General features: G+C 39.3%; 7 protein-coding genes and 1 non-coding gene across 20 annotated transcripts; 1 reads left to right on the forward strand and 7 right to left on the reverse strand.

Moving 5' to 3' along the window:
- Positions 1 to 1,186: 1,186 nt before the first annotated feature.
- Positions 1,187 to 7,440, reverse strand: LOC102237613 (transmembrane protein 263). Its single transcript, XM_005802264.3, has 3 exons — positions 7,260 to 7,440; positions 4,293 to 4,359; positions 1,187 to 2,166 (listed from the first exon to the last, which is right to left on the reverse strand). The coding sequence occupies exons 2-3, from the start codon at positions 4,357 to 4,359 to the stop codon at positions 1,880 to 1,882; spliced, it is 354 nt and encodes a 117-aa protein (XP_005802321.1). The 5' UTR covers positions 7,260 to 7,440; the 3' UTR covers positions 1,187 to 1,879.
- Positions 4,412 to 20,217, forward strand: LOC102237357 (NAD-dependent protein deacetylase sirtuin-3-like). Of its 4 annotated transcripts, none has more exons than XM_023344446.1 (8): positions 4,412 to 6,991; positions 15,817 to 16,039; positions 16,202 to 16,420; positions 16,584 to 16,816; positions 17,860 to 17,960; positions 18,041 to 18,202; positions 18,285 to 18,497; positions 19,801 to 20,217. In XM_023344446.1, exons 2-8 carry the CDS (start codon positions 15,825 to 15,827, stop codon positions 19,963 to 19,965), a joined length of 1,308 nt encoding a protein of 435 aa, XP_023200214.1. In that variant the 5' UTR covers positions 4,412 to 6,991; positions 15,817 to 15,824; the 3' UTR covers positions 19,966 to 20,217. The 4 variants fall into 4 exon arrangements, with proteins under 4 accessions (XP_023200214.1, XP_023200205.1, XP_023200211.1 ...); XM_023344437.1 differs by lacking the exon at positions 4,412 to 6,991 and adding an exon at positions 9,209 to 9,455; XM_023344443.1 differs by lacking the exon at positions 4,412 to 6,991 and adding an exon at positions 9,209 to 9,451.
- A 13-nt stretch (positions 20,218 to 20,230) lies between these two features.
- Positions 20,231 to 30,103, reverse strand: ric8b (RIC8 guanine nucleotide exchange factor B). Its single transcript, XM_005802261.3, has 10 exons — positions 29,877 to 30,103; positions 28,920 to 28,967; positions 28,204 to 28,833; positions 27,775 to 27,869; positions 27,462 to 27,612; positions 26,610 to 26,705; positions 25,936 to 26,080; positions 25,657 to 25,801; positions 25,444 to 25,563; positions 20,231 to 22,556 (listed from the first exon to the last, which is right to left on the reverse strand). The coding sequence occupies exons 1-10, from the start codon at positions 29,958 to 29,960 to the stop codon at positions 22,448 to 22,450; spliced, it is 1,623 nt and encodes a 540-aa protein (XP_005802318.1). The 5' UTR covers positions 29,961 to 30,103; the 3' UTR covers positions 20,231 to 22,447.
- A 3,684-nt stretch (positions 30,104 to 33,787) lies between these two features.
- Positions 33,788 to 55,834, reverse strand: rfx4 (regulatory factor X4). Of its 3 annotated transcripts, none has more exons than XM_023346989.1 (18): positions 55,057 to 55,834; positions 53,488 to 53,574; positions 53,274 to 53,334; positions 49,923 to 50,046; positions 46,478 to 46,539; positions 46,100 to 46,313; positions 45,584 to 45,661; positions 45,339 to 45,502; positions 43,598 to 43,698; positions 43,453 to 43,511; positions 43,199 to 43,343; positions 42,843 to 42,937; positions 41,669 to 41,786; positions 39,711 to 39,830; positions 38,774 to 38,932; positions 38,520 to 38,685; positions 38,290 to 38,428; positions 33,788 to 34,924 (listed from the first exon to the last, which is right to left on the reverse strand). In XM_023346989.1, the coding sequence occupies exons 1-18, from the start codon at positions 55,097 to 55,099 to the stop codon at positions 34,652 to 34,654; spliced, it is 2,208 nt and encodes a 735-aa protein (XP_023202757.1). In that variant the 5' UTR covers positions 55,100 to 55,834; the 3' UTR covers positions 33,788 to 34,651. The 3 variants fall into 3 exon arrangements, with proteins under 3 accessions (XP_023202757.1, XP_023202763.1, XP_005802317.1); XM_023346995.1 differs by having other exon boundaries at positions 38,520 to 38,646; positions 38,774 to 38,935; positions 55,057 to 55,833; XM_005802260.2 differs by having other exon boundaries at positions 38,774 to 38,935; positions 55,057 to 55,833.
- Positions 55,835 to 55,894: 60 nt separating this feature from the next.
- On the reverse strand, positions 55,895 to 81,003 carry polr3b (RNA polymerase III subunit B). 2 transcript variants are annotated; one of them, XR_002753929.1, is made up of 30 exons: positions 80,823 to 81,003; positions 80,620 to 80,652; positions 80,106 to 80,162; positions 79,929 to 79,993; positions 79,763 to 79,838; positions 78,842 to 78,942; positions 78,669 to 78,760; positions 78,473 to 78,590; positions 77,539 to 77,647; positions 76,844 to 76,966; positions 74,501 to 74,617; positions 74,291 to 74,425; positions 73,071 to 73,232; positions 72,493 to 72,693; positions 71,924 to 72,086; positions 70,614 to 70,767; positions 70,433 to 70,507; positions 69,507 to 69,605; positions 69,281 to 69,408; positions 66,214 to 66,423; positions 65,919 to 66,077; positions 64,710 to 64,827; positions 64,465 to 64,607; positions 61,154 to 61,257; positions 60,001 to 60,167; positions 59,469 to 59,582; positions 58,670 to 58,843; positions 58,192 to 58,350; positions 56,088 to 56,701; positions 55,895 to 55,985 (listed from the first exon to the last, which is right to left on the reverse strand). XR_002753929.1 is itself a non-coding variant. In XM_005802259.3 (28 exons), exons 1-28 carry the CDS (start codon positions 80,892 to 80,894, stop codon positions 58,221 to 58,223), a joined length of 3,399 nt encoding a protein of 1,132 aa, XP_005802316.1. In that variant the 5' UTR covers positions 80,895 to 81,003; the 3' UTR covers positions 58,017 to 58,220. The 2 variants fall into 2 exon arrangements, 1 of the variants encoding a protein (XP_005802316.1); XM_005802259.3 differs by lacking the exons at positions 55,895 to 55,985; positions 56,088 to 56,701 and having other exon boundaries at positions 58,017 to 58,350.
- Positions 65,048 to 65,119, reverse strand: trnad-auc. The gene has a single exon. It is a non-coding gene; the product is annotated as a tRNA-Asp (tRNA).
- Positions 81,004 to 81,625: 622 nt separating the features above from the next.
- LOC102235905 (poly(U)-specific endoribonuclease-C-like) lies at positions 81,626 to 85,956 on the reverse strand. The gene is made up of 8 exons (XM_005802257.3): positions 85,845 to 85,956; positions 85,691 to 85,744; positions 85,510 to 85,609; positions 85,325 to 85,436; positions 85,109 to 85,230; positions 83,463 to 83,575; positions 83,212 to 83,362; positions 81,626 to 83,146 (listed from the first exon to the last, which is right to left on the reverse strand). The coding sequence occupies exons 1-8, from the start codon at positions 85,853 to 85,855 to the stop codon at positions 82,871 to 82,873; spliced, it is 939 nt and encodes a 312-aa protein (XP_005802314.1). The 5' UTR covers positions 85,856 to 85,956; the 3' UTR covers positions 81,626 to 82,870.
- Positions 85,957 to 87,607: 1,651 nt separating this feature from the next.
- Positions 87,608 to 108,507, reverse strand: ppfibp1 (PPFIA binding protein 1). Of its 7 annotated transcripts, XM_023347154.1 has the most exons (28): positions 108,349 to 108,507; positions 101,440 to 101,521; positions 100,809 to 101,014; positions 100,031 to 100,120; positions 99,060 to 99,173; positions 98,790 to 98,918; positions 97,787 to 97,879; positions 97,270 to 97,362; positions 96,532 to 96,649; positions 96,350 to 96,394; positions 94,985 to 95,046; positions 94,827 to 94,911; positions 94,417 to 94,556; positions 94,067 to 94,164; positions 93,343 to 93,403; positions 93,089 to 93,263; positions 92,715 to 92,747; positions 92,005 to 92,146; positions 91,798 to 91,929; positions 91,058 to 91,208; positions 90,832 to 90,943; positions 90,619 to 90,707; positions 90,032 to 90,154; positions 89,375 to 89,500; positions 89,101 to 89,289; positions 88,838 to 88,999; positions 88,630 to 88,695; positions 87,608 to 88,533 (listed from the first exon to the last, which is right to left on the reverse strand). In XM_023347154.1, exons 2-28 carry the CDS (start codon positions 101,501 to 101,503, stop codon positions 88,450 to 88,452), a joined length of 2,982 nt encoding a protein of 993 aa, XP_023202922.1. In that variant the 5' UTR covers positions 101,504 to 101,521; positions 108,349 to 108,507; the 3' UTR covers positions 87,608 to 88,449. The 7 variants fall into 7 exon arrangements, with proteins under 7 accessions (XP_023202922.1, XP_023202940.1, XP_023202932.1 ...); XM_023347172.1 differs by lacking the exon at positions 97,270 to 97,362; XM_023347164.1 differs by lacking the exon at positions 96,350 to 96,394.
- Between the last annotated feature and the right edge of the window lie 2,976 nt (positions 108,508 to 111,483).

The raw sequence follows: 111,483 nt of genomic DNA on the forward strand, positions 1-111,483 counted from the left end.
ACAACAGGACATGCTAAGACCCAAATGCCTCAGCAAACAGCACTTGTACACCTGGAGTTTCACTTGTTTCACAGCACAGACACTGGGACAGATCAAGGACAGTCAGTGGTGGCTTTCTGCCCAGCTCAGAGGGCACCACAAAGAGAAATAATAAATGTAACTGTTGCATACTGAAGGTTTTTCAGTGACTTAATCATATATCAAGTTAACTGAGAAGACTAATGGGTTGTTTCTGCTTCTTACATATTTCATTTGACCCTCTTTGGTTTACAATCTTACATTTAATCTTTTAGTGCAAACAAACTCTTTAAACACAGTTTGAGATTCAAAAAACATTTATTTCATTTAGGAAAACATATAAAACAGCATTTCCAAAGTAATTTGGCTTGTGAACCATCTTAGGCTAAAACAGAAGTGAAAAGCACAATATACAGACCGGTCAAACAAGAACTTAAGTAATCTACGATGATTTGGACACTTAAAATTTTCATCCACATAACCTATCATATCTGAATTATTTTCAGATCAGTTCTAAATATTTTTGATTAATTACAAATTAACATTTTTTTTGATAGAATTGTATACATTGGCCATGGTGGAGTGCTGGTGGTATGCATTTGATTGTGAGGTGAAGGGAGAAATGGCAGAAGAAAGAAGAAGAGTGGCGCTTATGCTTCGTATGCAGGAGCATTAACTCTGTTTTCTGCTTTTACCCTGCTGTTATCAAACTGTAAGCCTGGTAGGTGAATGGTTTTTAGCAAGCAGAAACCAAACATGTTTTATTGTGCTGCAGGAAATCTTTTTTTATGTATCCAAGTATTGTTTTGGGGGCTTCAAAAAGGGTTTATAAAAACATACTTTCTGTATAAACATTCATTTAAAAATAATTCACAGTTAACCAATTCTTATGCACTAATTACAAGTGAATTGTTATAATGAATCAGTATAATGCTACTAGAGTATGAATTTACTGCACTACGAGTCCTGAATTACTGAAGAAATAAAATCTCATTACAAATATTAAAACATACAATTTTGCAGTGAAACTTAAAGCATTTTAATTATATACAGTACAGACCAAAAGTTTGGACACACCTTCTCATTGAATTCAATGAGAAGGTGTGTCCAAACTTTTGGTCTGTACTGTATATAACCTAAAATCAAGAAAATTACCTCCATAATTTAATTAGAAAAACTTTTCAGCTTTATTTTACAAGAGGAACAAAAGGAAAGCATACAAATAAGAAAAGATTTAATTACAAAAAGTCCTTTGCACAGTAATAAAATGCATTTATTGTAATAAAAATAATAATAAAATGTCTAAAGCAGGGATCTTCTACTAAGGTGAGAAGATTACCACAAGGAAGACATACAGTACATCTGAGAAACATGCACATTGAAATGGAACCAAAATGTTCAGGTTAAACACAATAAACCAACCCATAAAAATCTACATTAAAAACTGGACTTTACCTACCATGTCCTTGATCAGGTTTATCTTATCATTTGTCAGTACGTGTATTTATCTGAAGAAGAGTAATTAGAAATCAGACTCAGAGTGTTTCTAGTATTTACCAGCTGAAAGTGAATTATTTCCAGATGAAAGTAACAACTCCTTATAAGGCACAAATCATCATCGATTGTCTTGAATCAGAAAGAATGAGAACAGGTGTGCTGTATTGCTTTCTTTTTATGTACAATTTTTAAAACATAATTAAACAATTGTGAATTTTATCTCTAGTTACATAAAAATAACACAAAGACAACAACATAACTTGCAAACTGCAGCTCTAAGTCTTTAGTTGCTTTTTCTCCTGCTTACAAATGTAAAAACATCTACAGGAGTGTGAGCTGTGTGTCCAGTCTCCTCTGCTCCATGTCAGTCAGACTTGTCTTTCTTTTTGCTGCCTCCTAGAGGAACTTTGTTGACTACTGCAGATCCAACCGCGGTCACGCCGCCAGCCACGGCACACACTCCCCCCTTCACCAGCCCCACTCCCATTACAGGCACGGCAGCTACAGTGCAGACAGCTGTCTTAGTGAGGTCCAGGCTCTTTCCTCCTATCCAAGTCACGCCACCCACTGTAGCTTTGGTGGCTCCATACAACCCCCCCGCCAACCTGCCGAACATCCCCGGTTGTGTCTGTGGGTGGTCCTTGTTGGCGTCTGATTTAAAACAACAAAACGAACATTTTGTGAATTGATTTAATCAACGACAAAAAGTTATAAATACTATTACTTTTTCTTTAATGATGAATTTGTTTTGGAAAGATGGATTGTTTACTCTGTGACTACGGGGGCATCTCCGTAAATAAAAATATCAATGAATAGTTAATTTATGTCAGTGATTTATTCAAAAGCATAAACTTTTAATGAAATGCTTCATTAATTTTCAGGCTAATTAAAAACAAACAAAAAAAAGGAATATTAGATAAAGACAATAAAATCATCATTGTTTTTAAACAGAAATGTTATATTACAGCCTCCACAAACATATGGAAGGCTGCTCATGTGTCAGTTGTCCAGCAGGCAGCCAATAATATTATGTACTATGTATAAAGAAGGTGAGCCATAAACAGACTTTGGTAATTAGGCTGGCTGTTCACATTAATAGAAGATGAGTGGAATAAAGAAGGGTAGTGGAGAAAGACACAGAAGCAAGAGGGATCATTTCAGCCTTGAGATAAATGTGAATCAAAGCCCATTCAAGAGTTTGGGGAATATTCACCAGACCTGGATTGAGACTGAAGTCAGTGCTTCAAAAGCTACCGCACAGGTCCAGGGTGAAGTTCTCACAGACAACAATCATTTAGGACATCATGCCATCTGCTGGCGTTGGTGAGTTTTTTTTCTAAACGTTTAAACAATCTGGGAAAGCCCAGTTAAAGAGTTTGTGGATTTTCCAAGTTTTGATAACTTACTTTACATTTGAGTAAATTGGAGGCATTTTGTAGTGTACTTTAAAGGAACACCTCAAACTGCTTTCTTGTGTCACATCTTGTAAAAAAAAAAAAAAAAAAAAGCAAAATAAATCAGCAAAGGTATTAGAAAGAGAAGCGTGAACCTCCACAGGGCTGGTTCATCCTTGGATACATTTTCCAGACGCCTGACGGTGCCACATTATTCTGTTTTTACATTTATGTGAAAGTATAAACACCAGGGAAATATCCAGCCATTGTACCATTCAGGAAGGATGAATGTGCTTTGGTGTCAAATGTACATATCCACCCAGAGGACAAATGCAAACAACCTTGTCAGGAGGCTGAAGCTGCTGAGTGTCAGTATCCACAATGAAACGCGTAATTCACCAACACGGCCTGAAAAGCCTGTCAGAAAAGTGGCTATTGATCTAAAAGCAGCAGCAACAACTAAATAAGATTACAGTTTGCAAATGCCTTCAGGGTTGAAGACATGCACTGCATTTCTACTCTTGTCCATGGGTGTCCGGCTCCATTCCTGAAAGTTTAGGAACTTTCAGGAATGGAGCCGGTATCCTGAAAGTTTAGATGAGCCTCTGCTCCAACCACCTCATCACAATGTCAAAGTTCTGGAGAGGCTTGCAAATGAACCATTATTTGATCCAGGTGTGTTGAACCAAAGAAAAATTCAAACACACAGGACTGATTTTGAATACCTCTGCTATTACATTTGAGGGAAAGAGAGGGAAACTTGCAAACCCTGCAGTGAAGTACAATGAATGAACATTCTAGCAAACTACTGTGATGCTTGTAAAAGGACACCCTGAACAATTGACCAAAAACATACACTTAAAATGCAATGCTAAAAAACATTTCACTGCATGCTAAATTCTGACTTGGTGGAATATGTTGATGAAAAACGTTTCTCATTATTTTAGAAAAGATAAATAATTTTGCTCTTTCAAACTGAATCAAAGCAGAAAGGTTTAGTTTTATTTAATGACTGACACGGTAAAGGAACATAACTCTGAAACATGATGGAGCTTTTACTTGGAGAACATGTATGGAAAGTATGTTTCCATAATTGAAACAAGTCCTGTAGCGTTTACATATTTTTACAGTGCTATTCATGCCTCTCTGTATATGACTCCTTAAATATGTCAGAGAAGTTCATTAGGTTTAGGTGATTCTTAAAGCTGGATTCCTGCATTGTAATTTAGACTCTGCATGCCTTCACATTAATTTAACCAAATCCAGCCTGATTATTTTTTCCTTCATTAAATATTAAAAAGTCAGTTTAAGGCAAAACTTCAACTGTGTTCTTGCCCTTGAGTGTCTTATGAGGTGCCAAAGGAGATTTAGAGCTCAGCTTACCTGTAGCTTCTGGCTCATCTGTATGGCATGCAGGCATGTCCTCAGGCACCTGCTCAGCCTGACTCATCTGAGAACAAACATAACAAAATTACTAAGGTGACTCAAGTAGTTACACGTATGCAGTGACGATTGCAGCTGGAAGGATTTTTTTATCTTCTTCAATAAACAGGTTTTACTTTTAAAATGTGACTTTGTCAGAGTGCTGATTAAAGTCATGGCATAAAATAATTCAAGTGTTTTACATATCTACCTGTAAAACAAGCAAATACAACTTATTCCTTAAAAACCTTAGAGGTAAAACATATGGAAGGGGCTATAAGGTCATTAGAAAACAAATTATGCCTATCCATTTAAAGAAAATTATTTTATTTTACAATTAGGAGCTTTCAGACTTTTCCAGGAGTTAACATCCCATTATAATCCCCCCAAAGGTTAGACAATGTTCACAGAAATTTCATAAAAACAGACATGTTAGTATTTGGACTTTGTTCAATAAAAAAAATCAAAGTTAGTAATTTAAGTATTGTCTATTCTGAGTTTGTGCTAATTCTGTTAGGTTATTACAATAACATAAAACATTCAGAGTTTGAGGAGGTTGTACTTTCAAGATTGTATGCAGTCAAAAGCCTTCACCAGAATAGACTAAATGTCCAAAGTGAGACTAGTATATAAAATAAAGTGGAGCTGAATGTCAGCACTACACAACAGGCTACTGTGAGCACACAATGTGTCAGAAAATAAAGGAGTGTGTTTTGGGTGTGCTACTAATACCAAAAACAAGGCCGACCTGTTTATAGTCTGGAACCAAGCTGAACAACATGTTCAAATGGGATGATTAAATTCAAACTGATGAAAAACTCCTTTTGGGGTCATTTTGCTGGGATAAAATAAATTTACTAATTAATTCTGGATTTTGAAAGATGGCGAAGTTTCACTTTAGCATGTCTTCTTTTTTTTTCACTGAAAAGTTAGGCACTGAGAAATTAAGTTTTCATTTGTGAATCTCAACAGGATTATAAACTTCTAACAATGTGCAAGTGATTTTTTATACTACTATTCAATTACTACAGTTTACATAGAAGAAATTGACCCAATGTCAGTCTTTCACAGCATATTAATAGCAACAAAATTAACGGAGATAATGATAATAAAATATTTAATATATTTAGACAATATCCATTCATCATGTTACATGCGTATCTCTATTAAGATTGTGCGGGGTGCTGGTGACTATCTCCTGCGGTCAACGGGCGAGAGGCGGGGTTCACCCTGGACAGGTCACCAGTCCATCGCAGTATTTAGACAATATCTAAATATGTATTTTGTCTTGACATAAACAAAAGTGCACTTTTGATATCTGGCTCTACTAGAATACATTTAATAAATGTTTGATGGTAAACATTCAGAAGTTATTAAGGAAGCCCAGGTTGCTTTAACATCAGCCTTTCTGGATAGTTGGGTCAAGTGTTGCTCATTTTCATCCTCACAACAAAACATCATAAATTCTTTATGGGTTCAGGTGAGTTTGTTGGTCAATCAAGCACATCAAGAATGTCATGCTCTAAAATTCCTGATGGGCAGCTGACTTAGGACTTAATATAACAATAAACTAACATTAGAGGATGAAGTGTTTCCACAATTCATCATAATCTGTGGAAGAACGCTGTATCACAAAGCAAGTTGGGCTTTGTGCTTTTTCACTCTTCCTCCAAACTCTTGGTCTTTGATTTTCAAAAGAAAAGTAAACATAGTATTTATATGCAGAGAGAATTTCAGATGACTGAACAACGTTGCAGTCTTCATTTTCCTGAGGCTAGGAAAGATTCTTCTGAAATGTGGCCTCAACACCACAGGTTGGTCATCTCCGTGCTGCATTGAAGCAGTATTCCCAGATCGAGAACTGATTGCATCTAGTGTGCACTGCATGGACATGCTTCTCAGTAGACTGGCATTTCTGTAAATTATTGGTCTTTTGTAATAATATGTTTATCGTACAAACTGAATTTCAGGTTTCCACTAACCTTCAGCCATAAATGAGCATATATTCTTCTTCGTGTAATGAATCCATATTACATGTTGGTGTCACTTTTTGAACTAAATAGACAGAAAAAGTCTGACAACCCTTACGACATTAATAACAGATAATGGAAGGGACTGCAATAATCATGCAATCTCTGTCGCATAAAGAGACATGACATATTTTTGCAAACCTGGACATCTAACTTCAGGTATATGGAATCTGAAGGCAAAATTTGCATTTTAAAAGGCTGCTCTACATAACTGTCGCTGTATTTAATCCCAGATCAAAATAACACGTCCATCTAAAAGCTCACAACATGAGCATATATCTAAATAGAGATGCTCGTCGTAAAAGACGACCACAAAGGGAAACTTACTCAGGAAGTTGCGTCGCGAATTAACTGATGGGCGTTAAATCATTCCTTGAGTGGATTTTAAATATATAATTGTACGAGTTTACCCCTCCAAAAAAAAAGTAACAAACCAAGTCAAAACAATTTATGCTAGCTGCCTGCAACATTATACGAACGTCAACTTCTACACACGTTCTCGTAGAGCCGGATATGCGTTGTTTGACGGCTTTTAACGCAGTTAACCCCCAAATTATAGGACTTTAAAGACACGTTATCGCTCTGAGTGTGGTCGACGCCATCAACCACTGTAACTGCTCGCGCTTTAAGGTAAACGTGTAGAATCTTCTAGCTCGCTCGCACGTCACGTCACGTCGCTCGCGGATTTTCAACGGTTTTACACAATAACGTTCGACATCCAAACCTCCGCTTACTCTGCTGAAACTGAAATAAGCGCCCGAGTTCGCCATGAGCCTGTGGTTATAACGTCATGGCTCTTAGTTTTCCGAAAAAGAAAAACAAACACTGGTTGTAGTCAAGTTTTCATGGCTGACTCGTTAAACAAAACTGATCCCTAACGGTCCAAAATAACACTTACCTTGCTGTAATGGTGGCTAGTCGAAAAAAAAAGAAATCCAACGAGTTGTAGGATGATTGTGAGACTGAGTAAGTAAAATGATGAATATAAAAAAAATATGTTGCAGTCTCAAATTTAGAAATAACGAAGGTGCTGCAGGGAGTGAAGCTGGCTGGTGTTGACTGTGTTTTTAGGAGGAGGTTCTCAATCTCCACCCACAAAGCACACACACACACACACACACACAGAGGTACAGTCTGAAAACTGGATCTCTGACTCTGCTGACCTTCACAAGCATGAATTTATTACATGGATTATCATAAATGCCTTTTTAAAGTGTATTAATAAAAGTGCATTCCGTTTTATTTAACTAATAATTCTGAACACATACTGGGGGATCCTTGGGGGGTTGCAAATGAAGAGATTAAATGTCTATAATTTGTAAAGACCACCTACTGACCCTCACCCAAACTGTCACTCAGTGTTGGCTGGAGGGTACAAAATCAACCATTCAAATTAACTGAATCATTCATGTGTTACCAAACTGATCAAAATACAACAGCCCCGCCTCTTCCTCAGAGAGGAAGTGACGATTAGATGTTTTTGCGGCCTTCAAGTTAAGCTCGTCTCTTACAACGAGATGAGTCTCTACCATTCCTCGGGAATAATGTTTCTATGATAGATCATTGGAACCATAGACATGAATGCTATGGTTGGCACAATGTGATCGGATTCATTAATAATCCCCAACTGAGATATAAAATAATTTAACGTTGCCCATTAGATCTTTATTTAATATAATAAAATTATAGTAATATAGTAAAATTAAGTATGTCTTCTAAATAGGTTATTGAAGGACTCTGTATCCCTTAGACGAACCAAGGTTTTAGATTAATCTACTTTCTTGCTATGTTGTTTTCTGTACTTTAGTAGATCTGAATCTGAAGTTTATGTATCACATTCGTTATTCTTTGTCTTATAAATATGTCAGAGTCCCATAAGATGCAGAAATCACCAGCAGCATGGTTTCCCATGGTCTCCAGCAACACTTTATGACCTTTACAAAGTTCTAAATGTCAAATTCATCTTTAAAAATGTAACAACTGGGTAACCTTCAAGGAACATTTCATGAGAGTTTTCTTCTGTTTTCATAAAGTAAACTTTAAAGACTACTGGAGTACATTCCCACCAGGCTTTCTGAAAGTCAGGAGCAACTTTCAAAGTGTAAGCTTAAAATAGACATGAAGACTAATTCCTTGACATTAAACGGCATTGTCTTGAAATTTTGAAATTTATCTACAACTTTCACTCAATTTAGAGAAGCCCTGGAGAACCTCTCCTAAAGTTTTCCTAAAGGTCCTAAACTTTTGAAATGTAAGATGTAACATGAATGCAAAATCCTTTAAACGTTCACTGTGTAAACATTACATTTGAGAAGAACTCAAAAAATATAAACTGGCTTTTTATCTGTTAAATAGCAACCAATAGCATACCTATAGGTTGTAAATAAATAAAATAAGTCAGGGTTAACAAAATTAATAATTTAACTTGCTGCTGGTACAACTGAATTTCCTTCATTGTATGGGACAATGAAGAATATTTCTATTCTATTCCAAACCAAAGTGTACACATAATTATTAGGAAGTTTTACATTTACAACATCTACCCCGAAATGCATCTCCCTATAGAAATTTAGCTTACAGCATGCTGGAATTAAAAGGCAATCACTGTTTATTCATTTATTTATTTAGGATCAACACATTAACAAAAGATTGAACAAAAGATGAACAGCAGTTCATCATCAAATTAGAATAACATGCATGAACAAGTATATCCACTCTTAGATTTGAGAAACGCTGAGAAATTGGTGTTAAAGGCGGAAACACTGCGTCATGTGACTCCATTCTCGTTTCCCGCCTGTATTAGTTCCTGATGACTTATTTATTCCACGGAATAAACAGCGGAGTGAGACCTCTGCTCCCTAAAACTTCTGTTGAGACTCCATGCAGATTTCCTGCGTGTGGCTGAGAGGAAGACGGACTAATTTAAAAAGAAGCAAACCCAATTCTGCCGACCTGAGCGCCACGAGTGACGGAGCTCCACTGTGGATTTTAGCGTCACAGCCGCTTAGCGAGCTTCCGTTTGGTTGTTAAAGCATTCAGGCTGAAGCAGCGCAGACTGCCTGCATCTCTCGTCGAGCGGTCTGGAGACAGGCAGGTAACTCATTGTAACACCGCAGTGGGAAAAAACCCAAGCTATGATTGGTCTAGGTTTCAATTTTCACGGCCCCTGTTTAGCTTTTTTGAAGTATTTCAGCACCAACTTACCGAAGAATGGTGAAATATTGTATTCAATAGAATTTTTCTCCAATTCCTTATTGTCAGTTTTTAGCATTAACTGAAATATACTTATTGTTTATCTGTATTTCAGTTTATAGGGGCGACCAAAAACATTTTTGCTGTTACAGCTATGCCCCTACAGCTAAAAGTGTTTGCTGAATTGTCAATAAATCTGTGATATGCTCTGTGGTCAGGAGATGCTTTTGTATAATTTAAAGTGACTCAAAGCACAGAAGGCATGAACACAAGCTTCCAAAAGTATTTGATTTGAAAAAAAGGTCATCCTCAAACAAACTGTATGTATCTGCACATACAGACAAGCATAAATTAATTTGTGGAGCAGATTTATCAGAGTAGTTTGGAAAAGAATTTAAATCCCCCCCCCCCCCCCCCCCCAAAAAAAATGGAGAAAACAAAAATATGGAGAAATATTTGTGTTTTCTGCATTTATTCCACAATGTATTGCATGTTTTCTTTTATCCTCCATTTCTTGTATTCTTTCTTTTTCTCTTCCTCATTTCCTTGCCTTTTGTTGGCTTACTTACCTTGTCTTTTGCCCTCTTGTTTTTCCATCTTTGTTGGATACATGTTTTCTTTCTCCCTCCTACATTTTTTTTACTTGTGCTTGTATTCATTCACTTTTTGTCTTTGTCTATCCTTCCCTTTTACTTCCTTTTGTTTACTTCCCTCTCCCCCTTCTGTTCTTTCTTGTCTTTTCCACCCTTTCTTTCTTATATCCTTCCTTCCTGCCCACAGCCGTCCCCACTTACAATGACCCACCGAAGAAATTTAACTAATTCAAGGCACTAAAACGATATCGTTCCCTTTGGGATTAATAAAGTATTTTTAAATTTAATTGTGAATATAGACCAGAATTTATCATTGGGGATGGTAAGAAAATTCAACTCACAGCTAGCAGTAAACTCACTTATTGCTAACAATCCATTGTGTAGTCAGTAAATTACTTTTGTAGTTGTTAGTTTTATTTATTTATTTATTTGAATTAATGTTTGAATAAATGTTTCCATGAACAGTTCCTATGTAATGACCTTAAACTACCAGCAGGTGTCAGTGTGGGCTTACACTGCAGACACTCGGCATGCTTTTGTTTTTGTTCAGGATCTAGAAAAGTTTAACACATTTATAATATTGAGACATGGTTGAATATTTTAATTGGTAATAACTCATGTACTGCTTGTTTACATTTTATTTAAAAAAAAAACAAACTCATGTTAGTTGCAGAACTGCAGCATTTTAATTCTCCAAGTGAGGATTTTCCCCTTCACATATGTTTGTAGGTAAACAGGAAAAGTGTGTGTAGCTTTTTAAAGAATATCATCATAAACATCACTCCTACTTTTTATCTTCTGCAACAAGAGCGACTGGATAATTACTGTTCAAGAGTACTTAAAGTTGGAATTTGCTAAAAAAAAAAAAGTTTATTCTCTTGTCTTATACCTTTAGAGAATTGACATTGATTTCTGATATGTTATTAATTAAGTGCTAGTGTGTCTTTTGAGGGGCAACTAGACAAGTCATTACTTAGCCATCGACCCACTGGGCCAGTTTAACCCCGCCGCCACCACCCACCTTCCTCTGTGTGTGAGCAAACAACATCCTAACACAAATTAGGACTCGGCGCTTTGTGTCAATAGAGAGGCCAACAAAGATGCTACACAGAGTGATATGTCATTAGCGAGCAGGTGGGGAGGGAGAACACAGAGCCATTGCCTCTTCAGCAAAGTAATGAAGAGCTTTCCATGGCGACCAGGCTGCTGGTCGTTGTCCCCTGGGCTGGGGGTACGGGGGAGATCAAAGTTGGCCGTCCTCGACTCCTCTGTGAGTGGAGGGTTAAATGGTGGGGTTGCAGCAGAAAAGCACCTCATTAAACTTAGCCAAACCTGCTTTGAGATGCAGCTGAGCTGAGCCCACAGACTCCAGCTCCACATTTTAGCTGTTTGTCTCTTTAAAATTAAATTAAACTGTAGCAATAATTTGCAGAAAGTGGAATCTGAGTAAAGATACACTAAAATCTTCCTTGTAATGACTTTACAAGGATCATTTTTCTATCAAAATAACGAGGCTCCATCTGAAAATATTGTACGAGTTTATGGGGTTGGAGTTCATAAGTTTCTTTCTTATTCCTATCCCTTTTCGAGCAAGATAAGGTTATTGTACAAAAACATGTCTTTTGCATTCCTTGTTCATGTGTGTAATTTTATACTTCTATCATGTTCAAATAAATAAATATAAATAATCCTTAAAAAATGACATGAATGCTCAGCGCTTTACAAAGTGAAGAGCATCAGTGAAATTCTGCCAAACGTACATCAGAACGTAAAAAAAAAAAGTTTTCAAACCAGTCTGACCATCCATCCATCATTTGCTTGCATTTACCAGAACTGAAAACTATTTTTTGTAGGTATCAACAAACGATGTACCCTTTAAATTTTGTTTTGAGTTGAATAAAAATTGGATAGTGTTGAGGGAAAGCGGAAATGATCTGGTGATTCCTTAATTTCTGTTAAAAACTGTGACTTTTGTCAAAGGGAGAATAAAACAAAGAAAGGTTTAATGGCCACCAGAAGTCTGATTTGTGCATCTCCTAAATTTCATCTACATAAAAGATGGTGTGATAAGATTAATTGTGATGAATTGATTTATTGAAAGGATTAATCAATTTAGTAGTTGATTAATCCTTAAATGGAGTATACATACTCCAAAATATAGCATTTCCTGAAAGAACAACACAATCAGAGCAGTGATTTAAGTCAAAACTGTACAAAATGTATACATTTTGCATTTAAGATAAAGAAAAGTCTGTAAATCTGTTCTACCCATAACTTCTCACTCACCTAGTTTTAGCTTCATCTGTTTCAAATTCTGCGTATTCTGCAATAAAATGTTTATCTTCTCAATGGGAATCAAATTATTAGTTTATTTGAATCTTTTAATATATTTCTACATCAAATACATGTAGAAATACATTAAATTAAGACCACTTAAAAAACGTCTTACGTGGATAAATGAAAAATCTGCAGAATGTGTGAATTTTCTCCTTTTTTCTTACCACTTAATTATCAGAATAGTAGCGTATAGTAATCCATTTCTAAAATAATTTCCTCTGCAAGCAGTGTTGATAATTATACTATTGAGTGTCTTTTAGGTAAACACATCAGTATTTGCTTAAAGCGTTCTCCGGTTTCACCCTGTTAGCTGTGTCTTTGTTGCTTTAGCACCAACTTGTTGCCCTCTTTCTCTTGCCTGCTTTTGGCCTTTGGTCTGAGCCTCCAGGATTTTGAAAGGATTATCAGACAGCATGACTTTTTAGTCGAGGAGATGGGGTGGGGTAGTTTTGAAGGTGATCACTGAGGTGTTCCCAGTGTTTTGAGGCACTCTTAATTAGATAACTGTATCCCCTCGTATGAGCAGCCGCTATCCTGGTGGTCCTGTTATGGGACACGCAGATTTTCGATCTGAGAGATCTGCAAGAGCAAGTAGTGTGAAAGGGCAAGTAAGTAGGGGGGCTTCTAAATCCGTATAATGCCCTTTGTCATTTATACGAGGATTTATTTGTCATTAAAGAATAATAACAGCATCTGCAGACATTTAGAGCCTTATCTAATAAAATGGAAGGATTTCAGATGTTTTGAACAATTGTATTTACGAAAAAATTACTTTTGTGCTCGTGCGAAGTAAAAGAAATTCAACTTATCCAACTGCGACCATACTTGGTGAGGGTATTTGTCCTGTTAAGGTGCTGTGTGATGGTAGCTCACACCATCTGTGAGAAACCTTAATAACTGGGCCTGTGATTTATTGCCTGTACTCAGCTGTGTCTTTTTGAGAGCAGACCAGACAAAAGCAGAGACCCTCACCCTCCTACTGTTTTTAATAGTTCTGTAGGATGTGAAGGGGCTGGAGGGGGCTGTAGTAATGCAGGGGCTTCAGTCTTAAAGGAGTAAAAAGATTGAGGACCTTAACTGAAAGTGGGAAATTGGGATGGTTGTCTCTTCTATTTCTTAAACGCAAGATTTATCTGTTTAAGCTCAATAAATAACTTTCTAAAAACTGAGTTTGATATAATTAAATTGCGGTTTTCTAGTATTAAGGCTTTTATCTAATTGACTTTTCACATCCTTTAACTTGGTCTAGATTTTCTATTCTAAAATAACTTTATTGCCCTTGGGTTAAAATGTTGTTAAAGCGTCTTTGGGAGCAATTCCAACCTCGAGTCTTCTTGGGTTTCTCTCTACAAGCTTTGCAAACCTGTAGATCTTCTTAAGCTGTCAGGCTAAATGGGAACGGTCAGTAGACGGCCATTTTAGCTTTTTCCAGAGAATTGTCTTCAAGTCCAGGCTCTGACTGGCCCACACAACTCAGATATGCCCAGTCTGCTTTGTTACCCTTGCTCTGTGCTTGAGGTCATTATCATAACAGAAGATTAATCATCGCCTTATTTTTCTTGACAAATCTCTGTCTTTATCCGCTAATCACCAAAACTAATCACCAAACTCTTGGGCTGGCCGATATGGCTGATAAACTTATCATGATATATGGTACTAGACAGTGACTATTTTTCTTCATACACAACACCTTTTTTAGTTCATCACATCAGACAAATTTGTCTTTTTAAGGTCTTGCCATTTCTATGGTGGGTTTTGGTAAAATTAAGGTGAGTGGCCATGTGCCCTTTAATCAGTTTCTTCTGTCTGGCCGCTCTGCTGCAAACTCCTGATTGGTGGAATGAATTAACAATGGTTGACCTCTGAAAGAAACACTGGAGCTCCACGTCAGGTTGCTCTGCTGTGAGGTTTGTATGACAGACATGCAGGTCATGCCTGCATGTTTGCAGTTAACAATAGTCACCCTACTGTTGCCAACTCAGTGACTTTCTTACTATATTTAGTCACATTTCAGACAAAAGATTGGTATCGGAATTGGTAGCTAAAATCAGAATCGGCAGGGCAGGCTTTTTAAAGATTAGTAATCTGGAATCACCAAAAAAACCACAATCGGTACAACCCTACTCTTAATTTTTTTTGGATTTTTTATGGCTTGTCTCATTTAAAGTGGACGTAGAAGGAAGTTTGTTTCGTGAAAGCTTCATTTGTTGAAACCCTTTTGTCCACTTCTTTGTCGTCTCTGCCGGATTGCTCAGCCATTCCAACTTTCTTTAAAAGCATGGAATAGTTTTAGGTGAACCTTCTCCCTCCTCCTTGGGCTCCGTCCTTATTGAAGCTCGCCTACATATCATTTATCTCCTCTGCCCCCGCCACCCTCTGCTGGTTTTCTCAATGCGATTGTGGGGCTGTATGGGCGCCTTTTCCCCGCTCACCCAGCTGGGTTTGTTGACTCTTATCAACTTTTCTCTTTTTCCTCATCCCACCCCTCTTTTTAACTCTCACTCCCTCCCCTTCACCTCTCGGCGCTACGCTCCGCTTTCCCTGAACAGTAAAGCTGCCACAGCTGTGGACTGTATTAGCATAGCAGCTATGGAGAGAATGAGGAGGGGGCTAAATATATTGCAGCCATTAGCTTTTGTTCGGCTGTTGACAGTTTTAAAACATTTCAGCTTCCCCTCTGTGTAAAGAGACTCGGGAGAAAAGGATGTCGGGATGATTTCAGTGTAACAGCTTTTTAAATACAACACGAGGAAGAGGAAGAATGGCAACTGAAAAATAAATGACTGAAAACATTTTGTATCTAATAAGCCTGTTACATTATTAAAGTTGGTCAAAAAACCTTTTTAATTCCAGTTTGTTTGGAAAATAAAATGTCACGTGTAATCTTTGAGTTTTGCTTTGCCTTCTGGATCAGAACTTGTGTGTTTAACCACATTTCTTTCCAGGACCAAAACACTGAAATAAATTGTCCTGCCATTTCCTTTCATCAGAACTATGTCAAGCCAACTCTTTTGTGTGAAGTAGTTTTTCTCTTCTGGACAAACCAACCAAGAGAACTTCTGATGCTGTCATTAAGTTGTACTCATTTTCTCTTCTTTCCTAAAGAAAACATTACTAGCGCAGTGCTAATTTGTTTAGCTGTGTCTCGTTCCTGAATAAACTGTAGACTGAGATCGTATCGCAACTGGATTGAGTTCAGATTAATTGAATATTAATTGGGAATTGGATTTCTTAAAAGTGAAAGTAGCTAGAGGTAACATTTGTTGTGAATCTGTAATGTATAAAAGAACTGAATGGAACCTAGAACTCCCTGTTGTTTTTACGTTTTACCAGGTGTTGGAATGAACAGGTCCAGGTCCAGTAGGAATAGAAAAGTTCCCCAGCCTCCAGACACCAGATTAACCCGCAGCTCCAGCTCCCAGACCAGGCATCCGGAACCTGCAGAACTCCAGGACTCATGGCAGGGTCCTTGTGGAAAGCAACGAAGGAAGCAGCCTGACTCGGCTCTCGCTCAGGACCTCAGCCTGATCAGTGTGAGCAGACTGGACTCTACAAGGTGAAAACAAGCTGCTGCAGCCACACGCTTTTAAAGTAGAACTAATAGAATAGGAGTAATACTGGATTTATTCCCCTTCATTTTTGTTGTGGTACTAAAATAAGAATAAGGCCTGTCAGTGTTTTCGTAAACTAGACTAGGACCTTTTTATTTTTCCTGCAGTAAAGGAACGATGTCCACAGCTGGCAGTATTCCCATGCAGGCCTGTCCGTCCTCTGAGTCCACATCTGATCAGATAGTTCCATCTTCATTCCCGGTGAAGTCCTCTTCCCGGAGCGGCCTGTTGTCGGTGGCTCGGCTTGTGAAACTGGGCCGCTGTAAGAACATACTGGTGGTGGTAGGAGCAGGTATCAGCACACCCAGCGGCATCCCAGACTTCCGGTCCGTATCTCTCCTTTATTTCCTGTTTTTGATTTATGACTTCACACCTAGTCAGTGTGGTCTCAGCTGTGGAGTTATTTTTAAATCTTGTTTTTTATTCTTACTTTGTTTCTTTGGATTACTTTCATGACATGTCTTAACGAGAGCTCTATGTTGTTTCCAGGACTCCAGGAACAGGTCTCTACGCCAACCTGGAGAAGTACAACCTCCCTTACCCTGAGGCCATTTTCAACATCGACTACTTCTCCAATGACCCCCAGCCTTTCTTCTCCTTGGCCAAGGCTTTGTATCCTGGCTGCCACCGTCCCAACTACATCCACTACTTCATCCGCATGCTCCACCACAAAGGTCTGCTGCTCCGGCTATACACGCAGAACATCGATGGGCTGGAGAACGGTGAGTTAGGACACAGACAAACATCCAAATATCTACCACAGCGTTCTGACGCTGTCTCAGACTTTATTTATGCTTTTATTGTCCATCCCACCTTCCATCCTTTCCATCTTTCCTCTTTTTTTCTTTTCAATTTATTGTCACAATTTTCCTTTTGTGCTTTTATTCTTCCTTCCTTTCTTTCTCATAGAGTCTGTGGTTTTCCCTAATTCTATATTTCAAGCCAAAACATTTCATAACCTCAAGTACCTAAACTTTATCTAGGACCTTAATCACTTCAGTAAATATATTTAATAAGGTACATAAAAATGAAAAATAACTTTAAGAAATACAGTTCTTTATAACTACCAGTTATAATTTACATACTTAATGAATAAATTCCTATTAGGTATTCAATGTTTTTATGTGTGACATCATTTAAATATATTGAATTAATAAATGTACACCATTATTTAAACAGGTTTATAATTTATTAAAAACATTATTAAAGATGTTTTTTGTTTTAAAGCTAAAATGTATACTATTAGTTTCACATTTTCTTAATCATTTCAAGTTTACGTTGTAATTTGTCATGAATTAATAGAAACTGTCATTAGAGACTCAGAGATATGGAGGTTCAGTCATAACACTGCTTTGACTTTATAAACATGGAAATTTATGAAAGAAGTAGTTTTTTTTTTTTTTTTTAACCCCTCCAGGGGGTCTTTTGTGGGCTCTAGTGTCCCTTATATAATAGTAGGCTGGCAGGAAACGGGGAAGGAGAGGGGGGAAGACATGCGGCAAATGTCGTCGGGTCCGGGAGTCGAACCCGCGACGGCCGCGTCGAGGACTCAAGGCCTCCAAATACGGGTCGCGCTACGCCCTACGCCACCACGGCACGCCCCCAAGAAGTAGTTTTTTGAAACTACTGAGATTTGATTATAAAACAATAACTCAGTAAAGCTGATTTTAAAAAAGAAAGTATTCATTAGAACTGCTTTCTCCTGCCTCTTGACTTGATTTTCTGCCTTTGTCTCAGTAATTTAACGTGGCGTTCTTCTCCTCAGTGTGCGGCATCCCCGAAGACAAACTCGTGGAGGCCCACGGTAGTTTTGCCACAGCGTCCTGCCACCTGTGCTACACGCCGTATCCTGCCGAAGAGGCTAAAGTATGTCGAGTCCACAACCCGCCAAATGCTGTCCACTGATTTATTTAGCTTTGTGATGTTTTCCCTTGTGTGTTTTGCAGGTTGCTATAATGACTGACAACATCCCCACCTGCTCCTTCTGCGCCGCTACTGTCAAACCTGATGTTGTGTTTTTTGGAGAAGACCTCCCACAGAAATATTTTCTCCACACAAAAGACTTCCCCAAAGCGGACCTTCTCATCATTATGGGGACTTCTTTAAAGGTGAGCTTCAACTTTATTTATTTTTTTGTCTGTTGTAAAATCAGAATCACATCTGATCTTTAATAAAGATTTCTGTTTTCAGATCGAGCCTTTTGCTAGCCTGGTGAATACGGTGCGCTCCACTGTGCCGCGTCTGCTCCTGAACCGGCATGCTGTGGGCCCCTTTGAGAGGGTCCCGCTCCGGAGAGGAGACCACATGGAGCTGGGGGATCTGGCAGACTCGGTCAGGAGGTTCGCAGAGATCCTTGGCTGGAGCGGAGAAATCGAAGAAATGATGAGGACTCAGGAAAAGTTGGTGAGTCCTACATCAGGACACACGGGATCAGCAAAAAGTTGATTTATTTCATTAACTGAATTCAAAAGTCTTTTAAATAGATTGATTACACAGTCAGATAGACATCAGGTTTTATTCCCACTAACTTAACGTTAATGGAAATGGCCAATGAACAACCTGGAATTCAGTTTCTAAGAAATAAGCATTGCTGAATTAAATGTCTGTTCATAGAGCTCATACTCTATATGTGTTTCAACACAGCTATTTAAATACAACGCCAATTTAAACCCTACTTCCAGCCCCTCTTAGCTTTGTAAACAGTGTTCTGCACCCATTTCCAAGTCTTTGGCTGGGAGTTTGGATATTGACTGAAGGTTTTCACTCTTCTTCTACAGTTTTTGTATTTGTGTTTTGCAGGATTTTGTTTTATTCTGTTGTTTCTGCCTATTTCTTACATTTGTTTAAATTCTCCGCAGTTGACTTCAAATGCTTCTGCAATTTTCACTTAAAATATTCAGCTTACATTCACACTGCATTTTTTGCAAGGTCTAAAACAGGGGTGGGCACTCCTGGTCCTCGAGGGCCGGTGTCCTGCAACTCTTAGATGTCTCCCTGGTCCAACACACCTGAATCCAACAGCTGAATCTCCTCCTAAGTGCAGTCAAGTTCTCCAGAGTCCTGTTAACGACCTCATTATTTGACTCAGGTGTGTTGAAGTAGAGATGCATCTAAAAGTTGCAGGACACCGGCCCTCAAGGACCAGGAGTGCCCACCCCTGGTCTAAAATGTGCTGGACAGTGGGTCCTGGGGACCAGGTTTGAAAACCGCTGTCATCAAAAATCTTAAGTTGTGAAGTTGAACAGCTGAAAGCCTTCCCTCTGCCTACATACCCCAGAATGCTGTGCGGCTCAGTGAATATTCCTTGTGTTACCTTCCTAAAATAATGGCCTAAAACATCTTTTGGCAATAAAATTATGTAATCTTTTTTTTCTGGGTCAAAGTCACGTTTGACTAAAATTGACTCATTATTTTAGGAAGGTGATGATTTTGAATATTGAAAATTCTACGAGACGTATTATTAATATCTATTAATATTGTTATTGATTTATCGTTCAGCTCCAATACCCAACAATAAAGACCAGCTAAAGACTTATTTTAAAGCAACCTGGCTTTCCTCAAAGCAGCACCAGAGCCACCCTAATGCAAAAATTAATGTAAAATGTACTGTAACAAATAAATGTTATCCATGTATAATTAATCTAAATTAATAAGTTTCACTTTTTAATAAAGTTTACTCAGATAAACTTGATTATTTGAGATGAAGTCCTTCCTGCAGGGCATCCCTCCTGTGGTAACCCATGGATCATCATCATCATCAGAGACTGAAGACATGAAGACATCCAGACCACGAGCTGAAGGAAGCTGCAGCGAGGACACCGACTCAGAAACGGACAGCAAAAGCTCTGCGTCTTCAAGAGCAAGCAAATAACTCCTCAGCCTACAATACAACAAAGGTTCAGGAGAAATTAATTTCAGCTGCTCTGTAAATATGCAGGTTGTTTTGCTTCACATCTTTCATAGTCAATGTGAAGTGTGTATTTTGTTTATATGTAGATATAAGGTGGTTAATCTAGTTTCCATCAAGAACACTAGTAAATATTCCTTAAAGTGATTTTATATGTCTGAGGTTAATAAAGTTGTTTTATCTCAATCATGCATGTATTTAATAAATGTTTCTCTTTGCAAAGACGACAGTGTTGTTCTTCACTTTTATTAACTTTTCAGTGGAAAAGCCTCACAAAATAAGTAGTGCTGCCTATAGTACACAAAAAATGTGCAAACAAGATATTCTTCCCACGTTCATGCAAATTTAAAAAGGATCCCAGGATTTATGTGTTGAAAAATAACAGCATAACTTACAAGCACAAAGGAAAGTCTGAACAATTTAAATACAAAAACATAACGGTAAGAAAATACAACAAAAATCTGACGAGGCTTAAAAGCATTTCAGTTACAGTAAAATCTTTAGGAACTGGACTTCTTACTGTACCAACAGTTTACTATAAATTCATAAGAGTAGTCAGGCTTACACACAAAGATTTATATAAAATTCAACATTTTCTATCAGGGGCAAAAATAACATTTGATTTATCATTGTGCAGATTTGGCAAAAGTAAATAGATTAAAAACAATCACTGTAGTTTACATATTTCATGGTCATAAAGTACACGAGGTGAGTTTCAGCAACTACATGTCAAGTTGCTTTTTCTTTTCCTCTAAGCGTCTTAAAAAAATTAATCTGTTAGCTAATGAGCCTGAATTTAAAAAGTTTCAGTGGTCAAAACGTGCCTGTGGCCGGGCAGCGAGATCTAAAACCAAAGGAGGGGTTTAATTATCCAGTGTTTAATTAAAAATGTACCAGAACATAAATGTGAGGAACCAAACCAACACAAACAGAAGGAATAATTTTTTTTTTAAGACTTGAAACCTTGGCATCTGTGTTCCCAATATAAAAAAAAACAAAAAAAAAAACAAACAATCCAGCAAGTAGTTAACTTTCATAACTTAAGGATGCAACAGGTAAACCATAAAGGCCTCACATGAGTAACTAAAGGCTTGGTGCTGCTGAGTAACAGCAGGAGCCTTCAGGACCAACTCTTCATACTTCCATAAACTTCCATCCATCCATCGCCTATATCTGCTTATGGTGAAGGCAACAGTGCATGTCATGTTGTAGTTAAATACTTTAATTATAACGCTTAATATAATTTATTGTATCTTTTCTGAAAAACCTTGATTAAATTCCAATAGTTAAAAACCAAATTTCATTTCAGAGGACAAGTAGAATCTGGAAAATTAGCCAAGTTTGTAGTGATGGTACAGAAGGTATGAAATGGAGAAGGAGGCTTGAATCTGATTTTTCTTATTCACATCTCTGCAAACGTTCGGTCCTTGTCAAGTCATTCATTTAAAAGGTATTATCACTTTAGACATATTCCATTGAGTTTGTATCAAAGTAGACACCCATACAACACTAAATGCAATGTCTCACAAATGTATCTATACCCTGAAAGTCTTATTTTTTTGTCACATCACAACCACAAATTTATGGTTAACACAAAATAGTGCATAACTGCGAGGTTTAGGGAAAAGGATGCTTTCTTTTATGAATACAAATCTGATTAAAGTGGCATTCTGCCTCCTTTATTTGGAAACCCTAAGAGTTTAATATTCCCCAATCCCCAAAGTAGTGGCGGTTTCATGCTGTGCAGATGCTATTCTTCTGCAGGAACAGAGTTCAGTCAGAGCTGACGGTAAATCCTGTTTGAAGGCGACCAGAACTTCCCCTTCAAGTAGGACATCGACCCTAAACATACAGATGATCGAAGCTGGTAAATACACCACAAGACATGCAACTGTAATTGAAGCAAAAAAAGTTTTATAAAGTATTAACCAGTGGATGTTTGACACACAAACATTTCAGATTTTAAGTTGTATTTTTAAATCCCATCTTTGCTTCAACTTTGCAGTTATGCTCTACTTTATGTTGGTCTGTCACAGAAAATAGATTTAAGTTCTGACAAAAACAAACTTTAAGGGGTGTGAGTACTTTTGCAAGGAATCAATAACCGTGTAAGAAGCAGAAACATGACACCTAACAGACTTAAAGGCGTACTCCATGTTTTCCATCATTAACATGCCTAACTATGTGCCAGAGGTTCAGCATCTTGCACTCAAACTCATCACAGTCACTGTCCCAGCTTAATCCACAATGAACTACTTCTTCCTCTCTTATCACACACTTTGGTGACAAGCTGGACTTTATGGGTCATCACTGGGTCCAGGATGGTTTTACATCATATCATGTACATGTAATGTAAAATGTGTAAGTGCAGCATGTCACAGTTCAGTTTCACTAGCTCTAGAATCGGGACACAGATCCAGAAACCGCGGCCTAGACGTGCAGCGTACTAGTCAGAGTCTGTATCAGAGTTTTCTTCTGGTCGACAGATGAGCGTCTCTTCCAGAGGCGCCAACGTCCCGTCTGGCCTGACACCCATCGGCCGGATCACATTCTGCCTGTGGAGAGGAAGAAACAAGAAGAATCAGAAGACTGAAAAATCTGAACCGAGCAAAACTCTGCTCAGGCTTCTTTGTGTCTCTAGACAGACTTAATGAGGGCCTTGAATTTGTTCTTATTCATACACAAACTGGAGGACCCTCATCCAAACTCCTCTCTTCACCCGTTCAATGACAATCGGCCCTGTCTGACCATCCTCTCCCTCCTCCTCTTCCTTCCTCTGGCAGTTTAATTACAGGATCAGTGCTCAAACTAATCTCCTCAAAGCCAACACTGGCCCTTTATCCTAATCCAATTATACCTGCACTGTGTGTGTGTGGGTGTGCATGCGTGTGTGTCACTGCTCCGTCCAAGATGATCCATCTGAGAATTGTCCATCAACAGTTTAAAAAAGAATCCTTAAACATTAATTTGACAGATTTAAACACAAAAGACAGATTCCTGAAAGTAAAATTGATTTACTGTGAGAAACCCGTGAGAATAGGGTTGTAAAATAAAATAAAATAAAAAATAAATCACCTTCAGCCTTAATAAAAACAAACATTTAACATCATTGCTCCTAATTATACCCAAAAATATCTCCTCTCTCCTTCTCAGAAGTGATGGAGGGTCTGGCAGGTGTAAAGGGGTTGGGGTGTGTGTCCTAATTAGACGAACAGTCGCGCTGTCAGTAGAGCACATTCTTGCCGGCCGCTGAGCAATCTCCTTAGCACCTGTGCTGATGGAAAAGCACCTCTCTCTTTCCTTGGAAAAAGAAGAAAGACCATGCGCCCTCAGAGGAGGAATCTTCTCATTCTGGCTGCACGTGTCTCATTATGGCCCCGCGGCCAACAATGACGAGGTCGCCTCCCTTATGTCGCCGTTTTTATTCAGCCGTGTCTCTTCTTCTTCATCCACGTTCCACTCAAATTGGTTCGTCTACTTTACGCCTGTGTGTCGGTTTGTTCCTCATCTGGAGCGACTGGCGCCTCCAACACGAGTCATGGCGCGTGGTAAAAAAAACAACAAAAAAAACAACTTCAATGAGAAACATAAAGGAAGCTGAGCCAACAAGCCGACTGCGTTTGCCAATTAGGTGATAATTAATGTGGAGGTAATGATGCTGCAGCGACGCGCGGGCCAGCTCCTATTTTCTACCGCTGAATGTGACGGCTGCCAGTCAGAGGCTAATTGAAGACTCGCGTGGCGGAGGGGAGATTCTTCCCGTGATGAACTGGTTGGCAGGGAGAAAGCTCTGCCAACCAAAATGTTACCTTTTAGCAGGTAACATTAGCCTCCGCTCGCTAATGAAAAGGTCAACACAAACGCAGAAGAAGCCTGAAGCTTTTCAAACACTCCTCCAAAACAGAATCAGTCAATCAGCCGAGAGGAGGAACATCAGTCGTCCCTCCTCATGTGTCTCTCTCTCCTTTGTGTCAAAATGTTCTTTTGAATATCAGTTGTTTACATGGAGGCTTAATTTCCCAATTAAAAACTTGTTTTTCATATTTACCCAAACTATAGGTCATCGAGCAAACTGGTTAAAACTTACAGCTATTTTCACCAGAAATTAAGCTGGTTGAGGCATAAAAATGTCGAATTTTAGCAACAATATTTAATACAGGAGAACTTAGAAATCGACTGGTGAACTGCACTGCTGTAGATTCTCAGCCATCCAGCACATTACAGTCCTACTTGACTTCTATTGTTTCACCTCTCCTTCAAAACGCTTCATAGAGGTGAAACATTTTCTAGAAACAAGAGAAGAAGTCCAGCTGCCTTCACTTGAGCACCAAGAATCAACCGGTGAACTGAAATGGTTGATTTTATTTCAAAATCATGTAAACTACCTGAGTATTAACAGGTCCTGCTGACAAAACCGTAATAAATGACGTTACAGAGCTCAGGTGTAGCCATTTAGAGCATTAATAATTCACGTCAGAGGAAGCATAGGCAGGAGGGAAGCTATCTGAAAGGAAGCTGTGTTTTGTGTGACATGGTGAGAATGTTAAAGGTCGTGGAAGAGAAATGGAAAGCAAGAGATTTAGCAGATAACAGGAAGGCCGAACATGGCACAGCGAAGTTGGTGTGTTTTAACCTCTATCAGCTTTTGCTTTTTGTCTGCTGTTTTATTAATGAGCTAATTGCTAATTTGAGATCTTAAAAACGGTTTAAAATATCTGTAAAACAGATTTAGAGCCACTGCTCTCTCACAGCAGCATTGCTCACCTCTGCTACGGATTCTAATAACTACTGTAGTTATTACTGCTAGAAAAATATGTTTCGATTGGAGGCTTTCTGTCTTCTCATATTTTAATTCTGCAAGTGAATGTGAACGGGCTTAAATCAAAATCAGCAGGTCAAATATTTCCAAAAATTATTACTATTAATTAACAACCAAGACTTAATGGTAAGGCATTTATGGGAAACTTCTTTTCATGGGAGAGGAGAATTTTACCAAAATACATCAGCTTGCTTACTAAGCTTAAACACTGCCAGAGAAAAATATCTCAAATATTGCATCTAATTCTGCCGACTTATTTTCTCCACAGATAATGCAGGAGTTAAAGAGTTAAACTGTGTCAAACTGGTGGGAAGAGAAACAAAAACAATATTTTCTGATGTCCTGAACAATTAATGGCTCTCCAGGTAAAATGTGTAAAAAGCTTTAAAGTAACATAGGTTCACAATAAAATTATTTTTTAAATAATTCTTAACATCCTGGTGCTACTTTTCATCAGTACTCTGGCCTCTAGAGCTCACTAGGTCTCCATAGCAACTCCACATTTTAGGGGCTTTGTACATATCTCCATCAGTCATCTGTCATATCTTTAAAACTCAACCTTTCCTGCTTTTTAAACGAAGCTTTTAGAAGTGCTAAATCCCAGTTTTCCTTCAGAGTCTCACCTTGACAGCTTGTCAAACATATTGGCCAGTTTTTCAGCTTCATACTCCTTCTGCTCCTCCGTCATCTCCTCAACGGGGTTCGGCATCGGCTCCTCCACATGACCAGTAATGGGGTTAATGCTGGAAATATAAACATTAAAAGGCCTAAACTACAACTGCAAACTACGTTCTCTGTATGAAGCAAGCCCAAACATCTGCGCCTGAGAAACTCACAAAGGTTTGGCGGATTTATACTCATCCGTGTCTGAGTCTTCATCTTCAGAGTACTCCGTCTCTCCTCTCCCACCAGCCAGAAGCCCCCGAGCCACCAGCAGCCCTGCTGCGTTTCCATATCCCGTGTACTTCAAAAGATTGTCCACTGAAAGGCGACGTCACACGTGTGAACTGATTAATATTTCAAAAACTGAAACCAGGCATAAATGTCACAGCCGCAGTCTCACACATCCTGCGCCGAGTCGCTGCGCCCAACGCGTCTCACTCGTCTTCACTCACCGCTTTCTTTGCAGAGGACAAACAGGAACTCTGCGGCCGTCTGCTTCACGCCCATGTCCACGTGAGTCATGAGGCGGACCAGCTTGTTTCTGATGGTGGTGCCCACCTCAGGCCTGTTCTTCACGTCCTTCAGGGGAGGAAGTACCTACGACGCACAACAGTTTGTATGTAATATTGCCAAGTAATCCTCAGCGGATATAAAGGTTAATACTGGCTGTTTCTGATTGGTTTGCAGTAAGAGTGAAGCAATGAATTAGATTGATCATGATTAATTGATTAGTGATTAGCATCTTTTTCTAATCAATTTTTAATTGGTCACTCAAAAGCATAATCATCAGATTAGCCTTAAGTTCAGCAGAAACAGCTGAGCTTTTTACATGTTGATAATAGTATTTTATAGCTGCAGATGTACACATGATCAAGTGTTCACCAAAGAAATACTATATTATTGTATTGTAGGCAATAAAATGTTTATTTTTTTATTTAAAAAATAAATTGAAGTTTTATTTGCACTTTATATGTCTTTTTAATATTGTATAAAATTAGTTTAAGTAATGAAAAATCTGCAGAATAGGCCAATTTTTAAAAATCAAATTAATCGATTGTAAGAATAATCAACAGAATATTCAACTACTAAAATAATGGTTAGCTACAGCCCTTGTTTGCAGCATTACCTGAGTTTTGATATATCTGCGGATCTCTCTGTGGCATCTGGATCCTTCAGTTAACAGGCTGAGCACTGGAGTCAGACCCTCTTTGTAGTTGGAGCCCTTTGTGAAGCGACACGAGACGGCAAATGAGTCACATCATAAACTGAAAAAAACTGTGCGTCTTACTATCATCAGATACACAGTGGTACACAAAATAATTGAAATTTATTTTTGCCAACTGTTACAGAAACTACAGCAGGGATCATTGCAACTTTGTTAACCAAGACATTAAATAAATGTTTCTCTACAGTTCAAACTTGATTTTTCCATATAGTGGCTATTCTCCCTCACAATCTGACATTGAATCACACTTTTCTGTTTTATGCAAGAATCTGCTGAAAGCCAGAATGATAAAACACTTTTTTTGAACAATGTTCTATTAACTTAAAAGTGTGGACCCTAATCCTATTCCTACTTTGTAACTTTAGATAAAGCTAAAGTTACAAAACCAGACAGCTGTGCAGCCATTAGCGCTCAAAGGGCAACATAATGGACGTAACCACAACAAATTTGTGAAGCAACTTAATGCAGTTAGCTGGAAATGTCTAATGTCTTCAACAAACTGCATCTGGTCAACAAGCAACCAGATCAGAGGAATATAACTGTGCGCAGGAATAACTTCATATCAGTGTGCTTCTTTGCAGGAAGCAATTATGAAATATGTAACAGAACTTACTCCAACTTACTATCTTAGATTTCTAAAATACTTCGTCCTCATTGTAAAAGGTTAACATTAGTGAGTTTTTCAGACATATAAACTGTAAAAATGACCCTCACCAAAGCCCTCCCCTAGTTGCTCCTAAAGACCATCTTTACCTTGTCGATTCTCCTCTCCATGAAGTCCAGCAACACCTGAACTGCTTCCAGGTTTTTTCCTCCGTACTCCTCCACACCTCCCTGGACCGGCACATCGATCAACACGTCCAGGCAGGATGCAGGCAGGTTGTTCAGCAGGTTGACGGTGTGGCTGAAGTAGGAACACAGCAGCATTTTTACAGCAAGATTATAAAAGTAAAATCAGATGCTTAAGACAATTATTAAGTAAATAATAATTTTTTAATAAGATGATAGTTTGGGTCGGGCTTGTCCTGTTCTTAGCAGCCGTTTGGCCCATTTCACAGATTCCTACCTGTGTACTTCTTCTGTTTTCTCCTCTGTCTCCGTTTTCAGCATCAACAGATGACGCAGGATAGCAGCTAGGAGTCGGAACTGGTGATTATCCTCCTGTAAAAAAGCAACAAATAAATTATTGAACAATAAAAACTAAAGAAACAGATAATAACAAGAAGAATGTAAAAGATTCTTATTGGAAAGTGAAACAAGATGCAATAAGTGGTGTCAAGAAATTTTACTGCGTGTAATCTACCTTTCATCAAAGGCTAATTCTTCCCCAGTTATTTCTAAAGCTAAAATTGGCTTCATTAAAAAGGTTCTTGTCAAACACCGCAAAAATGAGAAATTGAAAAACAATCTATAGTTTTGCATGTAGCGAGTTGAACAGAAACCCAGATGTTGACCCCTGTACCGTAACTGCAAATCAAAGTCATAACATCCTCACCTCGTTCCGACTTTCTGAGAGAGTGAGGTTGAACATGGCTTTAAGGGCTTCCATGGCTCGCTCGTTGTTCTCTGTGGGCAGGGGCAGAGCCTGCGGTTCTGGTCGAGCCGCCTCATAGGTGCCGACCCAGTGAACGTCCAGAGTGTGCTCCAGAACCTCCGTCAGCAGTCTCACAGCGTGACAGTCTTTCCTGAGTATTCCCCTCACATCAGGGCGCAGGGCGGACAGCAGGAAGAACAGGCGCAGGATGAACAGGCCCACCTCGTGTTGCCACGTGCGGGCGAAGCGCAGGCTGGCGCAAAGGCCGTGAACCAGCTGGATGTCCACACACACCTGCTGAGCTGCAGCGCTGTTGTACACAACGTTGCAAAGGCACTTCAAGGCCTCCACCACCACCCTCTTCTCCTCCTCAGACTGTAAAGCATCCTGAGCGGTTTCCTGTTTATCCTCGCCTTCCTGTCCAGTACGCAGCATCGCCAACCCAGTCAGAACCAGCATGCCCTCCCTGGTGGCTACAGGCCCCAGCACACACTTGTCTCTGGACAGGATGCGGAGTGTTTCCAGACACGTCTTCTGACAGCTGGGCCGCACCTGTCTCCCAAGAACCGTCAGCACACTCTGGCAGAGTTTCTGAATTACAAGATAGACAGGGAGGAAGAATGTCATCGCTGTACAAGATTATCGAGTAACAACATGCTCCGCTGGGATCTACTCACACTCCGCAGTGCTTCTTCTTTTTGGTTAAACGTGAAGGTCTGAGTGTTCTGCAATTAAAGAGATTTTATTTCTCTTCACTTATATTTGAGAATTCAATGACTCTGCAATATATCATCACTGCTTCTTAATTTCCCCTTTACTGTCTGTCCAAAATGCTGCTGCTGGAGTCCAGACCAAAACCAGGAAAATGGATCACATCACCGCTCTGGCTGCCTGATTATACACAAATAGCATTAATTGAAGTCTTCTTGGTCTTGGGTCTAAACATATTTCTGAGTTGTTGTTCAGAGATGTGTTCTCAACGTTAGCACCAAAATAAACAAGGAGTCAGACTTTGATTTCTATCTTTTTTCAGCTCTGGATCAAACTCCCTAAAAACCTGAGCTAAGCAGAAACTGTTGGCTCCTTTAAATAAAGACTGAACACCGTATTGATGACAGTAGCTTTCTCACCAAGGTTACAAAGTACTACAAGTTCATTTCTAACATGTCTTAACTTTTTGTTAGCTTTTTAGCATTTTCTTTGAATATGTCGTTTCAATTTTTACTGTTGTTGTTTTGATCTGTTTCGTGTTTTTAGGCTGATTCGTTTATCTCTGTTGCCTTGTTATTTATATGCTGTATTGGCCGTAAACAGTACTCCTGTGGAGAGATTTGCATTAGAAACATAAAGTCGCGCATCTTGTCGGCAGGCAGCATATCGACTGCAACTGGGTGGTTGTTGTTTTTTGTTTCTTTTTTAGCATTTTTCTGTTCATTTTGTTCGTTCCCAGACACGATGCGGCTTTTGAGTAAAGATTCAAAGTAATTTTGACGGACCTACACGTCACATCTCTGCTCGGCTATCAACTCAAGATGTAAAACTAACTCAAAGCTAGCTAGCTAGCTAGCTAGCTAGCTAGCTTTAGATGCTTGTTTGCTTTGGTTGAATAACATCTGACCAGGCCGCTGGCTCACCTCTTCACTGTACCGATGTAAAAGTGTCTCTGCGTCCTCTTCGTTGGCACTTTCAAGCTGGGACAGGATGCCGTTAAGATCCATGATGTGGAGACTGTGTGAAACACGGACAGCTAGCTTGGTTGGGACGTTGCCAGTGCTAGCTGTCAGGCTAAGGCGGTGTCATTGAGCCGCTGAGAGCAGGGAGTCTCCTCTGACTGCCTCCACCTCCAGCCCCAGTCACACTGCTACCAGAAACTACACGCTAAGTCTGCTAACTGTGTTCAAATTTATTTATTACAAATAATAAAAAAACATATACATACAGTACAGACCAAAAGTTTGGACACACCTTTCTAATTCAGTGGGTTTTCTTTATTTTCATGACTATTTATAAGGCAAGAAATCCCACTTATTAACCTGACAGGGCAACACCTATGAAGTGAAAACCATTGCAGGTGATGACCTCTTGAAGCTCATCAAGAAAATGCAGAGTGTGTGCAAAGCAGTAATCACAGCAAAAGGTTGCTACTTTGAAGAAACTAGAATATAAGGGCTATTTTCAGTTGTTTTACACTTTTTGGTTTAGTGCATATTTCCACATGTGTTATTCATAGTTGTGATGCCTTCAGTGTGAATCTACAATGTCAATAGTCATGAAAATAAAGGAAACTCGTTGGATTAAAAGGTGTGTCCAAACTTTTGGTCTGTACTGTATATTATTATATTTATAGATATTTTAGATTTTATTGATTGGAGTTTAGGTAAATGTGGATTCTTAGGATTCAATTTTGTTTCTCCCAGAGTGAAATTAAATGTTGCAGCTCATACAGCTCAAGTAACTTCAAAGACTTGTTGTGGATGTTGATGCATTGGACAGGAAGTATCTCCTGTACCAGTCAGTGTTGCAACGAATCTTAAGATGCCTCTAACTGAAGGTTGTTACTTTATGACTGTGTAATAACTGTTGTGACTTTCTTGCAGCTCAGTTCTAGGGAGCAAAGATGATATTTTTCTATAATGTCCTGGATGACGCCGTCAGTTCTTTCCATGCAATACTAATCCTCCTCATTGCTTTTGCCGCTCCTTTTTGAATCTCTGCTGTGTGGTTAGAAAGCCAAGTTTAGGTTGATTGATGGATGGTTTCTCCTCTGTGTTTTGATCCTGCTCTGCATCCCTGAAGCCTCTTTTCAACTTTTTGCTAGTTTTTTTATGTAATTTTTTTTAGCTTTTGAGATACTTACCAGGTTCTCATAGTTGTAGAAATAATACCTTGAGCCGTTGTTATAACAACTGTCAGAAAGTGAAGAGCAAAAATATTTTGCTACCATAAGCAACGCAATCCTAGAATGGTACTTGAATATCAAGAGCAAAGTGTGAGGTGAAACACACAAGTTAATAAGCCAATGGTAATATATAAATTGAAAAACTAGAGTTGTGACAATAATACAAGTCAGGACTTTTGCAGATATGAAAAAATAGTACATTTAAAAAATACAAGTATATTGAGATGTGTGTAACTGTTGCTGAAAAATAGGTAATTTACAATAAACAATCTAAAATAAGCAGGAATGTTAAAACTTTACGTGCTATGATGGGAGCTGAGATGATGTTCCTTTAACAGTAGCAGCTCTGAAGTCACATAAATAAATAGGTGAAGATCATCTTTCATTCTAGAAACTTTTAAGAAGTGATTGTTTATGAAAGCTACATTTTAATGTGCTTCAGTTGTTTTTACTGCATTATAATTTATTACATTTTAAAGAAATGTTCATGTTTATTCTTTATTCCCTCCTCTGGGTGGATGATGTCATCAGCTACATCCTGCACTGGAAGTTTCTGGATGCACCTTGAGAATCAAGTTTCCAGATTTCCTTATTTTAATGTCACACCCAAGATGTCGCCTTTGGTGACAGCGTGGTTCTCACAGCTGCCAGATGAGACGGCGTAAAGATCTCAGAAGAACATGGCGGATATTGCTGTTGACATTAAGGTCAGGCGATTATATTACAATGAAGGGCCGACGTCTTTATTTTCGTTTTTGCAGCAAACAAGTCGCCTGTGTTCAATGTCTCAGCAGTGAATCCTGCAGGATTTCAGAGATATAACACAGAGGACTCACTCTGATATATAAAGAAACGCAGTCAGGGGTAAGAGGTCAAAGGTTGTGGGACTAAGATGCAATGACCTCAGCCCAGCAGGACACTCGCTCAATTGAAATGGACTTTATTCATCAGTGCGGCTCTTCTTGTTCAGACCCAACCCCCATTTAAAAGGTTCCCACTGAGTTTATGAAGATGGAAAAAATAGATGAACTAAAATGACTCCAGAAAAAAAAAATCTACTCATTGATCCGTCTCAGGTTAAGATGATTCCACTTTTTAAAAAAAATGTTGGTAATGTTGCTTTTACAGTTTTCTTACGTGCTTAAAAGCTGTTTTAACAAGTATCAGACCATTTTAAACAAACAAAAACAAGCATTAATAAAACTGGAATAAAATGAAGTTAAATCCATTTTGTATTACTTGGATTCATAAAAGAAGTTACAGCAAAAATGTAAACAAAACAGCACACTGTGAGATTGGTCTTATAGTTTATAATCTGTAATTTTCAGAGTTCATAGGTGGTCAAACAGTTTTTTCACCGACAGAAAACAGTTTTTAGTATTTAATGACAAAGTATCAAGGACACATTGGAACCTGGCTTCTTCGTTTCTTTAATAACAGAATTTGCAAAGTATCTAGTAACTACAAAGTCTTTTGTTTGCAGAGTAAATCAATAGTTTATTTTTCTTGCAGCAGCTTAAAAATGAATGAATAATGGTTGGTAAAATTGTTCAGTTCAAGACGTGATAAGCATTTGTGATAACTGGTGATCAGTATTTTCTATTGATGTAGTGGAATCTGGCCTACTCTTCTTTGCAGGATTGTTTCACATTTGATCACACCAGGTTTTCTTTAATGGCCGGCCAGTTTCTGGTGATGCCACAGCATCTAAATCTGATTTAAAGATAAAGTTTTTTGGTGCTTTGGAGGATTGTCCTGCTACATAACTCTAATGAGCTTAAGGTCACAAACATATTCAAGATTTACTAGCTAAAGGCGTAAATCATGGTTCCATCATGATGCTGTCCGGGATCCTGAAGCAACAAATCAGTCCCAGAAAATTATACCAGCACAACTGTGTTTAACTGATGGTGTGATGACATTTTTCTGAAATCATCTTAGTTTTACATTAGGTGTAATAAGATGCACACTTTACAAAGCAATCCATTGTTTTCTCATCAGTTAATGTAGTATTTTGCCAAAAGTGCTGAGGTTAATCAAGATGTTTTTTGGAAGGCATTCGCCAGGATTTTGTATGATCACTGTAACACGGATGCAGTTTCTGCCCAGTTTCTCTTTCTTACTGTTTAATCATAGACGCAGCTCTTAACTGGGAAGAGTGAAGCCAGTTTTGCTTCACATATTGTTTGGGTTCTTTTGTGACCTTCTTGGTTTAGTTGCCAAAGGATTCTGAGTGATTTTGGTTAGTTGGTGACTGTCCCACATTCTCTTTTATTTGTGACTTCATGTTGTCAAACAGGTTTCGTTTAAGTAACTTCTTATCTCTACAACTCTGGCAACAATCAGGCTTTAGGTGTGGCGACTGAAAAAAAGAAACAATTTTCCAAAAAATGCAGTCAGACAGTTTTTCCTGGATTTAACAAGGGCACCATTTTGGCCTTTTCCTTTAACAAATGTAACTATTTACTTTGGGTACACTGGTCTGATCCTAAACTTGTTGGTATTGTTTTAGGTGTGACCAAAGCCAGAACAGAACTATGTGAAGGCCAAATACGCTATTATGTATATTTGAACAAAAAGTGGCTATGTGTTGGGTTTTCTCAACATAAAACTCATGAAAACAGCAGAAAAAAAAATGACTCGCTGTTTTGAATTGTTGAATTATTTATGAGGGCGGAATATTTCCAACATAATTTAACTGTCACCACAGATGCTCTCCAGTGCTTTTTATTTACAGAAAAGTGACTTCATGTTACTGTACACTTTGATATTTCCCTTTTTAATAAATACCCATAGGGTAATAGGTCCTCCGTAGCTTTGAGTGCATTATAAAACACACAACCCTAAGTTAATGCATCCTTTACTAACCATACAAAACAGAGACGACATAGAAAATATAGCATTACACCATGTTACAAAGTTACAGAAAATACTTATATATATATATACCTATCTTTATAGATATATAGTCACAGAAAAACAGCAGAAAAGCTTGCGACAGGATACATGTGTTGTGTTTAAGTTAACTATCTGAGATGGAAACACGTGATGGTTGTCAGCTCAGAGTCACAGACCTGGAGTCCCAGGAGATGGTTAAGGCGGTGCAGCTCATCGCGACGAGATGCTGCAACAGTGCTGAGCAACGCCTGCAGGAAAACCTGCAGCTGCACCGGTATCCAAACACAGCACTGAGAGCAGCAAGGGCAACTCTGGCTGAGGTGTACATTCCTTAAAACAAAGGCACAGCTTGGCAGCAGCATTGCACTCTTTATATGATTTTGCTGCAGGTTCAGACAATCAATATGATTTGTTTTCCTCCATCAAGTGTTTGATGGAGGAAATGATTAATCGGAGATCTGGTCGGGTGACACCACAATCATCAGGGCGACCGATGTAACACGCCTCTTCAAACTTGTCAGTCCGGCCTCGATTTCTTTCCCTTTCCTCTTTGTCTTTGTGAGAGTTCAGAGACTGCAGCTGCCGGTTTATCAGGTAAGGAGTTATCAAACCCTATTTGGCCCAGCCTGTAGTGGCCTCTCCGTTGATGTAGGCAAAGCCTGGAAAATGCTGAGAGTGTTCGTACTCCGAGTTTCTGCGAGGGCCGAGAGGAGAGTACATGTCCCCAGAGGTGGCATAGCGAGAGGAATGCATAGGCGGGCTGGAGTAACAGCTGTTAGCAGGAGACACATCTGGCCAGCGGGGGGCGATGGGCGCAGGGTGCAACCGAGGAGTGCTGCCCATCAGGCACGGCTCCATGCGGGGCATCTGGCTGTTGAGCTGGTACTGAGGAGGAGAAAGACAATAATAATTAATCAATAATTATTTTATAAGCAATTAAATAAGGTTTAGAACTGATCTTTGACATAAAAATAAATAAACAGGGAAATAAATTTAAAGACTGAATTTCGTGTTCACTTGTGTTGTCTTTGACTAATTTTTAAATTGGTTTGATGTCCTGAAACAGCCAAGTGTGGAAAACATGCAAATAACCTGGAAATCGGGAAGGGGCAAACACTTTTTCACACCACAGCATTATTAGCAACAACAAAACTAAATAATCATCACAATAAAATAAAACAAACCAAATATAGATCCAAATGTATATCTGAATCAATAAAAATGGTAAAAATATTCTGAATTTATAAAAAAAAAAATAACTAAATCGTTATGCTGAATTCTTCTACCTGTAGTCCTTAAGTTTAGATTGATGATAAGCTTTTTTCTTACACATCAACAAAACACCAATTTAAAACCTTGAAGGAAGCATGAAAAGCTTGCATCAGTAAACTCCCTCCTTTCTGAGACTTCGGTGTCGTCTCATATGTGAACCTGTTTATGTGAGCCGACCCCGTCGATGGTAATTTCCTGTCGGGGGAAATTGTCTCACAAGTTGTGCCAAAAATGGTCAAAACAGAAAAATTAAGCCTCTTAAAAAAAAAAAAAAGTATTTTCCTTAAAAAATGGCTTTTCTATTTGTTATTTGCGTTGCCTGTGGTGACGGCGCACAAAGAACAATGAGTTAATCTGCCTGGCGATAAAAATACTATGGACAGATGTGGATCCGGATGAGGTTGTAGCTCCATGCCCGACCTCTTGCTCTGACAAAGTGGAGTCATTGTGCTTCATTTAAGCTCAGACGGGTCTAAAACAGAAAAGTGGAAGTAGGAGTCTTTCCCCTTTTTCTGGCTAAATATAAACACGACAGTCGATTCCATTATGAAGGATCACGGCACGGAAAAAGATGGTCAGAGCAGAGCAGACTCCTCAGCTGCCTCTTGTTCACAGGCAAAGAAGGGGTCGTTGCATAACAATATTTTAATAAACGCCCCTTCTGCCCCACTCTGAGGCTGCTGGCTCAAACACATGAAGAGACCATTGAGAGCTGGAAGGAGGAGTAACAGAGCGGGGCCCCTCTTGGCCCCTGGTAGAGCCACCTTTCACTGTCTGCTTCCGCCGAGCGGAGAGGGTTTGATTCAGAAACGTTTAGAAACACTGCGAGCTCTGAAGTCCGGCCGATTGCCCCCCCCCCACATCATAAAAGCAGCGGAGGCTGGCGCTCCATCGACAGGAAATTACCACCAAAAGAGCGAATTTACACCACAAGCTGCAGGAACGGCAACATCAAGGACCGAAGATTTATATTTAAATCTTTTGTTTAAAACAATAAAGATACCAAACCGATTTCTTTTGCAGTTAATCAAGCTGAGTTTCTTGTAGATTTCAGATAAATTAACAACCTGGAATACATTAAAACCGAGCAGATGGGAGATGTGTGTGTATTCTCCTGGTGGACAATCCACCACCTAAATATCACCTGAACCTTTGCACATTTTATCACAATACAACCACAAACTCCAAAGCATCTTAATGGGATTTTATGAGATAAACAAACACAAAGTAGTCCAGAATTGTGAAATAAAGAACAAATAATTTTTTCCAGGCTCAGTCAGATAGGATGGAGAGTGTGTTGATGACAATCCAGCCAAATTTACAGTACCGTAATTCTGCCACACTTTGCGCTATCTGACGGTTTCTAAAGGGGGGGAGACGTTCCGCTTTCCAGCCAATGTCGGGTTATTACGGTAATTTCACCCCAGCGGTAGCCGGGAGTGAAATTAATCTGAGAGGCAGTCTTTTAATAGACGGTAACTTGCAAAAATAACTTTATAGATATTGAAAGTTTCAGTTTTTATGGATAAATTGGCAGGTATATTTACTCACAAGGCATTTACAGAACTGCGTACAATTAAAATAAGGTGGAGATTTCAAACGTGAAACTAAGAGAGTTAAACACCAGTTGTCAAGTCTTGTCACAAATTCTCTGTTGGATTTAGAGCTGGACTTTAAGTGATTCAGCCTGACCACCAGGTTTCTATCCATTATTACCCTGGATGTAGCTCCATACTTCTTCCCAGCTTTCTTGCCTCTGGTGAGGAGAAGGATCCCCACAGCATGACGCTGCCACCAGCATGTTTCACAGTAAGGATTGTGCGTTCTAAACATTGTGCAAGGTTAAGTTTTTTGCTGAACTTATCCCTTTAACTTCAGGCAAAAAAATTCAGATATATGTCTCATGTGACCAGGGTAGCTTGCAAACAAGACTTCTTTTGACGTTCTTGTCAAAAGAAGATGATGAACGCCATCTTTGTGAAGTGGGTTAGGATGACGGCTTGTCGTTGTCCTAAACGCTTTCCATTCTCAGAGAATTATGTGAAATGTTCACAGCTTGAGATTATGTTTTATAATCTAACCCTGCTTTAAATTTCTCTATAACTTCCTTTCTTCTTGAAGCTGTTTGTTCTCTAATGGTGTCACATAACAGGATTTAAGAAGATTACGTTAAACACAAGTGACTTCCTCAGGAAAGTGGTCCTACTGGATTTTATTTAGGGGCAACAGACAAAAACAGGGCTGAATAATATATGCCACACTTTTCAGATTTCTCTTTAGATGAAAAGCTGTAAACCAGGAATCATTTTCACAGTAATGCGCCACTTTATGTTGGTCTGTTGCAGCAACATAAAATGTGAAAAAGTGTAAATTATGTGAATAGATTTGGAAGGTAAAGTAAATGTTAACGCGACTTGAAATTGCTACAAATAATTTGAAAAGTTACATTTTATAGTACAGAAGAAATACTTTCTTTAAAAGCACTGAAGATTTGCAACTTAGCTAAGCTGCAGACTGAAAACTTTATTACACAAAATAAATTATTTTAATTAGTTAAAAGCTTTTCATTGTCTCATTTAAAATACATTTCTATGAATTCTTCTTTTTAAAGTAGGACTTTAACAGTGAGGATGTTCTCATGTTTACAAACAGGTTTATCTTGGGGCACGCATCTGAAAGCTTCATCTCTTCACACATTTTGCTTTATTTGTCATTTTATAAATTAAATACTAACTCCAGGTTCGGTGAGTCTAACATACATTAACGTTACTCAGCTTTGGTGCCTAGATGTCTGACTTTTATCTTTTTCCATCAACTTAACTGTTTAAATAAAAGAGAAACCCATAAAATACGGATACGCATCTGGAACATTGTGACTCTTTGGTATTTTAAACAAACGTTTAGGTGTGCTTCAAAGTAAATTTTTAAAAAATTATTCAAACAGTGAGCTAACCCGATCCTGCCTGTGCAGCACTGACCTGTGCAGAGGAGCGGTGGTAGGCGGAGTAGTGAAGTGGGGCGGGGATGGCCGGCTCGTGGGCCAGGCTCGGGTACTGGCTCTGGATGGAGTGGGGGTGCTGGTTGGTGTAGCTGCCATAGTTGTAGCTACCGCTGTATCTGAGACAAGAACAGCAGCAAGACGTGTCTGATTAGCAGTGAAACCAGTTAAATTTCCTGTGGGTGCATTTAACACCAGGGTGGTATTTACCCGTGCTCCTCCCTGTGGGCGTACACCGGCATCCTGTGGGCGGAGGACGGCGGTGGGACGGGAGCGCTGCTCCTCATGCAGGACAGCTGCTGCCCAGCCTCCGGAGCGGAGCCGCCCGCTGTGGTCACTGTGTATGTAAGGGACCAGGTATATGACTGAACAGCGCCTGGCAGACACAGAAACAAACGTTTCGGCGCGGAGTAGCTAAATAACGTGGAGCATTTTGAGCCACTTCGTTTTCTGTCCTGTCTCACCTGTGGAAGCGGTGACCCCTGTGTACTCTGGGGACAGGGCGGCAGTGGGGGAGCTGGCCGACGAGATGTCCACCGATTGGACGGAGCGGGCGGGAGAGTAGGACCCCGGAGATGGGGAGGTGGGGCTGGTTTCTGTCAGCGTGAATTCTTCCTCTTGCTCTGCTGAAAGAGTCAGGAGAGGACACATTTGTGGAATCAAGATTTGCTGGACGTCTCCACAGAAACTCTGATTTTCACTAATTTTTCTTTAAAAATTTGCTCAATTGCTCTCAGATTGGACAGAGGGCCTTTCTGAACATCAGCTTGCAAGTCTTGCCAATGATTCTCAAAAGCTGGTTGATACAGCATCCCAAAAGCACCTGATAAATAAAAAAAAACAAAAAAACAAACTCAAAAAGGTTTTTTTGGCTTCATGAGTCCACAGGATACATCTTCAAGAATAAAAATGCTTGTCCCCGAGTGCATTTTCAAACTTTAATCTTACTTTTCATATTGTTTTGACTTTGTAATTGCTTCTTTTTCTCGGAGTGGCCTTTCAGTCCATGTTTGTGCAGGGCTTGTTTCGCTGTGGCTAACAGTGAGGATCTTTTACATCAAAACACATTCAGACATATGGAAATTATATCAAAGGATGAACCGAATCTCTTTCCGGTATCTAGTCTAATTTCTTCAGATTTTCCATGATGTCACCCGTGTTTGAAATATTGCCAAAATACAATCCCAGGTGTTCCTCTAATTTACTCAAATGATGTTAACCTAACCTATCTGAAGTCTATCAAGACATTACATCATCATCTGGGTGTTACCAAATAATTTAACAGCAAAATAATTTTGGTGTTTGAAGAAAGTAATACAGAAACAGTAAATAACATTCCTGACTTAAGATGACTTTGTGTAGCTTTACTCTTCACAGGTAGCTCAGTGTTTGAGGCCTCACCTGTGCTCCCCTCCCCTTTCATGGCCCTCATCAGGTCGTTGGCCCTCTCCTGGAAGTGCAGCGACTCCAGCAGGTAGAGAACGTAATCATCAAACATGAGGTGGATCAGGTGGAAGGACCCTGCAGACACAAAAACACAACATGCTATCTCTTCCTGCTAAAACCACGAAACTTTTTTACAGATAGGAAAACTAATGAAATAAACGACGACTGTCTGAGCGGTGATGACTTCACATCCTGACAGGAGGCTCGCCGTCATTAAAAAACGAACCAACTCAGCCTCAGAAATATGTCGGCTGACCCCAGATGTCACAGGGAGCAGATGAGGCAGCAGCATCACAAACGTGTCATTGTGCCGCCGCCGTGCGCATAATAAAAACACTTTTGGTCATTCAGGGGAGCGGGGCGCAATCCTGGACACTCATAAAATGGGGTAAAAAACAGTCAAATGCCTCGGGAAAGGGGAGGGGTGGTCTTTGTTAATTAGCTGTTTGTGCACAGAGACCTGCTTTATCAAAACACCGCTACCAGCTGTGTCTTTCATATTCAAAGAAAGGGCGAGTATAAGACAGAGAAGTCTGTTTTTGTGCCTCTTTCACTTTTACTGCTGCGTTCTAACGTTGGCTTGTGCACAACAGGTTGTAAAAAACAAGGCAGCCACTGGAACAGCCCAGCCAGAATCCCAAGTTAAATTTGATGGAGAATCTGGGAGGAAGCTAAAGATTCGGGTGATGGCAAGAAGGCTTTCCAACACTGAAGACTTGGAGCTCATCGGTAAAGATAAAAGGACAAAATACCAGTGAAAGTATGTAAAAACCATGACTACCATGAGAAGAAAGAGTTGATTAATGTAAAGCCAGTAGAGATTGTTTCCTTGATTATAGAGAACATAATTAACTTTAATTTTCAGTAAAATGTCAATAAAAACAGATTAAATGTTTTTTTTCAAAGCTTTTATTCCCTTTACATGCCTGCCTCATTTCGTCCTAGGAACAAACTTCTTAATACATTTTCAAGGGAGGTAAACAGTTCAGGACCTACATGCTTGGGTCCTATTTTCACTTAAAAAGATACAATTTGCAAGTCTGAACTTTGAAAGAGAAACAAAAAGTCATCACTTGAAAGAACAGAATGTTGGACCTTTTTAACCAACCCAACCTACAGTAGAAAAAAATACTGCTGACTTACTTCTCAACAAATCTTTCACACACACACACACACACACACACACACACACACACACACACACACACACACACACACACACACACACACACACACACACACACACACACACACACACACACACACACACACATACACCACATTAATAATTATACTGCTATGGCTTTGCAAAGAACAAAATGCATAGAACTACATTATTATTAACTTATATAGCTAATAGCAGATAGCCTGGTCATTGAAGCTATCCATTAGCAAATTAAAGAAACTGAAAAATGGTGAAATTTGGTTTGATGTCGTTCCAAAGTCCAAGATTGGACAGCAGAGGTAAATAAAAGACGTCATAAGTAAACCCAGAATCAGTGTGACCCTTTTTACTTGAAATGATTAATACCAAAATATTTCCTGAATCTCTCTAAAGTTGTACTTGTAGCACAGTTGGAAAACCATCAGGAATCATTTCTGCTTTTCTATTTCAAATGAAAGCAATTACGCCAAGTAATGTGCTTTACTTTTAATTTTTTTCTACACATACTGAGAAACAGTGGCACTTTCAATTCTTCATACAGTGGGAGTCTCATTCTGTGCCTAAAACTGACATGATGTCATTTCAACGGGGTTCCAATGGCTTTGTAATGTTTCGTAAAGAGAATGGATTTTAACAGGTGGTTTATCTGCAGAACTTCAACATAAAATCTCTAAAATTGCTCAGAATATTTGGTTTCCAAAGCAGACTGGGAACTTGTTCGTGTCAGCATGAATCGTTCTGGGCTCACCAAAGCTGGGCGCGCTGTGCAGGGTCATATCCCGGATGACTCTGGTACCAAAACACGACCACATCAGCAGGAACTGTTGGGCCACCTTCTTCAGCGAGCCGGGCCTCTTCCCCGCCACCTAGAGAGAGAACATTTCCATGAGAAAAAGATGGAGGTGGGGGGGAGGGAGCGCTAGAATTAACCCCTGGGTCCATATTGGGGCTTAACCCTCAGGAACGAAAAACATGTCAACAAGTCAACTATTTAATTTGCCCCCGGGGACACGCCTTTCCTATTGAACTATTGTCTGGGCGGTGGAGGACGTTGCCAGGGCGACCAAATTTTACAAGCCCATATCTGGCACATAATGGGTGCAAATGGGGAGCTTGAAGACATCATTAACTGGGAGGATTGGGAGCTAAGTGCCTCTGAGTGAGAAAGGCATGCAGGGGTGAACGGATTTTAGCACTTTGCTGCATAAACAGGTTTATTAAACAAAACTAATCATAATTGTTACAGGTGCAGCTAGAAAAATTATCTCAGTGTGGTTTGTGTGTTTAAAATTTTATAAATTGTTATTATTTCTTTTCTTTATAGCAGCCAACCCTAAAGTAACAGTGATGTTTTTCTAATAGATTTTTTTCTAATTGGTATATTTAAATAAAAAATATTATTGCTTTCATTTATAATCAGTTTTTGCAAAATTATTTTTAGACTCTAAAAGCAGCCTGTGTCTATAAGCTATATGATTTTCTTGATAAAAATCTGGCATATTGATGATATTTTACAAAGGTTTTTTTGTAAATTGTTTTTAAAATTAATTTAAAATTTCTGCTGTTTAGTCTGACCATTTAAAAATATATATAGTTTTGATATACAGTTAATATTTTTTATTTTTATTTTGCTGCAGTGGTATGTGATCTTGATCAAGCAGTAGTCCACTAGGGAGTGAAAATCTCACCAACATCTATAAATAAAATGACGATTTTATTGGTTAACTTCTTGAAACTGGAGGACATATTCTAAAAGACTTCTAGAATTAGATTTTATTTATTTTAGATGTTTTTTCCAGACCTTCTGTTAGGAGGAAAAAGCTTCAAAAATGTAAAACAGATCTTGTTTTGCAGCTATTCACATGTCTGTGGGATGCGGAATCATTCATAAATCTTCGTTTATCTTTATTGCCGTCTCTCACCTTGACGACACAGCGGTCCACCATGGAGTCCAGCCACTCGATGTAGGCCTCAATTGGAGACTGCTCTTCCAACAGGCGGTCAAATTCCTGATACACTGAGTCAAGAGAGGAAAAAAAAACTTGACATAACTTGAACAACAGCCTCGTAGCGCAGCATCGTCCACATATCAGTGACCTCTGCTCCTCTCAGGAGCTGAATTGTGGCGGCTCGGCGGGGCGTTGGAGAGGAGGATGAACTTGTTTAACCTTCTGCTCTCCGTCCTCGGTGCTTTGACTCCGCCGGTCGTGGGAATGATCGTCACTGAGTGTGTTGTTTACGCGGCAGTGAGAGATTGAGCTTTAAATGTGACACTTACAGTGCATAATAAGCTGCCTGTGCTCCTCCTGCGAGTCCTCCATGGTGTAAAGTGTCTGCTTGGTGATGCTGTTCAGGTCCACGTTCCTCCAGTCCTCCAGCATTTGGAAGGTGATGTCGGCACTGTTTATCACGGTCCGAGATGCCTGGGGGCCGCATGAAATGACAACATAACGCCTGTGTGCCGCTTATCTGATTCGTGTCTTTGTTTTTCATATGGATTTTAATAAAAACATTCAGAAACACGACATTCACCTGACAGAGATGGTTTAATGACGTTTGCCGCTTCAAAATCTGGGAGAATCTCCTCGACACTGGAAATAAAATCATAGAAAAATGGTCAATATTGGGGATGCGGCTTATTACACGAGCAAATATAAATCATTTGTGGTTGACTTACGTTCAAATTTGATGTTCCTCAGGTTTTCAGGAAGGTCATGAAGTGCTATTTTAAGCCACTCATCAAGCTGTTTGGCAAATTTCCGAATAACCTGAGTCAAGCTGTGCAGAAGAGAGACAACAGAGTGGATTTACAAGACCTGCAGCTAATGAGATTTTATCCTGAGGTTTCATCCGAAGGGCATCACATAAAAAACAATCCAAAGCTTAAGTCAGAGCAACATTCGTAAAAGGAAATGCTTTCAAAACATTCATCAAAACGACTCATTAAATCTTTTTCTCTGCCGTTTGCAAGGTAAGCTAAAGCCACAGATACACTCTATATTTAGCAGTAAATGAAGACTACTGTGGGGTAAAATCTGCACTATTATTATAATAAGATATTCTTAATAAGAAAAATGTCTATAAATAGTGACGGCAAAGGTTTAACTCGTCACAATGCAGTTGCTTGGCAGCGTTTGCATAAACAGTTTGAAGTAGAGACACAAAGAAATCAGTTCTTAACAGGAATTGGAGGACTTTCAGCTCTTTGAGTCCCATTTATTATGTATGAATTAAAAACAAATATTGTTGAAAACATGCTGTATTTGCATTTTGCAACTAAAACAAAAGTTGAGAGGCAAAACACCATCAGAAAATGCACATTTTACGTCAGCTTAAAGAGACAGTGGTAGCAAGAAGGTCAAATCAATTACACCAAAGTTGATCTTTTTTTATTCTTATATTTCCACCTTTGTGGTTTACAGAATATGCTGGATTTGGAGTTGTTTGTAACATTTTGAGGGTATTCAAGTTCAGTTAACATGCTCAATCGAACCATTTTAGTCTGTGATATGAGTTGCTAAAAATAACAACTCTGAACATGAAACAGCAACAACGACACCCAGCAGGAAGATTAAGAAAAATATCCTGAATCCAGTCTATCTTCTAGACAGAACTATCCTTTTGGTGGCCTAAAGCTTTGTAAACTACAGATCAAAAATTGGCTCCAAAAATGATCAACACATCTCTAAACTGAACCCACGCTCTCAAATCTGAGGAGGTCGAAACACTTCTACAGCTGAACATAAAGTTTTCCATACCACAAAAATTTAAAAAATCATTTTTTTTTACTGTCTGACGTTAAATCAGACGAATCTTTTTCTGTTTTAGGTGACTTAAGATTACCAAAATGTTTCCTAGATGCCAGAATGCTGAAAGGTCATTCAGAAAATTACCCCAAAATCAACGTACAGAAGGTAGATTACAGTTTTCTAATATACACAGCAACAACTTCACTAAATACTGTAGGTGATATCACGAGGAAGAAATATTGAAGCAATATCTTCAAAATGAACAATGACTCTAATCAAATTAGTTGACATAAAGACAATGAAGTCATTGTTAGGAGTGGCCATTATAATGTCTGATCTCAGTCTTTAAGAAAATGTGTGTGTAGTGCTTATGAGGTGTGTGAGCAAGACGGCTAACAACCCTGACTCAGTTCTGTCAGGAGGAATGGGCCAAACCTCCAGCAAACTGCTGGGAGAAGCTTGTGGGAGGCAGTTCAACCACATACAGAGAAAACGTACGCCAACTTCTGACTTTAAAGACAAACAGAAATAATTTTCCTAACGCAGCTAAACAGGAGCCGCCTAGTCTGATTTAATCTCAGACAGCGAGAAATAAAGGGTTTGTGTCTGCATGTGAGCATCTAGCTGTAATCCCATCAGACTGACGGCGATTTGGAAACAGATGCTCACCTGTCAGGTAGTGCTTGCAGGACGGTGGGCATCAGCACCCCGGAGATGGCTTTGTAGAGGATGGAGTCACAAACGCCGACGATGTTGACCACAGTGGGAGAGCCGAGGACAGGGAGCATGTGGGGTGGCATGCCCTGCCAGAAGTGCAGCAGGAAACTTTGGACCTGCAGGCGCCAAGCAGGCGATGTTTACAAGAAGAGGTTTATGCTTATGTTTCATAAAGAGGGTAGAGTTCAAAACCTTGCCTCGTCAAAATTGGCTCTGATAACCGTGTCCAGTATCCTCTGACAGTGAGTTCTGTACATCATGATGAACGTTGACACCTGAAAGCAACAACAGAGTATTAATCTGTTCGCAGCAGAAAGTTTTACAGCCTTTTTTCCCCCCTCTTTTGAGGTGAAACTAAAAAAAAAAGTGTTGCAAAAACAAGAAAATAAATCTGCCTGTGAACCAATAAATACATGTTACAGGTCCAGGCTGGAGCAGAGCGATATAAAACGAGCTTTAGAGATCAGCAAAACACAAACCATTTAAAATCATGGCCCCCCTTTTAAAAGCCGGACAGCTAGTGCAAGTCTTTTGTCCACTGCTAGATCTTATTATCTGCCCCCCGAAGATTAAGAGTTAGTGAGGAGCCAGCACATAAATCCTTAAGGTCCTTCTCTCAACGCAAAGCCAGATAAAAGAGTCAAAGAGGGGGAGCAGAGATGGTGAAACGGGGGGAGCCGTAAGTAAGTAAGGACTTAAAAACTGTCCTTTACCCTCTCCTCTGGCAGGCTGGCAGGCAAATTTAGGTCTTTGACATTTGGAAACTCTGGCAGGAGCGTCCCCAGCTTGGAGCGCGGTGAATACGCCACTGTCTGCTTCGTGACCTCTTTCTTCCCCGTCTCGTTCACCCACGCCGCCCCCTTTTTGGAGTACATCACATCGTAGTACGGGGACGTCTCCTTCACAGCAATCCCGTAGTAGTGGTACCTGAGGAGGACAGGATGTCTTTTGAAAACATGATAATCTACCACTGTGAGCAGCTTCTAAGTGAATTTGTTACATCTTAATGAAAAACTTTCCGTTTAAGTTCAGTGTGTCTGTTTCTGCTTGTTGTTTGTGATGCGAACAGAAGAACAAAAGTCCAAACTCACTTGGACTGTCCTCTTGTCCCCAGTCTTCTGGTTGTCAGTGCTGGGAACTGCTGCCTTATAATCTATTTATGAAAAGGAGATTAGAGCTGTCAGTACAAACATGTTCAGTCATCAACGTTTATGTGTCGGGAGAGCTAAAGAGACCCCACTTCATATTTTATTCACTACTTCAACTAGGCGGAACCCTAAGAATGTGAGTTCAGGTGAAACTTCTAAATAAATCAATTTCCTTTCCTCTATTTATATAAATAATCTTGGGATATGTCAGCATGGGATAGTTCCAGACCCAGCTATGGCTCACCTCTATGCAAAACATGCAAATATTCAAATACTTGCAAAGTAGCAAAAGATCCTTATTCATTTGAATACATTTTTTAAAGTTTAAAGTATTTAATGCCAAAAAAAACCACCTAAATTTTTTTTTGTTTTTTTTACATGTTGCAACCCAATACTTCTTAACCTCAGAAGTTAGGAGGCACCAAGTACCTTCATTGGCAGAAAGAATCTCAGTTTGTTCCAGATCATGAAACAGTTTTCAATATTAGACAAAGTTAGCACAACTAAACACAAAAAGCAGTTTTTAGTTTTTCAAACCAACCTGACTATTTTCATAAGTACATGCCCCTCTTGTTAAATCACTCTGAGTATATTCATTGGACAGATGAGCACAATTTTTCCACTTCCAGGCCTAGAATCTAGAAAAGACCCAATAGAACCTGTCTGACAGCATGAAGTAGGATAAAAGTTTTCAAAAACTAACATATGACATTTAAAAAGGATGGAAGTCATTTCTAAGGCATTGAGACTCTATTGATTAACAAATATATAGAACAGTGGGGAATCTTCCTATGACTGCTTCAATGACCCAAACAGGAGATGGCAACAAAAAAACCACAGCAGCATCTAAAGCACTGAATTCACCACTTTCCTCAGTTACACTCAGTGTTAAAGTCTCAACAATAAGAAATAATCTGAACTAAACTGGTGTCAAAGTGAGAGTTCAAATAAGAAAAGAACAAAAAGGACTTTATCACTTTTCTGGAAATATGTCTTCATGATAAATCTGATTTCTCTGGGTAGAATAGACAAAAGTGTGACTTTCTGGACGGTGTGTGTCCCGTTTCATCTTTTATAAAACTAAACGCATTTCAGAAAAACGACATCACAGCAAAGGTAAAAGAATGGTGGCAGTACTGCGATGGCCTGATGCTTCAGAAGCTGAACGACTTGATGGACCCGTAGATTCTGCAGGAGAACGTCATCAGCTGTTACCTGGAGCTTACTTAGACTATGCAGCAAGACAACGACTTAGAGGAAACCTGCAAGAACCTAAATATGATTGAGATGCTCCAATGTGAGCAGAGTGTCTTGTTTTATGTATAAAAAGTATTGATCTCTGCAACACACTCGATGCGGATTCACTTTTCTCTTTTAGTAATTCTTAGTCATTTTAAAAGCAGCTTTCCTTCCAATTCTTGTAATTAGATTTTTAGATAAGAGTATGGAATATTTATAATTTTTTTATTTATTTAACCCTTTCATACATAGCAGTTACTGCACTGGACAGCTATCTAAAAGCCACTTTGTTGTGTTTTTGTGGATTTCTTTGTTTTAAATGAACATAAGTACATCATACGATGGCCCAGGACTTAATGTAATGTTTGATTGTTGATTCTATAATGTAAATCACTTTGTAATGCCCTGTTGCTGAAATGTGCTATACAAATAAAAATTGATTGATTGATTGATTGATCATACAATACACTATTAACTACTGGACATACACTGCCAAATCTTTTGTTAAATCCAATTTGGCAGACAGGCGAAAGAGCAACTCAAGAATATCCAGATCCTCCTTCTACTGTAGAGGACTCAAGTAATGTGACATCAAATAACCCTTAAACACCAAATCTACTGGTGTATTTTCCAAATAACAACTTTGTATTTGGAGAAAATTACAACTGATCACCTAGAAAAAAAAAAATCATAGAATGCCTTAAGAAAATAAAAAACACTTACAAATAAATCCTGACCTAAAGGATCAGAATTCATGCATGAAAGGATTAAGCTGCTGTGATGAAGCAACTGTGTTTCAGCAAGACATTAAATACAAGTAAAATAAATCCTGTCACTTCTGTGATGTCCAGTCATTTGACTCGTTCCTTTCTTCATCAGCCTCTCCCATCCTCACTCCTTGTCCTTTTCATCTCCCCTCCTTCCTTCTTTCCTCTCTCTTTCTTTTCTTTTCTTTTTTTTTTTGTCTGCAGAGATTGGCTCCTCTGTCCGGCTCCCGGTGCAGAAACTTTAGCAAACAGTGTAGCTCTCCATTGTGTGGGATGAAAAAAGGGGCCAAGCTGTGAAGTTTCTGTCAGGCCCCGCTTGATAAATGAGCAGACAGGGAGGCAGCCCGGACCCTCTCTCGTTTTTTTGTCCCGAATCAATGAAGCCTTCCTAAAGGACACCCCACACTGCTCCAGCCACTGATCTAACATTCCGCAACATCTCACCCTTCCAAATTTCCTTTAATTACACATTAATCCAGGCCCCTTCTCTTTTTCAATATCTTCCGACAGGAGCTGGCGGAGGGGCGGGGGCGCACTCGGGGTGGGGGGCTGGGGCCGGAGCCCGGGGTACAGGGGACGGCTGGGGGCAGGAAGGCTGAGGAACTTGTTGGGGTTGTGGGAACAGACGAAAGCACATCTCCTTTGGCTCTAGATTAAATGTTCACACTGAGCTGCAGTTGACGCCGCTTCAGGAGCTGCAGCCCAAAACCGAACCATGCAGGAAAATCTGCACTCAAGTAAGAGTAGCGCTACTACTACATATTTTTACTCAAGTAAAAAGTATCTAAAAAAGCAACTCAAGTGCAGAGTAACTAATCAAAACATCATTTAATGTTTATAAATTACATCCTCAGATGGACAGAAATGTTAAGTTATGTGGAAATGATGGTGTTTTTTTAATGATCAAATGAAAACAATTCATTTAAATAACATAACTACAAAATAACAAAATCAGGCAAAAGAAAAAAATGTCTTTCAATATGAAACTTGTGAAACTTTAACAAATGAAACTTTATGTCTGGTGATTTTTTTTTTGTTTAAAACAAGCTGGTTCTTCATCATTGAGTGAAGTTACTCACAGAGGGTAGAGTACACAGAAATCTTACCTAAGTAAAAGTAGCAATACTTCATGATAGAATTACTTAAGTAAAAAGTAAAAAGTACAGTGTAGTAAAAATACTCCAACCAAAATTTAAGTAAATGTCACTGAATAAATGTAACTCGTTACAACCGAACTCCGGACCATGACTCAGATTACAACCTTTATTTTACCTCATACACAATCTGTGAAGTCACTTTAGGAGATTCGATGAAAATATCTCAGGAAAATGAATTTAGCGCAGCATGAGTTACACTGATGGAAACTAAAATTCGGAGCTCACCTTTCCAAAGCTCGCTGCGTTCACAGGTTGCGTGTCGTGCTTCTCGCTGAAGTCAAGGTAGTGCATGTAGAGCGCACTCCTGGGGATGCACACACCTTCTGCTATTTCGTAGTTTTCCTCTAACCTGTGGCACAACACATATGAGGGGGTTGCAACCTCTGGATGAGCTTTAAGCAACAATGTCAGGCAAAATATGTGCTGGAGTTCATTTATAGAAATGTGTGAGATTCGACACTGGAAAATTATGTGGAGAGAAAATGTTATGAGTGTAACCTAATAGAGGATTTGGTTCAAAAGTATTTTTATTGGCTTGCAGCTGCTTCATCAGAACAGCAGTTTTACTCATTCAAACCAAACAGTGAATGTTTTCAATCATATACAGCAAACAGTGACAGTTGCTCAGTCAGCAACCTTTCATCAATTAACATTTCATTATGTAAACAACAACTGGTCCACTAGGAGCCTCGACGTTATAAAGCAAAATAATGGATTTGAAGTGGCTGCATGGTTTTTGTTAACTTTTGTCAACATTCAGATGCATCTTCGCTATTATCTTTAGCTAGTTTTCAGAGTTATGTCGCCACGACTGCATTAAGCCGTTCAGTAAATCGTTTGGATTTACATTATTTTATAGCTCATTAAAAACTTTCTGCAAAGCAATCTAAAACAGCCTTTCAAATTGAAATACTTCTTATGCTTATTTATAGGATGGCTAGCTAAAATTACACCTGCTTGATTTAAGGAAAATTGTGGACGTAAATGTTATTCGTGGTTTATTTTTATTCCTATGCCATTAAGCCTAATTTTCCTTCTCTCCTCATTATTCTTAGTCTGATTTAATCCAAATTAATCTAAATCAGGTGTGCAGTAAGAATCCATCCAAATATATTTGATATGCAGAGCAGGAGATGGTGTTAACAAAAATAGACAAATATTAGTTCCCAGCACTGGGTTGCAATTTTGATATTTCAAATGTTGATACTGTAATGAAGTTTGTAACTTGTTAAATTGTGCAGAGATGTTGTGCAAAGCTTTGTTTATCTGCATGAATGCAAAGACAGTTTTTCCCCTCCTCCTAAATTGTGCATTTAGCGCTCTTGATTACGAAAAGAAGAAAAGAAAAACGTATCTAATACTGAACCCTGAGGAACACCATGAGCATAAGAATTTAACAGAAAAATAAAATAAACAAAGAAAGACTGGTCTTTACATGAACACTTTCTATAAATTTGTAGGTGGAGGATGTATTTGTTAAAATTAATATTTTATGAATAAACACTTCATATTTCTATTAACATTGCACAATGTTTGCAATTTTGAATATTTGCTTCCCAACATTTCTGTGATCATCTTAACGCATCATGTTCAGTCACTCTGAAAAGAAAGTAGAAGCATTTTCATCATCAAGTTTTATTTAAATGTTTAAAACTAAATTCATATGATCTATAGTGTGTTGTTTTAATCAGGAAGTGAGATTTTAGTCATTTCAGGGGGCTGCAACCTCTGGATGAGGTAATAAGTTTTACTTTTAGCTAGATTGCTAAAAGTAAAACTTATCACTGCAACGACTGTGCTCATATAGAAAGCAGAGGATCCCTACAGCATTTTTATGTGAACATTTTATAAACTTGAATGTTAAAGACTTTTATTCATCGTTTAATTTCGACTTAGTGTTAACACTAATTCTCGACAGACACATTGTGATTAATCTTTTTTATGCACACAACAAAAACGAACTAAACTGAAAACTAAATAAAAGTCAACAGGAAATGATTTTGTCTAAAACTCGAAAGTGACAGCTGCAGCATGACAGATGGTAACCAGATTATTCCCTTAAAATTCATCTGCAGGCCTGAGTTTTTGTTTACAGTTAGGTTCATTGCTTTTATTTGTTTTGTATTTTGCTTTTATTAACTAGAAAAATAAATGAGTTTCACAAAAGAATATTTTTCCTTTGTGTTTGATGTCTTTAGTCAAAACACCAACCCAAAAAATAATTGTTTCTTTTATTCTGATCATTGTAGAAGTTCATACAAACAAACCCACAAAATTATCCATATCCCAGCAGAGTTAGCTTTACGTTTGTTTTTATTCAGCCAAGCAGGAGTAAAGATAGGCACTTTTTAAAAGATAATAAAATATATTATTTTTATTATTATCGTTAATCTAACATTTTTTTACATATCGCTTTTGACACTTAAAGAACTTTTTGTGTTAACCTTTATATTTGTTGCTGCTGTTACACCTGAATTTCACCTAAGTGGGACAATAAAGGCTGTTTCTATTTATGTTTTTATTTCTAAGTCAATATAAAAAGAATATCAATTTTGCTTTATATTAAGATTTTATGAAGAAAATTGCATGTTAAGAATCATTCCTAGCTTTATAATAAATGCAAGAATCCTTACTGGAATTCCAGACATCAAACCTCTTTTATCTTTTTTGAAATTGCTGATCAGTTTTTTAAAAATGTTTTCACTGGTTTCTTGATAATTTATCTTTGGAGCTGGAAGTGTTGGAGGGCCTCCTTGACATCACCCTAATTTTAACTCCCTTCACAGATTTAACGTAAGATTCATATCAAGACTGACATTATTTCCAGTCAAAGGAAACATTTTGGTAAAACAAAATATTATTTCAAACCAGCCTGGGGTTTGAATAAATTATACTGCAGATGACAAAACTAATTCAATGTTTTCATATTTACAGCACATTGGAAAAAGCCTGCATAAATTAAACTAGTTCACAGCTACGTACATTATACTAATTGGTCAAAAAGACAAGCAATGACAACAGTAGTGGCACAACTTTTGGGGCATTTGTTTAGCAAAGGAAAACCAACAAACATGCAGAAGGAACTGTCATGTAAAGATAAAACTGAAGCGCTACAAGAACAAAACGCGTTTAGGAATACTTTCACACTCAGCAAAATTGAAAGATAAATCAGGTCTTGTTTTTGTTCAAACGTAAAAGTTTAAGATCTGATGGAAATTGAGACTTAAATGAAGCAAATCCTGAAAATGATCTGATAATCTGAGTGAGCTTTTAATGCACAGCAACTAAAATTCACAGAAATCTGATTTAAGACTGATATGAAGGGAATCTGACAGGTTGAAAAAATGCATGAGGGTTAAAATTTTTTATTCTTTAAGAATAAATAATAATAAAAAAAAGAATAAATAAAAGAATAAAAAAGGTGAAAACTTCATATTTAACAGACATCCTGTGCTTGCATATTAATTGTTCCTCCCTATTATTTTTATTATATTATATGAGTTTTAAATGCTCTTCTTCCTTTGTTATTATTATTATTTTTTTTTAAAAGAGTAATATTTGATTTTAGTGACTCACCATTCCAGAGTAGCTGGTGTTGAATGTGGTTTAGTCGCTCTGTTATTCTCCTTTTCCTCATCTGCAGCAGTCAACAAGCATCAGAGTAAATCAAATTATTACAGGGGCAGAAAACACCCTGATTCTGTGTTGGTAATGCGACCAAACAGCAGCAGGTGAATGCAGTGAAGGAGTCTGAAACAAACAAACAAACGTCTGGAGGTTCGCTGCTTACGTTCGTCGTTGGACATGTTCCCCAGAGACGTGTGACTGGAGTATCGCTTGCTCTCACTCTCATTGAGGCACCTTTCGATCCAGCTCTCTATGAAGATTTCAAAAACAATATTTGTTCTTTAAAAGTTCTCCTATTTCTTTAGGACAAGATCTAGGTGAGCTAAATGGCTAGTTTGGTTTATTTCTCTAGACCTTTTCGGCACTGAAGGAGCATCGCCCGGCAGCAGAACTGAGCAAAAGCTGTATTTACATAAACATCGTGCAGGACACTTAAAACATCACTAATGTGACAGGCCGAGGCCACAACAAGCGATTGTGTGGGGCGGCAGCGCAGCCGTGGGTCCCGTTTGAGATGTTTTCAGCAAGACGGCAGGAATCCAGCATTGTTCTCCAGAGACGACGAGATGAACACACAGAAGCTTAAAAAAAAAAAAAGAGCCTGGGCGCATTTACTGAAGCAGTCTGCTGGAATAGAGGCCATTGTGCTCATTTGATTTCTGCTTAGAAAAAGCCCGACTGGTGTGCTTTCTGAGAGCGAGCAACAGCAAAACAACAATGCTTTCATGTGGGAGCTGCATGATAAAGTGAAAATCCTTTTTAAAAAAGAGAAGAAAGTGAGTCGGCGGTCAGGAAAGAAGGAAAACGAGATTGGTTAATAATCATCTTCTCTTTAGTTTTTATCTGAGTATTTTTAAAAATGTATTTCAAAGGAATGTGTTATTAACTTTCTGCTTTAATTTTGAAACTTTTTTTTTTGTGTAGCTGCTGTTAGAGAAGGTCCAGGTCACAGCAGATAACAAAAGCTTTTGGAAGTTAGAGTTAAAATTTACAGAAGGTGCCTTTCAAAAGGACACAACAAAAAGTTTTTTCACACTACATACGAATTATACCGAGTATAGCTGTTTGAAATAGTTTGAGGTACGTCAAGTTTGAATTATTGTTATTATTCCCATCTATTTTGCTTCGGATGCATTTATTGAATCGAAGCCTCGCAGTTTGCCCAAACTGCCAGTTTGTCCTTCTTTTCACATTGAAAGGACAGAAAAGAAGCAGCTTGGAGATGCATAAGTGAATCCACTGAAGTGAAGCTAATTCTCCACAGAGACTCGGAGCTCAGGCTTCATTTGCCACAAGAACAGATAAGTTGGGGGGATCCAAATAATTGGATTAAATCCGATCAACAACCGAGATGGATGTTGGCCCGTTTATCAGCAGGAACAAGCAACACTTTCCTGCGAAAGCTGCCAAACCTCTACAAATGAAAAAACAAAGGAGAATATCTACGCTTTATCCTTTGTATTTTGAACTACTAACTGTTTTAAAAATAATTGCCTTTTTTCACTGTTTTTTGTTTTATACTCAAAACTTTGGGAGCAGGTGCGCCTCTCTGACCGCCTTTTCTGAAACAGATCCTGATGAAAAACAAAATAAAAAAATACAAAAATCAGATTCCTATTTACCAGAAATGAGACCAAAATGCTCCACAGCCGGTCCAGAGAAAGTTTGAGACACTACCCAAAAAGGGCGCAGCTAAGAAGCAGAAGTTTGCGGCCAGTTTACCAGGACTGACCTGTGGAATCCATGTCCGGCTCCTCCAGCAGCCCGCAGTGCATCCTCTTCCCATCAACGACGCCGGCTCCTCCGAGTAAAATGGCTCAGTGCACGCTCTCTGTCCCCCTCCTCCGATGATCTCCTCTCGGCTCGTCCTAAGGCTCCCTGACCACTGCCCGTCACGGGAGATGTTGAGGCTCTGGGGTTCGCCCGGAGAAGGGCGGTGTTGGTGGAGGAGGGAGAGAGAGAGGGAGGGAGAAAGAGAGAGGGGATGGAGGGGGGCGGTGGGTGCAAAGAAGGGAGCAGGAGACTCCAGAAATCCAGCGGGGGGAAAGCCAGACCCGTCAAAATGTTTGCTGATGTTTCATGGGAAAGGGGCTGATTTTATAGGAGCCCTGATGGGGACATGTCATTGATAGGCTTGGAAGGCTGATGAATGGCCCCAAGTCAGATGGGGATGTGGCAGAGCTCACTGGAAGTCTTTTGTGGGGCTGTTTTGAATAAGAAAAGCTCCCTCCAAACCAGAAAAAAAGAGGCTTAGATCTACATCCTAACACTGTGGCCTCCCCGCTCTCAGTTATGGCATTTCATACATTTTATACACCCAGAAGGTCCAAATGAACTCACTACTCAACTTTACAGTTTCTTTTTATCTCTTCTCTCCTCTATGAACACATCCCACAGCCACCTGTTGCCTCACTTGAGTCGCTCCTTCAGTAAAAGCTGCTTCTCGATGTTCCTCTCCTTCCAAACATTTTGAAACTTTACAGAGGCATGTTCAAAGTTAAAGCCTTCGTCATTCTTTTTTTTTTTTTTGCTCACTCTTTCGCCTTATTTTCTCTTTTGGTGTGCCTCTGAGAAGAGGGAACGGCCACAAAAGAAGACGGGGGGGTGGAAGTAAAAGTGCAAAGCCCGAGGCTGGGAGGGCTCTGATGGAGTGCCTGAGAGCTGGAGAAGGGAAAGCTGTGATTAGAATATGAATGGAACGGCAGGAGAGGGGGGAGAGGAGACGGGCCGAGGAGAAAGGCGGATTATGGCTGAATTACTCACCACACCACGGTAGGCGAAGGAGGACTTTCTCTTTCTCGGCTCGCAGGCTGATACTCCATGCTGCTGCAGACACCTGATGCACGGCAGGGCGAGGAGGCGCGGCTGCACCCCCAGACTCTCGCTCTGCGTCGCTCTCAGACAGGAACAGGTGCAAAGCAAACAAGATCTGATTCATTTCAATCATTAAAATGTGTATATTTTTATTTCCTCGTTACAACCTCGTGGAGAAGAACATGTGCAGCCTCTTATTATTATCACACTCTCACTTACAAACGCATACATCCTTGCTTTTGTGGCGTTAAAAAAAGGCCCCAGTTGAGCCGTGCATGCGTGTGTATGGGGGTGTGTGTGTGTGTGTGTGTATGGGGGTGGTCGTGCGTGTGTGCATGCAAGTGGGGGGTGTGGTTACGCTGCAAGCGACGTTGTTGGTGGCTACAGTTTAAAGAGGAAACCATACGACTCAAAGCAGCTTTCTCTCCCCGCTGACATCGACACGACTTGGGCGCTGGCGCTCAATGTCCGAGTGATGTCAGCGAGCGCCGCGGCGACCCGAGTCCAGCTGTCTGCTCGTCACGTGGCCTCCAAAATGAGAGATGTCAGCTCTGGCTGAGGCGCTGTGATCGTCTCCGATTGTAAACAGATAAACCCCCCCCAAAAAAAAACAAAACAAAATGAGAGGATTTCATGAGAAGTCAGTCATTTCTTTTAGAAAATATAGAAGCATTTAAATTAGATTAGAAATGTTATAATTTAAGAAACAAGTTAAAAGTGGAAAAAGAAAATTCATTAAAAATCATTTTTAATATTTTAAGTTTTCCCATGTATGAATACTTCATGCCTTACTTATATAGTTATTTCTAGCATTATCAAGTAGCAAGTATTGGAACTTGATGATTTATCTGGACTGTGTTCAATACCAATATTGAATAATTTAGCACACAGGTTTGAATTTACTGTGTTACATGTATAGACTGAACTAATCTCCTACTAAAACATCAAATTGAAGAAAAAAAAAAACTATATAATTGTTTTGCAGCCTTTGTTTTGCAAAGCCTGGAATAAATCTGCCTGGATATTGAATTGCTCCTCCTGGAGGAGTTGGTGAATCTCACTGATGTTTGGTTGCCAGAATTGTGTTGAAGTTTCAACTGGTTTGTTGATTTGAGGTGACGTAAAAAAATAAATAAAAAAATGTGGAGGTCGTCCTTTTTTATTCACAACCCCTTTGCTGCACAATAGAAATAAAGTGTAAAAAATAATTCGCCACATTGTTTCAACATTATATATATTCACTTGAGTTAATTTTGGTAAACGTCTCTAGATGGTGGTGAGGTTTTAGATATTTTTAATGGTGATATCCCCGAGTTTCACCTGGACAGGTTTTAGACTTGTTATCTAATTAAACATGGAAAATTATTCACTCTCCTTGACACTTACTTTTACATTTTGTCACATTACAGTCACAGACTTCAAGGTAATCACAAATTGTTCCTGACACACACATTCCTCCTAACTACACTGGTTTGAACAATTTTTGACAATTGTTAAGGGTTGGAAAGATTTAATCAGAAATCCAATTTCTAGATGAATGTTGGGTCTTCCTGGTCTGTAACAATTTGAATCATCTGAAGAGCAAAGAAACACTTGGTCACCTTCCTAAAACAACAGCCTAAGAAATCACTTTTGGCAAAAAAAAAAATTACATAGGTCATTATTTTAAGAGGAGGACGACATTTAACAATTTAAGTACTTCAAATACATGATTCAAAAATCTGTGAAGTCTGAATATTAGAAGGAAATATTATTGATCAGAAATGGCATATAACTATTAATAGAGAGACAGGAGAAACGTAAGGGATCCAGTTTATGGTGGCGTCTTAATATTTGTAAAGAAATGCAGATTAATTCAATTAAGCAACACACGCAAGATGACTGAGAAACATTTGTTTTTGCATTTATTATGTACACAAACCACACAAATATTGATGAGGCATTAACATAAATGAAAACCTCCAAACTGTACATTTGAAGCTCATAAACTTTAACAGAAACAGTCCGTCTCTTTTCCCTCATCAAATCTACTCCAGCTGCAGCTTTCACTCACTCTGCCTGCGCTTCTGTCCCTGCCTCCGCTCACTCGTTGTAGCGTGACAGCTTGAGGCGAGGGATGATGTTCATGGACTGCAGCTCCTGGAACAGCAGCTTGCAGGCGTACGGAATCCTCAGCGACGAAACATGGCAGGAAGACTTACAGTAGTGACACCTGGACACCAGAAACAGACGCAGACATCCCAATGACGGCCGTTACTAAAACTGCAGCTCTAAAGTTATGCTCTAAAAACATTCAGCAACAGGCCAAATAAAAGTCCTGCTGTTGGAACTGGTGTCAAGAAATTGTCAAGAATGCTTGTGGTTTTACTATGAAAAATAAAATCTGTAGTTTGTCAAAGTTCAAAGCAGGAAAATGAACTTTATCTCCTCTTCTCATAAAATTACAACAATAGTCTAGATGTTGGGAAACCTTCATGAAACGACTCGTGCTTTAAGTTGTTGAAGCGCCGAGATCTGTGGTTACGACTCACCAGCCAGAGTATCCCAGCAGGCCACACTGTCCGCACACGTCCACCTCGAAGGCGTCGCTGGAGATCATCAGACGCTCCAGCAGCAACATGCTCGCTCCGTAGCCAATCAAGCAATCACGCTCCATCTCTCCCAATCGCAGACCTCCGTCCCTGGAGCGACCCTCGGTTGGCTGCCTGTTAGTGGGAGAGAAGAGATTAAAACAAACGCATTCAGCGAAAGATCCCTTATGCAATCCTGACCACTAACATACAAGGTGCATTCACACCAACCCTGTGTAGTCCGCTTTAAGTAAACTCTAGTTCGTTTGCTTAGAAAGTCTAAGCAAGGTGTGAACACGCAATCAAACTCTGATGCAGACTAAAAAAAAAGCAAACTCTGGTCCACCTAAAAGTCAATGTCTCGGTTCTGTTGAAGTGAACTCAAGAGGGGTTTGAGTCCATATCTAGACTGGAGATCACTCTGAGGACAGGAAGCGAAGTACAGCGCAGGGCATTCTGGGTAAGTACAGCCAAAAGCAAATGTGAAAGTCAAACGCTAGCAGGAGGAAGACAAGAGAGAAATCCTACAACCGTAAAAAGGTGACACTACTCCATTTTGTTAAGAAGGAAGTTGCGCTCATGTCTTCTTCTAAGGTTTCCGTGTTGTTTCCTTCAGGGGGGAAAAATTTGTTTGGTTTGTTTGACACAGATTATTGTGAAAACAAACCTCACCAGCTGAAAATGTAACAAATGTTGCAATTTCTTCCTTACACCTTGGTATGTTATCTCTCTGAGATTTTAGTTTTTTTCCTGTTTTCACCTGGTGAGAACAGCTCTGGGCCCTCGAGCTCTGGCATGCATCTTGTCCAGAACCATGTGCTTCAGCTTCTGGTAGTAGACCGGTCCGAAGTAGATGTACGCCTCCAGAGGTTCTCTGAGGACAAAAGGCAGAAACACATGATTGGATCGAAGACAGAAAAGTTTAAGAACATAAGAATACTTCCTTAGAGTGAACCAAAAAATGAACTAATTGAGATTTGTGACTCTGTTCATGCAGCTGCATTCTTTAATAAGTAAATACATTTTTTTTTTTCAATTTTGCTGGGGGAAATTTCACCAAATATTAATGGAGGTGTATGTATATATTTGACCCTGTGGTTAAGAGAAAGACTTCAACACATTCACACTTGTGCACTTAAATTTTGTCTTTTACTCATTGAAGTTACGTTTGATAGTCGTTCCATCAGAAGAGTTCAAGTGACCCAAAGTAACGATCATGAAGGGGGAATGTAAACGTCTAAGTGGAGCTGAGTGTTTTGTCCTGAGCAGCTTTAAACCTCTCTTTAAGTTACCCGGTGATTCCTGAGGTGACGTAGTCCTTGCCCTGGTAGTTGTATCCATATCGGATCAGATCCTCACACACATCCTTCACTTTGCTGCCTCCAAAGGCCGTCCCGTAGTGAAACCGTCCGTCCAGGACCCCCGCCTTCCCAGCAAGCAGCTCTATCAACTTTCCAACCTGATCAAACATGGAAAGGAAACAAAACTCTGATCAGAAGTTGGATATTTTTGAGGATTTATCCGCCTCTGACACAAAGTGTTGATTATTGTGGGTGAAATTAGATTACACATGTCACCACCCCCCTCTCTGCTCAGGGAGAGGACATCCGTCCAAGGATGACCGACTTCAACAATTCCTGTGAGGCTGTACCCCGGAGACCCCTGACCCCGCCACATAAAGGCAAACACCTACCCTCGTATCACTCTCAGGCCACAGAAACATCCTCCGGAGCCAAACATTTCTGAGCCTTCTCCGAGGCAACGACGCTCAGCAAACACACGCACACACACGCCTACACACAACTTCAGCAGTAAAGATCCATCGGGCTTTTACAGCAGCCAGAGAAAAGGACAAGACAAGTCTTCACGCTGTCCACAGTCTGTCCTGCTCTTCAGTTCTGATGTGCTGGGCGTGTTTGATTAAAAAAAAGAAAAAAAAAAACCCCAACTTCCACACGCTGCCAGAGGCGGCGGCTTCGCTGGCACCGTTTCCGCAGCAACAAATATCTGTTTGTAAAGAGCGAGATTGCTGCTTAACGCCGTGAATGGACGTGTGCTCTGGAAGCCAACGATAAACCGGAGAGAAGAGGAGCGCAGATAATGAGGGCTTTGTCTCAGGAGAGGCAACACAGAGGTTTAAACTTCCAGGTCCAAACTACACAAAATAACAACCGCGGGTCAGGAGTCAGCTGTCGAACTAACACCTTTAGTTTAACATGAGAACTAAAAGCAGCAAAAAAAAAAAGATTATTTGAGTCATTGCTTTAGAAAAACAATCTATTTAAAAATGTACATTAAGCATGAATCCATGCTTAATGGGATGAACCCATTTTACTCACTGTAAAGAAAGAAATAATCAAAATTAATGAAGCCCATTGTTAAAAATCTAAATAAAATAAAAATGTGGAACAAAGCACACAGATCTAACAGCAGCAGGCGTCGTACCGTCATTCTGGACGGATATCCGTGGGGATTCATGATGATATCTGGACAGATCCCAGTGTCACAGAACGGCATGTCCTCCTGAGGGACGATGAGGCCACACACACCTGAAACACACACAGAGGCTGCTCAACCAGCGCCAAGACAGACAGAAAGACTCTGACTCAAACGCACTTTGAAAGGCTCTGAATTGGTACTTATATTCAGCTCCTTGCTTTTATGAAGGTTTTATTTTTGCAGGATTTCCTACAATAACTTTCCAACATTTGGTTTTCTGAAACTTTTTAAAATAACATTTTGCTTTTTTTTTTGACCAAACTGGTTGGACATTTATCAGTAAACCTCAATATTTTACAGAGAAAACAGTTCAGTTTGGTAAAGTTCTGGTGGAATTCGGCGCTGCGAGGAATCCCAGCAAAGAATGACATTTCCATAGTCATGTGGACAGACAAGGTCTTCTTTTGACTCGCCTGATGTGGGGACGAGCTCCCTGGTCTCCAGGGGTTTAAGTGCAAGGGCAAATGTTTGCTGAGGGGGCCGAAGCACTCTTCCCTGGCCAGGGCAAACAGATTGTTGCCCCATTTGCAAATGAAAAACAACAAAAAAAAAAGAGCTGGAGAAAAAGAAGCTGAGGCAGGAAGTGGAGAAAGGTGCTTAGCTGGACGGAGAGAGCAGGATTACACACCCATGACTTTCAGTTTAACTCGGAGGAAGTGGAGGGGATCAACTGGAGAGGAGAAACTGAGGCGATGCACGTGGGAAAAATGTGTTATTAACCAGAGCTGGTCGGCTGACTGCTGATGCTGTGCAGGATGTGGCAACAGGATGTGGAGCGGGAACAAGTGCGGCAAGCTGGTGGAAAGTCGTCCAACAGCAGGAAGACGGTGAAAAGAAGGAAAATCAAAAGAAAGAAAGAAAAAAAAAGGGAGCAGGAGCAAAATAAAAAGGACGAAAATCAGGATCAGTGAGGAAAGATGTGAAAAAGGTTGGAGGAACAACACAGAAAAACAAAGTCTCTCACACACGGACTGGTTATAACGGCAGACATCTTTGGTGTTGTTTGTTTTGTGTGAAAGTGAATGATAAAGGAGGCATGAAATCAGTAGAGAAAAGGAAGACAACAGCAAGGGTCCGGGACCCTCCATCACGGCTCATACAGCTCCGCACTGACGCCTCGCACAATGGGCCCCCAATACCAACAACCCTGCACCTCCTCCACCGCTGTGTGTGCGTGGGTGTGTGCGTGTGAGAGAGAGACTGGTAAATAATTAACCTATTCTGCTGACCGGGATGTAGGAGTAGCAAACAATGCAAACTAAATTCACTTCCAATTAAATTACTTTCTGAGTTTATTTAAAATCTCCTAAAAGGTTCTATTAAAATAATCGATGCACTGATCAGGGGCCGATACCAATTTTCTATTTTATTTGAGGTCTGACCTGTTCAGTTTATCTCCAATGTGACGACTGGAGCAGGGAGAGAAAAATAAGTTTGCTTTAATAATTTTGAGTCAAACAGTAAATGAAGAAATTATGCCAATTTATCCATCAAGGCATACGTTTCTTTAATCAGTCAGCTGATTTTTATTAAACTCTACTGTTCGTTGATGCATTCAGGGATCGGAATTGGAGAAAGTTCTTAATGTTCATTCATTTTATAATCAGGGATTTTTAAAAAGAGTATTTCACCATTTGAGCTGCAATTTAAAATATCGGAGGAGATACAAGAAAAAACTGTCCAATTTGATCTCTGCCAGATGAACTTGTGCATCTCTGGTTGAACAGTCTGTCAGATGTCACCTTAATGGACCAAGACATTTAGATTTAAAAACCTTTTTGCTCTGTAACACAAATAAAAACAAGTTAAACCCCAGACATAAAGATGTTCTGAGGCTAAAAAAAGCAGAAAATTTCTTTTTCTTAAATTTTGTCCATTTATGTTTAACTTATTGAGCGATAAGAATGTTAAACCTCTGGCAAATCAAAGACAAAAGTATGTAATGCAAGTAAATATCCCTGCTTTTTCATTAAAACTTGTAAAAAAAAGAATAAAAAATTCAATTTGATAACTTGAGGCATTTTCTTTCAGACAGCCTTTTCCACTCTGGCTTCCTTGGAGGTCTGATCTGTAGAAGTGGAAGCTCTTACACGATTATCCCCTTTTATGCATCAAAACAAATACTTTTAGCCTTTATTTATGTATTTAAACTCAAAAAGTGCATCAAAGTACAATATTTATTGGGTTTAATTGTTATTTATGGTGCATCTATGACACAGGGAACCATTTTTCCAATCATTAGCGGATCGGTCTGTGCATCTCTGAACCATCAGTGCTAATATTTAGTCCAGCTGTGGTTCACGTCAGACTCCAAAGCAGATGATGCATCTGAGTGGAGCCGCAAGTGAAACCCAGCTGTTCGCGGTTACACATCTGGACGTTTCACCCCATTCCTCCTGCAGCTAACCCCACGGCGACCCTTGTCTTCGTCATTATGTGGGACGGAAGACATTGTCCCGCCCCGAGCTGACCGCCCAGCGCCCACCGCACTAATGAAGAGAGTAAATTATGCATGGCGCCAGTTAGCTTTCTGATTAAAACATCATACAGGCCCTCTATAGGGGAGGTGCTGCAAAACAATGACGGTTGTAAACACTCCCCCCCACACCAGAATACTGCTGGGTGTAATAAATTTGCATAGTCTGGCACAGGACAAAGAGCCAATTAATTGAAAGGAGCTCTTGAAAGATGAGGACGGGGGAAGTGACAGAAACGGCCACTGGGAGTTGACTCAACAAGCTCTCCTCGGCAGCCATGACCTGCAACTTTTCTTCACTCATAAAAACATTTTTCTTAAAAATGTTTTATATTTATGCTCATGTCAACTTATTTAGCAAAATTAAGTTTGTCAGTCTCCTAAATTCGAATGTTCTAGATCAACGGTTCCCATGTCCAGTCCATGCAAGTTTTGCATGTCTCGATTCTCTAACACACCTGAATCAAACGGCTCGTCAGGATCTTCCATTCACTGGGTTCAGGTGCACAGAAGCAGGGATGCATCTAAAAGTTGCAGGACATTAGATTTTGGGGACTCGACTTGGGCAGATTCAATGAGACTTCAGAGAATTTTTGTGTTTTTACAGCTGAACAGAAACGTCTTCCACATTTTAGTTAGAAAACAAAAAACAAAATAACATTCTGATTTCACAGCTCAGTTGATAAATTTATGTTTCCAGATGGATGGACCAAAATAATTGCTCCCGAGAAGACAACCAACATTTGTTCTCATCTAGGATTGAAATGTGCCATGCATTAACCTTTCTGCCCGTGTCGACTGCTGAATTTATCTCCTATCTCTGGTCTCCTCGTCTGCCTCAGGAGGATCTTGATGAGGAAGGCTTCTTCAGCGTTGGACGAGATCATGACCTTCTCGATGTACGAGTCTGTTGAGCCCTTATAGCTGCAGACAGATGCCGTCAGCAGAGGAATCATGGAGCCACCATGATTCCTCTGCTTCACGCAGAAGCTGAACCGAAGTGCAGAAGAGCCTGCCGGGCCTCACCTGATGGGAACGTCTCTGTACTGTGGCTGACCTGGCTGGGCGCTGCCCTCCAGTGGCGTCTGAGTGACGGTTGGCATTGATTTGTTCACCAGCACCTGCTTGTTCTCCACCCTCTCACCTGAGCATCACAGAATAAATCAGGTCAGCATCCTAACGCCTCAACAATTATTAATTACTTGTGCTAAAATATTGGCAACAAGTTTGTTATCTTGAATGGTTAGTTTGATTTTCAAGCAATAATAAGCAGTTTTTTTTTTTTAATCAATTCCTTTATTTAATCAGGTAAACCCCGTTGAGATCTAGATCTCATTTTCAAGAGGGACCTGAAACAAACTTCACTCCCCGTCGGGGAATCGAACCCTGGTCTCCTGCATGATAGGCGGGGATACTCACCACTGTACTAACGAGGAGTTAAATGGGTTCCTCGTTAAAACTGCAAATTTTCTTTTTGCAGCTGTTTAAATGTTTGCCTGATAATTGCACGATCACATGGCTGATGTTATGAGTCGTTACACAAAGTGAGTAAAGCAATGAAGACAAACTCCTAAACCTGTAGTGTTCCCAACACAATAAAGATCCTAAACACACATCAATGTGACTATTGGTTACTTTCAAATCACTGATCTCTTCTATACTTAGAAAAGATTAACTAAAACTTCAGGAAACTAGTCTATTTCTATCAACTAGTAAACAGATGAATTAATCCAGAAAGTTAATGATGGCTGCAAAAGAAACAGTTAAACTAACTAAAAGATATTCATCTAAATATTAGTAGGGCTGTATATTAATATTTAAAAATGCTAAACTGACAATTTTATTATTCAAAACTGAGCAGAATTGAACAAAATTTGATGCCCATAATAACTGTATGTAAACTTTTGACTGGACCCGGCATTTGAGGCACTTATTTAAATAACTCAACAGCAATTGAGTTCAGTATACTTTCCAGCATACAATGTTTTTATTGAATACATTTCTCTATTTAACTCAAATACATTCAAGTGGTGCTACATACAGTGTAATTAATCTAAATTGAATTACACAAAGCCTAATGAATTTTAATTTCTTCCTCCAAGGTCTGCTAAACTCTTTAAAAGTTAATTAAAACTATCATCAACTCTGCAGTTCAAAGATTTGCATGTCTCTATCAAGTTGCACCATTGACTATACTTGCATAACTAATATTGAGAAGAAGCAGCGGGTCCTCACCGGGGGAACAGATGCCGTCAGCGTCCAGGATGTTGTGCCTCCATATTGGTTTACGGGTAGCAGCGTCCAGCATGGGCCCCATCACCTTGTCAAAGGTCTGGTTGGTGTAACGCCTCAGAATGCACTTTGTGTTTTTGTAGACAAGGCAGCGACCAAATCCTGAGAGGAAAAAAACATTCAGGATCACAGATTCTGACATCTGCCAGCACATAGTCTAAAATGTTGAAGAGTTAACCTCGGATTGAGGAAAAGCTTTCGGACTTTAGTGGATTGCAAGGAAGATTGAGAATCTCACCTCTGTCCAGCGAGGCTTTGTTGAGGACCAGAGCGTCCTCGATATCATAGCCGCTGTAACTCATCACGGCCACGGTGGCGTTCTGACCCGCCGGCAGCTTCTCAAAGTCAATCAGCTCGATGGTTTTGGTTTTGACCATTGGCCTCTGAGGATAGGCCAGCAGGTACATCAGAGTATCGATGCGGTTCCTCTGGTTGTAGCCAATAGTTCCTGACAGGAGACAACAGCAGAAAACCAGATTGGAAAGCTGAATATTTACTCCAGGATCATTTACTGCATCATGTTTTTATGGCTGCAGAGGAGTAAGATCATTTTTTGTAGCACTTAATGTAATCTTCATCAGCTGTTCAGGGTTCCCATACAATCCTACTTGTGTAATCCTGAGAGACACAGGGATGTCCATCTTTCTATAGATTATCCACATAATTAATTGATTAATCAGATAAACACATTGGAACATTTTTCATTTAAACTACATAAACCTTTTCTTTACAATATTAGGAAGACATTAAAAATCCAAATAAATAAATTCCTTTTCTTAATAAAGAACCTAAACATTTCATTCCATAAAAAGCAATAGCATAGCATTCTTTTAGTGAATTTGAACCAGGTGATGCTAAAACTATACCACTTAATGAGTTTTGGGTAAAACATATTCACTGACAAATGTTTTTGTCTTAGCCCTATTTTTGTACAATTTTGGCTTCATGATTGCTCTGAATATGTTGTTTTTTCAACAAATTACCTTCTTAGAGTCTGTATACTCCAGTTAACCATTAATCATTTACTAAGTTAGTTAACGATTATGTCAATAATTGATTAATCACGATTAATCCGATTAATTGTTTCTGGACTAGTCGCGTGGACAGATGGATGCACGGATGGATGAAGACATGGGTGCATAAATTAACAGCTGAATGGACGGAGAAACAGACAGAGGAATGGATGGATGGACCGATACAATGGCAGATGAATGCAGAGATGAACGAAGGAATACATGAATGGATGCACGGACTTCTAGGTGGATGTAGACATGGTTTGATTCCTGCCTTGAAAGATTGATACATCGACAGGAGGATGGCTAAACGAAAGGGTGGATAAATGGGTGGAAGTGAGGACTGATGGATGGATGGAGTTACACGAATGGATAGATGGATGTTTCCAACTTTTAGGCAATGGAACAGGGAATGATGTTTCAAATATGAATATTTTTCCATCCCTATTCAGAGCTGGAAAATACCTAATTTAAAATACATATTTTTCCAAAAACAAATCTTCAAATAGCCTGAGAAATATAAATTTGGCTCCTTGGACACTTAGTATAAAGTGGTGTTGGTTTAATGTGTTTCCACAGAGTGGTAAACCTTCATCCTCCTGCCTCACTCTGCTCTACAGAGCTCACAGGGAGAGTTATGGCGTAAAGCCTGGCCTCCCTGGAAGCCTTGACATTTGTCAGATGCTATTACTGCACAATCAGCCTACAAGCACAGAGTCTGTGATAATAGGCTCAGGCCACACAACCAGATTTGCACATGTAAAGGGCTGTCCATACAAAACAGACAACACAGAGGATATTGGGCCAAATATAGTTCCAGTCAGTGTTTTTGTAAGGATGGGGGAAGGGCAGGGATGGATGAGCGGAGGTGAAGCAGTGAGGAAGAGGAGGGAAGGGCGGGGTGTGACTCCGGCTCTTACGAACGTTAGCCGACCCGTTCGGGGAAGTTTTGGTTACCAAGGAGCTTTGGGTGCGCACTCTGTGGGCTTTTGCAGCTGAGCACACTGACCCCCCGAGCTCAGCCTGAGCAGACACAATGAATTGCTAATGACACTCTGGGTGACTGGCAGGGAAAGGGCCTCCACACACACAGCACAATGGAGAACCTACGCAAGCGCCCCATGTTTGATGTCCGCGTGCATACACACACTGGCCGACACACACACACACACACCCACACACACACCCACACACACACCCACACACGCACACACACACACACACACACACACACACACACACACACACACACACACACACACACACACATTCGACAAACACTCAATCACACATACAAATGTATTCTGACAAGAAGTGCTGCAGGAGACGAGTTTTGGGGGAGAAGAACCAGCAGGCTGCTTGTATCCACACTGCTTGTTATTCTAATGTCCTTTTTGTGCATTTTATTTTCAACTCAGGCAAACAAAACCAAAAAATGTCCAGACTTGGGGGAATAATCATGGAAAATTAAAACATTGCTAGTGAGAGTCTCTGCAGCCAAATGAGAGTGGCAGGGATCTTAAACATTTCTAGGTAGAAGATCCAGACGTCCCCGTCCGCAACTTTCAAGAGTTCTCAGTCCTTTGAGTTAATTTGTAAATATAAAATACAAAAGGAAGGAAAAGAAGGCAGGAAAAGAAACAAGGAAGGGAGGAAAGTAGAATAGAAGGAAAGAAGAAAGGAAAGAGAAGGGCTGATGGAAACATGACAAAATGAAGAAGGGAAGGAAGCAAGAGAGGAAAGAAGGAAGAAACAACTAATGGGAGGAAGTAGATAACACAACGAAGGTGTAGAAAACAGGACAAGAAAGAAAGCACAAGGAACTAAAGAAGGAAAGAAAGATGGACATGAAGGCAAAAAAAGAATAAGGAAGGAAGGAAAGAAAAGGTTGATGGAAGCATGACAGAATGAATGAAGCAAGGAAGGTAGAACAAAAGGATGGAGGGATTAGTGATTAAGAACACAAGGAAGGAAGGAATAAAATAAGAAACATAAGAGGACATAAGAAAAAAAGGAACTAAATTAAGGCAGCAAAGACTGAGGGAATAAGAAAGATTAAAGGAGTGAAGGACATGAGGGAGGGATGAATGAAAAATGAAGATGGAAGGAAAGAAGGAAAGAAGGAAGAGCACAGAGAGAGCAAAAAGAGTGAGGAATGACACAAGGAAACAAATCTATGCGAGTAAGAAACCATTTTTATACTCGTTTTTTTCTCCATACTTTTCCACACCTGGAAAACGCTTAAATGAAACGAGGAACTTTTCTAGGCAGCCAGGTCAGCAGACTTCTTACCCATGGCCTGCTTGCCCATAGCGCACTGGTATGTGTTCCTGGGTGACTGGTTGTGGTGGGGGTAGGGAATGAGACCCGCACACACTCCGAGCAACGTGAAGGGCTCGATCTCCAAGTGTGTCGTCTCTCTACAGAGAAGAAATAAACACATGCAGCAGTGACTGATGCGACTCAGGATGGGATTTTTAAAGTTTTTAAAACATTTTATCTGTCGTCTTTCACGTACTTGCTGATCAGGTGCTCATAAAGGGAGATCTGACAGTCGTTCTCCTCGTTCACATCCAGGTACTCCACAAGGCCTTCATGCAGAAAGTCCTCAAACGTTCTGGGTAGAAAAGTTTCAGGAATCATCAGATCGGATGTTCACAAACCACTAATGTGTGAGGTTACAGCTTCATACAGAACTAAAAACATTTGGGGAAAAAAAAACATTTAAATGACCCATTTTTACTCCCAGAAAGAAGAGAAGGGGAACCTTGATTGAAAAGTTTCTAAACTGCATAGAAAAAAGTCTGGTGGTTAGAAGCAAAATACAACAAAATTCCTGAATACTTCTTGATGAAGGCTTGAGACAAAAAGTACCATAAAATTTCAGACAACAGTGTTCTGAGCCGTCCTCACAGAGATCCTGACCAAAGTTGAAACTGTAAATGTTATTTTTTAATATATAAAATAAGAACAAGTATACAAGGAAGAAAAACTTCCCCTGAAACCAAAGAATAAACTACTAAATTTATTCAAAATGAGCTCTGCATACAATGTTAAAGTTGTTGGCAGGTACAGCTCTGGAAAAGAATACGAGTCCACTTAAAATGATCAGTTTCTTTTGATTTACTTGTTACAAGTATATGTTTGGGTAAAATGAACATTGTTTTTTTATTGTATGAACTACTGACAACATGTTTCTGAAATTCCAAACAAAAATGTAGTATTTATTAGCAGAAAATGAGAAATGCACTCTCAGACTTCAAATAATGCAAAGAAAACAAAATCATATTCATTTAGAAACAACAACACTAATGTTTTAACTCAGGCAGAGTTCAGAAATCAATATTTGGTGGAATAATCATTAGGTTTTCAATAGGGCTCAGTGCAGCGGTCTCTTAATTTTTTCAGAGTTGTGTTGTCGACTTCAAAATGGTCATAACTCACCTGTAGCCCTGAGACAGATCCTCAATGTGTTTGTTATTTACCATCGGCTGTCCCTTCTTCACAATGATGTACGGTCTGCGGCGAGAATAAACACAACATTCACTCCTGATGTACTGTTTTATGAAAAAAATTAAATAAAATTCACAGATATATGCTTCTGATGTTTCGACAGCGCCCTCACCTGCAGAGTCGTCCTCCGTCAGACGAGATGTAGACACAGCGGTCGGTCATGTTGGTGGAGATGGACACGAATTCGTTGATGAAACCCGCCCTGCGCATCAGTCTGAAGGTGTTGACTAGTTTCCGATGGTCTCTGATGACGCCCAGAATGTTACCTGTGGCGCAAACACGGAAGGATGAACGGACGGCAGCAACAGCCTCAGATCTGATACATTGTGGATAAACTGATGTATTTAGCTAAGTATCCCGCTGAATCTTCCCAATCTTCATGAGTCTTAAATCCCAGTTCCTTCTCTTTGGTTTTACAAGAATCATCCAAAATGAAATAAATGTGCAGTTCATCAGGAAGACAGAGAAAATTGTGTCTTCCGGTTTTACAACTGATTTGAGGCAATTATCTGAGCAGCAATAGTCTCAGTCAAGGGAATGTTCTGGAAGCTGGTGAAAGTTTAGTTTTACAGCTGTGTAATCTGACAAAATAAGGTCTTTTCAGAAGTAGGGCTGCTTAATTATGGAAAGAAAAAAATTCTGGTTAAGATTAGCAGCTAACAATTATTTAGTATGTAAACAAATTATTGCATGAACCTGTAGAGTCAAAAGTGGCTAAATAACCTAGAAATTACACTGTTTTCGTAATTATTTGGATCAAATATTGCAAAACAAAATCTAAATGAATTTACTGTCCTGCAACAAAACAAAGCACTTTAATGTCTCGTCTCGACACAGTTTTTGCTAAAAAAAAAACAAAGAAAGGAGTCAGCTTTCCTTAGAAGCAAATCAGAAAGAAAAGAGAGAGGACTTTCACTCAAAAACCTTAGCTGTAGAGGAAAAGTAGGAGCTTTATGGCAACATATACTCTGAGGAAGCAGAGCTCTGGTCGCCTGCTGCGGTTGCTTCATATCAGTTCTGACAGACAAACGAGTGGCGAACAGAGGAGGGACTGTGCTCTGCCTCTGTGAGGAAACACAATCCGAAGGGCTTTGACACCTGCTGCTACTAACTAATTAAACAGTACGGCAGCTAATATAAGTCGACAGTTATCAGAGCGAAGACAAACAAATACAGTAATTAAAGGGCCAAGTTTTGACACAAGAATAACACCTACTGCTGCCATGAAATTAAAGACTTATCAGCATCCCACAAAATTACATCCTCTGACTAAACAGGAAAGAATTCACTTAATGTAAGCAATGCATTTAAAACCGGCTGGATTAGACCTTCTTTCAAAGGATCTAAAGCAGCAGCTGGAGTTTATTCAGAAGTTTATTCAGTTATTCAATGGTTCTGCAAGTTTCTCAGCAGACGTTTTACCGTTGAGGAAAACGAGGAAGACGCTCGGGTAGGAGAGCTCCTCCCCGCACAGCAGGTTGACGTCCTCCACGCCGAGGTTGAAGGCCAGTTTGATGATGGGCCCGTCCTCCATGTCTGTGGTGATGTGTGTCATCAGAGCCAGGTTCTTGACCAGACCGCAGGCCTGCCGAGCCACAGGTCAAAGCAAAAAGGAAAGAAATGAACATTTGCAAAATAATCATCCAGAGTACAACCTCAAACATGTGCCTGAGCTCATCTTTACAAGTTTACCTGATAATATCACTGTTTACATGTTTGTTTACGATAGCAGTGACAGAAGGAAGTCGTTTAGAGTACGCCTCTACCACCTTTGGACATCTGAAGACTGAAATTCATTGTAGATACCCACTTATTCTTGCAGGATTGCAGGAAAATTGGTGCCTGCAGCAGCATGTTGAACACCCAGAGACATCCTGTGCTACAAACCATTCGTGCTAATAATCAGTGATTAGCATTATATGCACTCCAACGAGAAAGGGGTCAGAGGTTAAGGTATGCCTGAGTTGTTTTCAGATGGATTTTTTTCTCACCTCTCCCTCAGGAGTGTCGGACGGACACAGCATTCCCCACTGGGACGGCTGCAGAGAACGAGGCCCGCTGACCTTCCTGGTCTTCTCGAACTGGGAGGAGATCCTGGTCATCATCCCCAGAGCCGAAATGTAGGAGAGACGGGACAGAACCTGGGTGACACCCTGACGGTCCATCTTGAACCTCTTCAGAGACCAGTTCCCCTGAGGATGAGAAACGACCACAACTCAGAGAAATCAGCTGATGAGTAGAATAAGTCCATTTTTAGCTCGACTGGCTCTGAAAAAAAAAAAGAAGCAAAACAGACTATTTTCCAATAAGAGGGAACACAGTACTAGGCGCTACCAGATTGCACTCTTCAGTGTGGATGCTGTTACTGAGTGAATAATATGTGAAGTTAACTGTCTTCAGGACTTTCGAAAGATAGTCACTTTTCTCACACAGAGCAACTATAAAACAAAAACAAAAAGGATTTTCAGCATCTCTAACTCATAAGAAGTGTTGATATTTGAAAATGTGAAGAAAGATCTGAGAGACTGAACCGTTCTTGCCCATTCGCCCTGTTTTTGTCCAAACTCACTGTGGAGATGGCGTTGACCATGCCGTTGGTGATCTGATCCTGCCTCATGTGTTTGACCACGTCAAACTGAGCGGCTCGCTGCTTGGGGATGATCTGGTCGGCGATCTTCTTCAGTTCGGCATTAAACTTTTTAAACAGATCCTCAAACAACAGAGACAGCAGCTGTAGGAAGAAGAAGGGGAGTCGTCTTATATGGCGTGACGGTCTTGGAACCGTTTGCAAAATGGCTATCAGCAGTAAAAACAATCACTTCGGACAGTAGAGTCGTTCTATCACATCAGCATCAAGGTTGCCGTCAGATTTAATAACCAGGTGTGCCGGCTCAGAAATGACCCCGACCTGGCCTCCGTCCCAGGTCCTCGTCTTCCTCCGCCAGGCCTGCAGGAGGCAGCGTCTCACTGCGACCTCCAAACCCCCACCACATCCTTTGCATTAGCATATATCAAAACAAACAGGCTGCTTGAAATTAATAAAGAAATTAAGCTTCCATTGCGCAGCCGGGCCAATTAGTTGAATGTCAGGGAACCATAATTGGAGAGCGAGGAGATTGCAGGCGTCGTTGATGTGTAAGCCTCCTTTTGAAAGAGGGCCCTGCCTCCTCCCATCTCTGCTCCTTACACAGAGCAGGTTGGGAGAGGAGGGTGAAATTAAAGGCCTAAAGACAGCAGTAATTACATTATCAGAGCCCAGGCCGCGGATTAGCTCAATCGCTCCAGTCAAGGCAGCGGTTCTATTGTCGCAGTGCTGAAAAATCCCCATGCTTCCACAGCGTTGGGATTTCGGTGCCACTGCATATCTCCCTCCTGACAAAGCCAGGCAGAAACAAAAGGGGAGGGAGGTGCGAAAACAAAACAGGCAGAAAAACAGAGCTGAGGAAATGTAATGAAAGGCTTATTAAAGGAAGGTGGCAGGAACAAAGACGCAGGTGAAAGATCAGAGCCGGTGCGGCCCTGTGATCCATTCACACCGAAGCACAGACGCAAACCAATTACTAATAAGAACGTTTTGTTTTCCCAGAAATCAAAAGGAATAAACACCTTTCATTTAAGAAACGCGTAAACAACAAGGTCAACAGGGAGTCGCTATTGTCCAAACGAAGCTGGAGAACCTTCTGGAGCTGAAGGTTTTGTCTCTGAGCATAACACCTGGAGACCCAATGGAGGTTTTAATGAAGCGTAAATGAAACCACCTGCAGAACAGGTTTCACAGTGAGGTCTCACCTGTCCAGCCAACTCCAGACGCTTGTTCCCATAATAATCTCTGTCGTCCACTTTGTTGTCGCCTTGAGCCAGGATCACCCTCCGGACCATCACAGCCAGGTAAATGCATTTAGCCCGAAAGTTAAACTCTTTCACCTGAAAACAAGATGCACAAAGGTTAACTTGGTTAAAACAATACGAATAATCTGAGATTTTGGTCCGTTTACATACAGGGACATGAGTGAGGATGAGAGAGGCGAGCAGCTCTCTGGCCTCCTCCATCTTGGTCTTCTTGGGGCCTCCCCACATCCGTTGCCGCCGGACTTTATTCCCAAGAAACCTCAGAGCCTGAAACACAAAGAGGAGAAAGAGGAGCTGCCAGCTGTCATGTGAGGACTCTTTTTTTTAAATAAAGAATCAAAAACTTATTCCTCATTTCTGAAGCCACAACTGCCACCTTGTTCTTCAGGACCGCTCGCTGGTCCCAGCAGACGGCTGTTCATATTGATCCAGGTTGGGTTGAAGGTTATTCCTGATAAAAGGTAATAGTTTCTCCCCGTCGTCACCACATGTCTGCTCTACATGAGGGATGACTGCATAATTAATGACTCAATGCAACCGGCTGCACTTCCTCTCCTAAATAACTAAAATCTGATTGTAATGAATTATTTTGACTGAAGTGGAAAGTATTTGGATTAGGACGGTATTCTATTAGGAGAAAAGCTCAATTTTAAGTTTGGAGATAAAACACTGTCTTTTTTCTGTCCTTGACACATTTGACAAAATGAGCCTCTGAGCTCATTGCTAATGATTAAAGTCTTACTTGTCCTTTTATGCACATTTTTAAAAATTTTTTGGCAGTAACCAGGCCTGGACATGGCGAGTCAAATGTGGTAAAGTCACAGTTAATCAGGAGTCAACTGGGCCAGATTTTTCTTTAAAAAATAATTTAAAAACTCACTAAAATGTATTGTTGCATAAGAATAAAACTTGATAAATGAACTGAAACACTTAAATGTGATATAAAAAATGGATCCCCCCCCCGACTACTTTTGATTACTGTCACATCTGTAAAAAAAAAAAATAAATAAATAAATAAATGAAATTGAAATAGAGGTCAGATCAGTTTTATTCCTTAGTTGTTATATTTGTTTTCTCATATGAAGAAAAGTTTATTTTACACTTGAATGAGTGTAAAATAAACCTGTGAGTTCTTTGTGTAAAACCAACAGAAAGGCTTTTTTTGTTTTTTAGTATTTCAGTTATGCATTTTTTCCAAAGGTGAGCAGCCCTGGTTTCATTAAAAAAGGTTGTTTTGAATTGGTTTCATTATTACTTTTTTCTTTACGATACATTAAAAAGTGGAAAAGATGAAGGGAGACATGCAACAAATACTTGAAGTCAGAGTCAAGTCTGCACAGTTCGGTCTTAAATCTTGAACTCTGGAACGTGCCGGATCTGCTCACTTTAACTCTACAGGCCTCATTAGCAGATAAGTTATCGGTATGCAAATCTGACTACATGTTTTAGAAAAGATCATTGAGAATTATAAAATACATTTATATACTCCTAGTAAAGCAGTATAAATCAAAGAATTCAGATTTACTCACCTGAATTTCTCTCAGCAGGTTAAGGAATGCCAGAGGTTAGACAGTAAACCCAACGCTTCTCAACTCAGTATATAATAAGTAACTGATTAAAACAGAATTCACCACCTAATTAGAGAAATTAAAAAACAATGTGATAAAATCTCCTGCCCATTTTCCAGAATCTGATCTTTTTTTTTCTTTTTTTTTAAAAGAGAACAAAGATTACAGTCACATTTAGTTTAGGCAGATTACCTATAATCTGATAACACTGTTCTTCAGCCTTATCTGCCTTTAATTATATAGATTTAGGTCTCATTGTGCACAATACAAAGAGCCAATGAATACCCTGAAAAGACGTGACAGAGGCTGGCAGGCACAGAAGCATGAGGGCTGAGGCGAAGGGGTTGCTAGGATCCAAACATGCCCTCATCAATGCATCTGAGGAACCGCTAACAACATAATCTTTATAAAAAACAAATTGGCCGATTGCATTCATCTCTAGATGTTAAAGAAAAACACGTGGGGCTTCTGAAAGGATCTGAAAAGTGTTACTTAACTGGGTGAGGGGCAAAAAGCTTTCATCAAATGAAAAACTGAATATCTTCTTTTAGCAGACAGCAGGTGTTTGTGTTTCAGAGCAAAAATATTTGCCTCTTCAGATAAGGCTAATGAGAGCAAATCAGGAGTCAAAATGGATGTTTTATCGATTTAACAACAATGTTCCTCAAGTTGTGAAAAACATTTCACCACTTTCATCAAAATGTCCCGTTTGCTCAGTTGTTGACTGTATGATGTTTTCTTTAAGACTTTGTAATTTTGTATTTTTATTATGGGAAGTACCTTGTAAAGCACCTTGCCACTTAAATGTGCTCCACAAATAAACTTGACTGAGTTACGACTATGCAACACTATATTGCAAAAAGTAAAAAGGCTGTTGCATGAATCTGGGCGTGAATACATTTGCAGGGCACTGTAGAGGAATTACCTGAGTCTGTGTGAAGATCTGAGCTTTCTGACACTCCTCCAGGCTCGGAGCGAAGCTGGCCATGACGTGCTCCTCTGTGCCGATCATCTGAACTATCTCCTGGTCACTCTCTACACCCATGCCCTGCAGGGAACGCATGCAAACCAGACAGGAAAAGAAGAGGGGGGAACAGTATGCACTGATGAATGATTTAAAAATATATAGTTTTACATTTTGTCAGAAGAGAAAGACCTTGTTCATTTGAATAATATCTGAAACAAGGAGCCAAAGGGAAAGCTTTGAAAGGTGAACTTTGAGTCAGGAGTTTGTGTGACATTTGCTTATGGAAATGTGAGGCTGTGGGAACCGGTCCGCTTGAACCCACGGCAGACATGAGACGGAGAGGTGGAGGAAGGAGTCGCACAGTATAAACAAGCGATTCGGCAAGCATGTGGATCCCGACACTTCACCCTCACAAGGCAACATGTTTGAGGTTTTTCCCGAAGGCGGCTGGAGATCCCGACACCAGCTGTCCTTTGACATTTTCACCGTCAACACAAAGCCTTGAGGCTGTTTAACTACAGACTAATGACGGCAAAGGCTCATATGAAGCATGAAAACAACACGCTTGAAAGACAACTTAAAGTTAAAATTTATTAGGCTTTATTGTAGCACCCTCTACTGGTCAAGCGGTGTCATTAAAACCCTGATTTTACCTTGAATATTATGGCGATAGGAGCGTCTTCAGACAGCGTGTTGTGTCTCAGGTAGAAGCGGCCTTGCTTCACAATCATGTTGGTTCTGCTTTTCTTCTCATGAGTGGAGCTGGAATAGAAAACATCAGGTTTCACAGCAACAGTGGCACATTTGTGAATAATGCTCAACATGAAATTATTCAGACATTCAAAAATACAGAAATTTTAAATATGCCTGCGCTGTCCAAATCTCAAGCTCTTAAGCAACCTAAAATGTAAAATTCCTATCACATATACACTGAATGATAACAATGTTATCATTTTATTACCCAATTCTTTAAAGTGTGATTACAAATGAGGAATTTAGCCTTAAACAAATGAAGAAAAAAACGATAATCAGAACCTCAGGACTGGAATGATACAACTTCTACATTTAGCTTCTTCCCTTCACATCTCCAGACCTGCAGAGCTGTGAAAAGTATTTACCTCGTTGCCGACGTCTTTTGTCAAAGAAGAGTAAAAACAAAAGGCACCATTAAGGAGATTATTTAATTTATTGGAAGAAATAAAGCTTCCCAAACCAACTTTACCCCATGTGAAAAATAATCACATGGGGTAAATGGTGTATCATCTTTGTGGACCATGAGTCTGTTGAATAAAGTAAATCAATCCCCTCTAAATCTAATAAAATTCTTTTATTACTGATTGTGAGAAATTGTGGCCGACTCCGTTTGGCAGCTTTACTTTATTTCAACCTCACTGATGGTTTTATTGGATTTGTGTTATATTTATATTTTCTGAAAATAAATACTTTTAAAGCATAATCAACTAAATTGTGTGTGTGTAATGAGATTCACTTTTCAATGATATTCAACTTCATATTCAGATGTAGTTGTAGTTTAATTTGAACCTAAGGACTGATCTGAGGTTTTCGTTTAATAAGTCATATATTAACCTGGTGACTGAGGCTCCTACTGCTCCCTTCCTGTCTTGCTCCACAATGATCCGATTCTTGGACAGCTGCTCCTGAATCAAGATGACTTTCTCCTGGCCTTTTACGATGAAATAACCTCCTGCGAGGCAAAGGGAGAAAATCTGCAGTCAGTTCTGTTCAGCTTGGTTTCCACCACACGGCCACGCTGACACTGTACCTGGATCCAAAGGACACTCGTTGAGCTTAGAGAACTCCATAGGCGTCTTTCCCGTGAGGACGCAGTTGGAGCTTCGCAGCATGATTGGCATCCTGACGAGAGCAGAATTCAACACGTCCGTGAAAACATTGTAACATGCTGAATCCGTGACAGAAAAGAGAGAGAGCCCAAACCTTCCAATCGGAAGAGCGTTTCGGATGATCCTCTGGCTGCCGCGAGTGTATTCAATGTCCACCGTGATCGGTGCCGAGTAGGTCATGTCTCTGAGGCGACACTGACCAAACACATGGGATACATTTTACCAACCAGAGTTCCTTCAAATTGTTCATCACTTTTTATAACATTTGAGCACAAAATCTTTATCTGGTTCGGTTTTATTATCTTTATGTTGCACAAATTATGAAACCACAACATGTTGAACAGAACTGAACAAAATATAATCAATATAATATCCTTTTTACTAGGCTATTATATTTCATATGAGTGAAAATATATTTTTCCTGTTGGATGAACTTTAACCACACTGAATGTATATTTTTAGTGAATAAGATCCTAACACTTATAGAGTGGTGGGATAATTGTGAAAGGAAATAAATAAACTGAGTAATGGGGGAGACAGCACACAGCTACCACAACCCCACAAGAGCTGCTGTTTTGAAGAAATGTTTATTACAATCTGACTCTTCTCAAACTCACCAAGCTTCTTATGGCTTTCTCCTGCTTCTATCATATCCACTTTTGCAACAAAATGCTCATCAGCTGCTTAATTTATCCCAAACACTAACAGGTACAATGATGAGGAAACAGTCAGGGTTACTGATCTGACCTGTCAGTGGTCGTATTGTTCTGCCTGATCAGTATCTCTTAATCAATTAAACATATTTTGCGATTACCATAAATCAACTCTTCAAGCGTCATTGGCAGCTTCTAACATCCTTTAGTATTTCACACAAATTAAAGCACACCAAGATTATGACATATCAACATTTTAAAGATAAAACTCCCCCAAAAAAAACAGAACATTTTTTTTTAAGTTCATCTTTATCCCATTAAAGAATTTGTCAACAAACTAATCATTTAAATATTGTGCTAACCTCATGAGGAGAAACCGGTCTGGTTACGTTGAAGCTCTCCTCGACATCAGGCATCCCAACGTAGATGTTCAGGTACCTGAGCAGAAATTATTTAGCTTAAAATTCAGATCCGAAGCTAAAAGTCGCATCGGTTGAATCAGGAATCGTGTGGATGAACCCGGCTTACTTCAGGTACCACATTGGATCAGCATCGCTGGTTATTTTCTCATTCGCTTTCATGATTTTCTTAATCTGGAAAAACAATACAGTCAAATTAAGCTTAGAGTGGGATAAACAGATGTATTAAGAATAAACACAGCTATCAATAAATAAATACATATGCATTTTATGTGTTTAATTTTACCTCAACATTGATGAAGTAGTTGAACGAGTCGATGTGTTGCTTCACCAAACCTTTCACCTGCAGAACAAATGAGATGATGGAGATGAACAGAAAAATAAATCTGGTCCGTTATCAATAATAAAGTATAACATAGTCAAAAAATGTAAATGTAAGAGGAGAAGAAAAACACAACATGACTGATTTGACTAATTTGAGACTTTTATAATGTACTGACATTTAAACTGACCAGATCTACGGTCATTATGCAATGGGATAGAGAACAGGGTACGTGTATTTCAAGAAAAAAGCTCAAGAAAAAACGCGTAGAACACAAACTGCACAGACTTAATTTACATTCACGTAATGGACAAATATCAAACATTAGATGAAATGTAATTAAACAAAACGATTCAAACTTTTATGTAGATAATAGCCTGTGTGAAAGATTAAGTATTTAAGAAAAATTAAGTATTTAGGTTTAGGGATGAAGTCAAGGGATGAAAAGCGTATTAATACAGTTGTTGTGGTGATTTACCTTCAGGAAGGCTGGTAGCAATTTCCACTTTTCCTGTCAAATAAACCAGAAAAAATCAGAAAAGTCTTTTCTTCAACTGTATCATGTAAACTTGATTGACACCGTGTTCAGATGTGAACTAATTTGACTTCTTTCTGCCAGTACATCACACAATCCTGATGCTCGTGGTGGAAACCCATCTCTCCCACTGTCCTCAAACTCACCGCCACGGTGTTGACAGGAGCCGCCAGCTCCTGAGGAGTCATGTCTCCAAACTCTCCTCCCAGCAGCTCCATGAGTACCGCTGCTCTTCACCAGTAAGCACATAAAACTGGAAATAAATCCGAGCTGGAGCAAAGACTCGGAAGTCTCTGCAACATGCGCCCCGACTGTGTTACTTCTTAAAATTTCCCTTCCGAGTTGGGCGGAACTAAAGACTGCGTTCCGCTTCGAATGAATTCTTCTTCTACGTTTTAATTCTGCTGGTTTTATCATATTGCAATATGCAGCGCCCCCCATTGTTGTAAAAACGCTAATTCTGGCACGAGTCGTTTGAAACAAGTTTCGGCAATTAGTTTGAACAATCACCGTAAAAAAAGTATTTTGAGTTTACATGATAATGTATTATATCATTAAAAACACATAGACAATCCTCAACTAGACAAATATATAAAATATACCAATGCTTTTTCCGACTTTTTTTTCTTGGTAGAATGAAAGGAAAACATCTAGAGTCACATCTAGCAAATGCAATTGTTTCTGTGCTTGCTTACCCAGTCGGAGACATTTTATTTAGGGGTAATCTTAATAACAGCCCTCAAATCAAATTTGTTGAAAATTTGGAGCAAAGAGGGATGTGTATGCAAGAGTAAAAACTGAAAACAACATGCTTCTGAAGATAAAAGCCACTTTTTAAAAACAGAAAGGTAAGAAGAGGCATTTTATTTAGAAACAAACCAACTATGCAGTTTCCTAAAGCAACTGATGATAAAAGTAGTTGGATCACAAATCTGCAGTCAGCAAGAGGAAGAGTTTAGACTTTCTGTTTATTGTAGACCCAATAAAACATAAAGATTGAAGAAACAACAAGAACATTTTTACTTTCACTACTGAAAGTTTCTTTTCAGGAAAGAAAAAGGAAGAGCGGAATGAATATGACATCACAGGCACTTCTTTTATTTTTAGCCTAATGCCACTTGAATGATAGGACTGTGAAGCAGATTGTTAAGTATTAATACATTTAATCTAGAAATAAGTTCATAGCACCTTCCACATGTACACTCACCTGTGACTTCTACTTATTTTTGACACAAATGGAACCCCATATTTACTTACTGTGAAACAAATCCACATTTTAGAAATAAATGTTTTCTAATGTGGAAAAAAACAAAATCAAAAGATCACAATTATTTCACATAAAACAATTACTACAAGATAAATGAAAGGAAGCAAATATGTTTAGGTTTTAGTTCTAAAGTTTATTCCTGCTTCTCTGGGCTAAGAAAGATTTCCTCTAATCCTCTTCAAAATGGGAAAGACAAGACAACATGTCCTCCAAGTAAGGCAGATGTGACTTGAATTTTAAAAGTTAGAAATGAAAAGTTGAACATGTGATCAGTTTAAAATATAAGTTTTTTTTTTTTTATCACATTCAGTGAAGAGAATGATGAGGTGTAAAATAAATCACCTTGTTTAATGAGCATCTGAGAACTTCAGCAGTGTAAGGGTGACCTTTGATTGTTGTACAGAAAGGGATACATTTATTTATTTATTTATTTTTTAAATCATGCTACAGGATGCTACAGTACGGTAGATGACCTATGACTCTGTGGGCCGGCTTCTCTTCCAAACGTCATGGGAACCTTGTTAGGAAGGCAGAACAGAACATTTCAAATAATAAAATCTGATTGCTTCAACCAGAAAACTTCAACAGGGTAATCAAATGTCCTTAAATACAAAGACATTAATGATTTAACACTCTTTAGAAGATAATTTTGTACAGTTAATACGCTTCTTTTTATATGAAATAATATTTTTGGATCACTACAACACTGATGATTACTTTTATTCATGGCGATGATTAATATAAGGTTCTTATAGCTTAACATGTTACACTTTTTCAAATAAATCCCGTTCCGCCAGTAACACCATCAGAACTGTTTCATTAAAAGCCTTAGATACATTTTAGAATCAGAACAGACTATGATTCTCCTGCTGGACGTAGATTTCACCACCTGTCTTTAGGCAAAGACCACTTGAGCTGCAGCTGGAGTCAGTGCGAGTGCTGGCTGACGTGTCTGCTGTTGCTGCTGAGCAGTTTGGGGTACGCCGTCCCCAGACAGCGGCCCTGCCTGATGACCACCAGCTCCATCTGACACTGGTCGATGTTGACCAGCACCGTGGTGCTTCGCTCTGTGTTCATGAGGAAGATGATGGTGAAAATGGCCATCTCAAACTCGGGGCTGGTGCCGATGAAGGCGCTGCCGACGGGCTTCACCACACCGTGCCAGCTGAACTGGAGGTTCAGGACGTGGTCGTCCTGATCAGGCTGTGGAGGGAGTAACAGGTCACAGCGCCTCAGACAAACATGTCTCCCACATGCAGTGAACTTACCAAGTCCTGGTCTCTGGCCTTGTAGCCTTTGTAGTCCAAATGACTGTTTTTCTCCTGCAGGAAGAACTGGACCCAGTTGTGAAAGCCGATTACTTCTGTTCCAGATTTGGTTTCTCCAACAAAGATGTGTTCAAATCCACAAGAGTCAGGGCTGGCATGAAAGACAAGAGCATTTCCAGACCGGTCTCACAGACTTAAAGACAAACCGGGATAAAAATAGACTCATCTGTTGATGTTCTTTGGACCCTCACCCTGTGTTTCTCTGCCGGTGGTAGAGATGGAACCAGATCAAGTTAAGCTGATTCTTAAACTGCCTCGAGTCGGAGCTGGACTTTCCTTTGCTCACCAGGTACTGATGAGCCCGCTGTGGAGAAATCACATTCATTAATGCAAAGGAGGCTGTGCAGGATCCTAAAACTTCATCTGTTTGTGAGACTATAAGCAGCTGATAGGTAAATCTGACAGACCTTCATCAACATCATATTTTCTTATATTGTATTTGTTTTGTGAAGATCAGAACTGAGACATTTACTGACTTATTGGGGAAAACATTAAAGGGATTCTTAATTAAATCAACTCCCAAAAGTATTCACACCCCTTGAACTTTCTCAGACTCTTCTTTACAGCATAGCTGGTACTTCAAAACTAATAAATCCCTTGAATCTACCATCCCTGTGTCACATGGTGGTGGCAGAATCATGCTGTGGGGATGCATTTCTCTCTGCACAGACAGGGAAGAAGGTCAGAGGTGATGGGAAGATGGTTGGTGGCTGCAAAAGATTTGAGACCGGAGTGAAACTTCAATGATCCTAAACAAACAGCTTAGATAAAATCTGTGTCATATGATGGCCCAGTCAAAGTCCAGATCTAAATATAGCTGAGAATGTGTTGAAAAAGCCTTATGGTTATAGATGCTTTTCAAGCCTGAACGAGCTTGAGCAATTTTGTAAACAATGATATATATATATTTTTTAGAAATTTTAAAGCTGGTAGAGAAAGTAGAGTTAGGTTTATAATTTTCCTTCCACTTCACATTTGCACACAACTTTGTGTTGACCTATCATGTGAAATCCAATCAGAAGGTATTCAAGCTTGTGGTTGTGATCTGACAAACTGTGAAATCATTCACGGGTGATGAAAACTTCTGTGAGAAAGTGCATTTGCTGCTAAAGTTATAAACAGCAGCCGTTTTATAATATTCTTATAATATAACGATCCAGACCAGAATATTCTGTGGATAGAGAGTCCCATACCAAGAAGCGTTATGACCATATTGCTACACCACGTTTTATCTCAAGCTGTTGAAAGGCTGAAATGATTTTACTGATTTTTTATCCTTTATCTACATTTTGTATTTTTCTGTTTAATAGTTTTTCTTATAAATCCGTCAATGACCCCAGAAAGACACTGCTTGGCTTTGTTGTGTACCATTAGCTGTAAACTGACAGTGATTTGGTTCTATATTTTCTCACCCCAGATGTTTAATTTTATCAAAACATGAGCATAATTGCATTATTTAGCTACACACCACATTCTTCTCACTCTTATAGAGAAAGGGGAATCTAAACTCTCATCAGAGCCAGACGTTTTGCAGTTTAAGTACTGAATGTCCAAATATTTCCAGAAATCCTCTTTGGGGAGAGCATGGAGGCCAAGTTTGCATTCCGCAGCCGCACACAGATGTTTCAGCTGTTTGTTATTTTTTACTCTAACACCATGAAGTTCAGCGTTTAGCTCCTGCAGGGACAGGAAGAGACAGCTGCAGTCTCAAACCACAAAACAGAAAGAGGTTTTCTTCAATCTGTGGGAAACTTTAGGCATCTGGAAAACACAACAAACATGTACCTGTTGTAACAAATAACTTGGACGGCTGCTAAATCCAGCTGGTTGAACACACCTTCATGACTTGTGTCTCTAAAACAGCATCCAAGAACAGATTTATCTCTGTCAGCTCCTCTGGAGTGACTCGCTCTGTGATGCCTGTCGACCGCTCATAGTTGTCCAGGAGTTTCATGAAGACTGCAAGAGCACAGAAATGTAATTTATTAAAGCAAAATATGCTGAATCTTCACATCGGCTCAGACATGCAAAGGGCTCTACGCCGGACACTCACGAGAGAAAGTGGTTATGTTCCTCAGTTTGCTCTCATTAACGTTGGAGAATAGAGGCAGTGAGGCGCGATCCAGGACAACATGGCTGCCCTGGTTCACAAACCCTGCTCTACCCTGCAGAGGTGAGACACAGAGACGTTCAAAAACAACCAGGAAAGTTGTGTGTTCGCAGGCAGAAGCTCCTCACCTGAACAGAGATAGTGTAGTCTATCCCAGGCTTCATGCGGTTCACATCCAGCCTCCAGAGCTCATTGAAAAGGTTGGATAACTCCTGGTTTACAGCTGGCCTGTCACAGAAATACATACAAATCTGAGTCAAACTAAAACAAATGCATGAGAAATGTATGCATGCTTTCATTGATTTTTACCTTGATGCATGAACTCCACTGAGAAGAACTGCAAGCAGGAGGAATTCACAAAGCCTGCATTTCACACAGATTCAGTCAACGCTCTTGGTTTAAAATGTAACATTTTTTGCAGCAATGAAGTTTAAAAGGAGTGAAAATACATATTTATACAGACCTTACAGCCATGGTGCCAGAAACTCTTCACTACTACAATTTACACTGCAGCAGACTGTTCACTAATGTTTGACTGAGTCCAGCCTCCTCCCAGTATCTAACACTCCACAGGGGTCTAGGGAGGAATCAGGACGTGAACAATTTTTTATTAGGGGTAACGTGTAACCACCAGGGGGCACTCTGCTTCAGGATATGGGCTTTTCTCTCTCTCTCTTTAAGAATTTATATCCACTTTCACATGAGATTGTTGGCCTACATCAGATGTTATACTTTTACCAAAACAGTGCCTCTGGGTCTTGATGGGACACACTTAGATCAAATGATAACAGAAATAAACTACAACTGCAACCAATCCCAGTGGTACCAGTAAGAGGGAGAGGACTGGGGTAAACCCTCCTCCATCTAAGAGACAAAAGGACAAGCTTTAATGATTTGAGCCTTTATTTACACCAGAATGGCTATTTTTCTGGCCTTTTAAATGTTTGTTAATCTTCTGACCCTGTTCAGAGAGCTACAGCATTCTTCTTTTTTTTATTTTAATCAGACCCAAATTTATAGTAGTACTATACATACATCTCCTGCAATTCTGCTATGGCTTCTGATTGTTGTGTCCTTTCAGTGTGAGGTAGTACATGTGTTTAGTTTCACAGTTTACAATGTCTGTTATCATGCATGCATCACGTTGAATTCCATCAATCAATTTATGATGCATTTTACCAAATTGGAACTAAGAATTTACACTTACAAGACAATTACATAACCTGCATCATAGATGGCTATAAGTCATTAAGGTACATTTAAAATTATTCCTAGTTTTGTTTTGTAAAGTTATAGCTTATTTACATCTTCAAATTATCCAGCAGGATTACTTTTTGTGCCGTCTACAGTTTGGTCCCACACTGCAAAAGGGAGGAATTCACCAACATCTGCAGTTTGACCCCCACAGCTGGGCTGAGAGAACAACTTTTAGAGCCGAGGCCAACGATTCCTCCCAGAGTTTAGCATCATTTAAAATCAATTAGTGTAATTACTGACAGGCTCTTTCTTATTTCTGTTAGTGAATAGCTTAAGTAATTTTTAGTTTTCATGTCAATTTTGTGATGAAAGTCTCATTTACTTCCCATTTAATATGTGCTATAGGATAATTTCATGATTAGAAGAATTTACTCAGATTGTTTTTAATTATAAACCAATCTGTGGTTTCCAGAGATACTTAAATATATTAGTATCTTACAATTCCCTACACATTTTCTCTATATCCATTTACTTATTTACATTAGTCTGAGGGACGAGCCCAGATAAACACACCTTTCTGTTGCATACTGCTTTACAATGACAGCAAATTGATGTCGACGCTTCATGAGACAAAATTTGTAAAAACACACAAAATGTTAGTTATGCATAAGTTGGAACTGACATTTCTAGTGACATTTTAAGGTATAATCTGAGAAAATAGGTTACATACTGAATGACATTCATTTAAAACAGATAAAATATCCCCAATAACTATGAAATCAAGTCAGTGTGCACCCTGCTGAATCTTAATACAACCATCTAAAAATGTATCATTTCTGGACGTGATGCTAAAAATAATCAAGATAAATTAAGAGGAGAAATTATGAATAGTCTGTGTGTAATTGACCCATACAAACATTGATATAAATCACACTCTACAATTTGAAAGCCTTTAAAAAGATTTTAGTAAAAAAATAAAATAAAAATGTAATTAGATATTTTGGTTGTCATTGGAAAAATAAACAACACTTTCAGTTTTTGGTAGTTTATTTTGTCCCCTGGAACAAAACTCAGGTTGACTTAAATTAGTTTATTGAGCTCAATAATTGAGTTTAGAAATGTATATCTTATGATATAATAAAGAGTCAAATTACAATATTTAAAAAAAAAAAAAAGATATTTTCTCAGAGTACATGGTCACAGGAACAACCCAACAGGTTTCCAAAATCCTTCTAGGACAAAGAGTAAAATACAAACGTGTTGAATTCAGACATCATGCTATGATATGATCTTCAGACTGGGTAATTCGAATGTATTGTATGTGCAAATGCCTGAGCATACAAATCTTCATAAAATAGATAAAATACAAGACCATTATTGTTTAATCAGCAAGGTTTAGTTATGTAAAAAACAAACAAACATAGCAGCTGCAGTTATTGTTTTAGACCTACTTTCAGAATTACTTCTTCGGTTCAGCAAAGCCCACGTCTTATTAAATTTTTTAATTCAGAAGGCAACTAAAAGTCATATATTAAAATATATAAAATCATATTTTCCTTTCTTGCTGGTTGACGCTCTCAGAATCAAAACAGAGTTTCTATATCACAGAGTACAAAATATTTCCAGAAACCAGCTGGCAGGAAAACAGTGGTGTCATCCTATGTGTTCCCTCGGACATCAGTAACTGTGACGAATGGACTGAAGACTCTCACCATGACGCTCCGTATAACTGAGGAAGCTGCAACACTTTTGGCTCTTTAACACTAAAAGGAAATGGGGATCATTAGCTGGGTTTACTGGTGCAGCGTGCAGGAGAGAAGGGTTGGCCCAGAGTTTCATTCACAGCAGGACCAGGTCTGACCCAGACGCTCTCATGCGTTGGATTCCTCATCCGTTACGCTGGGGTTTGGAGAGTTTGACATCTCTTTAAAGAATTCATCATCTTTCAGCATGCTCTGGAAAGACACACGGCAGATGAAAACATCACACTAGAAGCTCCTTAATGAAGGATCACTGGGCGTTTTGATTCCTGTGGATGCTCCTGGATTTACCGTCAGGTTCTGGATTCCCTCAGAAAAGGCCCCGATTTGTCTCACCGTCCCCTCAGAGTCCTCCATCTGCACATAGAGACGCTTACTGAATACAGCATCATGCTTATCCTGAGTCTGACAACAGCTGATGTTCATTTGTCTTAAATCAACTTTGAATTTAAAGTTCAATTAAAAAAATGTTTGAAAAATCTTAGTGTAAGGAGCTCACCTGCTCCAGCCTGTCCAGGTCGTCCTCATAGATCTGGAGCTCGAAGCCTTTCTGGAAGCTTTGACCTTTTGGCATCTCCACATCCATTGGGCACACATACTCCTCATTTTCCTCCTGCTTCTTCTTCCTCATCCCAAAGTTACCAAATGACAACTTCCTTGGCTGGGATGAAACAAAAATAATAAAACGTATCAAAGTTTGAACTTATTCCAGCTCTACAAACAGAACCCTGTGAACAAACAAAAGAAGAAATATTAGATTACCTTGACTTTAGTGGTGGCAGTGAGCAAAGTGTAGTCTGGGTTCTCCAGACATTCCTGTTTGAGCTGCTGGGCCTCTGAGCCAATCAGCAGACTGAAATGTGTGGCCAGGTGGCGACGCAGCAGAGTCTTATTAGGGGGGATGTTCAGCAGCAGAGCCATGGCCTCCACATTGAACCGGGGCTCCAGAACCTGAACAGACGAACACGTGTTGGGAGTGGACAGGTCAGAGGTCATGTCCTGCCTCGCACATTGAAGGGAAATCAGAGTTCCTCACCATCAGGCCTCCGTGGACGCCACTGCCTCTGAGGTTGGGAGCGTACTCGGCGAGGTCGACAGATCGAAGCCACTCCATCACCCTGTGGTTGGTCCACTGGGAAATCTCTGCAGGTGAAATGTTTTTCTACAACCCAAATGCAGAGACAACATAAATAAACTAGAAACTAACATAGATGTTCATTTTCAGATGTGCATTAGGAAAAAAACCTCATAAGAGAGAAGACATGAAAACTGACCCAGACAGTGCACAAAAACAAATGTTGGTTGCATAAATATTGCTGCTTCAAATGCCCTTGTGCAATGTTGTACAGTTTTGCACCATTTAAATATTTATTTTCATACATTTTATATCAAATATTCCAAATAAAATTTCAACTGGTATCTATTGCTTTTAAATAGCAGGCAATCTCACTGCTTCAACTCTGAACACAATCATAACAATATAATACAGAAGTGATAATGTTGTATTTTTCAAATTTCAAGTATAAACAGCATTAATATCAAATCAGTTTATTCAAAACAAAAAAAGCCTATTGTTGATTAGCTGTTTCACTGCATTCTCTTTATGCTCATAAATATTCTTTTCTGACTAAAAGAATTAAGTTTATTCAACCCGTCTCCTCATTTATAGGTAATGTTAACCTGCGGCGTGTACCTCATCTGATGGTCTGCGGCGCAAACAGTTTGGCTCGTAGTTGTTGAGTCGAAGAACCTGAATTGCTCTCTTGATGCTGAGGTGATGCAGGACACTTCCCACCTTCAGGGAGAGCAGGTCGTCCTAACGGACAAAGAAACCAATGGTACGGTTTATAAACTTAGAAGTTTATAAGTTTTAGCTTTCAGATAAAACAGATGAAAATGCCACACCAGCTACAGAAAAATTCAAGAGGATACTGCAGCAGCTTCTATAAAATGTCAGGCTCTTGTAGCTGTCGCAAAATCAAATTCAAACACCCTTTACTAAAGTCAAATCTACTCCTTATATAATAAAAATCTTTATGTCACTCATGCACTGAGTAGACAAAGCACAGAACTATCAAGGCATACCACTAATATATGAGGCAGCAGGAGCGCCATCTATGGTGCATTCTTTAAATTACAGCTTTGTCTGCTGTAATTTAATCAGGTCGAATAAATTGTTTTGCTACATTTTTGATCCAGTGGAATAAATCCTCAACTGACAGAGTTGGAGTCCTCAAAGTCCCTCATTTCATCAAAGTAAAATCTGTCACATAAACTCACCACGGTCATATAGTGAAGCATTCGACCATCAACTCTGGCTTCATCAAACTGGGTTTTATACTGAGGAAGACCGATGTCGTCCAACCACCCTGACAGGAAACAGATAATAAATACATTATTTGTGCAACGATAGAATAAAATAAAGTAAAACTGAATGCAAAGAACACATTTTTAGAATGAAAAACTACAATAAAAACACATAACTTGACTTACTAGTCACCCAGTTGTAGTCCAGCTTTCCCTTATTATCCTCCTCCTCTGAGCCGAGGGCCTGCAAAGCGAGCTGCAGCTTCTTTCTGTGCAGCTGCTGCTTGATTCCCAGCTCCTAAACATCCATGGGAACACAAATGAGGAGCTGGCATCCTTAGATATTACAAATCAAGCTCTGTCAGACAATATTTGATATGACAACTCATTAAACTATTCTGCCACGTCTCACCCTCTCAAGGTCTTGCTGCGACGCCTGCAGCAGAGTCTGTCCCGAGTGGATCCACACACGGGCCATGTTGACGTAAAGGCCCAGGCCCTGCTCCTGCAGCCAGTCACAGACCTGATCCTTTGACCAGCGCGCAAACGGAGCGTCCACTTCACTACAAAGGAGGTACAACAGATCAAATTGTATGGGGTCTCTCAGTTCAGCAGCACTCAGAAGCTACAAGAATTTATTTTAATTTGCATACAAAATGCTTTGCTTCTCTATTAAGTCAGTTACTGTACTTAATAGCTAGGTTTTTATATTCTTTTCAAATTACTTTTTTTTTGTAATAGTTATTTACTATAAAATGGTACCAATAATATTCTGCTCCACCTGTGAGAGAGAGCTTGTGCAAGATAACAACATGAGCCTTAGTCACAATAATTATGGTATTCATAAAAGCCGAATAATAGAACAAGTCAAGGGGGGGGGGAATCATTATTTGTAGAAACCAGTTTATTATTCTGGGTTCACTTGGATGAAATCCAATGACTCTTCCTGAGTGAACCATAAAACCTATGGAACATTTGTGCACTAGGAAAAGATAATGAATGAGCATCATTTCCACTGTGAAACATGCTGCCCTTATTTTCATGTCTTTGTTATTCTTCAATTCATTATTTCTGCAAGTCATCATACAATAGAGTGAAAACAAGGAAACCACAATCTGGCTTTCATTCTTTACGCTGAATGCACTGACTCACTTGTTGACTCGCTGGAAATCACGAGACCAACCCAGTCTGGGTCCCGCTGTGGCTCGAACTCCGCCTCGCTTGAACTCTCCCTCTGGGAGGTTGTCATCCAGGTTAAATGTGGTCGACTGACTCCGCTTAAGCCTACAGATTACAAATTTGTGTCTAGATACTGAAACAAAATATCAACAATGCAAGATTTTGTTCTTTTTCACTCACTTCCCAAAGAGTTTTTTTATGCCTTTGGATTTCTTCCTGCTTTCTGGCGTTGTAGGAAGCGTGTGTGTGCTGTCGCTGTTGGATGACCTCTGTGGCACTCCGGCGAGGTCCAGATGGTCGGTGCCCTGTCGCTCTGTCTCAGCTGCACAAACAAATGCCCACACAACACCATCGTAAGCATGTGAGAGGTACACATTGATAAAGGGGGAAATGCAGCTGTTGCACAGAGGCAGAACAGTGCCATGGAAACGGCATGATGACTCCAAGACATGGATAAACTGAGGGGCCATGACAGGGGGCATTAACGATAGAGGCTCTCTAGCAGGCATGCATCAGACACGATGATGTCCGACTGTTACTGGAATAAAAGCTCAAGTCATTAGTTGTTTTAGATTATAAATGGGAGCACTTTAATCCAAATGAGTGTTTTTCTTTAACAAGTTTCTGGTGTTTTTGATAAAAATGAGCACTCTACTTCATGCAGACACAGAGGAGCTCAACATACACAGAGTGCATGGACCGGATGTTGAGCAGATGTTTGTGCAACGAAGGAGAAGGCTTTGGATGTTAAACGATCAGGTGCTGCAGCATTAAAAGGTGCAAAATGAAGAGAAGCAAGCAAACAAAGAATGAAGGGGATGTTTCATAGTTTCCTTAGTTTTTCTGCAGGAGAACTACCACCTTACAGGGACATGTAGTCTTTACTGTACCTAGCATAGGCGCACTTGCACTCCTGCTGCGGTCTTCATGTGTTACAAAGAGCACACAACACAGGACAGCATCCAACAAAAAGACAAGAGGGCAGAAATTATGATTGGAATAATAACAGGACGGGGAGGTGGGACAAAGACACAAAACAAAAAAGGACACAGACAGGACAAATGGCAATTGGTGCCAAGGAAACTGACTTCCATATTTAAATGAGGACCACAGTTGGTGTAGGCTGCAAATTATGGTCTTGGTTCATGTATTGCACTCCCAGGGTGTGGCTTTGGAAAAAAAAAAATCTCACCCGGCAATGAATAGTTTCAGGTCACACATGACAACAGGACTTATATTTAGACAAAGTGGAGATTTCTCCCACCGAGGTTAGGGCTGCTGGATGTTTTCTTCCCTCCGCGGATCTTGAAGAAACCTTTCCCAAAAGATGAGCGAGCCTTTCTGGAACCAAAGCTGTCGTCTATGATGGAGGCAGGCAAGGTGGCAGAGGGATTCATAGGTGGTTTTTCACTCATTTTACTGTTTTCTTCACTTGTAGACTGGGGAATAATTATATACATAAAGTCATAATCAGAATTCTCCTCCTTTTATAATCATTACTAATCTCCCTTTCCTTACCATTTCATTGTTGCTGTCTTCTAACTGGACCTGGCCATCATTTTTGCTCAGTTCGTAATTACTGAAATCAACACAAAAGGGAAAATTTTACTTGTTTTACTGGAAGTTGTTGTTCTATATATTTTTTTCATATATCTAATGATGATTACAAAGAAAAAAGCTGCAACTAGAACTTCATTTTAACATTTCAACTTTATACAAGTAATGAATAGTATTTTGTACACATATATTAATCCTATTAATGAATATTTAATAACATTAGATTACTAAATATGCATTTAGTTTGCTATGATATCAAAATAAGATTTTTGTTTTGTTTTGCTTTTCCCTTCTTGTAATGAAAAAGTTTCTCCAAAATCAAAGTGGTCTTTAGTGATGAGACTCTCTGGCACAAGTTGTCAGATTTCCTCTCACTTGAGCAACTAACGCAACGCCTTGCACTGATGAAAGCACCATTGTATCCACAGAGAACTGGAGTATGACAGGAAACATTGTCAGTAGACAATGACTTTCTTAAATCAAACGTGGGATAACGTCACAATTTAGTACACTGAATGTGCCAGCCAGTGTCATCAACAAGACTGTAAACATATAGAGCTTTCAGTGTTGCATTAAGTAGGTAGATGTGTGGCAATCCTACATAAACTACTAAGTATCGCCACTAAAACAACAGGACTAACTTCTGGTAGCAACACATATGAGAAGCAATCTTTAAATATTTGACCTTTGGCCCTCTGTCTGTGCGTGCTCTGATAGTCGAACTGGATCAGCTGGGCTGGGAGAGGGCGACGAGTCTTCACTCAGTCCACTGAGTCTTTCCGGCTGATTGTGAATTAAACAGAGAAAAAAGGCAAACATAAAAGAGACATGGTTATAGTATTAGATTATTATGGGTGTGAGAGCTTACTGAGATTTGTTTTGAATTTATTTAAATTCACTTGGAAAAATAAAAAGTTGAAAGCAAGCTAAACAATTTGATCTTCCCTACTAATAATACCAAGTTTCTCAAAATACACCCAGTCTTTATTCTAACAAACCAAAACATAAAAGTACATTATATTTTCCTCAACAAACCTCATCTGGCTTCTTTGTTTGCAGCTCTTCAACATCTGTAATGTCTTGCTTTTCAGATTCCACAGAGCCAGAGCTGCCAGACAAGAGCAGACTGGATCCATCGCCAGGACTCTCAAGCCGCTCGACATCTTTTGTTTTCTCTGAAGTGAACAACACGTAGCTTTGCTTAGTGCGACATATCAAGAGAAACGTGATTAATGTTGTCAGTTACCAATCATAACTCTCTGCTAGAACAATCCCATATTAATAATTATTGAATACATGAAACAAAAATGCTGCATCTGAAAACAGAATTACATAACCCGAGAAATTCAGGAGAAAAAGAACTTGGCAGCCATCAAAACTGTACAATTTTGGTGAAATGATACTTCAATTTACTAGAGCATTTGTTTGTAGAAGCAAAGTCTAACCTTTCTTCCCTTGTACCGACATCACCATGTCTTGAACTTTCTTGTACCGCAAAAGCGACTGTTTGAGCTCCTCTATCTTACGATCCTGCACAGGAAAATACGAGCATTAAAAACGGTTCTTTATCATCAAAATATTAGGAAATTGTTGCCAAACATACCTTTTCTTCATTTGCTGCCATTAGTGATTCAACTGCCTTTTTCATTCTTTGCACTTCCACATCTGGTGAGGACAAATATGATTTAAAGTTCTGCAGAAGAAAGCTCTGTCAAAGACAGATTTTTGGGATGCATAAAAAGCCTGACAGTAGAGAGAAGCTGGGATAACAAACACAATGAGCCCACTCAGGCTGCAAAATTACAGTCACTCTAGTGACAAATCATGATTTCTATGATTTAACTTTGTGAGAACATTTCCATTCATCAGAACACACACTCCTACACACGGTTCTATAAGATATTTGTGATCAGCATCACCAATAATCACCACTTATCATTTTAAGCTTATTTTCAGCAAATGGGCAAAAGTTAATTAAGAAAATTAATCTAAAGGCAAGAAAACATCTAATAAACCTTTTGTAGTTACTACCAATACTGAAAACCTAGTTTTGGTCTTAAAGGATTAAGTGGAAGGTAATATTGGTTGATGATAAAAAACATGTTTTAAAAAGCTGATCAAAGGCTGGCAAATCTTTAAGCTGGGTGACCATAGAAGAGTCAGAGTTGGTCTATACGTGCTTTGCTTGTACTTCATCTGATCCTTGAGGATCTATTATTAGATCCACTGTGTTCTCCAAATGTAGAACTGCTAAACAAATCTAGAAAAAAATCCTTGACCTTTTATCAACAAGGCTGATTGTTTAGGGTTTGTGTATTCCTCTTCTGCATGATTTTATTATATACACTGTAGATGCAGTATGTTTAGTGTCGGGGACTAATATCTCCCAGTTCCAGTAAATTTTACATTGATTTGTAGAGCATTCCATAGGGAGTGTGTCTGCTGACTAAAATGAAATTGTTCTATGCAATTTATCTTTTTTTAAAGTAAATATGACTGAGTGGAACAGGCACAGATGTGACAAAGATACAGGCAGACAACATGAGATATGATATCAGAGGTTAGCAGGAGAAACATCAGCTGCTGGTGTGAGCAAGGAAAGCTTAAAAGGATTTTGAGGAGAGGCATTATGGGTAAATGAGGTGATTTTTGTTGGAGAACATGAGAGGCATTGATGTACAGCTTGAATGGTTATAACAGCACTGAATTCCTCATTCCTGGTGAAAACACAAAGCCAACCGTTCTTGCTGCTATTTTTAGGCTGAACATTAAAAACACAGTGAGAGAGACGATGAAAAGGTCCATACTTCAGTTTATTTAGGACATGGTGCAGCGTGGAGAGCTACTCGCACTTCAATGAATTATAATGGACAAGCAGAGTTCAGATGGCTCATGCTCGTTCATGCAACAGGGACTGGGGTGGGTGCAGTACTGAAGTGTGGCAATAAAAAGGATAAGACACCCTTACGCTTTTCTTTCAGCCTCTTTCTAAGCGTTTCATCTGGATGAGACACTACACAGGATGGGGAAAAAAAATTACAAGAACTGTGTAGAATTTAGCCCTAAATATCACTGATATCGGATATGAGAGATCTGAACTGAAAGCATGCTCAAATTTCAGCGAGGCTTGTGATTGGTTACATTCCTCACCTCTTTCTAGGCCATCATGGCTACTTGTGGCAACAAGTTTGAAGGCCGTGTCATCCTGTAGTCTCCTCATTTCACCATCTTTGCCCTCCAGCTGCCTCCTCAAAGACGACAGCTCCTCCTGTCCAAAAGAGGACAAGAGTGAGAGTAGATCCCCTTCCCCAGCCCAACAAGACAAACAAACTGCAACACAAAGGTTCACAGATGCCGACGTGGCACAGAGGCACGCAAGCCACACCTGCTCAGAGGGCAATGTGTGTGAGGTGGGCGACATGCACAGATGTCTTGAAGAACCAAAGCACAAGATAAAACAAAAATAATAATGAAGGAAAATCAAGCACAGAATAAATAAACCTAATTGTAAGTAACAGCTTAGAAGTAAGAGAAACAGTCGGACAAGTGTAGAAGGAGAAAAAGAAAAACACTACAAAAACTCAACATTAAAGCATACCTGTGGTTTGAACAAATGTTTGCTGACACGACTGCTCTGTAGGCTAGAGGAAGCTGTATTTATAGATGCACTTAACTTTCTAGGTTATTTTTTATTGCACTGTTAAAGAGAATGTGTGGCACAAAAGATCAACATCACATTACCAAAAAAACACAGAAACCTACAGAACTTAGGATGTTTATTTTTGCTGCTGTTAAAAAAAAAAAAAAAAAAAAAAAAAAGAGCCAAAGGGAGAGGTCAAAAACCATAATCATACGGCAAGCACCACATTCAGCCTGAAAAAAGCCAACCTTCAGAGATTGGAGTTTGTGCTCCTTCCTCTGTTTCTCATACTGCATCTGGCCCATTTTGATTTTCATGCTAGAAAGCTTAGCCATAATGGACTAGTAGTAGAAAGACAAGTGAAACAAAGAAAAAAAAAAAAGAAAAGAAGAAACAATCAAGACAGCAGAGAAGACAAGAAAAAATAAGCACAGATATTCTACGTATGACAGTTTCATCATTAGGATCGCAGCTAATGTGGCAAGGCAAGTTAAAGCCCACAAAATAAGTCCAAGACAACAGACTGGCACTACCATGTTCTCGCTGAAAGGCTTTGAGATGTGTCAAACACTAAAGATCTGTGGCTGTAAAACGTATCATAGGATTGTGGGTTTGCAACATTTTTCGACGACTAAACACTTCTATAGATTTGACTTAAGAGGTTATTTAAATCTGATTGAACAAAGTTGTCTTTTTCAAACTCATCTCTGTTTTATTTCAAAATAATTTCGCCGATTAAAACACTAGAATCTGACATCAACTCACCTTTGTGGACTTAAGTTTCTTTTCATACTGCAGTTTTTCACTGTCCAGCTCTGTCAATCTGTACCGAAGTTCATTAATTTCAAGAATAAAATCCTGCAGAGGTTAAACAATATTACACATTAATATCTTCATAGTTTTATGCATTTCTTTACATACATGTTGTGCACTTGTTCAACCACAGCTGAAAATGGAGTATGCTACAAAACCCCCCACAATCATTAGACTAAAACTTCATTAATACAAAGTGTGGACAATATCTAAAGAGTGAGTTTGGTCTGTTTGCTTGTTGACTTCATTTTTCATAACAAAACAAAACACAGGAGAAAACTTGTGAAATAACAGCCGTAAGGTGGTACAATCTTATTCTTCCTTATAAAAACTTTGAGTGAAATGATAAATTAAAAACAATAGACCATTGTGTTAATGAGTTCTCACAACACACAACAGGAATAACAACAATAGGAAAATCATAGAAAAAGAACCAAATGTAATATTTGTATAATAAAGTCTAAACAAATTCTGTAAACGATTGCAGATGTGTTTGGAAGAAATTCCTCAGATAGTGAAGAGTCCAAAACAGCAGCAGAGATAAACTGACAGGAAGCTGTGATTTATGAGCGGTGAGGCGGAAAACTGACAGCAGCTTTTTGTTCCCCAGTGGAGTGGAAGAGAAAACCGCGATGAAACAACAACATGGTGAGTTTGAAAGCTATCCAAGCCTTCTGCAAATTTAATCTGTTAGCAGGGATCTCCCAATCTCCAATAAACATATTTTAAATGTTTACAGAGCCTTTAGGCAATAAATCCAAAAACTTAAATTTGACAGTCTCCACCATTATGTTTTGTGCAAGACTCAGTGTCATTGTAAGTATTTCTAGAATAGGTTAGTAATAAAAATGTATAATGACCTAGTAAGGGTCATTATACAAAGCAAGGCAAAAAAAATAATGGATTAGATTCAGAGCTAAAATCCATATTTCAACTTTAAATGCAGCTCACTAACCTCACTGTCCCTAAATCGGTCAAAGTCCAGTCTCTCCTTGTCCAAAGAGTTGAGCTTCAACTTGAGGTTGGACACTTCAGACATCAGATCGAGTTTCTGCGTCTCCAGAGCCGTTCTGCACAGAAGCTCCTGCAATGATAAATAAAGGAAAAATTCTATTTCAAAACAACACGCCTGTGCTGCACATATAATTCAGTTCTATTTGGTTCTTCTGTGGTTAGTTTGAGTCTGGGCTTCATTAAATAGTCAAAAATTAACACAGCCACACACCTGCTGCAGCATCTCCTCTGTGGCGTTGAGTTTCTCCCTGTGCTCATCCAAACATATGTCCAGATCGCGAATCTTCTCTCCCTGCGCCTCCACCTGGTCAGTCAGCACACTCACCTGCATGAAGCCAACAGAGGACTGCTTTGATGGAATATTTGATGTTCTATAAAATTTCAAGTGCAACGCAGTTCGACTTTGACCCCTAATAATACATTTACCCAGTTTGAAGAGTTAAAAGAAAGAATCCTTCAGTTAAAGACCAACACTGTGGTTTTAACTTAATGTGAGCTTTTCTATGATCAATATTTAAAAACCAAGTTTGATGTTTTCGTATTACTGGGTAAAAGTTATTGAACCTGCTCAGCACAGCACAAAACCTGTTTGGAAAAAGACTCATAAAACATGCTAAACACTCCAACACACTTTGCTATAACAATTAAACTCAGCTGATGCTTTTGCAAACAAATCTGTTGATTTCAAAGCACAAACTTGCAGCCAGCAATTTAACGGTTCTGATTGTTTAGAAATGAATTGATAAATATGACACATTAAATGTTTCTGCACAACCAGAACCAGAACCAAATATGAAGAAGCAGCATTCAGCTTCCACACAGCACAAATCTGGAACAAACTTCCAGAAAACTGCAAAACAGCTGAAACACTGAGTTCTTTCAAGTCTAGACTAAACCACCATCTGTTTAGTGTTGCTTTTGAACCACAACAAATGGGACACTGATCAGCATATTTGATGTGTATTGATGATTTTGATGATGGGACTCGACAAACTGTAATGTTTGTTACTGGCTTCTTGATTCTCGACAGGAGTTTTTTTATAACTTTTTATGTTTGTGTTTTAAAGATATAGAACACTTTGCACTGCCTTGTTGCTGAAATGTGCTATACAGATACATTTGGTTGATTGATTCATTAATATCTGCATTTTGCTGATATATGACGTGTTGTTGAATGGGTACCTGAAGCACCAGAGACTCCTTGTCGCCTTCTAATCTTGACAGCCTTTCTTGGTAGTGGTCACCTCCACCCAGAGAGATGTGTCCGTTGGACTGGAAGGGATAAGAAAAAACACAGATTAGACACAAAACTCATAAACAATACCAAACCTGTGAAAAATAATGATCACCTGTGGTTTAAATTGTCTAAAACTTTCTGCAGACTTTTTCCCCCTAATCAAACCAGGGCTGCCTTCACCGTCTCACCCTGCACAAACAAAACCTTACAAGGCTAAAGTAAAGGAACACACTCAGCTGTATAGTTAGTGTTACAGCATAACAGAAAAACTCCACATGGCATTTAGCCCATCACTCTTACAAACACTGCTCTGATTCCCAAAAAGTCAGCATGTTTCTTCCTGGACTCTGGCTGCGACATTAAAACTACCAGCAGAAAACCATTTTCCCCCCAAGGAAGTCAGCAGAGCTAGACAACCATGTTTGCTCTGAGCAAACAAATCACTTGTACACAAATAAAGGCAGAAGATTTCACTTACAGCTGTTGGGCATTCATTGGACTTCTTTAGAACAGAAAGGTCAACATTTACTTTTATTTTGTATTAAAAAGAAAAGCAGAAAAGATGAGGCTTTTAAATTATGCTGTAGAAAGATAAATTAAGTACAATTAAATTAAATCAAACTTCTAGTATCTGTTGTATCATCTTTAGAAGTTAATAATATGAGTTCAGAGGTCTGAGTCTAATTCGACATATACAGTCTGTCCATGATGAAAGGCTCTCACCAGGTTACCATGAAGCCACTCGACCAGACTGTCAGCGGTGGAGTCGGGGATCTGGCAGCGGAGACTTTCCCTTTCCTCTGTGTCCATTAACTCAATCACACTCCGCAGGTCCTCCAATAGGTGGAGCGCCCGTAGGCTTCCCATGAACGGAGAGGTTGGCGACTGACAGTCAAACAGACCGTTGGAATAGTCCAAGGCCTTCGAGCCTGAGGCAAATAAGCACAGACAGCACAAAACCTAATTATGCAGGCAGAGCAGACAAAAAAAAACCTTTCTGTGGCCCATTTTTATGTAAATATTGAACAGTAGTTTACTATAAAATCTTTTTCATTTGCTTAAAGTTACTCTGCTGTCACAAACTACTGTTTTATTGATATTAATGAGAAAATGCATACACAGTAAAGATAATAATTATAAAGTGTGCGGCTTAAAAACACACACCAAAAGCAAGCAGAGCGTAACAGCTTAAAACCACCTCACAAACAAGGAGCTTCAGACATCATATGATATCTGTGTAAAGGTCAGCTGTGCAAAAACCATGAAAACACAGCAGAAAGTCTTTTGAAGTTGGAACAGACAATTTGCTGCTGTTTTGCTCAAACCTGCTAAAAGAGGCGCTGGTCATTTTTACCTGCTATTATCCCATCCATCTGCTCTAAGGCAGCCGCCAACATGTCGCTGGCGTCAGACATCATCTTCAGTCACTGGTGAACCTTAAAAGTACAATGATAACCATAAGAGTGGAAAACATTAAACATCACATATTAAAAAAAATGACAGACAACATTTAGAATGTTTTGGAAGAACATTTCTAAACATCATGGTAATAATCTTAAGACTGTGGAAAAAGAGACAAGCATTCACATTTTGCAGAAATGCTGCTGGATTATAATCCAGAACAAGGAGAAAGAGATGGGTTGCTGTCAGCATCAGGAAGGGCTTTAATGTCCCTGTGGCTTTCTAGATCACAGATTCCTCTGGTTCAGCGGAGACAAAAACTAAATTCTGCTCTACTTTTTAATTCCAAATGCTTCAAGATCTTTTACTGCATCCATTGTTGGTATTGAAGGCACCCTAAGCAGCCTTGTTTGTGCATCCAAGTAATACTGTCCCATTCAGAGAAACTGTTGGGAGTGCAATAATCATTGGCTAATATATTATGCATTTTACAGACTGATGTAATATTTATCCAGTAGAACAGTCTCATGTCAGCCGATGCTCATACGGGAAACAAACATTACGCAAATTGCTGAAAATCCATGAGAGTTGAAAATAGATAAGAGGAAATAAGGAAACAGGCACATACCATAATATTTAGCCATATTATTATCACTGGGAGATTTTCTAATATTGTAAAGCAATATCCATCAGGACAATAATCTCTAACTTACAGCCAGGACCACAATTTAATGTTTAATGTTTAAGTAGAATAAAAGAACCTTCATGTGTAGGAATGGCCCAGTCAAATCATCAATCAGCCCATTTACCTAAAATGTTGGTATACAGAATGTTCAGCCAGTAAGACAGTGGACACTTTGTTTGGAGCAGTGTGAAGACACATTTTACTGTCTCAGTCTTGGACATCTGCCCCGGGAACACAGCAGGGCCTTTATCTCTGGATGTGAAATCACAGCACTCTCCTGCATTTTCATGCACACATCAGAAGTCCTCTTCCTTTAATTGCCCGCCTCCAAACCTGGGAGTGCCCCACCATTTTAAAACTTTATGGAAACCACCCACCTACCAAGTGCTGTTATTTTAGCATTTCAGAGGGCAGACTTTCCATTATGTGGAACAGGAGAGTAACAGGAAAGTAAAGAGATGCAAGGTTCGTCACAAAACGCTGCAGGGTGGGAGGAGACGAGAGGAGCCAGCACACCACCGGAAAACACTGAGCACTTTCCACCAAAAATGCTTCATTCAGGCCGCCTGCAGTAGAGGCTTACCCCAAATTCTTGCAAACATACACAGACATGACATTTTTTTAAAAAAAACAAATGGCCTTCAACCAAAATGTTGAAGCCTTAAAGCACGTTACTGTGCTAGTTGTGTGCAACGTTTTCAGAAATTATGGGAGAGACAAAAAATCTGAATATGCTAAAAATAATAAAACTACAATTTCAAAACTGTTGCACTTTATTTCCTCTGGTCCTAAGGTTTAGAGTTCTTTCAATGAGATGCCAGAGAAGATGAGAGCAATAGAGCTGCTGCCCACTGCCAATCAGCAGGCTGAAGGATTAAAGAAGACTACTACCCTTCTTCTAAAAATATGTCCAGCCACAAAAACAGACAATTATCTAGCATCTCGTGGCGTAGCGGGTAGAGCGGCACCTCATCGTGGTTGTCTCGGGTTCGACTCCCGACCTCGGTACCTTTGCCACATGTCTTCCCTCTTCTCTCTAATCATTTTCCTGTCTACTTACTGTCGCAAAAATGGAAACAAAATGTCACTAGCACCATTCAAAACTGAATAAAACAAAGCAAACAAAAAAACCATACAGTCAATTATGCCGTGGGTGTTTATACCCACGGCATAATTGGTTTAAAGTTTAAAACTGGAGTTGGCTGGCTATAAGGAGCATGTGTTTTATAGTTGTCCACTGGAGCAGATAGCCCAACTGATACATCAGCTAATATCTGCCTGTTGCACTTGTTTTGCGCTCTAAAAAGAACAGAAAAAGGTAACAGACATTCAAATTTGTGATTATTAATTTGTTCAGGTCGAACAAAATCTTGTCATATTATATTAAATATCACAATACTTCTTGTTGAGGTGATGAAGTTGGAATAGAAGATGCCCCAACTAGTCTAAATCATGTTTGGCAGAATTTTGGGTTTCCAGTAGGAACGTTTGATGGCCACAGAGCGAAAGACAAGACATAAACATAAGAAGTGCAAGTTATTCAGACGCTGAATGAGGCAGAAGGCATCACTATGACAACTGATGGCTGGATATCTAGGGATGTGTTGAGCTGCATCACAATCACAACTCATGCTTTCAATAGCAGCTGAGGAATGATAAATGTCCTATTGTCTGAAGAAATTCAAGAAATAGAAAGATATCAGTTTGCTGAGGTTAGGTCGTCAAAACAGATAAAAATCCATAATTGAAGAAATATTAAAATCTTGTCCTGTTGTGTTTTGTGAGCTCAAGATCATGTCTCGTCTTGTGGATTTAATGTACAGTCCTTTTTTTGTTTTCAACACTCAGACATAAAAAATAAATGCACACATAAATTTGTATGGCAGTGTTTGAGGTTGTATTTAAATCCAGAATTTTGGGATGACTAATGAAACAGAGTTGTTCATATATTAGACCAGCATTTAGATTCTCTAAGCTAAGCTCTTAAAGCTTAGTTTATAAACAACATGAATGATTGAACTATGGCAGCATTGTTATGAGAATAGTACTTTCTTAACCGGCCATGACGCAATTAAAGTCACTGTGAAACCACAAAAGACTAAAGCAAACTGAATCTAGAAGCTACGATTACAATCCTGTTAGCAAATTATACCACAAAGACCAAGATAAGACTTTCATTATTTTGAAATCTTAGAAAACTTCTAGACATTCTCCTCTATCAAGCGTGCACGAAAAGATACATCACTGTCACTCACTGCATAATTGCGACAGAACATGATCAAGCTGACAGAGCTGGAATGGAGGTCTGCGGGGCATACCCTTTAAATACCTGAACCAGTCAGTCTCTTTGTCTTCCTCAGAGGAAGAGCAAATGTGGGTGAAGGGAACACATGGCTTTCAGCAAACACACTTCAAACGCAGCAGACCAGGTCCAGACATGCTGCTTTGGAACCTGCTGTCCATGTGTCAGGCAGCTCTGAACAAATGCAAAAAACCTGTCTGAACACTTCCACACTTACATCCTTATGGATGCATGCAGAACTAAACAACTCAGAGTACATAATTGCTTAGAGGAACACTTGTCTTTAGCCATCTAGCCTGAGTCATGTTGCAAGCAGACATGGCAACTTTACATGCGTTGTCTTAACTGACAAGTCATCACATCTGAGCATAGATTTGGATTTGATCTTTATCTTATCTAAAGCACATCAAGGAGGGAGCAGATTCAGATATAAAACTTGCTGTTACACTTTGAACTGTATTTTGTCTGTGTGGTTTTGCTATCTAAGGAGACATCTCAAAAACCCCAGCACCTTTCATGTAAACAATGCCTCACCAACTGCATTTCTCCAAGCATAACTGGCACCACTATTAGACACAAAGGGAACTCCATTATTCATCATTCCGGGTTATTTTGACTGGAAGGCATGCAACGCTACAGTGCACAGGACGCTTACAACACAGCCTGCCTCAACACTCTCGTTCTTGAACTTAAAAGATCCTTAAAGCTAAACTGTAGAGACATAAAAAGCACTACAATCGGAAAGTAGTCCTACCCTTTTGGAAAGACCAGCCTGATAACCCACAGCGACATCCAGAAGATAATGAATACAAGGGGAAGAGTGGACCATAGTAATTGCTTTGAAATCCTTCAACGCTTGTCCCTTCAGGCAGAGAATACCATTACAGGCCATCGTCACTGGACAATCTTCAGAGTTCTCAAAAAATTCCTGGTATTAAAAAAAAGAAAAGAAAAAATCTCCCACAATCCCTTGGAAGCTTGGCATCTGCACATGAACAGGAAACAGAATAGCAGCCTTGGGGTCTCATGTCTCTAAAGGGAGAAAGAGTTGGGTTTACACCCAAAATGTAACCGACTTTAGCAGCCTGTCCTGCGACTGGCGGTGAAAAAGCTTGAAAGAGAAGAATTTACAAACTCACTCATAGTTCAGTTTTTTTTCTATTTTTACTTTGGTAGCGTAATGATTTCCAGGGACATGGCAGAGTGGATCCAAGCCTCTCCACATAGAGACACCATGTTTCGACTCGTGGCTAATTTTCACCTTCACAGAAATTCCACAGGAAAATAAAAAAAAAAAACTGCAGCTAAGACCTCATCCTGCTTTACATCAGAGAACAGCCAGTCGATTCAACACAGTGTATGTTCAGAAAACACACACACACACAATGCTAAATGATGTGTGTATATATATATATATATATATGAATGGCTCCACATAATGTCTAAGGTTTAATGTAGCAGCACAGCAACGATGTGTCTCAGATATTTCACCCTGTGTAAACAAGGTTAGGGCCTGCAGAACGCCGCTCCAGAATAACCTACAGCTATTTTCAAACTCTGTGCACAGGCAGAACACATCATCACTAATTTTGTAACAGCTAATAAAGGCCTGAGTGGCAAAGTGATAAAAATGCAAAGTTAGGGGAAGACTTTAGCTTAAAAGGTGATCCAAAGTGAGCACAAGATGGAAATTAAATGTTTAAAATAATTAAGGCCTGCAGTGATAAAATCTCCAAGAATTTCCTGCCTGTGTATGCACAAGCTCTTATAAGAGATCCATTTATGTTGGACAGCAGGACACATTCTTTTCACATTACTCACAGATTGTTCCTTAACTTGATTAAAAACCCATTCTGACGTTATTCCAAATTGTGCAAATGTGTTGCAAACTCCAGGCCTTCCATTAAGTGTGCTACTATCAGCAGGACATCGGCTACAATTTGATAATTTTATAGTTTTTGGCACTGCTGGTTGCGTAATCCCTTGTAAACTGTTCTTTTATTTGCTACTAAAGACTGCAGTTTTAAAATGTCCAAAATATAAAAATATTTCCGTGAAAACAATTCCATGCTTAATTCAGGCTAAATATTTCCTTTAAGATGAGTTGGTATTACAAAGATTTTCATTTACTAAATGTCAGAATGTTTTTTTATTTTTTTTTACTTCCATTAAGCTATGCATTTAAACTATTCGGGAGAGCACAGAAGATGACTTCATAGTTTTGGAAGGTTCTGATAGGTTAATTCAAGGCACACATGTGTATTTTAAGGCAGCACCTTAATTACACTGGTTCCTTGAGTGACAACATAGAAAACAATAATAAAATCAGGAGAGTAATCAGTAATTTAATTGGGGACCTTAACAACTTTAGCTCATCCTTGGCTATAGTTTTCTAATACCTAGCCTCAATGTAATCTAAACATAACATTTTGAGCTGTTCAAAGAATTATATGCCAGCATCAACACTGTGTTCAGAAAGGATACACGTTCTGTGTCCCGGAGATGAACAATTTTGTGAAGATGAACGCTTACGCTGACAAGAGAATGTCAGTATCCATAGTAAAATGAGTCTGAACAACAACTCAAAGAACAAATCGTTACTCCAAAAGGAACATAAAAAGTACATTGCAAATATCCTTTTCCCAGGAAAAAGGATATTAATATTTGGAGACATGTCTTTGTGACCTAACAAAACTAAAATAGAAGTGTCAAAATTGGCTATTGTTGCATTTGGAGAAAATGGGGGACAACTTGGAAACCGGAGAACACTATCCCAACTGCGAAGTACAGGGGTGGCAGCATCATGGTTTATTTTGCTGGATGCGGGACTTTTGCATTTCACAAACAGTTCATCAGTCGATTTTGATCACAGTCCCATGCAAAAGTTGTGTTTAAGCAATGTGGCCTATAATCCCGACTCAATTGCACAAACTCTTGTCAGGAGGAAATTAGATTAGAAATTTTGTTGTAATTCTAACTAATCTGAAGCAGGAAATGTTGGGTCTGATTTAAGGTCACAGTTTTCACAGCTTTTAAAACACTAATGCAAAAAGGAAAAAAAAACATATCCTAGTTCCTTTCTCATTTCCGTTGTGAGACTAGCCTGCAGACAATACTGCTGTTTTGGGAAAATATCATAAAACAAGGACCAACTAGTTTGAAGGGTGGACTCGAGGGCAATACAACATCTGATCAGGTTTCAGAGATCTGGAAAAACAACAGCCTCCGAGGTCAAACTTTGAAAGGAAACATAAAACTAATTTGATGGGAAAAAATAATTTAAAAAAATCCTGAGGCCAAGTGGAAATGAGTGAATTCCTCCCAGGTGTAGAGGCCAGCTATTTTTTATATAATTTTTTTGCGTTATCCCATCTTACTCTATAAACTGTGTCAAATTTAGGCTTAGAAAAATGCTCGATTATATTTAGCTAGTTAATGTGTATGCAATAAAATTACTTGTCACTTTACTTTAGCATTTTTAGTTCTGCAAAATTTTGCCTGTTATTTAAAAGTAACCCTATTTTCTAAAAAAAAAAAAAAAAACTTATAAAGCTAAACTTTGTAAGTTTAGCTGTTTCAAATGTAGTAATTTGTTTTTACGTAAAACTCACTAAAACATAACTTAACTTTTGTTCACCAAAACACAACAGTGAAAGTTGTTGACCGTCAACAGACTTTCCTGCGGCACATCACCGACCCCCTTCTTTGGTCGTTTAAAGAACCGTTGAAACGGTTAAAGGTCCAGCGAAACTAGCCGTTAAACTACGAAGGACCAACAGAAGCATTCAGGCGCGCGGGACGCCGCCGCTGAACGAAGTTTATCACGAAAGAAGAAGCAAACAAATCACTGCCAAAAGAACAACACTTCCTCTTACCGCCACTCCGGTCGAAGGAATTGGCTTTTCCGTTGATTTGATTTCCTGATGATAAAGTTAAACTCCACAGTTTCTGAACTTCTCCGTACCCACCAAAGAAACCCCCCAGTTCCTCCACATCGCTACGCCATGATGTCGATGTGACACGGCAGTGGGGGGGAAAGTTGATGACGCCACAGTTAAAAAAAAAAAATCCCTCCCTGCTCCAACCTGGATTGGTCCGGGAGCAGGGATCTTTGGGTGCGCACCATTTCTCATCCAGTGAGGCAAACGGCACACAAATCCACAGTGAACGCGCGACGGACTCCCACGTCCAGAATGACTGATATTAATAAAATAAAGTTGCCTGGTTGCCAAGATATCGACATTGTTGTAATTAATACATGTATGATTCTGCATTATGTATCACAGAAAATGATCTTTAGTGCCACCAACTCCTTTGTCAGGAAAGTATTGGCTATGTATAAGTTGTTAGAAGTCCCTATGGGTCAACACACGAAATTGATTCTGCAAATCAGAATTTTTTTTTATGCTAATGGATACACAAGTCGCAGTAAAACATGGACTCTAAAATATGATAATTTTGGATGTTTTCTGCACTGATACTGTAAATGCACCATGCACATGTGCAATTCGTTTGTAGTCTTGATGCAGACGGGAATAACATTTTCTTCGGACTGCAGTAGGGAGGGATTGCTGCATGAGAATACCAATGAGTGTTTTGGGATGAGGCATGAATGTGCTTCTTGTTAAAAAGATTAAGAACTGTTAATAATGACATAATAAACGTAGATCAGTGTGACTTGTCTGATCACCATCCCCTGGGAAAAATGTATTGCCCCCCCCCATTTAAAAGAAAAACTCTTCTTGACGTCCACCACTTTTATCCCAGTTGTTTCCCGGCTGACTGTTAGGGAATGCGCCCTTTTACAAGCCAGGAAGCCTGTGGCGTTCACTGTAGCGTAACAGGAGCAAATGGGTGCCAGATCTATCTGTTAGTCTGTCACTTGACCCCGAAAACTTGCATATTTTAATGTATTTATTTGGCACAGATGATAGTAGTCAAAAAGCACAGTGATTAATAATATTACATTAATTAAAGTAGTTATTGTAATTTTGTGTTGGACCATGAAAGGATATTTTCTTCAAAGTCTGAGACGTGATAGTCAGAGGTTTACCACAGGCGACCTTAACTGGGACGTATTATTGATTTTAAAAAAAGCATTGTGAAACATTAGTTTTACAAAAATAAACCAAAGAATTATAACTATCATGATTGCAAACAAAGTTCAGAATGACCCTTTGAAGCTACTAAGCTACTGTTCTGCTAAGCCAATCAGATTCTCTTTAGATGTAGTTGGCAACGGATCTGAGTTGGTTTATTTTGACTGTCAATTCCTAATGTTTACTTATTTTTAATCAATTTATTTTGTGTAGTTGTTCGTGGTATGGCTGCGGCATAACATTTGCACTTCCATAAAAGTTTGGCAACAGTAAAGCACACGGGAGGGGTTCATGAAGTAGACCACGACCCACTGGAGCGGCCGCATTTTGTTATCAAAGACCTTCAGTGATGATCTCGAGCAATGATCAAAAAAAAGTTTGCTTTTTATGTCATAGTAAAATAATTGACTGGATATCGCTGACATTGTTTTGCAGCAGAAAATAAAGTTAAATGAGCCAAATCAACCCGAAAGAATGGATGAAAAAAAGGCCAATTTGTTTATTTCTGGTCACATGGAATGCTTTGCTCCAATAGGAAGCCGAAAGGCTAAAACAAGGTTTGAAAAGGTATTTTCTATACACAGACATTTAAATATCAACATAGGTTTTATATGACACCTGTACAAATCATTGCATTAATATGCGATTATACTGAAAACAGCTGTACAGCTGAAATTCTTAAAGCCTTTCAATGGTTTTGACTCTGCACACTGTGCCACCAGCGCTCTCTACTGGAGATTATGGGTTACTGCAAAGTTTTATAATCAACGTCAGTGCCATTAGTCATTGTCATATTTTCTAGCAGTGCTTTCATTTTGGACACAATTTAACTGAATATGCAAGTAAAATGAGTAATAGAAGACTGATTTAATTTCACAACATTCTAGGCAACATTTGCTACAATATTTCACTTTAGTTTTCCTATTAGTTTGTTTATTTATTTCGATTTTTAATTTTGTTTTGCAAAGCAAGCGTTATCCATAAGTACTCTAGTCAAGGGCTTATTAGCCTGGTCTTTTATAGAACTGAAAAACAAATACAGAAAAAATGATTAAAAACTATTGAAGACTTAAACATATGTAGTCTTTACTCAAAAATAAATTCAGCAAGATAAAATGCATAGAAAAAAAAGCATGGCTTCTTTTACTACTTCACAGAACTATTTTAACCTCTTATTGTGCATTTATATTGCTTTATTATTAAAAATTATGCACAATTTCGTTTTTGCAGGTTTTTTGCTTGTGTGGTGTTTTTATGGTTTTCTTGTTGTCATGCACTTTGAAGCCATCACAGAAAATATTTTGTTTTCTACATCAAAGGTCTACAACTTGGTCCTGGAAAGATATAACCTTGCAACTTTTCATGCAGTGAGACATACTGTATATCCCAGATTAAAATAAACTATCTCTGGCACTGATTGGCTTTAAAAACCAATATCTGGACACACAAAAAGACAGTTCATTTGCTTACAAAAACTACATTTTATTTCAAATGGAGTCGAAGCAAAACTCTGTGAAAAGGTCAATCACTCTGTCACAGCAAAACAGGCTGACATGAGAGCAATATATTATCTTTCTGAGGAAACGACAACCACAACAGTGGAACAACGGAGGAAGCTGCACAGTAACAATACCAAACAGCCTTAGAAAAAGAAAAAGGACCTGTATCCATGGCATGACTCCTTAGCGCTGTGTGTTTGCTTAGGTAGTGAGTTCTGAAGCCAACATGTGCAGCTGCTGGTTCCATCTTTGCACAGGTTTCCACATCATCCATTGATGGGCACAGCATGCCATGGATGGAGCTTCAAGTTAATCCAAAGATATGCAGATTAGCCCTCCGTTCAGTCCACAGAGGCGCCTCCAAGTAAAACAGAAAAAAACAACAACACCACAGGTTTCATTATGTGTCCGA

The sequence above is a fragment of the Xiphophorus maculatus genome, chromosome 2 (assembly GCF_002775205.1).
Source record: "Xiphophorus maculatus strain JP 163 A chromosome 2, X_maculatus-5.0-male, whole genome shotgun sequence".
NCBI classification, from domain to species: domain Eukaryota; kingdom Metazoa; phylum Chordata; class Actinopteri; order Cyprinodontiformes; family Poeciliidae; genus Xiphophorus; species Xiphophorus maculatus.

Bases quoted from the DNA above. Each gene is read 5' to 3' on its own strand.
- ric8b (XM_005802261.3), bottom strand. From the start codon at position 29,960: ATGGATCTTAACGGCATCCTGTCCCAGCTTGAAAGTGCCAACGAAGAG. The intron at 28,834-28,919 runs GTGAGTAGATCC...CTTGTAATTCAG, and splicing joins AAGAAGAAGCACTGCGGAGT to AAACTCTGCCAGAGTGTGCT. The intron at 27,870-28,203 runs GTGAGGATGTTA...GCTTTTTTACAG, and splicing joins TCTCAGAAAGTCGGAACGAG to GAGGATAATCACCAGTTCCG.
- ppfibp1 (XM_023347154.1), bottom strand. From the start codon at position 101,503: ATGATGTCTGACGCCAGCGACATGTTGGCGGCTGCCTTAGAGCAGATG. The intron at 99,174-100,030 runs GTACCCATTCAA...GGCTTCATGCAG, and splicing joins AGGAGTCTCTGGTGCTTCAG to GTGAGTGTGCTGACTGACCA. The intron at 91,209-91,797 runs GTGAGTCAGTGC...CCTCCTTTGTAG, and splicing joins GATTTCCAGCGAGTCAACAA to TGAAGTGGACGCTCCGTTTG.
- rfx4 (XM_005802260.2), bottom strand. From the start codon at position 55,099: ATGCACTGCGGGCTGCTGGAGGAGCCGGACATGGATTCCACAG. The intron at 53,335-53,487 runs GTAAGCAGCGAA...TGACTGCTGCAG, and splicing joins GAACATGTCCAACGACGAAC to ATGAGGAAAAGGAGAATAAC. The intron at 43,512-43,597 runs GTAAGTCAACCA...TTTTATTTCCAG, and splicing joins GAGGAACATCAAATTTGAAC to TGTCGAGGAGATTCTCCCAG.
- LOC102237357 (XM_023344446.1), top strand. From the start codon at position 15,825: ATGAACAGGTCCAGGTCCAGTAGGAATAGAAAAGTTCCCCAGCCTCCA. The intron at 16,040-16,201 runs GTGAAAACAAGC...TTTTTCCTGCAG, and splicing joins AGCAGACTGGACTCTACAAG to TAAAGGAACGATGTCCACAG. The intron at 16,421-16,583 runs GTCCGTATCTCT...TGTTGTTTCCAG, and splicing joins AGCGGCATCCCAGACTTCCG to GACTCCAGGAACAGGTCTCT.
- LOC102237613 (XM_005802264.3), bottom strand. From the start codon at position 4,359: ATGAGTCAGGCTGAGCAGGTGCCTGAGGACATGCCTGCATGCCATACA. The intron at 2,167-4,292 runs GTAAGCTGAGCT...GTTTTAAATCAG, and splicing joins AGATGAGCCAGAAGCTACAG to ACGCCAACAAGGACCACCCA.
- LOC102235905 (XM_005802257.3), bottom strand. The intron at 85,231-85,324 runs GTGAGTGTCCGG...GTGCTCTTGCAG, and splicing joins GAACATAACCACTTTCTCTC to TCTTCATGAAACTCCTGGAC. The intron at 83,576-85,108 runs GTGTGTTCAACC...ATTTCTCCACAG, and splicing joins TAGAGACACAAGTCATGAAG to CGGGCTCATCAGTACCTGGT.
- polr3b (XM_005802259.3), bottom strand. From the start codon at position 80,894: ATGGAGCTGCTGGGAGGAGAGTTTGGAGACATGACTCCTCAGGAGCTG. The intron at 76,967-77,538 runs GTAAAATCAGGG...CGTTCCCTGCAG, and splicing joins CTATCGCCATAATATTCAAG to GGCATGGGTGTAGAGAGTGA. The intron at 74,618-76,843 runs GTAATTCCTCTA...TTTGTGTTTCAG, and splicing joins AGATCTTCACACAGACTCAG to GCTCTGAGGTTTCTTGGGAA.